At 39.8% G+C, this 124,832-nt stretch overlaps 5 protein-coding genes and 2 long non-coding RNA genes across 8 annotated transcripts; 3 read left to right on the forward strand and 4 right to left on the reverse strand.

The window, feature by feature from the left end:
• Positions 1-23,384: 23,384 nt before the first annotated feature.
• On the forward strand, positions 23,385-29,460 carry LOC121966510 (ferritin, heavy subunit). The gene is made up of 3 exons (XM_088079626.1): positions 23,385-23,777; positions 24,789-24,935; positions 27,690-29,460. Exons 1-3 carry the CDS (start codon positions 23,607-23,609, stop codon positions 27,978-27,980), a joined length of 609 nt encoding a protein of 202 aa, XP_087935752.1. The 5' UTR covers positions 23,385-23,606; the 3' UTR covers positions 27,981-29,460.
• Positions 29,461-29,534: 74 nt separating this feature from the next.
• Positions 29,535-39,021, reverse strand: LOC148189081 (uncharacterized). Its single transcript, XR_015776931.1, has 3 exons — positions 38,568-39,021; positions 31,264-31,377; positions 29,535-29,924 (listed from the first exon to the last, which is right to left on the reverse strand). It is a non-coding gene; the product is annotated as an uncharacterized LOC148189081 (long non-coding RNA).
• myod1 (myogenic differentiation 1) lies at positions 31,315-36,136 on the forward strand. Its single transcript, XM_042505328.2, has 3 exons — positions 31,315-32,151; positions 33,251-33,329; positions 34,494-36,136. Exons 1-3 carry the CDS (start codon positions 31,561-31,563, stop codon positions 34,712-34,714), a joined length of 891 nt encoding a protein of 296 aa, XP_042361262.1. The 5' UTR covers positions 31,315-31,560; the 3' UTR covers positions 34,715-36,136.
• An 811-nt stretch (positions 39,022-39,832) lies between the features above and the next one.
• On the reverse strand, positions 39,833-57,125 carry tnnt3a (troponin T type 3a (skeletal, fast)). Of its 2 annotated transcripts, XM_042505330.2 has the most exons (13): positions 56,984-57,125; positions 55,162-55,199; positions 54,071-54,084; positions 51,828-52,010; positions 48,919-48,937; positions 48,730-48,775; positions 48,516-48,632; positions 47,357-47,434; positions 46,843-46,956; positions 45,655-45,767; positions 44,417-44,507; positions 43,829-43,869; positions 39,833-40,137 (listed from the first exon to the last, which is right to left on the reverse strand). In XM_042505330.2, the coding sequence occupies exons 2-13, from the start codon at positions 55,176-55,178 to the stop codon at positions 40,101-40,103; spliced, it is 870 nt and encodes a 289-aa protein (XP_042361264.1). In that variant the 5' UTR covers positions 55,179-55,199; positions 56,984-57,125; the 3' UTR covers positions 39,833-40,100. The 2 variants fall into 2 exon arrangements, with proteins under 2 accessions (XP_042361264.1, XP_042361266.1); XM_042505332.2 differs by lacking the exon at positions 51,828-52,010 and having other exon boundaries at positions 56,984-57,122.
• A 937-nt stretch (positions 57,126-58,062) lies between these two features.
• On the reverse strand, positions 58,063-63,081 carry LOC148189082 (uncharacterized). Its single transcript, XR_015776930.1, has 4 exons — positions 62,724-63,081; positions 60,187-60,280; positions 58,335-58,410; positions 58,063-58,242 (listed from the first exon to the last, which is right to left on the reverse strand). It is a non-coding gene; the product is annotated as an uncharacterized LOC148189082 (long non-coding RNA).
• On the forward strand, positions 61,429-70,392 carry prr33 (proline rich 33). The gene is made up of 3 exons (XM_042505304.2): positions 61,429-61,571; positions 61,932-61,979; positions 66,795-70,392. The coding sequence occupies exon 3, from the start codon at positions 66,810-66,812 to the stop codon at positions 70,098-70,100; it is 3,291 nt and encodes a 1,096-aa protein (XP_042361238.2). The 5' UTR covers positions 61,429-61,571; positions 61,932-61,979; positions 66,795-66,809; the 3' UTR covers positions 70,101-70,392.
• lsp1a (lymphocyte specific protein 1 a) lies at positions 65,379-116,885 on the reverse strand. The gene is made up of 15 exons (XM_088079609.1): positions 116,662-116,885; positions 109,556-109,644; positions 105,751-105,872; positions 94,262-94,408; positions 88,731-89,142; positions 87,902-88,044; positions 87,119-87,359; positions 86,052-86,189; positions 83,690-83,733; positions 81,704-81,785; positions 78,899-79,036; positions 76,317-76,412; positions 74,767-74,853; positions 74,241-74,349; positions 65,379-66,161 (listed from the first exon to the last, which is right to left on the reverse strand). The coding sequence occupies exons 1-15, from the start codon at positions 116,771-116,773 to the stop codon at positions 66,139-66,141; spliced, it is 1,983 nt and encodes a 660-aa protein (XP_087935735.1). The 5' UTR covers positions 116,774-116,885; the 3' UTR covers positions 65,379-66,138.
• Between the last annotated feature and the right edge of the window lie 7,947 nt (positions 116,886-124,832).

Genomic DNA, 124,832 nt, shown 5'->3' on the forward strand with positions numbered 1-124,832 from the left:
ACTAACTTGGTTTACTGAATTAGTGAAGACTTAGAAAAAACGAGCTGATTTCACTCGTCATTTTTAAGTTGCAACAACTTCACAAAATTAAGTTCTTACAGCTGAATTTTAAGCAAACTGAAAACTTGGATATAAAGTAAACAGAAATTAAGATTTTTAGTTATATTATCTTTACTTTTTCAAGGCAGCTAGTTTCCAAGATTATTCTAAGTACGATCAACTTTTACGTGGCTAAATTAAGACCAAACAAAAGATAATAAAAAGGTTAATGATGAAGTCAAACCAACACAATAAACCGTAAATCGTGAACTTAAGTGCACACACGCAGAGCGGAGCTGCAGCGTCAGCAGTACAAACACTGCGGGAGCATCTGGAAACTTCATCCACTTCCACTCTGCCACCCCCCACAGGCTGCAGGCCGGGACGCTGCAGCCAGCCCGAGGACCTGAGGGAAGTGTCCGGGGGGGACACTCCCACGGGGGACAAACGATCCTGCCATGTTACCGAAAGGGACGCCGCGACCTGGAAGTCTTGTTTTCTACATCAGACTCAATGTGGTAGACCAATCTCTCCACAGCCGCCCTGGGAACCCAAAACACTGGCAAAGTACGAGGGAAAGTCTGGGTGCAGCACGTCGATAACAACAACGATTTAACTTTTAACCCTTTCAAACCAACAAAAACTAGAGGGCGACCAGCAACTTAAGAAGAAAGGGCCCCAAAAATGGCAAACAACTTGTAGAAAGTTAGAGGAAAATTTATTGAAAATAAGCACAAAAAAGGTATTAGGTATTAAAAACAAACTCACAGACAAAATGAACCAAGACCAAGACATTACTGGAAATGCTTTTTTTCCCCTGTAACATAATTTTAAATACATAATAAAGAGAAATATAAATGTAGTTTTCTGGACACCCCCTTTTGTTGACCATAACTTACTATAATATCCTGTCACCCTTAAATTTTTTTCAGTTTGCTGGACATTTCTTGCCAAGTTGCTCATGATTTTGTTGTTGTTGTTGTTTGTTTTTTTCAATTTCAGAAGTTTTAATGTTAATTAAAAAACTGATATGGATCCAGCTGTTAAAGGTTTTTTTTTTTTAATTTTTAAATTTTTTTATGCAATAACGGGTCAAAAGAGACAACGCTTCTCATGCAAGAAACGGTCAAACCAAAATGTCTCTCTATCCTTCTGATAACCATGATTTGTTCTTATTTTGTTAGTACCCTTTGATTTTTGGGATTCACCAATGTTTTCTTATTTTTTGGAGGAGGATACCCCACACCCTTAACAGAGGTCTTAAATCTGAGAAATGTCCTTAAATCTGAGAAATGTCCTAAAATCGTAGAAACGTCCTAAAATCCAAGAGACGTCCTAAAATCCTGGAAATGTCCTAAAATCCTGGAAATGTCCTTGCATACTAGAAAGGTCTTAAAGTCCTAAACATTTATGGGGATACTGGATTATTTAATTTCAGGGCTAAAGAAATGTTACTTTACATGGTCTACTGATCCCAATTATAGCAATTTCAGCTACTGTCCATCCTTCGGCTGACCAGCGGTGGAATATAACTAAAAACATTTACTCAAGTACTGTACTAAAGTACAAATCTGCTGTAATTTTACTGTACTTGGGTATTTTCTGCTGCAGTTTTTCAAAAGTAACCAAAACTGCTAAACAAATGTAGTGCTGTAAAAAAGAAAAAAAAACTATATTATACTATATTTGTCTCTGAGATGTGCTGCAGCAGAAATAGAGCAGTAAAAACTCTTAAAATGGAAATACTCAAGTAAAGCACAAGTGCCTTAAATCTGTACTTGAGTAAATGTACTTGGTTACTTTCCACCAGCTGAGAGATTTTGGAGGAAACCTTGAATCACAGCAGCTTTGCCTCCAATCTAAACACACCTGAGCATGCAGCCTGATTCTCCACGCCCACTCAGGTTACCCCTCCTGGACCCCCCTGGACTCCCACAGCCCCGCCCTCCCGGACCCGCAGCCCCCCGAGGTGCTCTGAGCGTGAGCCTCAGCAGGTTTGATATTAAACCTGATACCGGCCGCTGGTCGTAACATCCAGTGTTTATATAAAACGAGCTGCAGAAACCGAGGCTGCGAAACACATCAAGCGCTCAGCTCAGACTCCACCTGTTAACCCTTCGAATCCTGCTTTCTGACGCCTTTCACAGGTGATAAAACCTTTGACCCCTGAGGAAATGAGAATGATTTGATAAAACAATAAATACATTTAAATTTAAAAAAGGGCAGTGTGCAACTTGGTAAGAAATGTTTCACAAATTGCAAGAACTTCTAGAGAAAAAAGAAAAAAGTCAGGGAAAAGAATTATTATGGTTTTTTGATGCACTTTTTCCAAGTTGTTTTTTTCTTATTTTTTCTGCCCAATTTCCCCCCTTTTTAAAATAATTCTCTGGTATTTTCTTGTACTTTTAATTAATTTTTGAGTAATTTCTCCTTACGTTGCTCATGGCCTTCTTCTCGTGTTTCTGAAAGAAATCAAGCCAACTGACTCTGGTTTCAAAGGGTTAACAGAGTTTCCTTCTCTCAGCCTTATTTATTCACCTCTGTGCACGAAGCAAACTCCATTAAGAAATGCTTTTGATGTGGGAGAATTTAGCAGGTCTGCACAGACCAGACTGTTCTCATGCACGGCTCATATGTATAACTACAAAAAAGTAACGCCCCAAAATTCACATATAACCCACATTATCAGGAAGGCTGCAATCACGTGACCAATGCGCTGACAGGAATAAAGACAGGAAGTATAAAGAACGAAACACGGCATAAGGAGCAGTGTGAGATAATAGACTGGTCAAACAAACACAGGACAGGACAAAGTAAGTCAATATGGAGTTATTAGGGCCCGAGCACGAACTGTGCAAGGACCCTCTTGTAATGCAGCCAGCTCCAGCGCAGACATGTCCAACAGCCCGCTCCAGCGCGTGGACATGTACGAATTTTAAAATAAAGAAAGAAAGTTAAAAAAAGAGATGTTATATTGGCCTCTCCTCAAAACAATAAGCAAAATGTAACTGACCTTCCTCGTCTATTGATAATTTCACACTTCAGTGACACCTGTTAATGCTTGTTGCATTTTTCCAGGTTATGTTGCACAGACCTCAGTCTTTGATCCCATCCAACACCTCCGGGACGAACTGGAACAGCGACCGGATCATCGGTGTTGGACCTCACTGATGCTCTTGTGTCTGATGGCAGCACATTAATGTCTGTGAGTTTGACATGTTCAGCTGTCCACATACTTTTGGCCATGAAAAGTGTTTCATGCAGCACTTGAGCTTCACTCTGCTGATAACGTGGATGATTTTTGGTTCTGAAAGCTAAAAAGTTGTTCAAATATTCCAAAATCTTTGTGTTCTCTGGCAGTCAGACGACTTCTAACAGCTTCTCCTTCTCTTTCATCGTTTGGACACTGCTCGCACACACACACACACACACACACACACACACACACACACTGCTCTCAGACTGAGCCTGTTGCCGTGTCCCTGCTGCTCCTGGTTGGTTGGAGCCGGGGACCCCCCACCCTGCCCTGGCTGAGTGCCGGGCTGCAGAGAGCAGGACGGCGCCTCCACTACTTAGTGGGCGAAATTCGCCTGGTTCACAGCTTCGTCTGTGAGTGGAAAACGGGATTATATCCTGCGGTTTGTCTAAATCCACTGACCCGGGGAAAAGAAAATGTCTGATTAAAGAGCCTGAAACACCACATTACAGAACATTTGAGGTATTTAGGCGTCCGGGGAGCAGAGCGGGGGGCACTGACTGCAGCAGGTGGAGCTTTACGGGCCTGAAACTCAAACATTTTAATGATATAAACAGTCCAATGCATCAATGAACTGAAATCGAGCAAAACAAGTGGAGGGTCAGACTGAAATGTCAGACCGGCCAGTCCACCTTGTGGGCCGCATGCCACCACCAGCAACGTTGAACAGCATTTTAGGGAGAGAAAAAAAAAACTGAAAGGAGGATCTGCCGACAGCAGCCCACTTGATGCTGGGACAGCCCCTCTGATTAGGGAGTTACACTGCCCCAAAAATGCAGAAGCTGTTGTCACCTCCCCCCACAGCTTCATATGGATCGGTCCATCATGTGATATCAGAGATCAAGTGGGAATTAAATAAAATTTACAAGGTACAAACTCTAAAAAACAGAAATAAAAAAGCAATAACACTGGGAAAATATTACTTAAAATTTGCAAAATTATCTGCCAACAGAACAGGAAAAATCCTTCACAGTCTGGAGAAATGCTGTTATCCTCAAAATGAGCTGTTTTCAACTTGGTTTCTAATAGTTGGGAACATTTATTTTTGCAGATATTTAACGAGACTCAACTTTGATATAATATGTGCATTCTTACTATTTCAAGCCACATTTCAAGAGGTTTTACATGTGCTTTGGACTGCACTTGTAAAGCACTTTTCTAGTCTTTTTTACAACATTTATTGAAGGCCTGTCCATCCTACAATTCCTGAGGTTTCTACCATTTTTGTTTTTCTCCAGTATAGGTTTTTTTTTTGGGGGGGGTTCCTCAGTCTATGTGAAGGTTTGAGGACAGAGGGATGACGTACACTGTAAAGCCCTCTGGGGCGAATTATGATTTGTGATAATGGGCTTTATAAATAAAATTGACTGAACTTGACCTCAGTAACCAATCACACATACTCACACACTGATGGTGCAGCATCAGGAGCAATTTGGGGTTCAGAATCTTGTAAACAACGGACTCCGGCATGAAAGTTTGGGGTTTGCTCCTTATATTGCATCGTTTTGGCAGTGTTTCAACCTGACGCTGTCCTGCCGTGTATCATGCAGACTTTGCTTTGCGGCCGTCCGCAGGCGTATGATAACACTGTGACTGGTTCTGTCTGGCGACGGCGTTTCACACGCATGCAAAAGTGCCTTTTAGCATCGTGGAATTACACCAGAAGCACCGTCAAAGTAGCACTATTTTGCATATTTGTTCAAAATAAAACATAAAGGCAGTTGCTTGCATTTGATGCATTTCTTATTTTCTTATGTTCAACGATCTTAAAAAATTGAAATGGAATATTGTCACTGTACCATGACGTGCGGCTACAGATCGTATCATCTGACCGGTGTGAAGCGCCTCGCAGGAGTTAAAGTGCACATATTTGCAGCCCCAGTGGGACTCAAACCCTCGACCTCAGCAGTCAGAGTGCCTTGCTCGGCCACGTCGAGCTGCACAGGACACTTGATCCCGGTTATATCGGAGGGTTTAAATGGGTTTAAATGAGGGCTCAGGGGAGTGGTGAGGGGGGGGAGGAGGGGTGTGGTGGTGGGGTGTGGGGGGGGGGGAGATGAATGGGTGCCGTTGGGAACAGCAGAGAGGCATTCTGGGAACTGGTCATGCTGAGGCCTTCCTTATGGCTCTCTATGAGAAATGGAGAGAGTGTGACAGGAGCCAAATGGAGCTGACAGCCAACTGGTTTTGACTTCCTCTGCCACGCACACACGCACGCACACACGCACACGCACACACACACACACACACACACACACACACACACGAGGCCTCATATCTACCACTTCCATTTTCTCTGTCCATAATTTTGTTTTGGAAAAACACGAGCTCGTGTTTCGTCTCTCTGAGAGCCACCAGCGCTCTCCGAACTTTCATGTGTCCGTCCAGCTCCGACCCTCCGCTACTTAAAGACCTTTGTTTGGGGCCGAGGGCAGATTTTGGCAGGCGGGCAGGTGCTGATAGGGACAAACTCCATAACGCAGAGTGAACCGTGTGCCAAGAGGCTAATGGCAGCCTAAAAAAAAAAAGAAAAAGAAAAACAGCCAGAGAAGCAGAGTGAGTTTGAGTGCCGATTATCCTGTTGTTCTTCAGAAGACTGATGAGCTCATGTGGGAGGAAGTTTCCTCTCTGGACGTTAGTCGCAGGTTAAAACCAGAATAATGATGCGTTACAGTCCCTGAGAGCTGCGTCATGTCAGCTTTCACTGCTCTGAGCATCATCACACATCTGTGGTTTTATTGGTTATCAATATGGGTTGTTTTTTTTTTGCAATATAACACTAATAAACATGGAAATGTAAAGTAGTAAGTTAACCCTAAGGGACTGTTTGGCACATTTAACATGCTTTTCATTCATTTTTGGATAATTTTTGCTGTGTTCATACATAAGGCATACATTCTGGCAATATTGTGTATTTTCGTCTAACCCTTTTAAACCTGGATCCACAACAGTTTTCTTGTGTTGGGTTTGGACTACTTTAATGATTTTTTTGATTAAAAAAATAAAAATAAAAACATGGAAAAAAAGGCAATGAGCAACTTAGCAAGAAGTATACAAGAAATTAGTAAAAAGTGACAAGAAAGCTGACCTGAGAAAATTACTTGAAAATTAGCAATGTGCTGGGAAAAAAAATCCAGAAAGCAGTATTTATACTTATTTGTTTAAAATTATGTTACAGCAGTTCTTTTCAGGTCATTTCTTATTAGTTTTTGACTTTCTTTTTCTGTTTCGCAAACTTTTAGGTTTTTATTTTATTAATTTCTTGCCATTATTTTGTGTCATTTCTTGTAAAATTACTTATTGGCTTCCCCCCATGTTTTGGAAAGAAAGCAGATCAATTTTCTCAGGTCTCAAAGGTTTAATCTTGGACCTTTTAGCTCAGCTCCTACAGTACGTATAAAATACACTGTGGAAACAAAATTTCATACTGTTAAGTGCAGAAAATGTGCCATTGAAGCCCATTCAAACTACAATTTTTGAAGCCATCAAAGCATAAAAACATGACTTGTATTATTTCTGGGTGTCATTCTGGGCTTTTGACTTGGAATTCGTCCTTTTGATTATTTTCCACCTGATGAGGTCATTTTTTTAAACCATTTTTGGCATATGAAGAAAATACATGCTATTTCCACTAGGTGCACTGTCACAATCAATGTTGCTGTTAATCAGTGACATATCCCAGACTGTGATGTCATCCGTGTTGTGTGTGTTAGTTGACGTCCTGGCGTTGGTTGCCATGTGCTTTTGTTAACTAAACATAACCACGTGCAGCGTCATCCCAGCATGTGCTTGTGTTGACAGCATCCTAGAACATCAACAGCAGAAGGATACCAACAACATAATATGTTGGAAACGTACAAGGCAGATTTGTATTTTAAACGGTGTCCGTGATCCTGCTACGTCTTTGGAGTTGAAGGATGAGTTGATTAAAATCAGCAGCTACTATGAAAATCCCATCCTGTTGCCACTGGTGGAATCATTCAGTTCATGCAGTGCATTTTTTGAATTTGCATCAGTCTTGTGTCCTGTTGGCTTTGAAAAAGGTCCGCCCATCTAGTGCAACAGCTTGATCCAGGATGTTAGGGGTTAACCATGTCTCTGTGAAGATGTGTGCAGAGCAGTCTCTGATTCATCGCTGAGTGAGCCTCAATCACATCTCGTCCACTTTATTCGCCGACATTAGCCAGAAGAAGGCTTTGTAGAGGAGCAGCTCTCGGTCAGCCTCGCCCTGATGCCAGCTCTCCTCTCTCTCTTCGTCCAGTGCTTTCGTTTCTCCCCTCTGGTCTGACTGGCCTCCTGCAGTCTGGGAATAGGAAAATATCAAAAAGAAGTGGCAAGAATTTGAGGAGCTACTGGCTGCTGCATCTGTATGTGCTGCCATTGTCATAACAACACAGAGTTTCACTGTAAAGCAGCAACGCGATGATTTGGGATGAGAATGATTTTCTTTTTTCAGCTTCTGAGGTGGCCGCTTCATGATTCTGTGCACTCCGTTTTTCTTTTTTTTACATGACAGAAAATAGGTGGAAACAACTGTCATCTATACTGGCATAGCTCCCCAGAGTTTTATGATGTAATTTTTCTAAATTTGGTCATTCAGTGGTAAAAAAAAATGGAAATAATCAGGTAAAGTACAAGTATCTCAACTTGTACTTAAGTGCAACACTTGCTGACTTTATTTTGAGATAGTTTTCCGTCCAGCTTCTTCTGCTGCTGGTTTATTTGCTGTTAACAGCAGTTTGTGTCTCACTCGTGAACCTCGGGATGTAGAATTCATCACGGTGCTGAAACCCGATCTCCGCTCGTTCCTGGGGGCCTCCCCCGTCCTCAGCGCTCAGCGTTTATGGCCGGCGTGCTACAGTTTCAGCTCTGAGGCCGAGGCTGGACGGCTCAACACTGCAGCCAACTCCAGCATTCCTCTGCTTTTGTCACAGCCGAGGAGCTCTGAGCTCCACACCGCCGCCGCTGCTGCTGCTGCTTCACGCTGACCGTGAAAACAGAAGAAGAAGAAGGCAGGAAGCTGGAGGATGTCAGGATCAGACCCGGCTTCAGTTTCCATGACTGAGGAAATTCTTCGGCCGTGTAAAAGATTATAAACAGCTCTGCTGACTCGTCTTTTCAGCTCGCTGAGCGCTGAGAGGAGCACGGCGCTCTGCAGATGATCACGTTTTACATGTTAGAGCCTTAAATTTAACCCTGCTGATCTTAGGGGGGACCAGAGCCGGAAAATACATTTACTCAACCACTGTGATTAACCCTTAGGGCCCGCTTTAATATTACACACACTCATATAAGTCCATAAAAAATATTATACGTTAATATTATTTTCTACTTTCTACTGTAATGTTTTTGCTGCTGACAGTCTGGGATCTGTCAGTGTGTGAGTGTAGCTGCTGACAGTCTGGGATATGTCAGTGTGTGAGTGTAGCTGCTGACAGTCTGGGATCTGTCAGTGTGTGAGTGTAGCTGCTGACAGTCTGGGATATGTCAGTGTGTGAGTGTAGCTGCTGACAGTCTGGGATATGTCAGTGATCAGCAGCTACATTGACTGTGACAGGTCACCTAGTGGAAATAGCATGTATTTCCTCCATATGCCAAATATGGTCAAAATGACCTCATCAGGTGGAAAATAGTCAAAATGACAAATTCAGAGTCAAAAGCCCAGAATGACACCCAGAAATAATACAAGTCCTGTTTTTCTGCTCTGATGGCTGTGGGATCAAAAATGTCAGTTTGAATGGGTTTCAATGGAGCATTTTTGGACCTGAACAGTCTGAATGTAACTATTTAGTTTCCACAGTGTATTTTAGACTTATTGTAGGAGCTGAGCTGCAAATTCACTGATTACACTCAAATTCACAATCTGGACATAAATGTATGCCATATGCAAGAACACAGACAAAATGATCAAAAATGAGTGAAATGCGCCAAACAGTCCCTGAGGGTTAAGTAAACATTTGAGCCACTTTGCTTAACCATTTCAAACCTGAGAAAATTTGCTTAATTTTTTTCAAAAACATGCAAAGAAGGCAATAAGCAACTTTACAAAAATCTTCCCAAAATTTGTAAAAAAAAAAAAAAGAAAAAAAAGAAAGAAAAACCCATTAAGTTACAAGAAAAGGATCTGACAATTAGCAAAAAAGATAAAAAGTAGAAAAACAAACAAGGATATTACATGAAAAGGACAAAAAAATAATAATCAAAAAAGGTCATGTTCTTGTCACCTTCTTCAAATTTCTTGCAATTAGCCGGACATCTCTTGCCAAGTTATCGCTTTTTATTCATGTTTTCAAGAGAAATCAATCTATTTTGCTCAAGTATTCAAGATTTAAATACTTGTGAAAGGCGTCTGAATGCAGCACAAGAAAATTGATATTGATCGAAGCTTTTTGGGTCATTTCTATGTTTGACTTAACTTCTTCTACTATTTTCTAGTAATTATGGTGTACTTTTTACTAATTTCTCACATTTTGTTTGGGTTCATCATTGCCATCATTGAACTCAAGCAAATCTTCTCACGCTTCAAAGGGTTAATATGAAAAGTATGACACTTACAAATGTAGTGTATTTGTGGTTTGCAGAACTGACTGGGATGCAAAATGGTGCATAAAAAAATCACCAGAATGCAGAAAATAGTGTCAGCAGTTGTGGGGGAGGACCTGCAGACCTTCTGCTTTATGTGTGTCCCCCAAATGTTGAAAAGATAAAACAAAAGCCAACGCTGCTGTCTGGCAGTTTTGGATCATGGTGGGCTCATGGAAGTGAGCGACGTGACGTCAAAGTGTCAAACAGGAAAGCAGAGTGGGAGGTTCGGACGTGTCATGAGTCCTAATTGCAGCAATTCAGAGGCAGTTTGGATCCTGTCAGACGCTCAGCAGGGAAACGCTGCTCTGCACACTCGTTTTAGCAAAGCAACAACCAAAATAACATGATGAACACACGTTTGCATGGTTAATGCTTTTCAAAAGCTCGAATAAATATATTTCTATCGCAAGTTAGACAGCGTGCAAGAACTTCTCTGCAAATGGTGTCCTACTTGTCCCACTCTTACGCACATTTATGGAACTGCAAAGTATTAATTAAGTTTATCGTGTATGGTTGTGTATGAATAAATAATTTCAGGAAAAAAGCTCTTGTTTGGAGCTAAATTAGCAAGAATTTCATAAAAAGTACCAAAAAATACCTGAAAATAAGCACCAAAAAAGAGGAAAAAAAATCAGGGAAACAAAAAATGCAATTTTGTGAGATATTTCTTGTCAAGTATCTCATTGCCTTTTTTTCTCGTTTTCAAGAGAAGTCCAACCAATTTGTTCCGCGTACAAATATTTAAAGTGACATCGCTCCAGGTTTCAAAGGGTTAAAGGTGCGTTTCCGATTCCTCAAACACTGGGTGAAGTTTGGTGAACAAAACGTTTTTCTAACCAGTTGAGGAATGTTTCGTCTAACTGTCAACGCTCGGCTCATCAGATGGTCCCGAAACAGAAACTTCACCATTTGTACAGAACGAGAATGTAACAAAGTGTGTGGACCACCAGGACGCAGAGGACACCTCTGAGCCATCGTTAGGACCTGACGTCCGCAGGGTGATGCAGAGTCTGTGTCCGGGGTGTCCTCAGCTGCTGGTCCTGTCACCGTGTGTCCCCGTCCGCCCCGCAGGAGCTCAGCTGGGAGTCTGAGAGGACGCGGGGAATCAAACGGACGGTGCTGGAGGTAAACACGGAGCCGCTGTGATCTCAGCTGAGGTCTGCTGGTCTCCTGCAGGGCCGAGCAGGACGGGGGACAAGACCAGACCAGACTCAACCCTGTCTCCTGGACATCACCTTTACTGAATTATTTTCCCAATGACTTTGTAAATTATGATCACAGAAATCAATGAATTCTCATTTCTACAGCCCAATATCACAAGTTTACCTCACAGGTTTTAATCTGTCCTCAGAGCATCCATTCAGACTACGAAAAACTCCCCAAAAAACATTAACCCTTTGAAACCTGAGAATACTGACTGGACTTCTTTTAGAAACATTGGAAGAAGGCAATGCTGCTAAATCAGAAATGGCCCAAAATGAGTAAAAAGTTACGAGAAAATTACCTAAAAATCATGCAAAAAAAAGAAAATAACAGATTTTTTCTGTTATATAATTTTAAAAATATAATTACAAGAATAACATTTTTAATTTCCCCTATTTTTATTCATTATATTTCATTTATTTTCTTTACTTTTTTTATCATAAAAACTAATAATACCCCCAAGATCATTTTCAGATCATTTTCTTACAGATTTTACAATTTTTACGTTTGCACCACATTTTTTTTACTTTTTTTTGCTACTCTTTTTCTTTTTTCTAAATTTCCCCATGTTTTTAAATGAAGGCTGGGGTGTGACTTTTTTTTTTAATTTAAAATAAATATAAAATACTTCCTTTTTCAAGTTGTCTGTCCCTCACCGAAGCCAAAATTAAAAATACAATTCTCTCCTCAGTGCTTAAATTTTTTTTATTACCTGTTCCCTTTTGGAGCACCCCTCCCCCCCATATAAATAACAAACAGTCCCTAACCCTAACCACGGAGGGAGGCCGGCGTGATGACGAGGAGCACACAAAGTCCACTTAAAGTCCGACTGAGGTGTTTACGTGACTGAATATCTCGACTCCCTATCGACTTATCTGGGTGTTTTAGTCTGATTTCTGTTGGTGTTCACATGTATTATAAAAGTCCAGTTTTAGTCGGATTGACTCAATAATTCGACATTTTCTAACATCATGTAAACGTACTGACTGTAAGCAGCTGCAACATCAATATATACAATATGTATCATTCAGATATGGGACATTCTGAATAACCAGCGATTGTACTTGGTTATGATTTTGAATTAATATTTCTACGCTGGTATTAATAATTTTATGTAAGTTTAGGATCTGAGTACTTCTTCAGCAGCTGATGAACTCTAAGAAACTCGAGTGCGAGTCGAGAGGTGAGCGAGGATGATGATGATGATGTTCAAAGTGTGAAGAGCAGCAGCAGCAGTGTGTTGACTCAGACTGAGGAGGCTCCTCAGGCCTGCAGGTTAAAGGGTGACAGACCACACAGAGAGGCCCCACACACACACACACACACACACACACACGCACGCACATACACACACACACGCACACACACACACACACACACACACACACACAGTGTAATCTGAGTCTCATTAGTCTGTGACGGATTACTGTGATGTGCTCATCACAACATTAACTGCTGTGTAACACACAACCAGCAGAGTGTGTTTTTACTGCTACCTGTGTGTTAAACACAACTACACACACACACACACACACACACACACACACACACACACACACACACACACACAGAGGACACATGTTCATACAATTGTTCACTTATAATTACGTCACTTAGTGCATCAAATGTATATATATTTTTATTTCCTTTTTTAGGAGTCCATACTTCCCATTTGCAGTTTCCTGTTTACTGTAACAATACGGCCAAATTCTGACAGTACGAACCGTTTTTCCTCACTACAGTTAAAGGGGGTGGCGTCCTCAAAAGATTACACTCCAGAACCCAAAAGTTTGCATTTTCAAGCCCCCAAAACGCACGTGAACAAAAGGCCAAACCGCAAAAAAAGTTTAATATTTCATGTAAGAACTGCTGCTGTGAAAATAGCCTCAAAATCTCACCAAGAGTTTTACACACTGCTGCTTTAAAACGAACAAACAACAACAACAAAACAAAAAAACCTAAAAAAACCTACACACCATTAATGCATCAAAAAACGCACAACTTTTGAACATTATTCTGCACGGACACAGTGTGAGGGTGTGTTTTAAACGGGCTCTTCTTTAAAAGGTCTTTACAGGACGACAACCTGCGAGAGAGACAGACAGACACACACACAGACACACAGACACACAGACACACAGAGACACACACACACACAGACACACAGAGACACACACACACAGACACACAGAGACACACACACACACACACACACACACACTGTGCCCACCTGCTGAGTGGTTTTGAAGCGGCTTTAGTTTCACTCTGAGTTTATCTCATTTTATTTCCTTCTCTTCTCTTGCTGTTGTGTTTAAAGTCTTTTAAACTGTTTGCTCTTTTTTCGTTGTTTCTGTTTCTTTGTTGTTTTTTGGAAGCTTTGTGTAACACCTCAGTCAGGGGACTACTCATTTTAATACTTAATGTATTTATTCATTTGCACTGTCCCTATTTAAATGAACTAAACCTGATGTCATACGTAGCCAGCGGCCTTAAAATGGTCCAAACAAAGTGGACGTCAGACGTCTCATCAGGTCTCAGCAGAGGCGTGATTAGACCCTTATAACGAGCTTTATTCCTGCATTAATTAACCAAACCGGTTCCATTTCACTGGTGTGAGAAACTGACATTTTGAAATGGTTATACCTTTGGCGTGCAGCTCCCGGCCCTCACACGCTGACCCGGGATGACACCGGCGTTCCTGTGCGGATTCTCCCGATGCGTCGAAGCTGCGTTGGTCGTAACAGATATGTGTCGATTCGTTATCTGCGGCATGAAGAGAGAAGTGTGAGCGTAACGGCAGCAGTGCGACAGCCATCATCTCTGCACAGGATATCTGGGTCATCGTCACTATTCTCACAATGTGGAGGAACGGGAGACGTTAATCTGAAGATCATCGCAGCTGTCAAACACGACCTGTCAGAAACAACCAGCTCGCTGCACAGAAAACACAGATTCAATAACTTTATCTCTGCGTTTGCTCACATTTATCAAACCAAAGTGTCTGCTCAAGTATACCACACACTTCGCCTGTAGTATATTGAAAATAATTTTGTTTGTGTGTGTTTTTTCATTTAAAAAAACATAGTGACATCATGACAAAGACCATCATTTAAAGGGTTAAAATTCATAAAATTAACAAATGAATGAATGATATTTATGATTGGGACTGATGTTGGTTAAAAAAAACTAAATAAAAGTAGAAATTATTAATAATCAATCATAATCATTGACCCAGACTGTGATCGTCAAAAAAAAATCCAAATCTATTTTGCATAGAATATCAGTATTATTGAAAATAATTCTTTTTTTCATCTTAAAACATAGTTATATCATGATAAGAACCTGGCATTTAAAGGGTTAAAATTCTGGGTTAAAAATAGATAAATAAAAAAAATGATATTTATAATAAGGACTGATGTTGGTTTAAAAATGTAGTCACTAAAAGTAAAACTGATATCAAAATATAATATTTTTTAAAGCCTGATTTAGAAAAGTGCATTTTGTGCGCAGAGCGATATGAGTGTTTGATATTAAGGCGGGGCCTAAAGGGTTAATACTAAAAGATACTTGTTTTTATGAATTTGCTTTAATGTCTTTTAAATCTGTATTGATGTGGTGTCTTGTTTGGGAGTCAGATTTCGCCCCGGGTACAAATAAAGAAACGCTGAAGCTTGAAATGGCTTTAATTAATATCAACAGTACAGGTGATTTTCTGCTCTCTGAGCACTAAAGCCTGAAAAACAGACCTAACGCTGGACTTTTCTGCATCACGGTGGTCTGATTACCCGCAGACACCAAACGCCTCACATGTGTAAAGAATGTGTTTCTGCCATGGCTGGAAATAGTCCCGTTTTTACCGCCCGTCCTCTGAGCGTCATCATTCATCATTGTTTAATTTCTGCCACATAACACTGAGGCATCCGTTTACCCTCCGTCCCTCTCCAGACCACGCCGCGCTATATTTGTCTCTTTAATGAGGAAGGGGGCATTCCAGAGGCTTTCTGGGTAATCACAGCGTCTGGCACAAAAGGCATCCAAGAGATTGGGGGGTTGGAGGAGGGGGGGTCTCACCGGGCCTCAGCGCCAAACTCGGATTTACTTTCCTCCCATTTCAGAGGCAACAACATCCTCAAACGGGCCGAGTTTGTTTCCTTTACAACCAGAAGAAAAAGCCGAAACAGCGCTGTGACGGGGTTATGGTGCCCGTAACGAGGCAGACTCTGGTGTCGGGTGCCGGCTGTGAAACGGGGCACCGCCGTGGGCTCGGGTGTCCCGCGCTCTGATCAGTAATTGTATTTACGTTGTCTCTGTCTTCCCTCCATTAAGGGCGGTAATGAGGCGAGTTGTGAGCTGAGGAGTTCTGCGCTGATGACGATCCCGAGGATTCTTAGCAGACAGCTGTTGGCGTAAAGAGGCGTCCTGCTGATCTGTTTGACAGCTGTGACCCGGCCCAACACCAGCCCAATGCTGGCCCAATGCAGGCCCAACGCAGGCCCAATGCAGGCCCAACGCAGGCCCAGCACCGGCCCAACGCAGGCCCAGCACCGGCCCAACGCAGGCCCAACGCAGGCCCAACGCAGGCCCAACGCAGGCCCAAAGCAGGCCCAGCACCAGCCCAATGCTGGCCCAACGCAGGCCCAACACAGGCCCAATGCAGGCCCAACGCAGGCCCAATGCAGGCCCAAAGCAGGCCCAAAGCAGCAGCCCAATGCTAGCATGCCCAACACAGGCCCAACGCAGGCCCCACGCAGGCCCAACACAGGCCCAATGCAGGCCCAACACAGGCCCCACGCAGGCCCAACACAGGCCCAGAGCCGACCCAACGCAGGCCCAACGCAGGCCCAAAGCAGGCCCAAAGCAGGCCCAACACCAGCCCAATGCTGGCCCAGCACCGGCCCAATGCAGGCCCAACGCAGGCCCAATGCAGACCCAATGCCAGCCAAACACCGGCCCAACGCAGGCTCAACGAGATGAGACATGAAACAGGTTGTAACTACAGCAGTGTACGATCTGCGCGTAGGATCACATTGATAAAAAGTGACGCAGTATCGGAGCTGACTTCATCATGTGGATGTGGAGGGAATGGTGGATGGCGCTGCGCTCAGGGTCACTGTGTTTCCAGCACCTTCTTTGTCACAAATAATAAGTGTTTTGAAGGACCTGACGCTGTTTTTCCAGCCGGGATATTACCATGAAAGTGGTTGTTTTCTCCCCACACGCTGCTGTTTTTACGGTCGTTTTTGTAGTTACTAAAAGTAGATGTTTTTAGCGACCCGACGCTGCTTTTCCTGCCGGGATAGTACCCAAATGTTGCTGTTTTTCCAGCAACTTTTCAGCCACCAAAAGTGGGTGTTTTAAGTGACCTGATGTTTTCCACAGAAAAAATAGTGCCACAAAAATTTTTTACCCAGACCTGCTGTTTTTCCAGCAGCTTTTTAGACAACAAAAACTGGTGTTTTTGGCGACTTTATGCTGTTTTCCTGCCAGAATAGTGACACGAAAAGTTATTTTCTACCTGAACATTTCTGCCTTTCCAGCAGCTTTCTAGACAGCAAAAAAACTGCATTTTTAAGTAATTTTTTGAGCCTCTGGTTCTGCTTAAGACCTAACCTATCATACACTGTAAGTGATATTATCCTGAAAACTGCACGACACAAAAGAAAAAAAAAACATTTCTGATGCAGAATAATATTTGACACTGGCAGACAAAACATTATCCATAAAATTTTAACATTTTGACATCACAAAAATATGATCAGGTGGTTTGTTTTTGAGTTCATATGATGCAGCGAAGCACATGTGCACCAAGATATGCTTTTAGAGAATCCAAACTGCAGTAAAATGTCTAAACTCCTTCAGTACTTTAGGTCCAAAAGGTCAACTGACAGATGAATTTGTCTCTGACTTCACGAGGACGCGAGTAAGATGAACTGATGTCTGTCGTGACTTCAGGTTTGGATAAACTCGCTCATTAAACGCAGCGAACATCAGCTCTGAGCCGCGTTTTTGTTTCCCTGCAGGCGTCAGTCGATCTGTTTTTGTTCTGTTTAGTGCACCAGCTGTTCTGTCTGAAGCACGAAGACAAGAGGCCCCGACATCAACGTATTTATAAGCCGGGTCATGTGATGAGAGACGGGAATTCAAAACGAGGGGCGGTGGCGGTCCTGAGCGGCGTGCGGAGCCACGAGAGCCCGTTTGCTCCTCTGTGTGTGGAGAGAAGCTGCTGCAGGATCCGAGTGAATCATCATTTCCTTTTAACTTCACCGTTCAGTGTGACGGCGCGTTTATGCTCTTTGGCTGCGTGCAGATGAGCGGTCGTGGTCACAGGTGACTCAGCATGGGTCAGTCAGCACGGAGAAGATGTTCTTCCAACCGACAAACAGCCGTCTGCAAACACGTCGCGTTTATTTGAGTCAATCAAAATCTGGACCCGTGTACAGTGAAACATTAAGGCGCCTGATTCTCAGCACGGCTCCGGTACACCAGTTGATCCAGACTGAAATATCTGAAATAACTATTAAAAGGACTGCCCAAAAATTTTCTCCAGAAAGAGAGATAAAGTGCTGTTCTTCACCTCTCTTTCTGAAGAAAATTCAGAAAGAGAATTTGGTCTCACTCTCAACTCGTCAAATATGTCCGCTTTGTCAGTGCTTTCATACAAGCATGATGCCAAAAGCCGCCTTTTGCGTCCAGTCCGAACGTGGCTGGACGGCGTCAGATGAGAACGTGTTCGGACAGAACCGGTGGCGTTGTTATATGTCGGCGGACGGCCGGACAGCACCATAAATGTCCACATGTAAAAGTGGTATCGCTTGTGAGCGCAGCCAGACAGAACCAGAAAACACACGTATGAAATGTTGAAGGACAACATCAGGTAATAATCCAATTTAAAGTGTCTGTTAGTGTAAAAAGAGAGTGAATATTTCTTAGATAAAATCATTTTGGAAGAAATTCTCCGTAACATCTCAACATCTGAATGTTTACTGAAGTCCGCAGTTTTCCTCCCGTGTGGATGTGTGTATTTTACACCTTATCATACGCCTCTTTTACCCAAACATCACCATCTGTGACATCGTTGCCTAATTCTAACCGTCATGATGGTCCGTGTTGGTCGCCATGTGCTGTTGTGTGAACACAAGGACGGAGCTGCTTCATCCCACCGTGTGCATTTGTTGACATCACAGAAACGGGGCAGCTGATGCAGAAGGATACCTAAAAGGTCATAGGTAGAGTCTGAGGGTCACTGACAGAGCGGCACCATGTGACGAGTCGGGATGAGGGTGTGTTGGCACTGCATGTATTCTACTTCTCACTAAAAAACAAGTTGGAGCGTCCTTCCTGTGCACTCCGGCGGCACCAAACCTCGCCGCTGCCTGAGAAAGACTCAATGCACAAACCTCATTTTTAAAAACATCCCATAGAGAGACTCTCACTGCGGCCTGCTCTTTTTTGTTCTGAAAATGTCGCCCTGCAGTACCGCTCTGTGGACGATAAACGGGGTGCAGACTGAAAACAACCTCGCTTACGTGGAAGAGTACTGTCTGCGGTGGAAACGATACACAGATCTGGGATCTATCGTGTTTGTAGATGTTACTTTTGGTTTGAAAGGTGCTACATTAAAAACATTTGGTGGAAATGTGGCTTTTGTGACCTTTGCTTTGGCAAGAATCAGCAAGTTCAGGGTAAAGATGTGAACTCCATTAACTCATGAATCATCACAAGGCGCAAGATTTAGACGGGAGACTCTCTTAGACCCTTTAAAAAAACATTTAACATATTTTTGTCATTTTAACATCTTTCTGATTGTTGCAGCACTTGCTTTTTCCATATATTTCCTTTTAATATGCTTATTATTATGTTACAAAACACAAAGTATGACAAACAAATATGTAAAAAAAACAGTTTTGGCAATAAACTTGAATATTTCAAAAAGCCAAATGTTTCAAATTGAGAGACAGAAGGTGCTGAAACTGAGCTGGATCCAGCTCCTGGTTTCTGGTCAGACTGGAGTTCAGAGCAGTCAACTATCTGCAGTCCACAAACACAACAAACCACACAACTGTCTGCTGAGCAGTAAATCTGCTGCTGCAAGGTAATCCAGCTCACCATGTGTGTGTGTGTGTGTGTGTGTGTGTGTGTGTGTGTGTGTGTGTGTGTGTAAAGTAATCTGCCACCAGTGTGAGGACAATGCAGTCGTTGTAGCGTTGGTGGTTTACAGCAGGCAGCAGGTGTGAAGGCCGACACCTCTCCTGTCAGCCTGCACATTTTAGGTTTATTAAGTGCTGTGTGTGTGTGTGTGTGTGTGTGTGTGTGTGTGTGTGTGTGTGTGTGTGTGTGTGTGTGTGTGTGTGTGTGTGTCCTTCGTCATTATCTTGCGTTTATCTGTATTTGTCTCTTTACTGCTCTTTTAAGTTTTTTTTTATTTGGTTGTCGTAAAGAATACACACTTTTTATATACTGTGTATGTTTTATATTTTTATATGATATTTATTATCAAAATACTTCAGTAAAGACTGGTTTTATGTTACAACAACCAGTCTACAACAGTCTACAACAACCAGTGATTCATGTCAGAATCAAAAATACCAAATTGATCCCTGGAGAGAAACTGTGATTTTTTTTCTGAAAAATGTTTAAAAAAAAAAAAAAATAATAATAATAATTTCCAAAAAAGTCAAACTATTCCTTTAATGACATCGATGTTAGTTTAGAGACTGAAGATGCTGATCATGACCTGTAACGTCTCCAGTTTAAGCCTGACTTTGGTTGTGTGTGTCCTCTAAACTCATTTCGGCTCACCTCTCTTTTGTTTCCTCTCTAATAAAATCACAAAATGCCCCAAAATAACAGCAACATAGATAATGGAAAGAACTAAAATAAAAAGTCTTCTTTTAAACTCTTCATAATGTTTCAATACGGCCTCGTTTCCCATGTTTTGTTTAGTTTATCGTAGATTTCTGTTTATTGATGATTGTATGAACTTTAATGATGTAAATGACGTCTGCAGAGTGTTTTCAGTGTTTAACACAATGTTACGCATCGTTACTATAAAGCAGCTGTAACCTGTTTATAAAGTGTGTGTGTATGACGCTGCGTGTGTGCAGAGTCCATCTGGACGACAACAACAACAACAACAACAACAACAACAACAACAACAACAACAACAACAACAACAACAACAACAACAACAACATGGTGTCTGAGTGGAGCTCTGAGTGTGTGGTGACAGCTGCAACGTCCAACACACACACAGACAGCCCTGTGTGTGTGTGTGTGTGTGTGTGTGTGTGTGTGTGTGTGTGTGTGTGTGTGTGTGTGTGGGTGTCACAGTAGCATTGGGGGGTTGTAACCATGGCCGACCTCCACAGGGTCATGAATCAAAGCGTGAAGCTCAGCTGTAGCACCAAACACGAAGAGGCCGTTTACACGGCGACGTTTCTTACATTAAACGTTAAACTTTTGTTGCAGTTTGGTGTTACGGTGTTTTGGTGGCCTGAACATGCAAACTTTTGAAACCAGGTTCCAGAGCGTAATCTTTTTTAAAAAGCCACCTCTTCTGTCGTCGTGTATACTGCGTGGATCCCGTGTGAACGGTGACGTCACGACCACACTTCGCTCACGCACATTACGTTCCAGACAAACAGCTACGTGTGAGTAGAAGGACAACAACAACAACAACAACAACGGCGGCGGCCTACTGAGCTGCGTTTGTGACTGTACTGAGGTTATTAACGCTGTCGGTTCTCGTGCGCATGTTTGAAACCCAGTTTTCAAAGGGTTAAAAACGCAAGGAAAGGCCGTTCTCATCTAAAAGTGGCCTAAACTTTTACTTTTCAAATTCCAGACCTGATGAATTGGACACTGTAACTGTGATTATTGATTTCTCTGTTTTACTGTGATGACTGTATGAACTCTGATGATGTTTATTACGTCTGCAGAGTCTTTTCGGTGAGCGGCACAATGTTACACGACATTATCGTAAATTAGACGCGTCCTGTGTTCATTACATTATTTTCAAAACACTGTCTGAATGCCATACGACTAAACTGAAAAAAACAACCAGCCAGTGAGTTTTCAGTCCAGTTTAGGCGATCATTATATCGTGATTGTTTGTCTTTCGTCATCGATCAGCTGATCATCAGTATTGATCTCTCCTGGTTCAGAGTCGACCTCCTGGTTCTTCCTCCTCTCCTGTTGCAGGATGAGTGACGGGAGGGGCTGGCTGCTCCTCGGGGGGTCAGCTGGTCCCGGAGAGAAGAAAGGCCTCCTCTCAGCCCCGGATCACCCCAGGGTCAACAGGACCCGCACCCTTGACACGATCCCTCACAGACCCCCTGACCCTCGGACAGCTCACCTGGGCTGGACTGGGCCCTCACCTGATGCTCCAGCAGGAGGCTCGACAGACACCCTGCAGAACTCGATGCACGGCTGCATTCACGCTGCCTGTTCAAGGCGGGAACGTCACGCCGTTACACCGCCTCACCGTTCAGTATATAATGTCTACGGAGGAAAGGGAGGACAGGATGTCCTCGCCTCTGCGCTGGCTCGTTATGTTATGCCTTTGTTATTTTCTGGAAAGCGCTGCTGATGCATATATTATTTGCTCTGCAAGAGGTGGACGCTCGAGTGTTAAATGTCATGTTCGCGATGCAGCGATGCAGCGATGCAGCGTATAATCAGGCGCAGGCGCAGGAGCGGAGCGATGCCGCCGTTGTTTGGTCCTGTGTAAAAACGCAGGGACAGTATAAAGGTCGGACCTCGTTGCGGCCCTGAAGCGCCACCTCTGTTTAAAAGCGGCTCGTCTGTGTCACTGCTCGGATCAACAGCTATAAAAAAGCGACACCTACTCGAAGGCCACACCCACACTGTGATGTTTTAAATTGAAAACAGCGTTTTCCATAAAACACACGTTCTCATCTCAAGTCATCACATGTGGCCGCTTTGCAGTAGACTTTGATGTCTACATGTGACGCTCTAGGTATCATTCTGCGTCTGCTGCTGACGCTCCGTGATGTCACCACGAGCACATGGTGTGATGACGCTGCACGTGGTTATGTTTCGGTAATAAAGGCAAATGGCAACCAACGCCAGGATGTCAACAAATACACCTGCTGGCACGGAGGGTTAGGATCAGGCTGCAGAGGGGAAGCAAACATCAGACTCCCGCATGAAAGTCCGGGGTTGGTTGGACCCACTGATGACTCCTCCAGCCCGCTCTATAGAGACCTCTGTGATCCTTTTATTACGTCGTTAACGGCAGCATTTCAGACCTGCCGCTGTCCTGCCAGGTTTCATGCAGACGTGACATGTTCTGTCTGGCTGCGTTCTTTAGTGACGCCGGTCGTGCACGTGTTATGCAGACGTGGAGGGTGCAGTCCGGCAGCGTATAATAACACAAAAACACTTTTATTTTGACACTTAATGTACATTTTGATGTTAAAACTTTGATACTTAGATCTGTATGTGGATACAAATCTTTTACTTTAAATTAAGTATTTCTTCACTGTGATAATGGTACTTTGGGGGTCTGAGTGCTTCTTCCAGCACTGTGCTTTACTGACCAACAGTGAAACTGGCATTATTTTAGGCGCTTAACCCTTTAGACCCTGGATCAATATCAGTTTTGCTGACAACTTCTGGGACCTGAGACAACTGGTTTTCTTTCTTTTGAAAACATGATGAAAAGGCAATGAGCAACTTGGCAAGAAACGTCCTGGAAATTGACAAATAAAAATAAATAAATAAAAGGTGACAAAAAATTGACTTCAAAATTGGCTGGGGATGATTATTAGATTTTATTTTTAACAAATAGAGAAAAATGTCCAGAAAACTATTTTTTTTGTAATTCTTATAAATATATATATATAATATAATATATAATATATATGCAACAGAAAAACTATGTTTACTTTATTTTATTTTATTTTTTTACAACTTTCTTAAGTTTATTTTCTTTTTTTACATTTTTTTTGGCAATTTTCAGTAAGTGATTTTCTTGTAACATTTTACTTATTTCTTGCATATTTGTGGGCCATTTCTTGTTAAAACTGCTTATTGCCGTTTTTTTGTTTTGTTTTTTGATGAAATCAAGCCAATTAGCTCAGGTGTCAAAGGGGTTAATGCAGATAATCCTTTGGTAAAATCACTGAGCTCTTCAGCTTTTCAGTGGACTCGGGAGTTATTGTGATGAAGATGAAAATATTACTGATCTGTTTTATAAAATGTTGATATGATTATTACTCTGTTATATAACTGTGTATGTTTTGTGCCTGCAGAGCTCACGCACCGGATGAACTTGAGCAGCTGACCGGGAAACGGTTGATCCATGCGGGCTAAATTTATCCTGCGTTGAGGGTCAGGTCGGCTGAAGAAGAGAAAGAGGAAGAAGAAGGAAAAGAAGACGTGTTTACTACAGAGAACCAGCGCTCATCGGGCGGTTTATTTCCCGGTAACTGACCTCTGCGGGCGGCTGTTGTGTCAGTGAAGAGTCCGGACCGGGTCTGTACTGGATCAGCGCGGCGACATGTCCGAGCCCGCGGGGAAGAGGCTGAAGAGCGGCCTGCCGCTGTGCAGAGCGCACCGCGGCTCCGCGGGCTGCAGCCGGGCCAGACACAACCTGCAGGCCGCCGTGGAGGAGGCTCTGTGCGGGGTGAGCAGCCTGCTGTGGGACGGAGCGTACCGGCTGCAGGCTCTGGTAGGAGACACACAGAGGTCCGACGGACACATCGGCTCATTACACAGTGGTAGTATTCATGTACTTTACGGAAGTACTAATGAAACCCTGTGAAAATACTGTACAAGTAAAAGTACTGCATTGAAAATGGCACTTAAGTAAAAGTGAGTAAGTATTGTAAAGAAAATGTAATTAAATTGTTACAATTAAAAGTGCCCAAATGCAGACAATTCTGTAAAAAAAAAAAAAGATCAAAACAGACTAAAAATGATATGAATGAATGAAAAGAATAAAAACAAAACTCAAATGTCTTAAAAAGATAAAAAGATAATTAACAAAATAAAAAAATATTGTGTGCACAACCACTTTGTCATAGAGCCTGTATGTCTAATTCATTTACTATCAACATTTTTAATTATTATATTTTAATTATTTTTTACTGTTAATCAAGTTTGATATTTTTCCTTTTTTTTCTTATTTATTTTATTTTATTTTCCCCTGATATTTTCTGTTTTTCTACATATATATTTTCTATATTTTCTTCCATCAGTAGATTCCTTAAGGCCCGTTATAATGTGACTGTGGTGCCAGCAGGGGTGGGGGTGGGGGTGGGGTTCGGGGGACGGTGGTCTATATTAATGTGTTTGTTGTTTATTCTCAATGTTTAAAAAAAAAGTTAACAAAAAACAAAACAAAACCACACACAAAATGGACACGCCACAAGCTTCATTGCCATGTTTAAACATTTCTTAGAAAAGTAATCAAAAGTAATAATTTAAATGACTTTGATGAAGACATTTAAACAGTTGTGTAACTTTTTCGTTTTGGACAGGGTAACTAGTAATCTGTAACCTATTACATTCCCAACACTGATCACATCCATGTTTACTGTTGTACCAGCACGCTCGCCACATAGAAATGTTGTAAAAATGTTTCTTCAGCAGCTTATCGCTGATTTAGGGGCTCATTAACACGATCAACGGAAGTTTTCAGTGTGTTTTCTACATCGTACTTTTGTTTGACCTCCTGCAGGCCAGCGCGTTCGAGCGGGACGACGTCGCTCTGCCCCGCGTGGCGTCTTTCTTCCACCAGGAGGCGCTGAGGCAGCAGGAGGAGGCCGAGGCCATGCTGGGCTACCTGGCAGAGAGAGGAGGCAGCTACTGCGCCAAAGACATCCAGGTAAAACAAATCACATCTTTTCTAAGCAACATTTTCTTTTTCAGAGGTATTCAGAGCCTTTACTCTGGCAAAAGTACTAATATCACACTGGAAAAATACAAGTTAAAGTTCTATTTTTAAAATGTTACTTCAGTTAGAGTGAAAGGGAGTTAACCCTTGAAAACCCACGCAAACTGGCTGGATTTCTTCAAAAGCATGAGAAGAAGGCAGTGAGAAACTGAACAAGAAATGTGCAAAAAATTTGCAAGAAATTGGTCAAAAGTTCTGAAAATTACCTGAAAATAAGAAGCACAAAAAAATAAAGAAAAAAAAGGACACAACCTTAAGGAAAAGCTAAAAAAAAATTAAATTAAATTAAATTAAATATAGATTTTTTATGTAACATAATATAAATATATAATTATAAAGACTGTAAATATAGATTTCTGGACATTTTTCCTTTTTTTTAAATAATATCTAATAATCTCCCAACATATATAAATAATTTTCTGGACATTTCTTGCCAAGTGGTTCATGACCTTTTTCCGTATGTTTTTAAAGTAAATCAAACCATTTTTTGAGTTTCTGAAGGTTTGACTGCTTTAACTGTAACGGTGTCTGAACAAAACAAAACTGATGTCGCTCCAGATTTCAAAGGGTTAATGTCTATAACAAAGCATCATATCTTTAAAAAATTGTGTTTGAAGCTGTTGGATTAAAGTAAAAACTGAGTAAAAACTGCAGTATTTTTTCCAAAAGATAAAAGAGTAAGAGTTTAAAGAGGCACGAAAAGAAAAAAACTCACGTAAAGTACAACTACCTCAGTTTTTACACAGTACTTGAGTAAAAGTCTTCCAATTACATCTCTGTGTTTTTCATATATATTTTAAATTTTTTATCTATTATACAACAAATTTCATCAGAAGTAAAAACAAGCATGTAAGCAAGTTTTATCAGCAAAATGTACTTATGTACCAAAAGTGTAGCTGAAGTTAATTTTAACGACTTCATATAATATTTGAGCAAAAATGCATCAAATATTTTAACATAAACATGTTGAATCTGAAAAGTCGCCGTATGATCAGATGCATGCAGAGCAGTAAAAAGTATTTCCTCCTGCAGTCGGTACAGTATAAGTACACTGTAAGTATGTCCACAGTGTACTGAAGTGCAGCACTTGAGACACACAGGAGTCAGTCAGGGGTCAGAGGTCAGGGTCAAAGACACCTCAGCGGGTGGGGGAGGGGTCTATGGAGTCTGGATTGTGGGGCGTTTGGATGATCCGCTCCGAGGAGCTGATTCGTGGATCCATTTTGAAACTGAATTTACGATCTGAACTTTATCTGCGAGACAGAGGAGCTTCAGTCTGTAACAGCGTTCTCGTTTTACTCCTCGCGTTCCTCCCAAAACGTCGCAGCGAGGATTTATCTCTCCTCCTGCGCTGCCATCTTTCATTTTGTCAGAGCAGGTGTCTTCTCTGTCTCCGCTTTTTTTTCTGCAAAAGTCAGAGATCTCATTTTGGACCGAAGCTCTTTATTTCGTGTCAGTGATCGGACGCAGGCTGCAGGAGGAGGGAGGTTAAACCCCCGGAGACCTGGCCCCCGGAGACCTGGCCCCCGGCTCTGGCCTACAGCCGGTCAGGGTGTCCATTTCCCCCCCTGAGTTCCGGAAAATTGGCGAGATTAATGCTGCGGCAGAGGGACGGCGGCGCTGATGGCGTTTCCAGATGGTCGAGAGGCATCGGCGGCAGCGGCGTTGGCGCGTCGCAGCGTGGCCTCCGACCGCCGGCCCCGGGTTTATGAGTCGTGTAAAATCGTTTCAGAGCTGGGGCCCCGGGGCCCAGTCAGCAGCACTTTGGGACACCTTGTTATCCGTCTCTCACAGTGGCGTGTTCGTCAGCGACGCGCCGCCTCTCAGTTAGAGTTCGTTTTTTTTCACGTCTGTTTTATTACAGCGAAACAATCTGATCTCGTTTATACAACAGTGATTTTAAGAGTTTGGACGTTGTGTAAAATGTCAATAAAAACATTTGCAAAACTTTTTTTTGACCAATATTCAACTGACTGAAGACATTTAACCCTTTAAAACCTGAGCAAAATGGCTCTATTTCTTAACCCCCAAAATTAAAGAAAGCAATGAGTGACCAAAGACTCGTATCAATATTTATTTAAAATTATGTTACAGAACAATTTTTATTTTATTGTATTTTTTGTTTTGCGAGATTATTGCTAAAAAGTAAATTGCTACAAAAAAAGAAGGTAAAAGTCGACAAGAAAATTATCTCAAAATTAGCTGAAGAGGATTTTTGATATTATCAAAAAATGAGAAAAATGTCCAGAAAATGATATTCATGAATTGTATCATTATATAATTAAAATTATGTTACAGAAAAAAAGAATTATATATTTATTATATATTTTCCCGACTTTTTTTTAGTTCATTTTCTTGTTTGTTTTTGGTTTTTACTTTTATTTTTTGCTGTATTTTTTTTCAGATAATTGTCCTTTAAGCTATTTCAAAATTTCTTCCTAATTTTTTGTCCATGTCTTCTGCTCGTTGTCTTCTTTCTCTCACGTCTTTTAAAGAAATCAACCGATCTTGTCTGTTATTCAGTAGGTCAAAAAAGTTTTACGAATCATTGCATTCGGTTTTTATTTATGTTTTACACAATAAAGTCCAAACGTTTTTTTGGTTGTGCTTCGACGTTAACTGTTTGACCGTCATGAAACTGGCGGGTCAGATTTTGTTGATGGCGTCTGTCATTTTTTTTCCCAGAAGCCCGGCTGTGAGGCCGTCTGCGGCGTGCTGCCGGCTCTGGAGCTGCTGCAGCTCCAGCTGAAGGAGGAAGTCGACGTCCTGGTCGAGCTGAGCCTGCTGGCCCGTAACCACGGAGACCCGCACGCCGCCAGTGTCGTGAAGAGCCACTTCCTGTCGCCGCGGGTGGACCGCCTCAAACTGCTGGGGGACCTGCTCACCAGCGCGCGCAGGGTGGGCTGCGGCGACGATCAGACGGCGGGTTTTGGGGAGTACATCCTGAACGAGCTGCAGGAGGAGCTGAGCGGATGATCCATCACAGGAAGTCCCGATTGGTCGAAAATTAAACTTCGTTCTGTGTTTTTTTAGAGGGATTTTAGCTGCGAGAGATAAAAAACGAAGATTTCTTCCACAGGGTGGCACTTTGAGAGATGAGCTTGTTAGCCGCGTTTTTTAGAGTCCGGTGGATGTTAGAGTCACATGACCGCCTCCAGCACGCAGACACGCCCAGGACGCAGTTAGCCTAGCTTAGCACAATGACTGGAAACAGGTAGAAACTGTTAGCCTCGAGAAAAAAATAACTTCAGCATCTCCAAAGCTGACAGATCTGAAAACTTCCCACCATGTGAGACATTTATTTATTTTTTTAAATTACTATGTGAGTGATGAAGCAAAATTTGAATTAACCCTTTGAAACTTGTGAAAATTGGCTCAATTTCTCACAAAAACACGGGAAGAAGGCGACAAGCAACTTAACAAAAATGATAAGAAATTAGTTTAAAAAATCTGAGAAAATTACATGAAAATAAGAACAAAATTAAGTAGCAAAAAGTGCTAAAAAAATAAAAATATATATTTTTCTAACATAATTTTAAATATATAATTAAGAGAATTATAAATACATTTTTGTGGACATTTTTTCCTTGTTTTATGATTATTTCTTGTAATCCCCAAAGCTTATTTTCAAATCATTACCTTCTCTTTTTTCACAATTTTATTTATTTATTTTTTTTAAGTGTGCTGGACTCATCTTTCCAAGTTTCTTGTTATGTTTTTTCACCATGTTTTTGAAAGACAGGCGTTGATCCAGGTGTTACAGGGTTAAATGAAGGCGTCTGAGGTGACGCGTTTATCTTAGCTTAGCACAAAGTCTTAAAGCGGGGCAAACTGCTGCAAAACTCTGTCAAAAAAGAGAAAAATAAGCACCTTTAAATAGCAATACGATTTTTATTAAAATTGCATTTAAAAGAATTAAACATGTTTTTCTTTGTTTTCAGCAATTTCCGATGCCAATAATAAAGTTTTTGATTTGCAGATCAGTAGACACATCTTGGATGGTACTAAAAATCTGATCGTTCACCAGCACTGCACAGAACTATATGTATGAAGTACTTTTTCTATAATTTATTAGAGTATTTTGCAGGAATGAAGTATGTTGAAGTATATTTTCCTACCAGTTAAATGCTACTCTGCATCTTTTGAGCTGCAGTCAAACATAGATGTCATATTTGTATTATTTATGTACCCCATGTGCTCATTATTTACTTATTATTTTGTGACTTTGAGCTGTGATGTGTTGTTGTTTTGTTTTTGTTTTTTTGTAGATAGTCACTGTTGATCTTTTGTTTGTTTTTTTGGGTGATTCTTTAAAACGCAGGTTTAAATTGAAGTTTAGCTTAAGTTAGAAGGTTGTTTTCTTTCGTTGTTATTTTTTTGCAGATCTCAGTTTTCTCCCGTCATCTGTATTCTGTATTCAATGTTTAAAATAAATAAAAATGTATAAATCAGCGAATTTAAAGGCTCATTCTGCATTTTTTTTACCATATAAATCACCAGCAGCTGTACATATACAGAGTCATTTCAGACTCTTGACTTCGAAACCAAACATTTCTTGTTGAAGTTTGTCTGTTTAGCGGCATTATGTTCATAAACAGCTGAAAACATTACTAACGTGTATTTAGTTGTTGTCAGGGGTTAGATTCCTGTTTTAAAGGACCTGTCAGTCATTTTTGGGATGATAGTGATAATCCTTTGAGTAGAGGCTTTGAATATTTGTCTCAAAGCACCCACAGAGTCCAGCTCCTAACCATCTGTCACTCCTGACGGGTGGGTAGTTACCTCACAGCCTGCGAGACAAGGCTCAGGGCAGAGGAAAGGTGAGGTGTTTGGTGACTGATGGGACAGTTTGCTGCAGATTTGAGCTCCGTAGCGCCCTCCAGCTGCAGCTGCTGAGGACTGCGGGGACCTGAAACCCTCCTGCAGGTTTGATTAAAACCAAAAAGCTGCATTTTAATGTTTCTGATGGAGGAAAGGAGGAGGTCAGAGAATCCTTAAAAATAAACCCTCAAAATGACATTTGACTTGATAACCGAGTTCACACTTTCATGCAGTTTTTACACTCTTTAAAAAAGGTGTGCTGCTTATATAAAATCTGAAATATGAGTCCTGGAAATATTCTATGAAATGTCTTGATTAGTTTTACATCCAGTAAACATATATTTATATATTATAGATATTTTGTTGCGTTTTCATGATTAAAAAAACCTACAAAGCGGTCAGCTGTACAAGAACCTCTGCTGGTTTCAAATCTATATGATAATTTAAAATTTGTACTTCTTTCTAAATATGATCAACTGCAGCTTTGGAAAATGCTATTTTTGCTCATTTTCGATTACTTTTATAATATTCTAGCTTCCGAAATTAAAAGCAATCCATTTTCACTATTTTCTGCTTTGGTTTAGAAAATTCCTCTTTTTTGTCTTTAGATAACGCGTTGCTAGACTTTAAATAATTATATATGTTTTTGGGGGTTTTTTTGCATTTCAGATTGTTGCTTTTTTAAAGCTACATTTTGATATGTTTATTCTTTTATGCATCAAAAATTGCATTCAGTTGCGCTTTTTAAAAAAAATATTTTATCCTCTTAAATTTAAATTTAACTTTTGTTCATTTTAACTTTTAAATAAATAACAAGAATAACAAACATGTAGCCTACAAGAAAATAAGAACATAATAAATCAAATACAGCATAAAGCAAAATATGGAAAAGTTGTTTTCCTTTGCTGTTTTCTTTTAATTTAACATCTTGATGTTATTTATTATTTTTAAGTGCATTCCTCTCGGAAAATTGTAACCAAGGATCGAAATAAAAACAAACAAACACTTGTAGATCAGAGTACATTGTTGTCCAAACCCATGTAGGAATAAGGATTAGTTTTCATGCTTTTTAAATGTATTTATTTCTTGTATGTTTGTTTTCTTCTTATTTTTGGGTGTTTTTATCTGTTTCTTTGTTTTGTTTGTGTTTTGATCTTAGAAATAGTCATGTATTTAATTGTAATTATTATCATCATTGTATTAAGTGATTTGTTGTTTTGAATATGTATGTGTACGAGTCACTTGATTAAGTAGAAAAAAATCAATGAAATACTAATAAAAAAAACCCAAACAAAAGTCACCGCCTGATATGTAATTTAAATACTAAATATTTTTTGCCAGTATTTCTCTGGCCACATGTGCAGCGGCCCCCCGCTGCCTGCAGCAGTATATTACCCTGCTGTTACTGCTCTGTTAGGGGTAATTGTACACTAATTACCGTGAAGTTGTAAACCCCTCCTGCTGCCCGCTGATTGGTCAGACCCCGGTGGACATCGGCGTCCCGGCCCCGCCCCCGCTGGTGTCCCAGGTATAAGATGATCCAGGTCACCATCTGAGGGACAGAACAGTGTGTGACAGGACTCTACATTCCCCCGAAAACACCCAACCCGTTTCCTCCCGCTGGTTCCTTCTTCTTCTGTAAAAAAAAAAAAAAAAAGTGTTTTATTTTTGGCCTGGAGACTTCTCTGTCACTGGAGTTTTCTTCTACTGTGGTGTGTGTTTTTGGGACTGAACCATGGAGCTGTCGGATATCTCTTTCCCCATCCCCGCCGCCGATGATTTCTACGACGACCCCTGCTTCAACACCAGCGACATGCACTTCTTCGAGGACCTGGACCCGCGGCTGGTCCATGTGGGCCTGCTGAAGCCGGACGACTCCTCCTCTTCGCCCTCGCCCTCCCCTTCCTCCTCTTCCTCCTCCTCCCCGTCCTCCCTCCTGCACCTCCATCACCACGCCGAGGCGGAGGACGACGAGCACGTCCGCGCGCCCAGCGGGCACCACCAGGCGGGCCGCTGCCTGCTCTGGGCCTGCAAGGCCTGCAAGCGGAAGACCACCAACGCGGACCGGCGGAAGGCGGCGACGCTGCGCGAGCGGAGGCGGCTCAGCAAGGTCAACGACGCGTTCGAGACCCTGAAGCGCTGCACGACGGCCAACCCCAACCAGCGGCTGCCCAAAGTGGAGATCCTGCGCAACGCCATCAGCTACATCGAGTCCCTGCAGGCGCTGCTGCGCGGCGGCCAGGACGACGGCTTCTACCCGGTGCTGGAGCACTACAGCGGGGACTCAGACGCCTCCAGCCCCCGGTCCAACTGCTCCGACGGCATGGTGAGTGCAGGGACCGACAGGTGTCAAAGAGGGGGTCAGTGGATGTGAGCCTGTCTGCGCGCTCTGGTGGCATTTTTTGTCCAAGAGTTTTGCCAGTGCGCCTTTACGCACGGACAAGTTTTGACTTTTCTTCTGTTTAATCCACTTTTTACTTTAACATTTTTGTTTTACTAGTTGTTATCTTACATTTCTTTTCTTTAAATTGCGTCGATCAAATTTAGTAAAATGCCTGAGGAAGGTCTTTGATCGAAGCGTTGCAAAATTAAAATTTATTGGGAGTTTTTAGTGTGCGGACTTTTTGTTTCACTCTTGTCCAATTTAGATCAACAATTTCGACGCGTCCTTACATTTGGTTAATTTATTTTTTAATGGTTCAAATGGATTATTTTCTCGTTTTGTTTTGGCGGTTGTCATTTTTATGTGCGTGTCCAACAGTTTCACACAGCAGCAGAGCTAAAATCGACGTCCAATCTGACTTTGTAATTACTTGCAGCTTCATTTATTGCCAGAAGGAAAAGAAAAACAAAGTTCAAATAAAAGTTTGCGCATTTATCCGCACTGGATTTGTTGCAACATTTTACTTTTCAGCGCAAATTAAAGGTTTCGTTAAATCTTAGTCATTCTGTCCAGTTTTTTACTTTTAATAGTGTAAAAAACACGTTCAATTTTTGAAGAGGAGCCAAATCAGCCGATTTTCAAATGTAAAACACACAGAATAGGCCTTCATAAAGAGTTTTTAACGAATGTGTTGAAACAAATTCATAACGTCGCTTTTTTAATTAATGTTTGATTTCCATTTCCTTCGGTTTGCAGTAATTCAAAAATTTCAGAGAAATGTTTACTTTAAGACAGATGCCACCCCAGAAAATAAAGATATGTAAAATGTGTATTTAAATATTTTTTTCTGCAGTTTTCAAAATTATTTTCGGACCTTTGGTATTCTTTTCCTCTTCTTTTTTCAAAAAAAAAATTTAAATCGTTTCCCATTTTCCTTTTTAGAACATCATTTGTTTTTTCTCTAAAATGGATAAGATCGTGACCGACTTTGTCTGATTTCCTCAGTAAACTAATTTCCTAATTTCTTTTTCCTTTTCTGCAGACGGATTTTAACGGACCGACCTGTCAGTCAAACAGAAGAGGAAGTTATGACAGCTCTTATTTCTCCGAGACTCCAAACGGTAAGAAACCTGAATATTTCGATATTACATATTATTATAATGACGATAATATTACCACTTTACAGGGCATTTGGCTACGACTGAAAACGACTCTCACTTGGTTATAAAACAAAGACAGTCAGCATGAAAGACAAACAGGACAGATAATAAAAACAGCCTAAAACCTTAAAATAAAATGAACAAATTTCTTTAAACTGATTTCTGTGACTGATAAAAAGGAGCTTTACTAAAATTAAATGTAAAGTAGCCTAATATATGTTGTTGATTTACTGGCAAAAAATATAAAGTCAAAGACTTTACTGAAAATATTTTGAGAAGAACCTCAATATTAATCCAAATTTAATTAATGTGAATTCTATTTTAAAATTTCATCATTTAACATGGGAAATGCTCACTCAACCTTTGTCACATTTTACTGAAATATCTCATCAGTTTAATCCAGATTTGAATTCCCCCCAAAAAGGTACAACAGTTTGTAAAAGGAAAAGTTTATGTTTTTATCTACAATAAATTTAAAAAAAAAGATTGAAATCAGACAAAAGGAGTCAAATTTAAATAAAACAATTAAATATAACATGAGAATGTCCTTTAAATTTACTTTTTTTTCCAATCATAAAAAAGGAGCTTTTCTATTTTTTTTTAAGTTAAGTAGCCTAGTTGATGTTTGTTGTCTTAGTGTAAAAAAAAAAAAAAAAGAAGAGGGAATTAAAAAAAATGTAAGGAATTATTATTAGAGGAATATCATCAGTTTAATCCAGAAGTAATTCATGTAAGCCTAATTCAATTTCAAACATCACCTTCCATGCATTTCATGAAATTTTGGGCATATTTACTGAAATATGTCATTAGTTTAATCCATGTTTTAACTACTTGAAAATGTACAACAGTTGTAAAAACGTTTATATTTCTATTTACAGTAAATCCCAAGTTTTTAAAAAGCGTCACTTAATGTAACATTTTGTATCAAAACAGAAAAAAATAATGATAAACATTACATTTTCTGTTTTATTTATTAGCTAAATGATACTTTGGTGGTTAAACTGATTTAGATTAAACTACTGGAACAGTTGATAACATGCTCAGTGTTCATGTTCTTTGTCTCCACATTAATGACAAAAAAAAAGTCTGATAAAGAAAAATTAACGAAAACTTAATATTCTACAGGCGGTCTGAAAAGTGCCCGCAGCTCGGTGGTCTCCAGTCTGGACTGTCTGTCCAGCATCGTGGAGCGGATCTCCACCGACAACAGCAGCCTGCTGCCGGCCGCCGACGGCCCCGGGTCCCCACAGACAGACCCTGCCGGTGAGGCAGCGCCCCCGGGGCCCGTCCAGGTCCCCTCCCCGACTGCCAGCCAGGACCCCAACCTGATCTATCAAGTCCTATAGACCTTCACACTTGGGACTTTGCCATCCTGTCACACCGTCCAGTTAAAGGACACAACACACAGTTTAATTTAATGTTAAAGTTTTTTGGGCTGAACTGAGTCTTCACAACCTGTTTGCATCTGCGTTTTATAATTCAGAGCCAAAGTTCACACCTGTTTTTATGTCCTTAAGCTGAAATGTATGGAAGCTCATTCCTGCCAAGAAAATAATTTAATCAGAGAGCAAAAAATAATTGTGTTTGTTTAAAAAAAAAAAAAAAAAAAAAAAAAAAAAGTGAGGCCTGCTTACTCACTCAACATGTCACACAGTTTTCATCAGTGGACAGGGTTTAATTTTTTTGTATTTTTTAATCAGATTTTCTAGTAACCGAGCAAACTTTTTGTGCTGGTGAAGATCGTGAGATGTAGTCGAAAGATCTGAAAGTTGGCCTTGAGGTAACAACAAACAATTTGTTTTTTTTTTTAATACCTAGTTCAGTCTTAATTAAGAAATTCTCAGTGTGTCAGCAACAAATAATAATTACAAAATAGACGGAAAAGTCAAATATTGACTCTTCAAAAAGTGCATTTTGTTGACTTGACACGGGGACATTTTTTTAAAAAAATGATAATGAAAGTTAGAAAGTGGCTTGTTGAAGTTGATTGTATCATTCCAAAGTTTCCCTACATGAGATTTATTTTTTTGACAGGAATGATCTTCCATACTTTGATCCCCAGATTCTCTTTCTTGCTGTTAAATGAATAGATTTTTAGATTTAGACTTGGATGCTGGGATTTGTAGGTTTTAAAAAAAAAAACAACAGGTTTCGGTTCAGCTCTTGCTGTATTTTTATTTTGCTTTAAGTTATGAGAAAATATTCTAAAGGCTCAGCTGAGTCATTCAGATGGATTTTTCTTCCTTTCTGTGTTAAAGTCTATTTGATGAAGGACGGAGGCCAAAAAAAACCCCCAAAAACATCCATTTACATTCCTCCACTTTCGTCCATCTGAAGTCGTAAAAAGCCCCAGCTGTTCAACTGTTCAAAAAGATCCAACTGCAATAACCCTGTGATGTTTTAGAAAGATGTCATACAAAACTGCAGATTTCTCTCGAGGTAATAAATAACACAAACCAACAACAGACGCAAATAAAACCGTGCGAATGTGGTAGTGACTTGAAGTCGGTATACAACTTCCTGTCACAGTCAAAAAATTAAAAATGTCGTTTTCATTCACTGCAGCGGAGGACCATTTTTCTGTTTCTGTACATATTATGTAAATAAGAGCTGATTTGTTCCAACTGAAAGTATTAATTATGTATTTAATGTTTCTGTCTGTATGTGCTTTTGTTTGTTGTGAAAATGTTAAACTTTATATTTATACATCTGAAAACTGAGTGACAGTTTAATGACAAATAAATGAACCTGCTTATTTATACAAAAAATGTGACTCTACGTTTTGCTTTATTTGAAATTTAAATTGTATTATGAAGCATTTGCTCCCTTTGCCTCAGAATACATAAACTTATTATTTTATTTAATGTTTTATTCAGCGTGACAAGATAATTTTTTGAGGAAAAATTACAGAGGAAACATTATTTCTTTTTTTATGCACCAAAAACACCCAACAGAACAATTAAAGTTTATTTTAGTTCAACACATTTAAACAGAGTTTAGCAAGATTTACTAACATCTAATTATCAGAAAAAAATGAAAATACTAATCTCGAATTGTTTTAAATCAAAATTTTATTTTCATGCCACCATGTTAACACACATTGATAAATGTGTTTAATGAAACATTTTATTAGAATTTTTTTGAGCTGTAAAAAGTGGATTTTAATTTGAGTTTTGTATCTCTGTCACCAGAAAAATATTTAAATTTACACCGTGATTGAAATGGAACATTTTAATATGATAAAAATACAAAAGCTCTGAGAAAATTTTCTTCAAAAACTTTACACATATAAATGCTTGATTTCTATTTGATGAGTTAGAAACAGTCAACCTGTTGACTGGAGGAACTGCAGCGCCATCATGTGATCACACTGAAGAACTGCAGCTATTTCTGCTCTGCGGCTATCAAACTTTGATTATTTTGTTTTCTGACTTGTATACCACAAGCCTCCTGTCATCAGTGTTGGGCAAGTTACTTCCAAAATGTAATACATTATATATTACTAGTTACTGTCATTTCAAAGTAATTAGTTACATTACAATGTCACTGTCTCTGAAATGTAACGTGTTAAACTACTTTTGTGCGACCTCGGAGTTACTTTCTCTTAAATTAACCGCAGAAAAGGAGTTAAATGCTAAAATGTAGTTTTTGCAGCTCAGTACACATCCAGAGTGGGATACTGTAGATACTGTAAATATTTTAAATCTATTCATATCATATGACACATTTTAATTTGTCGCATTAAATGCTAATTTTAGAATCAAGTGGAAACGGAATACTTTACAACTGCTATTATTACGCATTTAACAGTTTTAAATGTTTATTAGTTAACAGCGTGAAATTTAAATAAGGCTACATTTACTCAAGTACTGTACTTCAGTATCAGGTGACCAGATTTCCGAAATAAAAAATAGGGAAATTTCCAGTGCGGCTGTGAATGTATCGATTGATTGAATTTTATTATTGTGTCATGAATACAATATATATTCAACCGCCCAAACAACGTATTGCTCTGTTTTGTGCAATAGTATCTATCTGCAGGCTTGCAGGCAACAGTTTCAGTCCGCAGATCTGGGACCCTCGTTTTTCACAACAGTGCCACACAGTGAATTGGATGAATGCAAAATACAGAAAATTCAAAGAGGTCCAGTTACTAAACCTTCCTCCCAGCAAAGGTCCGAGCCTCATACCTAAAATCAATATCACCATTAATTGAACATTTTACTTCAATTACCACTAATGAACGATTATTTTGCTTTTTGCTCTTTTTTGTGGTTTGTTTTTTGCCCCCATACTTCACTAACACAGTTTCATGGGACCATGGTGTGTTGGAGTGTAATAAACATATGATTTATTATTATTCATTAAACTTTCTGCTTTGAGAAGAAGCTGCGCTCTGTTTGTCTGTCTCACTGTGCTGCTGCGGACCATCAGCTGCTTGATCCGATGATTTAATGCTGTGGCTGTCAAACAGCTTTTCTACCATCAAAGTCCTTCACTTTTTTACATGATTGTTTAACACTGCTGTCCTTGCTGTGTTTTGGCGTGAGATTATCTTCAGTGTCATGAGAGCGTGAGACAGAGCCCAAAAGCGGGAGACGCACCGCAGATGCCTGGGAGTTAGCAGCCCCAGTGGGTAAAGGGTTAATAGAATTTTTAATTAACCGAAATACCCAACATGGGCAAGATTATGTCCATAAGAGGTTTTGAATGGCAGTTTCGATTATTTTTCCATTACTGCAGCACTAAAAAACATTGGTCTCATTCTTACATTTTATTACAACTTGGCCACAGGTCCGCATAGGACGGAATTTTGGTCCGGATCCGGACCGCGGTCCGTCAGTTGGTGATGCCTGGCTTACAGGTACATGTGATGAATCAGTGGTATGCGCGCTATTAATAGGCACTTCCGTGCATATTGGTCCTGCGCAATGACAGGCGTTTTGTTGGAAAACAGGAGCGAGACAGTTAGTCAAACTGCTCCAGTGGAAATGGACTGTGGGACATGTCCACGCGCTGGAGCGGGCTGTTGGACAACTGTGCTTCAAAAACAAAAAGTAAAAATCCCATATCCCAGCAGCATAATCCAAGAAAGTAGTAACACACACATCACAGAGCCGAGAATAAGCGGGAAATCCAAAAATCTTTACATATTTTTAACTTGTTGACCACAAGGTAACTATGGTGACGGTAGCTTACCTTGTCATGTTGGCGGGATTTTGCTGACAGGTTTCCTAAAATCCGGCTCTTCTACAGCAGACAGAGGCTGCTTATCATCATCAACACGCCGAGAGTCTCTTCACTTTTCCGGGTTCAAGCAGCAAAACAAGCCGAGAAACTTTTCCCGGGTAGCTTAGCGTTAGCATGGACACCTGTCCAGGTGTTTCTTGGAGTTACCGGCGCTATTTCTCCACGTAGAGAGTCCCCTCGGTGTCGCACATAGATTACACTTTACTATCATGTCCTCGTCCTTTTCTCTGACGAACGTTAAATATTAACGGGAGGATGTCCACCTGGCAAACGTGTCATCTGTCTCTGCGTCATTGACCGTCGAGTTCAAGCGACAGGAAATCCGCGTTCTCGCGGGAGTGTTTCCGGTGCGGGAATGTCTCGCGATGAATTCTTAAAAAACAACTTAATTTTGGGGTAAAAATGCGTTGTAACGCGCGTTACTGAGATTGTAACGTTTATAATATTGCAGAAAATATTAGTAATAATGCATTATATTAATGCGTTACAGTAAAAAAAATTAATACCTCCAACTGCATTACTTTTGTAATGCCGTATTCCCGACACTGCCTGTTATGTTTTAATTAATCAGAACTATGGAACTTTTTTTCTTTACACATTTCACCAGAATATTGAATTTTTGAAAATCGCTCCCACTGAAATAAATATACTAAACAAAATAAAAAATAAACACAACTCTTTTGCCGTTGCTGTGTGTTTTCACAGGTTTAAGTTACATATTTAAGACTTATTTTCTTTTTTTTAATGTGATGTCAGTTGGATTTACTGCCAAATTTAGGAAAACAATGCTCAATAGCCTACTGGCAGTGCAACAAACGTTATGTAGCACTGAATTGCATAAACTATTTCTGTAAGAATATATAAGAAATCGCTTAGATCATAGCCTACTTCTGGATAAAGAAAGTTTGAGGTAATTATGACTGCAGAGCCTGGTATCCTGCCTACTACGTCATTAAACACCAAGTTTAGTCAGTGCATAAAATGACTTTTCTGACCAAAACCTGATAAATCTTAACAGTTTTGTAAATTTAGTTATATACGAAATAAATAATTCAAATGAAGAAAATTTGAGGTCACTGTGAATGAAGAGCCTGATATCCTGCTGACCAAGTTCAATTCATCTCTGCAGTCAGAAAACAGCGTTGAACAAACGACTGTCTGAAAAACACTGAACTTTATTGATTTATGAATAACAACAGCTCTACAGACATGGCTTGAAGTGTCACACTTTATTTACAAAAATACTGAGAACCAAACAGCTGAGGGCGAGGAAGCGTGATGGCCAAAACAAGTTTTTGTTCTTTATTCCTAACAGAACAGCAGCTAAAGGCTCCTGGTTGCATGTATCAGGATGTGCGTTTTAATAATCGCAAAGTACACCTCAGCGTTACTGGCTTCTTCCGAGCTACGACCTTCGCCACAGTGCGCATTGTTTCATCAGGCGTGTGTCCGAGACGATTGAAGTTTGGTTTCTGAGGCCATCTACTTTCTGCGGCGGGCGGCGGCTCCCTTCTTGCTGCTGTAATACGTCAAAAAAAAGCAAGGCACACGTCAGATATCTGAGTTTTAAGCAAATTCAACAAGGGACAGTTGACAGCTGTGCAGGCTGAGCTTCAATTTTACACACATTCAGACTGAAGTTGGGTTTCCTCAGAAACCCAACTTCAGTCCATCTTATTTCTGCTTTACATACGCTAAATCTCTCAAAGGGATTTGGAGCGTCGTGCAAAATGGCAAAAATGCTAAATTCCCAGCCTACAACATTACAGTCAGAAGTCTCTGTTGACAGTTGAAGTTCACACAGAAATAAGTCACAAACTCGTGCAGCACTTACCTGCAAACACCGAGTCATAGCTGAGTCCAGCAGCGCCAACTTAACGTTAATGCTGTCACAGTTTTAACGGCATTCACATGAAATAAAGAGGTCAGTATGAAGAGAAGGGCCCTCTCTTTACACTGAAAAAGGATGCACCATTGTGCATCGTAATTTTACTCAGTAAATTCATTTTTTGTACAATGATCTCTGTTGTTTTGTTTGACAAAAACAGGCTATTTATTTTAATTTTTAAAAAGTTCAGCTAGTATGATTCAACTATTCATTTTATTACGAGTACCGCTGTTTATCCATCCTTTTTCAGAGAACACAGGGAACACTCCTTACATCAGTGATACTCAACTTACGGCCCGAGGGCCAAATCTGGCCCCCAATAAGGTGCTGGGTGATCCCCCCAACCGTTTTCTATTTCACAATAAAGATAAAGTGATTCACACAGGGAATTGTTTTGGGACTGCATACATACAATCCCCTGATGTCCTAAAATCTGAGAAACTTCATACAATCCTAAAAACAACATAAAATCCTAGAAATGTCCTAAAATCTGAGAAATGTTCCAAAATCCTACAAACGTCCTAAAATTCTAGAAATGTTGTTAAATCCCTGAAAAGTGCTGATATCTGAGAAACATCGCACAATCCTAGAAACGCCATAAAATCCTAAAACAGTGCTAAAATTCTAGAAATCTTCTTAAATACTAGAAAAGTCCTAAAATCCGCAAAACATTGTGCAATCCTATGAATGTAGTTTTATCTTAAGGAGGACCCTAAAATTCTGGAAACATGAAATCAGAGAAAAAGCCTACAATTCTTAAAATATCTTCACATCTGAGAAACGTCTTAAAATCTGAAAACATCGTAAATTCAGAAAAAATCCCAGAAACATGTATGGGGCTCCCGTTAATGGCCCCTGGCCTCCTGTCATTTTCCAAAAGTGGCCCCCAGGCAAAGCAAGTGGAGTATCCCCGCCTTACATACTGACACTGGATGATATGTTTACTGTTATAATGAAATGTAATATCTGTTGTTAATTATGGAAACACAAAATAACACGAAAATGCTTTGGACACTACAAAAGCAACACAGACACGAATAAATACGGATCCCCGCAGGTGTCATACAAAAAAGGTAAAAATCTGTGTGCACAGATTGTAAAGCAAAGAATACGAATTAATAAAACATTTTTTTTTAACTGTTGCTAAATTTAGTAATCTTTTGCCTTTTGGAATTCTACATTTGTTTTACTGCCATAAACATGACATCATCTCTGTAAGGATGTACAAAAACGTAAAAACAAAAAAAAACATATGCTGCGTTCAAATGGGGTCGTGTTTACCGTGTTCACGAGAAATGACCATATGAATTTTAAACTGACATAAACTGTCCTGAATGAACATGACAGTTATGTCTTGCTGGGTTCACGCAGACCCAGCAGCGACGGTACTTACTGCTTCTGCAACTCATCGATGCGGTTCCTGTACGTGAGCACCTGAAAAACGACACAGCAGCAGCTTTAACACATTTACCTCCGTGGAGAAGGACTTCCCTCCGCTCTCCTTCAGCGGGCTCCACGGGCTGAAAGCTGCTGGCTGAGGCATCATGGGAAACCAAGACGGGCTCATGCATATCACGCATTTCCTGCATTTATTTGATTTGACTGTCTGTGTAAAAATAAAGCAGCAATACTCAATTTACAGCTCGGGGGCCAAATCTGGCCCCTGATATGGAGTTGGGTGGCCCCACAACCATTTTCTAATTCACAATAAAAATAAAGTGATTCAAACTGGGAATTGTTTTTGTGCTTTTAGTATATATAAGGTGCCAGAGTGAATAAAATTATATATATATGTATGTATGTGTGTATTATCTTTTTTAAAGTGCCAGTAGAGGATCCCCAGTCAGAGGTCCTAGCTAAGACCCCAATGTCCTAAAATCCAAGAAATGTCCCTAAAATCCAAAACATTCTAAAATATTAGAAACATCCTAAAATACTAGAAATGTGTTAAAATCATAAAAATGTCCTAAATGTCTCTAAAATCCTAGAAATGTCTCTAAAATCCTAGAAATGTCCTAAAATCCTTGATACATCCTGAAATCCTAAAAACATATTTGGGGCTCCTGTGACTGGCTCCTGGCCTCCTGTCATTTTTGCAAAAGTGGCCCCCGAGTAAAGAAGGTGAGTATCCCTGCAGCGGAGCGTCCAGACATTACTTTACATTTTTGCACTAAATTCTGTGAGGGCTTTTTTGGCATTGCATGATTTTTGCGTTCAAACACCCGTCGTGGTTTCCCACTCCCCAAAAAAGAAACGGTTAAGAGAGACGGGCTTCAGCTCGGTTCTTGAACCTCAGCGGGGCCCGACTTACCTGTTGGACCGCTCGCTCACACACCTGACCTCAGATCTGTGATGCTAAAAACTGAGACATCCAGACCGGGACAGAATGAGGAGGAGCTCAGCCACCCGACACCATTTTTACACCCACGTTTAATCACTAATCTGCATCCAGGAGACAAGTTTGAATCCAAATTGACATCTTTAAGTTAATGACAGCTAAAATTATTATTAATATTATTATATATTTTATATATGTTATTATATTATCTATTATTATATTTTCGAGAATATGATCAAATAAAATTATTTAAATTTAAATATTATTATTATTATTATTATTATTATTAGCATCTCTTAAATACTGTTTTACATATTCGGGAGATGCTGTGCTTTTTTTGTTGTTTCATAACAATAACAATAAAGAACTTTTGACTTTGACTTTTTTCTTTTTTTTGAAAGAAGAAATAACCCCAACAGTTGCAAGAAATAAGTAAGAAGTAAAATAAAATAACTTGAAAATGAGCAAAACAACAAAACATAACAAAACAAAATGAAGATGAAAAAGACTATGAAAAACTATGTATGTAATAAGAAAATAGAAAAAAATAGAATTTTTTTTTCACTTTTCTTTTTTTCCCTTTAAACTTTTCCCCAGCTTTTAAAAAAATCTAAATCTGCTAATAACTTGCATTTTGTGTAATATATCTAACCACCAACTACCTTTTTTACAATGTTTTTGAAAGAAATCAAACCAATTTGCTCACTTTTTTGACGTAAATCCTCAAATTAAAGCTGTGGCGTCTTCTTAAATAAATGAATAAAGAAAATTTAGCTCAGCTGATTCGTGGGCTTTTCTGTAGCAGACTTTTAGTCACTTTTGGAAACAAACTCGTCTTTATGCGTTTTGTTTCGCGGTGGCGTGGCGTCTCCTCTCTCTCGGCCAGCGGGGGGCGCTCTGGTTCTTACTGACCTTTCTTCATGCTAACATGCAGCGAGCCTGAAGCCAGCGGGCGAAACGTCCCTGCTGCTCGGCTCTACTTACAATTTACTGAGCTCCTCCACTCTCTTACGCAGGGTTGTAACCTGGAGGGAATCAAAGAGCACATCGAGGGTTCAAACCCGGAGGTTCGCTCGGCTGCACGCTCACCAGCATCAACAACATCAACGACAAACGACTGCTACAGTTTCAGAAAAGTGTGGATTCATGTCAGGTTTTACCCGCTAGCTTTAAAGGTGTAGATCAGGGAACAGAAATCAGAGACAAAAATTTTGGATTAATATGTCAAATATTTGCATTGCATCATTTGCAGGATAAACTAAATATCCTGTAATGGGAAACTGAAAAGTGCAGTTATTATTAAAATAAATCAAAGTTAAAACCCAGAAATGTAAGATGAGGGCATTTTCTTGTGATTTCAACCTTTTCTAATTAATATATTTTATGACTTAAAACGACAAATTTAAGGAAATAAGAAAAACAAACAGGCATAGAAATCTGCTCCGAACCTCCTCACTGTGTGATCTCGTCCTCAGGTAGAGAGGAAGAATAACAAACATAATGAGCATTATCTCCACACAGTAAACGTTAAAGCAGCATGTTAAGATGCTAAAGACGTCGGGGGAGTCTCACCTCATACTTCTGTCTCTTCAGTCTCTCCATGTGGTCGAACTTCTCAGACTCCAGCTGGGTCATCCATTCATGCAGCTCATTGATCTTATCCCTGCAGGAAACACAAGTAAAGTTATAGCTGCTGCACACCAGCGGGTCAGGGCCGGGCATTTTTAACAGCGAGAAGCAGAAAAATTGGAGGATAATGAACAACTGCACATTAAAATGTGTATTCTGCATCACATGAGGCTTGAACCTTTGACGTCAGACACCAAGAACAAGTTACTATCCCAGTGAGCTACATGCTAAGAGAGAAACCAGAGACGGCTTCACACTGTGACTGAGCCGACCACCAGGGGGCAGGATATCAGCTGTCTGTGCATGGAAAGGCAGATTTCAAACTGCTGCCAAAAATTCACTTATCAAGACTAAATTCTGACAATTTGCAGACTTCATTAGACAGCAGAGGGATGTAGATGATTTCTTTTACAAAGATTGATTAGCTCTATAAGTGAAAAAGTGATTTTCCCACAGACTGTAATAGTGTACATGAGGGCAGAATTCAAAATGCTGCCAAAATTAAGTTTTTGAGATAAAACTCTACCATCTACCATGACAACAATATTTTGTCAGTTTTTTTCTTGAAGATGAAGATTTATTTAGCAAAATATTTGCAAGTATATGTCTATAGTCAAACAAGTAAGTAAGTAAGTGCAATTTTTGATAAATCAAAAATCTGTGTAGACGGTTCGTGTCGGACAGTCTGAAGTAAAGTTGGCGTCTCTTGAGCAGAGTTAGGTGAGATAGGTTTAATAAGTTTTAGGGGTTTGATTAAAACAGAGGGATGGACCTAATAATTTGTATCACAGTGAAGTTAACAAAAAATTCTCCACATCTGGGCCAACATTTTGGTTTAAGTTGCAAAGCTGAAGCACATACGAATGATTTGTTATGAATTTCAAAATGTTAAAGTTTAGACAGTCGCTGTAGCTGTTACAGCTGAGTAAGTTTGGCATGGGACTGGACCAATGTGCAAAGTTTGGGTTATTGTTGTGCAAGGGAAGTTGGATTTCCTCAGAAAAATGATAACGTCGAGGAAAACGAGAGGGACTGGCCCCTAATCAACAAAATCCCTTGAAATCAACAACGTTCGGAGCAGAGAAAGTCAGTTTCCGTCTCCGGTGTTGCTCTTAGTTATGATATCTTTCACCAGAATGAAGCGTGAAAACTGAGAAATGTTTGAAGTGTTTGAGTCGTACTTCAGCTTGTCTTCGTTCAGATGGTCGATGTTGAGCTGCTTGCGTCTGGCGGCCAGGATCTTCTTCTTCTTCTCTCTCTCAGTCTCTTTCTTGCCTCCTCTCTTCTGGTCAGCCTGTTCAGAGTTCACACGGACAGACGCAGGTTAGAGGAAGTACTCACGACCATACTTTTAAGTAAAAACATGTGAGGGAAAGTATATGTTACCCAAATACTGAAGTACAATGTTGACATGCTTTTATTTGAGTATTTCAATTTTTACCTTCATACTTCAATATATTTCAAAGGGAATTATTTGATACTTAAAGTTACGTCTTTCTCTCTCTCTCTATATATATATATATATAGTATATATATATATATATATAAGTTTGGGGTGGTTTTTTTCTATTTTTTAAAAATATATTTTTTTCAATTATTTAATTCGAGCTTTTGGTGTTTTCCCTCTTTTTTGAGTTTTGGGTGTTTTGTCTATTTTTTAAACAATTTTGTTGCTACTTTATGCTCATACTTTAGCACATTTCAGAGGGAATTACTTGATACTTACAGTTACACAGTAACAGTAAATAAACTTTACTTGACAATGTTGCAGCTAATCATTGAACTATCCCAGGCTGTGATAATAAAAACATAAAAAATAATTCAAAATAATTTGTTTGTTTTTTAAAATCTAAAAAAATAGTGGCATCATGATAAAAGACTGTCATTTGAACAATTAACATTCTGAAAATTAATCACTATTTGATATTTATGATTAGGATTAATGTTGGTTAAAAAATGATCTAAATGAAATGAAATCATATTAATGTATAGATTTTTTTAAAGCTTGATTTCCAAAAGTGCATTTTGTGCATAGAGTGATTTAAGTGTGTGGAATATTAAAGCGGGCCATAAGTGATACTGAACATGCGAGCAGCATTTAATTATTGTAGCAGACTGCAGGTGTAGAGCTAATTCAAACAGTTTCATATGCTGTCATTTACTTTATAACAATACTTTTAAATACTTTTTGATGTCGGAATCTGAAAAGTTACTAACAAATAAATGTAGTGGAGTAAAATGTACAACATTTACCTCTGAAATGAAGTTGAATCAAACTAAAAGTAGCATAAATTGAAAATACTACAGTGCCCAGAAGTGTGTGTGCAGTATTTGGGTAAATTTCCAGATGTAGTGCTGCGTGCACTGACTCTCTGCAGGTGGCTGCTGTAGGAGGAGCCCATGCTGGACAGAGCAGACTTCTTCTTGGCCTCCTCCTCTGCCTTCTTCTTGGCATCACTCTCCTCCCTGATCCGCCTCTCCTCCTGGTTCACACAAAAACAAACCAGAGTGAGACCTCGCCCAGTCAAATCTCTCCGCTACTCAAAGTGACACAAGAAATATAAGAACTGAGAGGTTAAAGAGAAACTTTAGTTTTAAAATTTAAAATTACAATTTTGTAACTACTTTATTATAAATATGAGAGTGAAAAAATTGAAAACATGAATCTTCAGACCCTGAAATTATGTGAATCTTAAAACTTAAAACAACAAATTTAAGGCTTGTTTGATATTTATGATTAATATTTTTTCAGCGCAGGATGACACGCTCCTCAAGAGTGAGACACAAAGACTCTTTCGTAGTTCCTGAACAGTGAAAAAAACCCCAAATGTCTGATTTAAGGGTGATATTTTTAAAGAAGAATTGAGATTAAAAACCACGCACCTCACGTCTGGCCTGGCGCTCCTTCTCCTTCTCAGCGCGGACCCTCTGCTGCTCGGCTCTCTCAGCGCGACGCTTCTCCTGCAGGATGGCGGCAAACACATCGTCAGCAAACTTTAGTCGACACAGTTTAACGCAGCAGAGATAACAGATGAGAAGATTAAGACGGCTCACATTTTTCCACCTTAAATATGAAGCTACGGCCAGATTGCTTAGCTTAAAGACGGGAAACAGCAAGCCTGGCTCTCCCCAGACGAAGCTTAATAAAACTGCAGTTTTACAAAAGATTTCTTGGCTGGGAAACACTCCCAGAAAGAACTGTAAAACGGTGAATGCAATTTGGAAAAAATCGTTAAAAATGAATACAAAATTATGAAAAATTGCCTTCAAATAAGCATACAAAACAAAAACGAAAAACAAGAAAACAACATTAAAAAATTGCTGAAATTTTTTAATATTGTATATATATATTTTTTTTTTCTGTTACCCATTTGGTCATTTTACCCAATTGTTTGGTTTATTTTCTAATGATCATCTCCTCTTTTTTAAAACAAATTTTGAGGTAAAACTTGAATTTGGGGGAAATTTCTCATTTCCTTTTTTTTTGCTCATGTTCTTAAAAGAAAACAAAAACAGTTTGCTCTGTTTTCAAACGGTCAAACTGAATGTGAGAGGCGTCTGAACACGGCACAAGAAAACTGATGTCAAAACAGGTTTCAAAGGGTTAACCCTTTAACACCTGGACTGCCATCAGTTCTCTTGTGCGGCGTTCGGATGTCTTTTACAAACATTTAACCTCCAAAACCTGAAAAAATGGTTTGGTTTCTTTCAAAAACACAAGCAATGCCCTGCAAACTGCAAAAACAAAAAAGTAAAAGGTTACAGGATGATGATTTGAAAATTAGCTTCAAAATGTATATATTTACAATTCTTATATTTAAAATTATGTTACAGAAAAAAAAGAAAAATAATATTTTAAGCACTTTCTTACTTTGTTTTGCTTTTTTTCTGGTAATTTTCCTGCAAATTGTTTTACTCTTTTCTTGTATAATTTTTGGCCATTTTTTAAAGTTAGGTTGCTCGTCACCCTCCCTTTTTTTCAGAGTCAACTTCGCTCAGGTTTCAAAGAGTTAATGTATTACACGTCTGGCTGAAGACTCACAATCCTCTCCTTGAGAGCGATCAGCTCCTCCTCCTCCTTCTTCCTGCACTCAAAGTGAGCATCGATGAGGCCCTGCAGCTCGATCAGATCCTTGTTCTGACGTTTCTTCTGGATGTCCTGCAGAGTCAGAGAGGTGCAGAAGACAACGCTCAGCCAAAAATACAACAAAAAACCCCCAAAACACTCAAATCCTTCATCGCCATCCTTTACTTACATCAAAGTCCACTTTCTCACCATCGGGAATCTTTGGAGCGCTGGGCCTGCAGGAGAGAGCGTTTTGGTTTTAAGTGCACCGGCGCTGATCGTAATGTTGCTTTTTTAAATTATTTTCAGCCAAACGTCTTGGATGAAAATGTCTAAAAGAATCATTTGAAGTCAAAAACGACACGAGAAGGAAACTTACTTGAACTTTGGCTTCTCCTCTGCAGGTTAGGAAATGAAGAGGGGACAAGTACATGTCATGGGGTTAGTCTCTCAGGCTTTGCATGGAATTAAACTGCATGTTTTTGTCTCTACATGACATGTTAGGTTAAGATTTCAAAGAAATGTAAATGGTAGCCTCTGGTTTGAGGGTTAGAACAACATTTAAACTCTGTAAGCAGATGAAACGTTAAATTTTACATATAAAGACTTGTGAACATCAGAAAGCCATCTTGCTGTGAGTGCAGTTACATTGTGTTGTATTATTACAAAAAAATGAACATCAGTTGTCTTAAAAAACCTCATTTATCTAAAAAAAAAGTCGCTTCAAGTTGTGACTTTTATGTACCGTACCAACGATAGGTGTCTTTTTTTTTTCTTTGGCTTGACCCCAAAACCATTTTTACACAAGCAAGACAAAAGTCATTTCCCCCCATTTCTTTATTATTATTACCCAGATTCTGGCGGCTCCATGCCATGCAGGTGACGAGTGGCATAGCAAGAGTGTAACGGTGGGGTCGCTGCGCAGTAAAGCACATGTTAGCGTTTCATATTCTTTCACCCTTTTTCCTCCACTAGCAGTTTGAATTTCTCTCAGAAGTCAATCAGTGGTAAAATTGCATGTTTTGATGTGAATTTTCCATTTTGTTTTAGTGCCAAATGGGCAGCGCTCCTGGATTTTGACAGACAGATATAACATTTTGTGAACAGCAGGCGTTTTCCCCCGAGAACAGACGTCAGACCTGGACACTGTGGTCCCTCTTCCAAAACCAGAATGACAGATTTCAGATTTCGTCAAAAGTTCTTTTAAATCAACATACCTTCCTCTTCAACGGCCTCTGCATGCAGCAAGCATCCGAAACAAAAAAGCAGAATGGACAACACTGTTAGCAAGCAAACTGAGCGTCCAACCAGCTGAACACAATTATGGCCGACAGTCAATGTGCTGCAGCTTCACTAACGATTTATCGACGTAAATTCTCAAATATTAAGGGCCAGCCGGAACAAAAAAAAGGTAACTTGCTTAAATGTGCATTATATTAATTTGTGCAACAAAAATAATAAAGTGATGGGCAAATATATGGAAACAGGGGTGTTTTTAATCAATTCACTTTAAAAAAAGGTCTTGCTGCAGTTTGAGGTAAAGAGTTTGGGCCAATATTTGAGAATTTACACACAGTCACATCTAACAAACAGCATAATTAAGTAGGATCTCCTTTAACATTCATCCCCGAATTCACATATCATTTCAAAAATGGCATGTGAATTTAAAAAGTCGGGTAAATTCAGGTGGACATGCACGATGCAATGACAGTTTTTAACTCCACCAACATTGCAAAGCATTTACAACTAATTTTAGCGATAGATGTCTAGCTTCACATGGGTTTGGGTTTGGCATTAAATCATAAATTTAATGGCATTAAATGTAAGTTTTTAACAAAATTGCGTGTGAATGCAAAACAGACTTTCCCACCAGCATGTGAGTACTGTATGAGATGGTGTGACGGTAAATTTAGGAAAAAAAAGTCAAAACTGAGGCACCATCTTTTTTTTTATTGAACTGACATATTTATCTTCATGCACAGCGGTAAATGTTGTTGTTGTTTACTTTTATCAGATATAAAAATAATTTTTAAAAAAGCATCCATGTACTCCAAATACAAGTACTTAGAGTACATGTGGTACAGTAGTGGGGTTAGACTGATAAAAGAGGCCAATAATAAAATATTCTCATTTTTTGCAGCAGAAAGCTTCGTTCACTATGAGCGCCGACACGTTAGCACACAGTATGCGCGGCTAAATTAACCAACTCTCTCCGTATGTTTGTGTTTGTAAATTTAGGATTTATTTATACTTAGAACTGGAAAAAAAAGTTATGAAGAATTAAGGAGAGAAAGTTAAAATATTTGAAAAAAAGGGAAAAGGGGTTAGAAATATATATATTTTAGATGGTGTTGTATTGTAATATAGATTTTTTTAAAAGATATTTAAAAAAAATTATGATTTCTTTATATAATTATAGATTTAAAATTACATTGCAGGGAAAAATACCTTGTTTAGTTTTTTTTTCTTTTTGCCAATTTTCAGGTAATTTTCTTGTCACTTTTTGTCAATTCTTGTGTCATTTTTTGTTGAGTTGCTTTTTGCTTTCTTTCCTCTTTTGCCCACTATCTCAAAAGAATAATATATATATTTTTGTATTATTGACAAAAACTGTGTTTGAGCCTATAGGTTACCGCAGCTAGGAAGCTAAACTTTGTACAACTGAGATTTTCAGAAGTTATGAATCTATAATTCCCAGATTCAGAATGAAAATGAAAAACTTTGTGTTACATTGTGTAAAGATAAAATCCTTTGATATACTTGCTGTATCATACTGTATGCTAACATGTTAATTTTGAAGTTTTGAATGCCAGTTTACCTGAGAATGAATCCCCCTAAAAACATTAATGTGTGCATAAATGAAGGAATTAATGAATTTTCACTTTTTAGCATTTTGAGAATGGAAAGTTAACAGAACAGAAGCTAAAGTTTAAGTGGAGCAGGACTTTGGGTCTTTATATCAGCCTAATTCATGAGCTTTTGGTAAAAAAAAAAAAAAATTGGCTCTTAAATATTAGTCATACATTAAGAGTAAAATGTTTTCCATGGCAACATTCGTAAAAGTCATCGCATCTCAGATTTGCGCCCCTTTCATTGCTGCATGAGCAGACTTTTTTGGAATTTGTTCAGAGGTGAAAGGAAGGTAGCGTTAGCATTAGCAGACATGGTGCACATGTGTGCGGATCAGGATTAGTGGGGGTCTGTCTGGCTGGCTGCAGCCTGTTGGAGCGCACCTGTCGCCTGGGAAAGGATGAGAGAATACCCCTTCCCCCCCTCCATGCCACATACCTTCAAGCTCAGGCTCAGGCTGCGGTTCTGGTTCTGGTTCTGGTTCTGGTTCTACCACTGGCTCTGGTTCTGGTTCTGGTTCTGGCTCTGGTTCTGGCTCTGGCTCTGCCTCTGGCTCTGGCTCTGGCTCAGGGGCCGCCTCTGGGGCCACCTCTACTTCCTGTACTACCTCCTCTTCTACAGCTACACAACATGCAGCCAGTCACCAGGGGAGAGGAAGGGCGGTGAGAGGGTTAATGGAAGCAGGAGAAAGGGAGAAGAGGTGGAGGTGGTGGAGGGTGAGTAGATGAAAGAGGGGGGAGATGGGAGAAATGAGGAGGTTCACTGCGCAGCAGTTTTTTGGAAAAACTGCCACCGGATGGCGCTAAAGCATGTGAGAAAGCAAGCGGTTACAAGAGGGAAAAGGTCAGTCATTAGGCGGGTTCCCATTAACTCAAATTGCACAAATTGACATTTTTCTAATGTAAAATAAACCTAATGGAAACATGTCAATTTCGAAAAAGTTTTAATGCTCGCATGAGGTGGTATTTCAGGCAATTTTAAAAAGCCATATTTGGCGAAACTGCACTCGAAACACTTTCTGTGATGCCCATGTCTATAATGCATTATAACACATTATGAACATATTTGTTATGCATTATAATGCTTCTATAGTGTTGCATAATCATAGTTATAAGCACTTATGGCTATTTATAACGCTTTATAAAAAAATAATCATATATGATTACAATTGTATATTGTCTATAATGAATTATGAACATACCCATAATGTGTTAAAGTGTGCATTTATAAATATTCAGAATGCTTTGTAGCATTCTGTAGCAACTGCACAACAAAGCATATTTATAAATGCTTATAACTATATGCACACTATAACACATTATAAGTATGTTCCTTATTCATTATAGACATTGGCATCATAATGAGTTATGATTGTTATAAAATAAGTATTATAGATAACCATGAGTGCTGATTATACAGCACTGCAGAGGCATTATTATACATTATAAGTATGTTTATAATGCATTATAATGCATTATAGAAATGGGCTTCATAGAAAGTGATACCGAAACACTTTTTTTGGCTTTGATAGGTCACATAATGCTGTGGCAATATGCTTGTTGGTAGGAATTGTTCAAAAGTTGAGCGAATCACCTGTGAAATCGTGAAATCCTTCACTGGATTGGAAATAATGACGGTCAGTGCGGTGACTACAATATAAATAAAGCTGCTAATGTTTTGAACATCCATCGCTAGGAGAAGTTTCAGAACATCACCCAACAGAAACGCAGTCATCTCGCAATTGTGTTTTATCGACATTTCGAAAATATCGCTCACATTTTGCGCAAATCTGTAATGGAAACCCGCCCACTGATGGTCAGTCATTGATGGATGAAATGTAATCGATTCCTGTGCTGCAACGCGAAGACAAAATCAGAACAATTCTGTCCTGACGCAATTGTCTAACCCGTGTCTTTTCATTAGTGTTTAACCAGCATGCCACAAAAAGTCCACGTGGAAGTACGAACACACTTTTGTTTTTTGTTTGTTTGTTTTTTTTCAAAAATGGCCGATAAATTAGTATCAATGAGTCTTTTCATCTGCAGGCTGTATCTTACCATCGTATTCTTCACGTCCGTCCGAGAAAGAAAGGAGCAGAAGAACATTATCAAAAGATCCCGTTTGTACCCATTTTTGACAGAATACATTTTCAAAATGTGGGTACACTGGGGATCCATGCTAAGCAAACACATCCCAGTCCTCCTGGGCTGATCAGGGCTCGCAGACCTCAAAGTGGCGTTTACCAAACCTCCTTAAATCTGAAAGGCTGATCAGCTCAGGAGGACTGTACAGTTGCGGGTGGTCATGCAGTGCTGCAGGACTTGTTGCCAACAGGTCAGTGCCGGCGTTTTTTTAAAAAGCTTTTTTAAAAGGTCAGATTTTCAGAAAAACGTAGCCGACACTGTCCTGATGTCAGCATTAGTGCCCGCAACCACGCAACAGCGGTGGAATAATACATCAGCAGATTCACTTTGAGTTATCTGGAGGGAGTCAAGCCAAACCTGGAAACATACGGATTTGTCCAGTGCAAATAACTTTCTACAGGGGATGGAAAATCAGTTAGGCAACGTTCAGAAATAAAACTGGGGTTTAGCATGGAACTCCGGACTGTACCTGGATCTGATTTTTGTGGGGATTTAATTTTTTATTTTTTTTTAAACGGGGAAAATGGCGCTACTTACCCTCAACCTGATCACTGCAAGACAAAAGGCAAAGAAATTCAGATTTAGAGTTTGATTAAAATATTAGCATGGAAATTGTTAAATGCAGTAGTTTGAAGAAATAATACTAAATCAAGGTCCGCTTAGTAGCTTTTTCCAGAGACTTAAACTTACAAAGTGACCTAAAAAGTGAATTAAAGTACAAATATCTCATCAGAAATATCTCCTATTAGAATATTACTTGAGTGAAGGTCTTAAAGTATGTCATAGTTATGGTTCTCAAGTATTAGAAGTAATTTTATGATATTGGATGTACCTAAGTATTGAAAGTAGAAGTAAATGCAAATTCTAATCATGATGATATTTTTTATATATATTTTTATGTCATGCACTACAACATGCACCACCTTAAAAATTGAGCTTTTTTGACAGCTTAAAGGGTTTAACCCCTTGAAACCTGGGAAAATAGCTTTAATTCTTTTAAAAACATGGGAAAAAGACAAAGAACATGTAAAGAAAAAGTGACCCAAAAAAGCAAGAAAAACAACAATAACTAATAAAACAAACAAAACCTGAAAAAACGGCTTAAACTTAGTAAAAACTGAAAAAAAATGACAATAAAATTACCTGAAAATTTGAAAAAAAAATAAAGCCTTTTTTTTTTTTTTAAAAGTACTTCAAATTATAAACATTTAAAACATTAATGTGTATATGTAATTATAATAATTATAAATAAAGCTGACTTTTTTCTCTTTTCCTCTAGAAATTTTGTTTAGCTTTTTCAAAATAATTTTTGAAATCTGCAAGTTTCATGCAAGCTGCGGAACATTTCTTGGAAAGCTGCTCATTGCTTTGTTTTCCCATGTTTTTGAAAGAAATTGCGACAACTTGTCCAGGGTATAAAGTTTTAAATACTTGCGAACAGAATCTGAAACCAAGAAAAGAGAAGTTGCTCCAGGTATCAAAGGATTATATACTGTAACTAAGTATTATTACTTTGCTATATTACACCGTTGCAAAGTGACAAACAAAAAGCCAATAAGTGGACCCTGAGTTAATTATTTTGTCACCAGAAGGTTCAAATTTGTGAGTGCGAATGTGAATGGACTTACACTTCCTCGTCAGACATGGTGATAGTGGACTTTGCAACCTGGAGGCAGAAGAGAAGAGATGAAGTTAGAGTCTGTCTGCAAGGAGCGGCCGAGCAGCCTGCTGTATTTATAGCTGCAGGATTAAGTTGCAGATGTCTTAAATATTTGTTGCCGACCCCACCCTGACCGACACCACTCTGCCGGCCTTCACATATTTCACCCCCACCTCAAAAAAATCTAAATATTTAAGTGGATGAATTTTCAAAAGTGTGCTCCTTTATCATTTTGAAATGTCTTGTATTCAGACTCCCAATTTGTCAGCTCCAAATTGTTTTATAATTACTATTAAACTTTGAAATTCGAGCCGCAGTTCTGATTCTGCCTCTCTGACGATAAGTGAGAAGGGAGCCAAACATAGATTTATGCCAATGGTCTGTTTTCAGCGGAGGGATCAGATTAATGTTTTAAAAAAATCCCGAGAGGGCGAGGGGTCGTGGTAAAGGTCGGCCTCCTGCCCGCTCCCATCACTCTGCATCCGAGGCGTTAAAGACTTTTTATCTTTAGAAACACTCGTAACAGCTTCAAGCAAAACTCTGTCGCATCTCTAATCTCAGAAAAAAAAGACCTCCAGACTGGATCTGATCTAACCCCCAGCAATGATAAACACACATGACCTGAATATATTCCTAATTAAATCTACCCGTGATTAAATGTCGGATTAGTTGCCCGTTAGTCTCATTAGCGTGAGGCCACCATGAATGCGTCGCAACTATTTCCAACTGACAGCTGCACACAAACCAGATCCGGTTTCAGGGGGACCCCATGCTTGAAGATTGGGTTCCTTCTCCTGGACCACTACCCACAATTCCACCTTCATCACCTTATCTGGCGCTCACATGGTTCCTTCAATCACGATCCCGAGGCTCCCTGCTGACGGAGGCCACTTTGCGGAGGAATTAAAATAAACCCTGAGAAGCAGCCGTGAAGGTTAAAGGTCTGATGCTGAAGGGTTCCTTCTATGTGCTCTCGTGAATTCCAGATTTATGTTTACGCGGTGATGTAAAAAAACTCCGGAGGGTCTTGGCTCCTGTTCAAGATGTTAAAGTGTTTATCGTCAAGCTATGTGCACTTTACATGCCGCGCCCAATTTACAGCTTTCACTAATTGACATAGGCAACAATACAAAGCCAAAAAAAACCTGCGATCCAAGAGTTACAGCGATGCCCCTGACTTAAAATATCAAGAGTAGCAACAGCATTCATCGCCGCCGCTGTCATGACATTACATAACTCATTAGTATCATCTTCTGTCTCCTGAAGCGGAAAGCTGCTTCAAAGGCTTTAAGCCATCTGTAAATCCTTCAGGTATGAACCTCCACTGGGTCTCTGGACTCGGACCAAACCGGCACAAAAACAACAACAAAGTCCTTTAAGTTAACAGCAGGAACGTCAGGACGTTCAAACCTCACACATTTTCTTATTTTGGCATCAGCTGAAGGTTTTACAGGATTACAAACACCAAAAAAATGTCAGAAAAATTCTCGTTTTGGAGATGCAGAGATGCCACAAGGTGTCAGAAATCCCTGCTGCTTATCAGCTTCTCAGGCTGCAATCAAACACCGACACAAACTCGATTTTGTCGACACAAAAGCATCACAGTCTGCAAAGGAAGGCCTGCTCCCTCTCACCCCTGACCTCAGCTGCAGCCTCTGCTGGTCGTGGCAGTGATTTTTAACACATATGGACTCAGCTGTCCTCAGTTTGGGTGATATTTTGGGGAGACATTTGCACTTGAGTATCCTCTCTACCGCTCACACACTCACCCCTTTTCCCTTTTCTCTTACCTCAGAAAAGCTGAAAGAAGCGAGCTCCCCGCTGGCCAAGACAGGCTGTAAGGTTCTGCAAACTTACCGCGCTGATTATGTCCTTCTGTTATAGTGACACATGATCCGCTCGGACTCCCCATTGGCTGGGGCGTCCGCCTGGAGGCGAGGCCTTGGCCTGCGGTGGGGCAGGGACCACCGCTTCGCGCCCCCCCCTCCCATCGCTGGCACTCAATAAGGAGATGGAAGGGTCCGATGCATCAGGAGGGACGCTCAAGTTTGGAGAAGGGGGCAGCCAAGACGCCCCCAGGTTGCTATTCTGGGGTCAGCTGCATTAGGCAAGCAAATTTCATCTGAGACTGAGAGGAGAGTTTGGACATCAAGGGAGCGAGGCAGGTGGTGATCCTGAAACCTCTTAAAGAAGTAAACATAATGTACAGTCACAGGAGGACACCAGCGCGGTTAATCTGTCCTGCTGATCCACCTTCTGCTTGTTTTCTTTGACTCACTGGTTTGAAAGAATCAATCAGAAGTGCTGAAGAAGTATTTCCCCCAAAATCACTGGATCTACGTCAGATAATTTTAGTCCGTGCAGGTCCTAAAAACAAAAAACAAACAAACAAACAAACAAACAAAAAAAACATTAAATGATAGCTGAGAACTTACACAAACTGCACATCCTCCCGCCGTCAGGCTGCCGTTTCTCAGTGTCGGACAAAATAAAGTGAAAATAAGAATTGTTTGGTATTAATGTAAACATTTTGTGCTTATTGGTGTCTTTTAGTTATGTAATATGTGATGTCTTTTTTACTTTTTAAAAGTTTTCCTGTGTTTTTGTGTTTTTCTTTGGTGTTATATTGTAAAGTCTTTCCTGCGTTTATTTTATGTGTTAAGCACTTTGTAACGGTTTTAAAGTGCTGTAAAATATTTATTATTATTATGTATGATTGTTTTTGTCCTTTCAAAATTCTCTATTAGAAATAATGTTATGATATATATATATATATATATATACATACATTAAGTTGTAATAGTTTGAAATACATTGTTGGATTTTATTTTCAGTATAATTTTCTTTCCAAAAACAGCTACCTGTCTGATAGAGGATCAGTTTGATCTGTTGCTAATGTCTTTGAGTTGAGCTGTAAGTCTAAACAAGCTGCAGCATGAATCATTCAGCAGACTCCTCCGTTTGATTTGTAAGCAGGATCTGTGATTCGTGTGTCGGTCTCAGCCGTCTCAGGGATGCTGAATGACCCTCTAATTTCCTGCAGGGGGCGCTACAATGACAGGATAGAGAACAGAAAGTGCTGGTCACCCTCATGTGGGAGTGTCAAATGTTTTCATGTCACACAAACACAAATAGACAAACCTGCAGGCCAAAGACCTCCTGCTCTGTGGAGCTGTAGTTGGTTTACAGTTGAGCTGACCTGTCCTCGCTCCAGCTGCTGGGATGAAACAAACCACAGAAACAGTCACACAGTGCATTATATATCACAGTATGGTCAAAGAAATGCCGCTTTTCCAGGACCTCAAGGATCCTTACACCTTCTCAAATACTGTGAATATGGACCATCCGGTCCAAGACCTGTCGTCAGAACCTGCTGCACAACTCAATTGCCAAAAAAGTGACATTTGTATGTTTTTATGTAGCTGATACGTTCTTTACTTTCTAACAATGCTGTGGTTAATGTGCTGTTAGGTTTAGGGGCAAAACACTTGGTTATGGAAAAAAAAGGATCATATTTCATCTTAAAATACAAACTAATGGACCTATCCCAGCAGGAATCATAGCAATGTCTCAATAAGAAACAACCGCTTTTAATGGCACTATGCCCGGTGGAAATACAGCGACATATCATCAAAAAAACACCCATGTTTGTTGACTTTAAAATCACTGAAAATGCAAGTATGACTCATTAAAAACCTCCAGATGTCAGCTCGTATACACCACGTCACTTTAGAAACATCAATATACAGTATGTATGAAATGTGTTTTGCAGACATGTACAATTACAACATTTTATTCTGCCAATTGGACTGTGCTGTTACACCATTTTAACCCCATTTTAACCCCTAAAATCCACCAGAAACTCACACAAGGCCTCCTGAAAGCTCTCCTGGATTACATAAGAACCCCACAAGAACTCCACAAACCATCTGAATGACTCTTCGAACCACAGAAATACTTGTAAAACCCCACAGAAAACACATCATACGGTCAATGGTCCCAAAAAAGAACTATTTAACCCCTTAAATATCCTTGTAACCCCATTAAGGATTCATAAAACCTTGGGAGAGTGGGAGTACTGGGATGCCTCGAGAACCACATAACCCCCCTACGAGAACAGCCAAATGATATTTAATGACTTAGTGCCCCACAAATAGCTTTGTCATTTTACATCCTTAACATAAAGTAAGCCTATTTACTTAAGGCAAGGTTAAGTAATTAACATTAAGTTACGTTGGTAAGATTTAGGCAAGTAAAGTTACTTAGGTTAGATTTAGGTAAGTAAAGTTATGTAAGTTACGTTTAGATACGGTAGGTAAAGTCACGTGGGTTAAGTTTAGGCAGGTAAAGTTATGTAGTTTAGCTTAAGGTAAGTAAAGAGTTGTAGGTTAGGTTCATGCATGTCAAGTTACGTAGGTTAGTTTAAGGAAAGTGAAGTTACATGAGGTTTAGGCAATAAAAGCTATGTAAGGTTTCGGAAAGTTAAGTATTAGATTAAGGAGAGGGCAGTTATGTAGGATGTATTTAGGTAAGTAAAGTTACGTAGGTTGGACTTAGGCAACTAAAGCTATGCAGGATATGTGTAGGTAAGCAAACTCACGTAGGTTAGGTTTCGGGCAAGTGAAGTTATGCAAGGTTGAGGCAAGTAAGGTTACATAGGGTTTAGGTAAGTAAAGTTACGTAAAGTTTAGGTAAGTAAAGTTACGTAGGTTAGATCAGGTAAATAAAGTTACGTAAGTTAGGTTAAGGAAAGTAAGGTTATGTAGGGTTTAGGTAAGCAACTAGGTACTTAAGGTTTAGGTAAGTAAAGTTACGTAAAGTTTAGGCAAGTAAAGTTACGTAGGTTAGATCGGGTAAGTAAAGCTACGTAGGATAAATTCAGGTGAGTTAAGTCATGTAAATTAGGTTTCGGTAAGTAAAGTTACGTAGGTTACATCAGGTGAGCAAAGTCACGTAGGTTAGGGTAAGGAAAACAAACGTGGTGTTGACGTACCTTAAAATAACTCAAAGTTCACTTGGTGGGCCACGAACAGCGGTCTCCTGAGGTAACGTCCTGAGTTAACCTTGATCCGATGGAGCCGGGGACTCTGGCAAGAGAAGGAGAGGAAGAGTTTGCTTTACAGTTCGTACGGACGGTTGGGAGTGAGAGGCGCTGTGAATAACCGCCGTGACATCTCATCTGACGGGGTAACTGTGGAGCAGCGCTGCCGAGTTAAGTCACGGACAAATATAAAGTATCAGCCAAAGATCTAAGAAGACGCGTAAAGAACTGAATCACAGTACACGAGTTAAAAGAGCTGACAGGATCCCACTTAAGTTTGTATTATTTCCATGTGACACATAAATGATAACTTGCAGCATTACACAGACTTTCATTCTTTAAACTACTTCAGTTAATGTTATATTTTAACTTTTAACACGTAACACAAAGTTATGTCATGTGACGTACTAATGTCAATTTACAACATATTTACGTTCCGTACATGACAAAAACTGACAGAAAACAAAATCTTTTTAAAACCTAACAAAGTAGGTTTTTTTTTGCCAAATGCCCGAACTCAACCGAGCAATATAAAGAGGTCGTGGTCGTTTCACCTGTTTCTGTACAATCATGCTAATCCAGCTACAACACGCTCTCATCCTGAATCACCACAAAGTAGACGTCTTTGTCTCGATATTACGCTCTGGGTATCATTTCGTGTTTGCTGCTGATGACACCATCATGATGTCCACACGGGCACATGCAGGGATGATGCTGCATGTGTTTGTGTTTCGGCAACAAAAATACATGACGACCGACGCTGGGACGTCAACAACAGCACGATCTGGCCTGCATGGTTGGGACTGAGGGAAGGAGGCACGTAGTACGGTGTGGAAAAACATCAAATTTAGACAGGAAGCAAACACTGGACTCCCACATGAAGGTCTGGGGTGTGATGAGGTGCCATGAACTTCCACCAACCAAAACGTCTTTACAGCCCACCTGCCTGGAAAACCCGAATCCCATCAAGAACCCCTGAATTATTTCTACATTATTCAAATCATGTGACGTTGAACTCATGTTTGGAGCCCCCTGCCGGATCCATAGCACATCCATGAAGGACCCCTTGATGGCCCTCGGACCCCACATTTAGAGCCCTGAGGTGGTGAAACCTAAGGTGCTGTGGCCTGTCGGCGCTGCGTCTCGCCTCGCTCGGCTGTCACTCTGAGCAGCTCACACGGCTCAGGATTTATTTTTGGACTGCCATGGCGTCTGTTCCTTCCATTTGTAGGAAGGGGGGTCGAGTTGGGCTCAACATGAACCTGCCGCTTTGACACTCCGGGCTGGGACAAGCAGGCAGCAGCCGGCCGGCCGCCCCCCGAGCAGCACTCGCACAGGTAAACACGCCACAATTACGTCTTTTATTCACCAGATAGAGCGCAGGGAAGCTGTTAGCAGTGTTGAGGAGGCAGCTGCTGTCGAATGCAGAGCCCCCCCACCTCTGCAGCCAGAGATCTGACGTGTGTGTGTGAAGAGCTCGGGGTGTTTTTTTTTGCACCAGCAGGGCTGAGCTAAGTGTTAGCCTCGCACTGTGGCTTCAAATCACACTCTGCCCTGTCATTTATCTGCAGCGAGGCATGACTGAATCATGAGCACATTTTAGCTTTCTGCTGTAATCCTCCTGCTGTGTAATTATAGGGAATAAAGTCTGATATTCAACATTGAACCTGAATGAATGTTCTCTCCTGTCCGTCAAGGGGAACCCGCCTGGAGCGCCTTGAACATCTGCAACAAGTTTTTACCTGGTACGTCCCGTCTTTTCCATCTAAACTCTAAAACCGTTTGCTGTGTTTGAGTGTGAAGACTCATAACTTCACAGAATGACTTTTTGGGGTGCATTCATTTACTTAAGGAGGCCATTGTGGACCAACTTGGTTTTTTATTACACGGCTATTATTACCCTTTCCTCTTTTGAACTTGCATCCTGAAGGCGCTCCAAATACCAAACCTACCAGCGCCTTAAAAGGAGGAGTGAGCTCTCATGTGTCAGACAGGCTGCGGGTTCAGGGAGGAAGGAGGGAGGGCTTTAAAACACAACCAGCTCTGGCCTACATTTCACTGAGGTGACACACATAATAAACCGAGGAAATTAAACAGTTGTTTTTGTACAGTTATCAGAAACTTATCTCGCTCTTATTTTTAATGTTCAGACTGATTGCGCTAATATTATATGACGCTTTTGCAGTGTTATCGGGGGAATGGAAAAAAAGACGAAAAAAAACATTAATCCACCGTTTTATGTTAAATTCTTGTCCTCTGGTGTGGTTGGGTATTCTCAGTAACAACATATTTCTGACGCCCAATCCAGCGCCGCCGGGCTGTGATGTCGTGAGGTCAGATGCTCTGCATTCACTTTCACCCCTCAGCAGATATATTTACACATCTATGTGTGTATTTAAGTGTGAGGAGACACGACAGGATCCTGACAAAGCTGAAAAATAAAACTGTTAACCGTAACCTCATAATATCAGGTATGGATCAAATATTACCTCTTTTTAAAACAGGCCGCCATCGCTGCTCTTTAGTCCCCCGCTCCAGTGGCTCCCTGTGACAAGAAATGAGTAATGGCCAAATTTTTTTCAAAATTTTAATTTGTTGTAAGCCTGAAGCAATTCTCCAATTTGAAAAATGTGTATCCTATACACCAGTGATGCTGAACTTTAGGCCCACGGGCCAAATCTGGCGCCTGATAGGGTGCAGGAAGGATATCCAACCATTTTTGAATTAACAATTAAAATAAAATGACTTTTTACATAAGGTGCCATAAAACAGCAAGTGCCCAAAGGGGATCCCCTGCACCACCTGACAGAGGTCACAGCTAAGCTCCTAATGTCAGAAAATCCTCGAAACGTGTTAAGTTCCTAGAAACATCCTAAAATCTTAGAAAAGTCATACAAATCCTAGAAATGTGCCAAAATCCTAGAAACTTGATAAAATCCTAGAAATTGAAAATCCTTAAAAATCCTAGAATCCTTGAATTTTCCTAAAATCCTAGAAATGTCCTAAATGTCCTAAAATCAGAGAAATATCCTAAAATCCCAGAAGCATGTATGGAGCTGCTGCAACTGGCCCCTGGCCTCCTTTTATTTGGCAAAAGTGGCCCCCAAGCAAAGCAAGCTGAGTGTCCTTGCTATGTACATTTAGTTGTCTTACCTGATGAAGGTCTGAGGACTGAAAATTTGTCAATTTAAATATTATTAATAATATTACAAGTGATAGGACAGTGTGTCTGAATTCACTTTACCAAAGAACAATTTTCCCCTGCACCTGTCCACGAGTTACTGAAGGTGTGTAAGAGCCTCCACATTACAGCATCTCGTCATCTAAATGTGTGTAATACAGCACGGCACATTTCTCTAAATTTTGAGACGAGTTTCCCTAACAAGGCTAGCTATAGTCTCCAAATTCCATGAACTAAGAGCTTTGGAGGAAAACTAGGAAAGTAATGGTACGTGGATGGATTCGTTCGTTTTTATCGCCAATTCTGCTACGTTAAAGTGTCAAATAATCATAAATATCCCGCTGCAGTGTCGCCACCTTGTGGTAAAGCTAATTAGTGAGTTCTCAAAACTTTTGAGTACTGCTGACTAATTTAGTCTTCACAGACTGCGCTACCTTCATTATAAGGCCCAAATGTGTTTTGCAGCTGCACAGAGATTTTTTTTTTTTCTTGGTCAAAAAAGGTCCTTTGATAGCTAATCAAAGACCTAATATTTAGGAATTTAAGGCCAACGATGGAGATACCAACAAATACCAGTTAAATGTCCATAGAAATAACACTGATACTGAGTATACTGATTTTGACCTTACGTGGAGTTTGTTTTTGATGCTCAGAAATCAGCTGAAGCTGCAGAGGCTCCATCTGATCCTCATCACAGCACCCTGATTTATTGTTTTCGGGAAAGTGATGCAGCCTGTAAAAAGTCAAGAGTCTTAAAAAAGGGAAGCAGGTGATTGGCTGGGACTCCTCTCGGCCTTCAAACTAAAATTAGGCGAAAGCAAAAAAGCATCCAGGATCAGCTGTGAGGCAGTAACATCATCCAGGAAGACTCCAGCTGGATTCTCCTGCTGATTTTACAGCTTGCAGAACTGATCTCTGGCTTTTATAAACGGCACCTAAACAAGTGTCATCTGTGTGGAGGATGTTTTGTAACGGCATGAAAACATCGTAAACTGAAATCGTTGATTTTTATGTTTGAACCTCGGTTGAAGGATAACAGGCTCCTTTGTGGGTGGCGAACGTTTCTTCCCTCCATCTGACTCAGATCGAAAAACTTAAAATCTAAAAGTGCATTGTTTTAGATTTGCATGTTAGGGATTTCTATTTATTCTGTGCTTTAACTGCATTTATACTTGATTTCAAATAAAGCATTTTTAAATAAGAAAAGATCATGGAGCTATTAAACTGAAGTGGTCATCCTCTGTGAAGCAGGAACACAATCAGGACATTTTATTTGGATATTTCTTGTGTAGTCAAGAAAAAGTTTTGGCTGATTTATAGCACTTTAGGAAAGTTCAAAAATCATTAGTAGACATCCCCGAGGGAACACTGATCGCCCCCAGTGATTTTAAGGAAACTGAGCAAGTGTTTGAGGTACTTTTCTCAGGACCAAAGAGGACTTTCCAAAAATTTAACTGCCTAACTTTACTTTTCCAAACCAAATCTAAATAATTTAACTTTCTTAAACCTAATGTAGGAAGTTTAACTTTCCTAAACCCAACTTTACTTTCTCAAACCCAAACTAGGTAAGTTTTACTTTCCTATAACTTATGTAGATAGTTTAACTTTCCTAAATTCAACCTACGTAACTTTACTTTCAACAACTAATGTAACTAATGTAACACCTTACTGAAACTAACCTACATAACTTTACTGGCCTTTACCCAACATACGTAACTTTACAATTCCAAACCATGTTTCTCTTCCTAAACCTATGTAACTTTATTCCCCTGAACCTAACGTACGTAACTTTAAATAAAGTACGTAACTTTAGGTTGAGTACCTAACATGATGACAGCCTTGGTGGGGCTGTAATATTATGGATATCTTACTCACTATTGGATGATGCAGTGAACATTTTGGATTTAAAAAGATAACGTTTTGTTTAGGCTAAAGCAGTTTGACAATGAAGGCACTGCAAAAGTAGAAAAGTATTTTTAATTTATTTAAGAAACGGGGTTATAAACACATACAATCAGCAGTACATAGATATTAAAACTGAAAAATGTCTGCAGTAGTACAGAGACAGAGCTGATAAAAACATACAGATTAAAGTGTTTGATTGTAAAGATCAGGTGATAAAAGTTGTTGAGCTGTAACAGATAGTGTAATAGATAATCTGTGACCTCTAGTTTGCACACATGGCTGCACCAAATGAGCCAAGACTCTATCAGCTCCATTTTCATACTTTCAGTGTTGCTGTTATCGTCAGTATTTCTGCTTTTGCAGTTTTTGACAAAATGTGTTTCTCCAAAGCTCTACGGTTTCAGATTGTTCTTCAGCCAAAAGTGCAGAGCAGATAACATAAAGTGTGATCCATCAGTTCTATGTGAATGGAAAATGTGATTTTTCTATTCTAGAGACTTTTTCCCTACACACCATATTACAAGGATTTAGCAGATATTAGGAACGGTTCACCTAAACACGGCAGCAGACAAGAATACAGAAACAATAAAGCTCACTGTCAGATATGTACATAATAATAGAAACAGAAAGTCAGAAAATACAAAAGCAAAGAGGGAAATGAACAAATATAAACATTTGACGATTAAAACTTTTGGACTTGAGCTGTTGGTTTGTAGTAGTACAACTGAGAAAATCTGGAAATGTGATTTCGTGGATATAAATGAAATACTGAGCCTGTAGTGGTCGCTTCTGTTCGTTCCTGCAGAGACGACACCCTCTCAGTAATCATTATGATATAAATCTGCAAAAGACACAAAAAGAAAATGTTAAATATGTATTTATATGCATTTATGTGGTCCAAATGTCAAATGTCATGATTTATTTTGGAAAGTTTGAACATTTAAGAAACTGCAGAGTTTATAAAGGTCTGAAGCCTTTTGAGAGGTTCAGTGAAATGGAATATTTATATATTTTCTATTGTAATAGGATGTTGGACCTTACATATTAAGGAATGTTTCCTCACTGTAATAATAATAATAATAATAATAATAATAATAATAATAATAATAAATGTATAAAGCACCTTTAAAAACAGAGTTAACAAAGTGCTTTGACAGTGGAGTATTGATTAAGGACAGGTTGGATGTTAGATTTAATAAAAGAGGGGGCAGCATTTTAAAATTTGTGATGACTTTATTGGATGGATTTTCTATTATTGTTGGCCTGTTTTTGATAGGACAGCTAGAGAGATGACGGGAAATGTGGATGAGAGAGAGTGGAGATAATATGCAGCGAAGGGATATCGGATTCGAACCCACTGTGACGAGGCCACATAGCTTCTAAACATAGAGGACGTGCTCTACCAAATGAGCTACCCAGCACCCGTTAATTCCCCTTTTCTAAAAGTTATTGTTTTTTGTTTTTTTCTCCACAGGGTGCTGACGCGCTCATGGCTGTCGCTTATAGTGCTGTGACCCAGCCGGGCCTGTTTTCCCAGCAGTACCCCCCACCCCTGCTGCCCAAGCCTGGAAAGGACAATGTTCGGCTTCAGAAGCTCCTCAAAAGAACCGCAAAGAAAAAGGCTTCCGCTCAGGCATCGCAGTCCGCCGCGCCTTTCCGCTCCAGCCTTTCCCCTGTGAATGAAGCAAGCCCTGACCTCGAGCACAGTGACCACTCCACGCCTCCAAGGACTCCAGAGACACCGTTCAGCCTCTTCGGTGTTCAGCAGCCTCAACGGTTCACCGTCAGGCCGCTGTATCAACACGTGGCGTCCCCTTACCCGCAGCGTGCAGCTTACAAAAGAGAAGCAAGGTTCTCACCTCAGACGGTGGCGACCCCATCATACTCTTACTCACAGCATGTTACCACATTTTCTTCATATTCTGCATCGACCCACCTTCCTGGAGTCTCATCAGCTCAGGGGCCAGTTGCCGAGCAGGAGGTGCCGAAAATATCTCAGCCAGCCTCTTCTGTACCTGAGGCAACAGTGCCAGCTGCTGAAGTGAAAAAGCCAGCTTTTGGCACATTTGGTGAAACTCAGGCTGGTCTTAGACCTGCTGCAGGTGCAGGAACTCCACAGACAAAAGGTCCAGGCCCGACTCCTTATACAGCAACAGGGGGTCAAGCTGTGATTCGCCCTCTCACTGTGTTGACCCAATTCAAATCCAAAAGTCCACGTCCAACATTCAAAGCAACCGAACCTTCAAGATCGCCCAAACCGATGTTTGATGTCCCTCAAATTAGGATGTACACAGCAAGCACATCGTACTATGAGTTATCCAGGACCCCACCGGTGTATGACACAGCTGGACTAACCGCTATTGGCAGCACAGTACCTCAAAGTAAAGACCTGACTCTGGCATCTGAGGTCAGAGGAGGTACAATACCAACAGCTCAGCCTCCTTTATTGGGCACAGATCCTCAGAGGAAAACACCAACTTTAGAAAGTAAGAGAGGCACAACACCAACAGCAGAGATCACTACAAGTGTAACTCCGACATCTGAAATCAAAAGAGCAACTCCGACATCTGAGATCAAACGAGCAACTCCAACATCTGAACTCAAAAGAGCAACTCCAACATCTGAACTCAAAAGAGCAACTCCAACATCTGAACTCAAAAGAGCAACTCCGACATCTGAACTCAAAAGAGCAACTCCGACATCTGAGATCAAACGAGCAACTCCGACATCTGAACTCAAACGAGCAACTCCGACATCTGAACTCAAAAGAGCAACTCCGAAATCTGAACTCAAAAGAGCAACTCCGACATCTGAACTCAAAAGAGCAACTCCGACATCTGAACTCAAAAGAGCAACTCCGACATCTGAACTCAAAAGAGCAACTCCGACATCTGAAATCAGACTAACACCAACTTCTGAGTTTCAGTCAAGGGTTTCGGCAGGAAGGCCTAAAACCCCAGCATACCATGTGACTCGGGCTGCAACGCCTGTCTTTGAAGTCTCCAGACCCAATCCACTCTTGTTTGCCGTGTTACCAATCACAGTAGAGCCAGACAGGTCAAGAACGCCCCAAACAGTTTCTGAAAGTGCGAAAGCTATTGAATCTAAGCCTACTGAAACACTACCAAACGGGGACATTCATTTGGACCTGACTCCTGCTGTTAAACCCGTCCAACAGAGCATCACAAAGTCAAAATCAGAGCCTGATCTGACCAGAGAAACTGCTCCAACTGGCTCCCAAAGACCTAAAAGTCCAACATCTGAGCTAAAAACACCAACAGTGCCTCCTCACGGCAACAAGAGGCCTAAGACTCCAACGTACGAGGCATCCCGACTTATGTCCACATCACCTGGTTATAAAAGACCAAAGACACCAACATATGGGACATCGCCTTCTGGTGTGTCACCAGTGGCCTTTCAAAGACCTAAAACACCCACCCAAGTGTCTCAAAAACCAAAGTCTGGCTACCGTGGATTGACACCGGCTGAATATGCTGCTTATGGTGGAATCAGAACTTACACTCCAGCATTTGCTATCTCCGGTTTTAAGACACAACCTGAAAAGGAGGTTAAAGCCTCAAAAGAGGAAACGGCAAAATCCAAAACACCTGAAGAAAAGCCATCTGTGAAGGAACAAACCACATCTGAGGCGTCTCAATCCAAAGAGATGGCCAAAGATGTAGATAAACCCGATGTGAAAGATCAGAAGATCGCCACCGTGCCCTCGATCCCTGTTATTATTGTCTCACAAGCATCTGACACAGGAACAACACAAAAGGCAAGTTCAGTATCCACTCAGGTTGCAGCAAAACAAGAAAAAATAGCGGTTCAAGAAACACCAAAGGCTAAACCTCCAACAGCAGAGGAGAAAACCCCCAAGAAACCGAAGGTGACAGCACCAGTTCAAGAAGCCGCCAAACCAAAGATGACACCTCCTGTAGCCAAACGTCCTCTGCCCAAAGGTGATGACCAGGATCCTCTGAAGGCAGTAAGAAAACTTTTAGGCAAAGATAAAGTCCAGAAAACTGGAACTGAGGAAAAAGCTGACGTCTCAGTTAAAAAAGAGACAGCAAAACCTGTAGCTGCTACCACGTCTAAAGTCGAAGACTTAAAGGCAGCTGAGTCAACAGGAAGTGAGGACAAAGGAAAAGAAAAGAAAGCAGAATCAGCTTCATCAGATAAATACGAGAAAAAGGAAGCAGATGAAGCCCCCCTTGCAGCCGAGCCCCTTCTTAAAGTCATACAAAAGCCAAAGGGAGTGAAATCTAAAGTAAGCGGGTGGTCCCGACTCAAGAAGCACATGGTGGTGGAGCAGGAGGAGCCCAAATTTCCAGAGTTAGGCCCTCAGAAGGAGGCCACCGGGCAGGACCAGAGCGAGGAGAAAAAGGCTGCTGAGAAGGCCGCCGACAAGCCTGACACTCAGGACGAGAACCAAACCAAAGACGCTCCCATGGCAACAAAGATGTGGGACGCTGTCCTCTTCCAAATGTTTTCCACGAAAGAGAACATCATGCACCAGATCGAGCTAAACAAAAGCGAGGCGGAGAAGAAGATGGAGGAGGAGCAAAAAGACGAGCTACAAGAGATACCTTCGTTTGCCTACCGGCTGCCCGTGCTGCTTTTCAGTCCAAAGTTTGACGCTAAAAAGCTGAAAGAGGCGGCGTCGAGACCGGTGACGAAAATTTCAACTGTTTTCGAAATGGGTTTGATTGGGCGGAAAGGTAAAGACGAGGAACCAAAAGACTTTAACAGAACAGCGAGGGGGTTCACCGCTATTTAAGCTCATATAAATTGCCTAGACGAAAATGTAAAGAAAAAAGTTCTGATACAGGTTTTATGTACAGGTGCAGAAATCTTAGTCTCTTTGTTAAACGAATGACGTTTGTGTTGTAGAGAGGTCGGCTTCGAACTTTATACTTGACAAATGCTTTGTGTTGAATTCGTGTGACTGGGTGTCTGAATGTTAAATGTTTGTATTTGTGGATTATCTGAAAAAAAAGAGAGAGAAAACTATATTTGTCTTAAAGTCATTCAGACGTTACATCAGATTAAAGCGTTTATGTTTTCAGTAATTTCAGAGCTTCTCATTTGTTCCTTTCATCACACGTTCACAATAAAATATAGATCAAGTTATAGAGCTGAAAATATTTGGTTTTGGAAAATACATTGTAAAGAAAATTGTCTGTGAAACTGAGACTGAATATTTATGTGCAGTAGTTAGATTGAAATTTAAAAGAATACTTCACCTGCAAAATGACTATTTGTATATTGATTTCCTTCCTTGTATATGTTGACTTTGTGACAAAAACTTGTTTTTCTTGCATGCCTCTATGGTGAATGGAGAATCCAAAAAAAAGGTGAACAATTGTGAACTGAAGTAAGCAGCAAATTTATATCAAAATTTACTCTCACAAAACTTGCGCAGTATAATCCAAATCTCATTTATCCAACTGCTTTTTTGTTAAACTTTGCAATATAAAACACTTCTGCCTATAAGCAGCACGCAGAGTGTTCCTGGGCCATGCATGAGACTGTACGGGCGTGTTTTATTTTATAATGTTTTAGTAAAAAGTCACGTGTTTGTGAAATTCTGAGCACAAGGCGGATAAATGAGTCTTCGATTATATTGCACGAGTTGTGTGAGAGTTTGTAAACAGACTTTTTGATATAGTTTTGCTGTCATTTAACTTGGACCCCAATTACTTCAATTCATGAAAAATGTTCGCCTTTTTTGGATTCTTCGTTCACCGTGGAGGCATGTGAGAAATTCAGTGTTCTCTACATGAAATCAGGGTAACACGGGGTGCATAATCGATGTACAAATGGTCATTTTGCAGGTGAATTATTCTTTAAACTTAAAGTTGCAAAAAAAAAAATCAAACCTCCATTATTGCATTTAAATAGCTTTATGTTTAAAGATAGGAAATTAATAGATTTTTTAATGATTATTGAAGTTAATGATTTTAAGACAAATTATTGACAGAAGAAAAATATGTTTATCTTTTAATTATCTTTAAAATATCCAGCTTTATTCAAAATGGTGCTACTTGCCTCAGGGTAAAGACCTCGTACGTAAGATTTTTGATTTTTTCTTTTCTTTTTTTAGACTGTAGTTGGTTGTTTTTTTTGTAGGTGGTTGTTATTAAAGTCACAGTGAAATCACATTTTAAAATGCTCCAATTGGATGTCAGTTAGAAACAAAATATGATTGAATGGGACAGGCAGAGAGGAAACCTGGTCTCACAGAAATACGTGAAATGACCACGACCGCCAAACCTCTACATACCACATTTATGTTGTGGTGGCAAGCAACGGGTTAAATTTACACGCCAGCATCACAAAATCAATGCCAATGGAAAGTCAGATCCTTTGTCGTGGTGGGCGCAGCTGGTATAAAGAGCATGAAAGTCCACTTAGGAAGGAGGTTTAAAGTGTACAGGCGAGTCAAACAAACACAAGACTTTTACCGAGGAGACCAGTTTGTGTCCCGTGTGAAACCAAACCTTAATGTTGGGTTATTTTTACGTTACCTATTTACACATCCTTAATTACAATAACTTATAGTTATTTTTTACTAAAACCAAGAACTTTTCCGAAACCCAGCCAAACTGCTTTACAACATTAACATTTTTAAAACTGCAACTGTTTGTTATTGACTTTCCATTTGCATCGTTTCCATGGTGACGCATTTTGGGAGGTGGCATGGTGGCAACGTTTTAATACATTATGTGCCACCACTACATAATGTGGTGTTAAGAGTTCTGTGGTCGTAGAATTCAAATTTTTTTGTTGCCTGTCAAAATAAATAAGAAAAGTTGCGAAAAGAATAGATGAAAGTTCAGTATGTGCATCTCCAGCTGGCACCGGACGGCAAAATGACATAAGACATTGGACTCGTATGTTGGACAGACATTAAATTTGCTTGGAATGAAAATCACAGTTTTTTTAAATGTCTAACCACCTTAAATTCAAGCAAAAATTAACATCTAACGATGTTGTTTCCAGCTGGATCTTTAAGAGACAAAAAAATCGGACATTAGCAAGCTTTATAAATTCACTCATCCAGTACTCCCTGTACAATCAGCACTCAGGAGTTTAAAATGAGCAATAATTTGAGATTTCAAGAGTTTTTCCTGCACTGTGGATAAAATTGGCATTCATTAAAATAATATATGCAAATAAATAGTAAACAAGCGTGGACAAAATGTTTGATTTCATTGTGACTTAAAGAGCCGACTGAGTTTAATGCTTTCGAAAGTTGTTAAAGAATGAAGAGCAGTCTCCGCCATGACGGCGGTCAGTGTGGTAGTGAACTGTGGGGTCAAAAAAGATTTGAAATGACTGTGAAGCAGCGTGGGTGATAATCTAAACTTAATTCTTCTAGTTTTTTTGTTTTTTTTAAATGTTGTTTTAATGATTTCTCATGTGTGATGGAGTTAATTTATGTGCATTTTTAAATATTTGTTGTCGAAACTTTTAGAATAAATGAGCAGAGTTTCATCTTGACTTGATTTGTGTTTCTAATAAAACTCTTAAGCCGCAGTTAAGATGATTTCTCTTTAGGAACGTTATTTTTTTCTATTTATATGCCTGCATCTACAGAAGTGGACTGCATTCACTTTAGAGAAAAAACAAAATTTTTCTGTTTTTAGAATTAACAAGATTATTATCGCAGAATTAGAAGAAATTTTTCACCAAAAAAAAAGAGGTAATGTTGCTGAATTAACAAAATAATAATTTATTTATTTATTTTAAAAACAACATTTTTCTCGTATTTCAGTTAAAAAGCCTTTTTTTCTTTAAAGTGAATGCATTATGCTTCTGTGTGCACCTGAGTGAAACATTGTGAAAAGTTTTTTTAATCGTTCTTGGTCCGTCTGACACACTGAGTTTCATTTTCCAAAGAAAAAAAGCTAAATGAAAAACATGTCAGATCAATAAAATTTGAGGTAGGAAATTTCAGTACTGCTGAGGACAGATCATCTGTATTTTATTACCACTGATCTTTTATTTAAAGTGAAACACTTTGTATCGTTTTCTTATGTGAAGCACTCTGTACGAACATCCTGCACCAAAATGGGCCACAAAATAAAGTTTGACTTTATTCAACAATTTCTTTTCAGTTTGTGCTTCTTTTTAAGCATCAGTTTGTTTTCAGGCAGAGAATCAGATGAAGAAACGATTTGAGGCTCAGAGACAAAATCATCACTCATCAGTTCTTCTCTGAATTAGGCCTTAAAGCAGTGATACTCGATTTATTTCTAGGATTTTAGGACATCTAGAAATGCCCTAAAATTCTAGAAATGTCCTGAAATCACAGAAACATCCTAAAATCATCGAAATGTCCTAAAATTAGAAAAAAAAATTGAGAAATGTCATAAAATCCTAGAAATGTCCTGAAATAAAAAAATTTCCTAAAATATGAGAAACACTGTAAATTCAGAGAAACTGAATAAATCAAAGAGATGTCCTAAAATCCTAGAAATGTCCTACATTTTGAGAAACATTTCAAGGATTTTAGTACATTTTTAGGATTTTAGGACATCTAGCAACATTGTTAAAATCAGAGAAACGTCCTAAATGAAAGTCATGTCCTGAAATCCTAGATTGTCCTAAAATACAAGAATTGACTTTAAATCCAGAAACATCCTAAAATTCTAGAAATGTCCATAAATTTGAGAAACGTGTCAAGGGTTTTAGCACATTTCCAGGATTTTAGGACACCTAGAAATGCTCTAAAAATGTAGAAATGCATTATATCGTACAAAAACGTATGCAGCTGCTGCGACTGGCCCCTTGCCTCATTTTGTGGCCCCCAAGCTAATAAAGTTGAGTGTCCCTGCTTTAAGACATAAAAACAGTTTCCATATGTTGTAAAACATTTAACAAGATTTTGGACACTTCCTGTCTGCCGTCTTACCGGACTGTCCGTTAGTGAATTCTCCTCCGTTCTCGTCGTCTATGGGGATTTTCTCATATTTGCCGTGACCAGTGACCACAAATTTGTACTTTTTACCAGCTGCTGATCCCTGAAGACAAAAAAGATAAAACTGTCTGAAATCTTTCCTCATACATTTAATATGTAGCATTGCACATTAAAACCATATATTAACCATTTGATGTGATTTCCATAATAACAGATCTTCACAGAGGAAAGAAAAGTGGAGAAAAAGCATCAAATAAGAAAAAAATCTGGAAACAAAAAATACTTTTTCAAACATTTGTAATTAAGTAAGCTGCATTTTGATGATTGACTGACAATTACTGATATAATCACATACAATACAATGTACATAACAATGCAGGTCATTTTTACAAAATAAAAATGAAATAATTTTAAAAAAAAAACAATGTTTAAAGGGACAGTTTCATATTTATCTGTGTGTGTGTGTGTGTGTGTGTGTGTGTGTGTGTGTGTGTGTGTGTGTGTGTGTGCGCGCGCTGACCTTGGCTCGTTGCCTGGGTCTCTCTGTGGAGTCTCCAATAATCTCCCACATGTTTTTTTTCTGCATCACGTCTCCGGGCCTAACATCCTGACAGATCAATCAATAATCAATAATCAGAAAAAGCATCAGTATCTGTACGTGGTTAGCTTAGCTTAGCATAATGACTGGAAACAGGGGGAAACTGTTAGCCTTGAAGCAAAGCTCAGTGCTGAAACGCGTCCGTGTTTTGCCTGCTGTGTGAATAAACAGTATTTAACGTTGATCGGTGAGCGCTGACGACTTCCTTTCACGATTTTTCTGTCCAAAGTTCATTCGCTCGAAAAACTCTAATCAACACGCAGTATATCGTTTTATAGGTTCAGTGCCAAATCTGGCAACCAACACGGCACAGACGCACTGGGTGGAAGGATACACCGTGGTCTGTCAAGAAAATAGTTCCAGCGCAGTGTTATCATTAAAACATACGACATGTTCTTTCCTGAAAAATATAATATTTTTCTCAAATATCAGCTTTGATCGCAAACACAGAGAAGCAACATGCGAGATCGTTTCAAAACAGACCAATAATAACAAAAAGAGGTTGTTCTTCACTTCATAAGTAGAGCGATCTGACCTAAAAGAAAGTTTTTGAATTTGTCAGTGGTTCCTAAATCTTTATTTGAAATAATCAAACAGAAGTTTGTTATTCATGAATAATTAATTAATTCATACTTTCTATTATTCATTGTTATTATTCATACATAAAACATTTTTTAAAAAATGTAAGAAACTTTCAGAGAAAATCCTAAAAGATACAACAAAATTGTTGTTTCTTGTTTGTCCACAAGAGGGAAACCTCACATTACTGACTTTACAGCTGCACCTGAACACATCACAGCCGCTCACTAACAGATCAGATCTTTTACTACTACTACTACTACTACTACTACTACTACTACTACTAATAATAATAATAATAAAAAAGAAGAAGAATAGGAAAACTAAACAATAAAAATATTAATTTATAATAATAATAACAATAAAACTTGAATTATAGAGCACCTTTCACACAAGAAATGCAGCTCAAAGTGCTTCATAATTAAAAAATGCAACACAAAAAACAAACAAACAAAAAAACCATTAGACAATCAAAAGACAGGAAGGATTCAACAATATAAAAAAGTCAAAGTTAAAAGTACAGAGAACAGTAAAAACAGTAAAAATAAGAGAACTGATTTAACATTATTTTTACAAGAATTACAGTAATTAAAAGCCAAACTAATATAAATCTGCTGTCCTTAAAATATTCCCAGAGCCTGCGAATCTTATAGCTTATCTAAATAAAAGTAACACTGCAAAAATACTCTAGTACAAGTAAATTACATTCAGTATCCCATTCAAGTAACAGTGCAGACGTATCACCATGAAACTTAAAGTATCAGTAGTAAAAGTACTTATTCTGATGAACGATATCTGATTCTGTGTGAGAGTTTATCCTGAAGCATCAGCATGTTTCTGTTGCCGCTGACTGAGCGACTTTATATCACGCCGACGGCGTGTTTGTGACTTACTGTCGGTTTGCTGGGCGTCTGTCTGCTGACGTCACACGGACCCTTCACCCACTGAGTGATCCGGTTAGCCACGCCCACCTTCAGCCCCTCAGCGTCCTAAACCACAAAACAAGCTCAGGTTAATAAAGTTAATAAAGTTAATAAAGTTGGGTTTAGATCAGGACGAAGGGCAGCGCTGCGTCCTCACTTCACCCTTTCTCAATCTAACTACCTGAGTTTATGATTTTATGTGATTTTAGTGATTTAACCCTTAAGGCCCACTTTAATATTACACACATTTCACACGTTTCAAACCCAAGCTTTAAAAAAAATCAGAAATTTATACTTTGGGTTATTTTTTTTAGCAATGAGCACTGAAAGAACAAATAATCCAATAAGCAAGAAATTAGTAAAAAGTACAAGAAAATTACCTGAAAACTGGTTTAAAAGAAGAAAGGAATAAGAAAAGGCAATTAAATCTTGGCAAAAACTCCTTAAAATTATATAACTCACATAATTTTACATATGTAAATATGATTATTAAAATTTTTTTTTCCTAGATATTATTTTTAGCTTTTTTAAAATTGAGCACTGAGCACTGAAATAAGCAATAATTCAATAATTAGCAAGAAATCAGTAAAAACATACAAGAAAATTACCTGAAAATTATTTTTAAAAAAAAGAAAAAAGAGAAAAAAAATTCGAAAAAGCCCATAAGTCTTGTCAAAAAAGTCTTTAAAACAAAATTTTAAATATGTAAATATGATCTCCATAAATTAATATATTTAAAAAAAATAATAATTTTCTATATCTATCCATTTCTTCCAATTTGCTGGACATTTCTTACCAAGATTATCATGGTCTTTTTTCCTCATGTTTTTTTTAAATAAATCACATCTGTTCCGGTTCAACGCTTTAAATACTTGTGCGTCTGAAAGCAGCACAAGAAAAGTTTTCGCTCCAGGTTTCAGAGGTTTAACAGTCTCGGCTGAGAGCTCTTCAACACTTCACGGTGAACTTGAGGTTGTTTGTTTGTTGTTTATCTCAGCGAGCTCCAGTAAACAAACAGATATCAAACACTCGCAGCCGCTGCCAGGACTTAAAATAGACGTGTGAGGGTGGAGCCAAACTGACAAACATGATCCTCGGAGATTTGATTTGATCTGATGGCCGGTCGGAGCTGACGCCACATTCAGAGCCTCAGTAAAAAAACCTCTTCATTATGTAAAACTGCAGTACGATTATATTTTCTTTCTGATTAGTTTTTAAAAAAACGTCTTTTTTGTTGGGTTTTGCAGGATTATACACCATTTGTAGGTATAAAAGACAATGCATAAAAAAATCCCCTTTTAAAACACGCCATCATGGAATAAAGACATGCATTTCTATATAGAAGTGGATTCTGGAGTTGCCTTATTAACCCTTTAAAACCAGGCTAAATTTGCTTAATTTCTTTCAAAAACATGCAAAGAAGGCTATGAGCAATTTAAAAAGAAATTACCCAGAATGTGTGAGAAATTTGTAAAAAGTCACGAGAAAATTACTCAAAAATCAGCAAAAACAGAGAAGAAGATACAAAAACAATTAACGAAAACCAGGAAATGGCGTAAAAACAGGGCAAAAATGTATGTTTACATTCATTATATCAGGGCGGCTCTTTTGGTGTCCCCCTTCTGCAAAAGTCACCTGATTCATCTGGACAGTTACAGAGGACATTAACCGACTAGTGCAAAGACATGGACCTGCAGCAGACAGTGCGGGACAAACACCTGCTGAGACACCGGCGGAGAATGAGAGCAGAGCGGACACCGGCGGAGACATCGGCGGAGACATCGGCGGAGACACCGGCGGAGACACCGGCGGAGACATCGGCGGAGACACCGGCGGAGACATCGGCGGAGAATGAGAGCAGAGCGGATCAGTCAGCATCAGTATCTTATCCCGTCTTTGTCTCTCAGTCCGCAGCGCCGTCAGGTGTCACGGTGCAGGCGGGTCAGCAGGTCAATGATGAGAAACAGAATTTTTTTTTTTTTCTTTTTTGAGCGCAACCAGTGGCGCTCCTCCAGCGTGTGGCGCTCGAGGCGAACTCCTATATCGCCTATGCCAACAGCCTAAAGGCCTAAATATATGCATTTATGAATATATATATATATATATATATATATATATATATATATATATATATATATATTTTTTTTTTTCTTTTTTTTAAATTGATTTTTAGGTCATGGTTTGTCACGGTCTTCTCACAATTTGGGGAACATCTCTTGCCAAGTTGCTCATTGCCTTTTGTTTTCAAAAGAAATCAAATCACTTTTCTACAGTTTTAAAGGTTTAAATTCTCGTGAAAAGGCGTCTGAACGCAACACAAGAAAACTGATGTCGATCCAGGTTTCAAAGGGTTAACAGTAAAGACTGGACTCAAACAGAGGTCCAGTTTAAACCCAGATATTTCACCCTAAATCAAATCAAATCAAAATCAAACTCGTTTCTCTTCATCACGAAAGTCTGACCGGCCTCCGGGGCTTTTAGGGCAGCGGGTTTGACGTTTAAAAGACTTCCTGTTGGAGCAGGAAGTGCGCAGGTCTCTGCGGTTTTCTTACCTTGCAGGCGGCTCCCTTTGTGGGACTCTGACTCCAGACTTCTCCGGCCTCAAACAGGTTTTTCTTGGAGGCGACGACCTCCGGTGAGCCGTGCAGGTCGGTCAGGGACGCCTTCATGGCCCGCGCCTCCTGGGAGTTCTGCACAACAACAACACAACAACAACAACAACAACAATCACGCGTTAACGCACAGTCGTGTGTTAATATGATAAACTCGTAAATTCACTATTTAATAAAACAGCAGCCGCTGAAAACGCGAACCTCTGATTGGACAGAGGGACAATACGCACTTCTGATGTCCTGACCTTTTTATATCTTGATAACTTTTTTTTTTTTCAAAATTTCGAATACAAACTGTTTGTTGATGAAATATTAATCAGTTTTGTTGAAACCTTTTGTTTTCCAAATGACTTCCAAATAAATGTTTTAGCTTGAATATAAGCTTATTTTAATCATTTCTCAAAGGTTAATTTTATCTGAATGACTTCTTGTGATTTGATTTTTGTTAATTTTATCACTATTTCTTTTTTAAATGTATTCTTTGTTTTATCATTATTATTATTTATTTTTTCATTTCTCTTCTTTATATTTCTGCTTTCACATAATGATTTTTTACTTTCTTGACTGTGAAGTTCTTTCGTCATCCTGAATTTTGGTTTATTTTTTAATCATTCAACTTTTTTTTCTATCTATCTATCTATTTATTTATTATTAGAAGTAATTCATTTTTGGACTTTTTTTCAGATTGTATTATTTGTCGATTTGGATTGAAATTGAAATGTTATTATAAATTATACATCATCAAACATGAATATATAAATTATACATCATCAAACATGAATATAAAAATTTGACTTCTAAATTTAAATTGTGCCATACTTCACATGCACAGAAATAAATAAATAAATAAATAAATAATAAATAAAAGAAGAAGAAGAAGGAAACCCACGTTCAAATAATTTAATTTTTATATTGGCACTATTGGACTACTGTACCTTTAAAGTGCCATATTCTGAATGAACAATGACAGAATAAACTATAAAAACCAAACTCGACTGGTTTATGGTGAGAATATTCTGCCTTCTTCACACCTGTAATCTGTCTCCTTCACGGCACTTTGTGTTTAACCCGTAGTTTCTTTTTAAAAGCTCTCCATAAATAAACGTGTCTGTGCGTTAACCTGCAGCTCGCTCAGCGTGCTGAGATCAGCCTGAGGTGAGGAGTGGAAAGAGGGAGCGGAAAGGTAAAAATAAAGAGGTCTAAACGTCGGCGCTTCCTGTCGTATATCTGTCAGAGCGCTGTGATGTCATCGCCCAGGTGCGGCAGATGTGCGACCTCGGCACAAAAAGGGTCACAGCTGCTCTTTGACCTTCAGCTGGTTTGAAACAATAAGAGTCCAAAAGTTCATCAGTGAGCAGAAAAAAAACACCAGAGGGCTCGGACACTTTACAGGAGCAGTTTTACAGTTTTTGGGAAATACTTCTGTCTGCTCTTGCTGATAAATGGGCTCAGAGTCCGGTGGGCTTCCTGAGGGTCTGGCGTCCACAGGCGTAGATTTTGGGGTTAACGCAGCTGAAATGCCCCCTCAATATAATGTAAAACCTGACAATTTTACTGTAAAATAAATCCGAGACAAAAATCTTGCCTTAATAAAATCAGTAAATATAACTATTCTTATGTTTTGCTTACCATAAATCTATTTCTGAGGTTAACTGAAAATGTTGTATTTATTTTTTTTGTGAAGTAAACTTAAAAATGACAAGTTAAATTAACTTGTTTTTTTTTTTTTAAGATATGGCAACTCAAGTAAACCAAGTTATTTCAACTTTAATGAGCTACATAACAAAGAACAATTAGATTGCAGAATTATTTTCATTAAAAAAAGAAACTATTCAAACATCTTGAGACAAGATCAGCATTTTTATGACACAAATAATGCAAAAAAAATAAAATAAAAAAATAAAATCAATGTTAAAGCCTAATGAAAAAAATGTAAAACAGATAAATAAAACTAGAAAACTAGATTTAAACAGGACTCCATGTCATGTTAGTTCAGGCAGGCCGTGGAGTCAATCGCTGCTATTATTGATATCAGCTGATATCATGCAAGCCCTCATCAGCTGATGGCCAGCTGATTCGCCTCTAAGCATCTGATTCGCTAAACGCCGCTTTTGCAGCCCTCCTCCTCCCCTGCTCCTCCCCTGCTCCTCCTCCTTCGTGCTGTTCTGACTTAATCAGTGTTGTTGTTGTCATTGATGCCGGCTCTTTGGGGTTTTTGCTGCTGCTCTCCCTGCTTCAGGCTTTCTTCGTGTGCACATTTAAGGGCAGGAATGTGTGCTGTTTCTGCTCAACGCTTTCCACGTGAGCATGTGGAAGGGCAGGGGGACCCCAGAAACAGAGCCATACTGCCAAATATCAATAACTGCATAAGTAAAAATATTTATAACTGCAAATAAAGCTAAATATAAAAAAGCTACTAAGAAGCGTTTTCTTGGTGGTGGTACTGACTGAACTAAAATTTAAGTAAACTTAACAATGAAATAAACATAAATTAAAACTAGTCATATGTTTACAGTGTATTTAGTACATGTGCATGAAATATATAGCAGCACACACTGATTTTGTTACTAATTTTGTTTATCTCTTTAGGATACATTTATCTTTTCTCCTTCACCAACTTTAGATTCTGGCACTAAATCATGTAACGTGTCATTTTAAACACGCCTTCAGTCTGTGTGTGTGTGTGTGTGTGTGTGTGTGTGTGTGTGTGTGTGTGTGTGTGTGTGTGTGTGTGTGTGAGCTGACCTCCACAGCGTGGGCGTACTGCTCCAGCTTGTCGTCGATCTTGGACAGCAGGACGAGAGGCTGCGTCTTCTTAAAGCTGTTACTGATCAAACAAAACGACACCAAACAGATTCAGGATCAGATCGTCTCTGCGGATAAAATCCCGCCTGAGGACACTGTAAAAGGTGACGACGCCTTTTCTCTCCACACCTCATCATTTTATTACCTACAGTATAAATAAAGTGAAATATAGGTTGCGTATCATCGTGTTTCAGCTCTCTGTTCAAATTTTTTAAAGTTTAAACCGAGTGAAATAAAATAAAATTATAAGCTTTTATCATAATATTTTGAAGATGTTTAGTGCACATTTCTCTTCCATTCAGCCCGATGTTTTCATTTTGGACATTTTGGGATCTCTACTCGAATTTAAATTAACTTAATGCATTTTTTATGTCTGGAATTCCAATAATTTGTAATTATTTAAAATTTTCATACTGATATTAAGGTCTAAATTAATGTAATAAAATTGCGATCTATTATTAATTTCGCACAGTCCACATATTCTTCATATTGCGAACATTGGCAGATTAATATCAACATTTTATGTAAAAGATTATTATAATTAACCAAAGTACACCTTTTCATAAATATATATATATATATATATGTTTTACATATTTTTATATGTAATTATTTTTTAAAATCTGTAACAGTTTTTTTCTTTTCTTTTATAATTTCTCTTATACATAAAAACAACAAAGCCAATTCTATGTTTAAACCTGCAAATCTGAATTTCAGTTTGTTCTTATAGGACGACATTTTTTTTAATCATTTTTTTTAAATTTCTGTGACTTTTGAGAGTCATCTCTATAAACCCTGTTTCTGCTGCACTTATTTCAAAACAAAAAGCATCCACACAGAGCTCGTCGGAGCTGACAGCCTCCTGCTGCAGACTGCCTGGAGCCTCCACACCAACAACCAGCAGAGCAAACGCAGAAAACGCTGCATCTGGACGCCGTTAAGCCGAGACATAAATCACCGTCTGAGGACGGAGACGCACTGAGAGCTGGAGAGGCTCTGACCGTCTTCTTCTGTGTTTACCTTCAAAACAACGTGACTGACAGAAAAAACGAGCTGCTGGCGAGTTGGTGATGGACAGAAAACTGGTTTTTGATTGTTTGATGATTGTTTATATTTTATGTCAGATTTCTAAGAAACGCTTTAAAACACAAAGTCAAACTGATGAGGCAGCAGAGCAGCAGCGTTCACTGACGTTACATCCACTTTTGGTGGGAAACACTGCAATAACTTAAAATAAAACAACTGGTAAAACTAAATAGTTACATTCAGACTGTTCAGGTCAAAAATGCTCCATTGAAACCCATTCAAACTGACATTTTTGATCCCACAGCCATCAGAGCAGAAAAACAGGACTTGTATTATTTCTGGGTGTCATTCTGGGCTTTTGACTCTGAATTTGTCATTTTGACTATTTTCCACCTGATACTGTATTATCATTATTACTGGTTTCTTTTAAATATTTGGCACATTGAGAAAATACATGCTATTTCCACGAGGTGCACAGTCACAATCAGTGTTGCTGCAAATCGTTGACATCCCAGACTGTGATAGTTAAAAAAAAATTGTTTTTTCAATCTTAAAACACAGTGGCATCATGACAAAAACCTGGCATTGAAATGTTTAAATTCTGAATATTTTTTATTTATAATAAGGGCTGATGTTTGTTAAAAAAATAACTCAATAAAAGAAGAAAATCATTTTAATGTATAATATTTTTTAAAGCTTGATTTTGAAAAACGTATTTTGTGTGCAGAGCGACACGATTGTGTGCCAGTTATTGTACAGAACTTCATTTTAAATTTTCAAATTGGAGAGGTGATCCAAAAATGTCCAAAGGTACCAAACAAGTCAACAAATATCGGGGTAAAACGTTTTTTAAAATGAAGCAGAAAACATTTTGGAAAGCGGCATGTGATGTACACTCACCTTTTCTTCAGCGAGCGGTTCAGCGACTCGGTTCTCTCTGTGATCTGAAAAAGAAGAAAGACGTCTGAGGTGTTTTTTTTCTGCAGGAAGTTTTCCATGTCGCCGCCTCGGTTCAGAGGCGTGCTAATTACGGCTCTGCGTTCAGACCGCCGACGGCCGCGTCCAACACAAACAGAGCCGAGTCCGCTGGCCTCCATCAAACCCTACGAGTCATCAGCAGCCGCACGCAGCAGAGGATGATGGGAAACAGAGCGACAGGCTGATTCACGTTGTGTATTTTTACTGGTTTTTGTAGTTTGCTGCCAGGTGTTTGAAATCAATGAGATTTTAGGATTCTTGCATTTTGTATTTTTTGTTTCCATTTTTCAACACACAGCCCTCGTAACTTTCTTTCCTGAACCAAAGGTCCTTTAAATTTTGTCCTTTTTAAGTTTTTCTGGTGGGTTTTTATGTGATTTTTTCATTTTAAAACACTTTAGTACAGAAATCTGATACAAAATCAAATATTTTTTCACAGTTCAGACCTCTGACGGTGAGTGAGAAAATATATTTCACTGTTTTTCCTCCAGTTAAGTCTCTTAGTTTGATGTAATTAGAATGACATTTTTTGTAATGTGAGGAATTAAAATCACACAAAAACATGTGGGAAACATTTCCACTTTATCTACAGATTGATCTATCTTCGATTAACCCTTTGAAAACCGAGCAAATTGGCTCAATTTCTGCTTCAACTTCACAAGAAATTACCCAAAATTAGCAAGAAATTGATTTAAAAAAAAAGAAAGTTAATAGAAAATAGCCTGAAAAGTGGAATTTTAAAAAAGGAAATTACCTAAAAAAAATTAAAATAAAAGGACAATAAAAGGAGAAAAAATAAATATATAATTAACTATAAGTTAAAAAATAGAGTTGTTGATGTCCCAAAATAATTTTCCAAAAAAATTCTCTTTAGTGTCTTTTTTTAAAAATATAATAAAAATCATCATCATTATTATTATTATTATTGTTGTTAATAATAATAATAATCATTATTATTATTATTATTTTAACTCAAATTCAGGAGGTGCAGAACACACATGCAGTGTCATGCACATGAACATTTCCATCAAACATCATCGATTAACGTCCAAATACAGAGACAAAATCCCATTTTTTTTAAAGCTTGTGCACACACACACACACACCATAAAAAGCATCTTATGTGACTGTCCAAACGAGCAAGGTGAGAGAGTATTTAAGGTAATTGTTCGGGATTTGTTTGTGACTCTGCATTCGGCAGTGAAGTGAAAAGGAGGAGTCCTCCTGCAGCAGATTTGGGGAGGTCACTGTCCACAAATCAAACTCACACACTGAAAACACCGCAGCTGTCAGTGAGTTCACACCATGCTTTTCAAACACACACACACACACACACACGCGCGCGACTTACAAGCTGAGCCTGAACCCTTCGGCTGTGAAGATAACACACAGTTAACCCGTCAGTGTTAAAGCGACATCAGTCGATCACTAATCTGTGTCAGTTAACAGAGTTTTAAGTGTTACAGAGCTGAAGGACAGCTCACCAAAAACACACTAAAACCCGTCTGAGCAGAGTGTTTTCTGTTTGTCCACAGAGTCTCAGCGATGTGAAAGTTATCGGCTGCTTTTCAAATCAGAGTTAAAGACAGACAAAGTCCCGCCGTCACTGCAGAGTCGCTGTGAAAGAAAATAAAAAGAGGAGCCTGTAGAGCAGTGATGCTCAACTTTATTTGTTCGGGGGCCACTTTTTCAAAACGACAGGAGATCAGGGGCCAGTCGCAGCGGCCCCGTACGTGATTTTGGGACATTTCTAGGAATTTCAAGGATTTTATCACGTTCCTTGGATTTTAGGACCTTTAAAGAATCTTAGGATGTTTCTGGGAATTTATGACATTTGTAGGATTTTTGATACTTTTTTTAAGGATTTTAGGATGTTTTTAGGATTTTAGAACATTTCTCAGATTTCAGGACATTTCTAGGATTTAAGGACATTTATAGGATTTTAGGATATTTCTTGGATGTCAAAACATTTCCAGGATTTTAGGACATTTCTAGGGTTTTTGGACATTTCTAGGATTTTAAGACATAAGGAGCGTAGGACCTCTGTGGGGGGTGTGGGGGATCCTCCACTGGCACTTTTTTGATAAACAAGCTTTATTTTAATGCTGTTTTAGTCACTCTGACACCTTATGGAGACTAGAAGTACAAAAACACTCCCCAAAGTCAATCACTTTATTAGAAAACGTCTCAGGGGACACCCGGCACTCTATCAGGGGCCAGAATTGGCCCTTGGGGCTGTACATTGAGTATCACTGCTTTAGCTCCACCTGTAGGTGATATTTACCTTGTGTGTGGAAGTTTTGGGACTGAAGGGACTGAACATCTCGTCTCCGTCCACGCTGGACACACTCAGGCTCTTCATCCTCTCGGCCGCCTCCATCCTCCTCCTCTCGATGTCCTCCTTCATCTGTCTCCTCTCCCCCTGGCAGTCAGGACACAAACAAAGTTCAGCTTCATATTTTTTTATGAGTGTTTGATTATGATGAGGATAATGTTCCTGGAGGTGATGAAGACAAAGATTTTTTTGGCCACTAGGGGGCAGATTAACTCCACATCCAGCTAAATAACTAAAGTTAACTGTTATAAAAAATGACCCTGTTTATCCGCCTCACTCTCACTCTTTTGGAAAACTTCTCCTCCAGGATAATCAAAATGCTCTACAGCACTTCAGCTTATGATCTTTTTTACCTGCGTGTGCACAGTCTGTACTGCACATGTGCAACATGAGATGATAATGAAGTGAGACGAATCTCTGCTTCGCTTCTTTCATCATCAGCTCCAGAAAAAAACAACATATCTGATTATTTTTGTCACTCGTCGACTAAGTGAGTTTCTATTTACCTGTCCAACCTAATTTTGGAGCCCTGGCTTGACTGGTGACTAATGATGTTTTTTTAAAGTATCTCTACTATCTGATATTTTAACCCTTTCACCTTTTGAAATCTGAGCAGATTGACTTGTTTTGGTTTTTTTTAAAAAAAAAAAGTAAGAGGGCAACAAGCAACTTAACAAAAAATGGCCAAAAAAACCCAAACAAATAAAAACAAACAAACAAGAAAAGAACTCAAAAAAGTGTTAAAAATCAGCTACATTTTTTCATTTTTTTCTATGACAAAATTTCAAATACATTATCAAGAGAATTATAAATACATAAAAATAAAATTAAAAAATAAAACAAACTTTAGTTTCTTGCTAAGTTGCTCTTTATGGTTTTTTTTCTGTTCTTTCAAAAGAAATCAAAATAATTTCTCTCAGGTTTCAGAGGTTTAAATGCGAGTTAAAGAGCATCCGAGTGCAGCATAAGAAAAGTGTTGTCGATCCAGGTGTTCAAGGGTTAATGGGGCTTTTCACCTCCTCTTTGGCCAGCCGCTGCTGCTCCTCCTCCTCCCTCCGACGCTCCTCTTCCACCCGGACTCGACGCCTCTCCTCCCTCCTCCTCTTCAGCTCCTCCAGCTCCTGCTCGGCCTCCGCCTGTCGGTGCCTCAGCTGCTCCAGCTCCTGGCTCTCCTTCTGCTGGAGGCTCTGCCGGATCTTCTCCAGACGCTGCTCCGTCTCCAGGATGGCCTCCGCCTCCTCCGGCTCCACGCCTCTGCTGCAAAGACCAGGGAGGGATTTAAGACATCAGAAACTGAGCTCTCTGATTCTCCTCATATTCTCAGATAAATCCACCGCTGAACAGGCTGATGAAAGTTAAATCTTTGGAACAAACTGACTTGATTTCTTTAAAAAAAAAAACATGGGAAAAAAGGCCATGAGTAATTTGAGAAGAAATGACCCAGAAAGTAGCAAGTAGTTAAAAGAAATTAAAAAATACCTGAAAATGAGCCCAAAAAAATAAAACAAAACAAAACAAAACAAAAAAACACAACAAGAAAATGTCCTGAAAAATAAATTTAGATATTTAATTTTCCCTAGCTTTAAAAAAACAAACATTTTATATATCTACTTATTTCTTGCAATTTGCAGGATGTTTCTTGCCGAACTGCTCATCGGCTTTTTTCCACGTTGTTTCGAAGTTCAAAGGTTGAAATGCATGCGAAATGTGTCTGAATGCAGCTCGAGTGTTGTGCATCCAGGTTTCAAAGGGTTAAATGCGTGTATGAAATAGTCACGATAGCCATAAATAAAACACACCTGGGGGATTTGTTTGTCTTGTTGTTCTTGTAAGACGTGTCCTCGTCTTTGGTCCCGGGTCCGTTGGCGGGGCTGTGTTTGGGCTCCTGCTGAAGGACCACCTTTGACGTGTAGGAGATTTTAACTTCTTTTCTTTTCTCCACCTGAACATGAAAAGTTCAACACGACAAATCAAACCAGAGACCTGGAGGACCTGAACGTTGACTCGTCATTTGATTATAAAGACGAGTTTTATTTGGTCTTCGCCTGAACGACTTAAGGCAGGGAAACTCAACTTTTGCAAAATGACAGGAAGCCAGGGGCCCGAATGTTTCCGAACGTTTCTGAGATGATGTTTCTAAGATTTTCAAGAAAATTTCTAAAATTTTAGATCGTTTTTTCACATTTTAGGATGTTTCTTGGATTTCAAAACATTTTCCAGATTTGAGGACATTTCTAAGATTTTAGGAAGTTTCTTGGATTTTAGAACATTTTTTCGATTTTAGTACATTACTAGAACTTTTAGGACAATTCTCGGATTTCAGGACATCAGTGTCTCAGCTGTGTCCTCTGTCGGGGGTGTGGGGGATCCTCCTCTGACTCTTTTTTGATCAACAAGCTCTATTTTGACGCTGTTTTATCTTTTAATTCACACTATTTCAGTGTGAATTAGAAAATATTTGGGGGGGCCACGCAGCATCCTATCGGGGGCCAGATTTGGTCCATGGGCCATAAGTTGAGTATTTCTGTTGAGACAAACCTGAACGATGTTAACGATACGTCGGTTGTTTTGAATGATTTAAGACTCGACTTTTAACTCTCAAACTGCTGTTCAGAGAGAAACTCTCACCTCTGCATTCGGCCTCTGGATCTCCTCCCTCCTCCTGCTCATCATCTCCTCCCTCTTCCTCTTGTCCTCCTCCTCCTCTCTCTCTCTCTCCCTCCTCATCCTCTCAGCTTGAATCACCTCCTCCTCACGCTCCTTCCTCCTCTTCATCTCCACCCGGGCCCTGTCTTCTTCCTCCTCTTCATCCTGCTCCCGTCTCTGGAGTCTGCCGGAGGATGCGACCGAGGCCTGGACGGTCCTCACAGATCCAGCTTTGTTTATCATGTCCACCTCTTCGTCCTCGTCCTCCTCGCCTCCCTGGCTGAGCTCCTGCAGGCGCTGCTGCCTCCGTCTCTCTCTGCGCTGAGTCCAGTCACTAAAACCTTCGTCCTCCTCCAGAGACGGAGAGCTGTGCGGCTTCAGGTCGCCGTCATACCTGAGGACGAAAAACGAAAATGAGGACGGCTTACTGACGTTTATTAACGTTTATTAATGCAGAACAGCAGCAGGTGATGAAGGTTTCAAACCATGTTTAACAAAACAAGATCATGTGATCAATCTCTCAAACATCACATTCTGCAGGATTCAATGCCGTCTGCATTACGAAAAAACGAAATAAAGAGACTCAGATCTGCACAGACAGAATATAAAAAAGGCACTAAGAATCAGTGACTTCTTACAAATTACTTATAAAACCCATTTTTATAGACTTGCTTCTATGTGATGCCAACTTTTTATTTCTCTTATTTCCTTTTTTATATATTTTATTTATTTTATTCATGTTTTATTTATTTTATTTCCTTTTATTTATAGTTTTATTGCTTTTGTTGGTTTTGGTCTATTTGTTTTTTATTATTACATATTGACATTATGCAAACTTAATTTTATATTATTTGTCCTCTTGTTTTAATTTGATCCTAACTCTAACCTCGTTTCCTCCAGCTTGTGCTCCCTGGAACCGTTTGGCTTTCTTTTGTTTTATTGCCTTCTGTTATTTCCCATTTCTGGTTTTGTTTTGTTTTTTTAACCCTTTGAAAACTGAGCAAATTAATAAGATTTCTTCTAAAAACATAGGAAAAGGCAATGATCAACTTCAGAAGGAATGACCCCAAAATTAGCGAGACATTTGTGAAAAGTACAGGATTACAAAATTAAAATTCCCTCAAAATTAAAAAAATAAAACAAATAAGCAAACAAAAACTTTTTTTTAAGTAAAGAAAAGTCAAAACAAATAAACTAATTAATAAATAAAAGAAAAGACAGCGACAACTTGCTTTAAAATATAATAATTCTGTAAAATAAATTTGAATATAATTATAATTTGAATTATAATAAATGTATCTCCATGAACATATTTCTTTAGCTTTTTTAACTTTACTAATTTCTTGGAAAAACAACATTTCGAAGTTCGAAGTCAGTCAGTACAGATGAGACGCTGTCTTCCCGGCTGATGGAGCGCTGAGATGTGTCTCCTGGTGGAGGTTTAACTTGTTGATTCTACTCTTGAAAAGCTTTTGGGACAAAGTCATTAGCCGTGTGCTTCAGAGGTGACAGGTGGGCTCCTGGCAGCAGGCTCGGAGCTGCTCTCAGCTCTGTTTCTGTCCGTCAAAAAGCATTAAGTGATTTTGGTAACGAGCTCTCCGCTGTTTCAGTAAACGGAGACTTAGGGGCTGTTTACGCTGCAACGGTTCTTGCATGAAACATTAAACTTTTGTTGTGGTTTGGCTCTTCGTTCACACGAAAATGGCATTTTGAGGGCCTGAAAACCTAATCCTTGAAACTGGTTTCCAGAGCGTGATTTTTTGAAAAAGGACAATTGTGCCAGAGAGCGCACATTCTCGGCAGCTATCAACATCCACACGGCAAGCAAACTGAACTTCCACGTGAAATTCAGGTTTTGTCCGACCACGTTGTCAAGTGAAGCCGCAGGTATGCATGTAAAAACGCCTGCTGCCATCCTGCTGTCAGCCAGCGTATGATAACAACGCCACTGGTTCTGTCCGACTGCGTTAACATCTGATGCGTTAGTGTGCATTGCACGTGGACGCGGAAGGTGGCTTTTGGTGTCACACTACTAACCCCAAAGCACTGACAGAGAGATGCTATTTGACGAATTCAGAGGGGAAGAGGTTATGTTGTCATAGGAACAAGGACTTTTTTCAAAAACGCAGACTTGACTCGACTCTCATCTAAACGTGGCTTTAGCCTGACACCTAAACACTGAAGTAAGAAAGTTTTTGGGTTGGATTGAGGCTGTTTTGGGCAGAAAGTTACATTAAAACCTGTGAAGGCTCAGTGCAGTGTGGAGCTAGCCCTGCAGCCCCCGTTGCCCCGCAGCCCCCGCAGCTTCGCAGCCCCTGCAGCCTCTGCAGCCCCCGCAGCCCCCGCAGCTTCGCAGCCCCTGCAGCACCGCAGCCCCCGCAGCTTCGCAGCCCCTGCAGCAGCCCCACAGCCCCTGCAGCCCCTGCAGCACCGCAGCCCCCGCAGCTTCGCAGCCCCTGCAGCACCGCAGCCCCCGCAGCGACCCTGCAGCAGCCCCACAGCCCCTGCAGCCCTGCAGCGACCCTGCAGGAGCCCCTGCAGCCCCTGCAGGAGCCCCTGCAGCAGCCCCTGCAGCCCCTGCAGGAGCCCCTGCAGCAGCCCCTGCAGCAGACCCTGCAGCAGCCCCTGCAGCAGACCCTGCAGCAGCCCCTGCAGCAGACCCTGCAGCAGCCCCACAGCCCCTGCAGCCCTGCAGCGACCCTGCAGCCCCTGCAGAAGCCCCTGCAGCAGACCCTGCAGCAGACCCTGCAGCAGCCCCACAGCCCCTGCAGCCCTGCAGCGACCCTGCAGCCCCTGCAGGAGCCCCTGCAGCCCCTGCAGCAGACCCTGCAGCAGACCCTGCAGCAGCCCTGCAGCAGACCCTGCAGCCCCTGCAGCAGCCCCGCAGCTGCTCCCTCTGCACAGAAATCGCTGTATAATCTAAATCACTGTTAAATAATGTTTGACCTCTAGTTTAAATGTTGATTCAGTGAATTTATGAATCGGACACTTTCTCAACAATAAGCACATTAGCTGCTCCGCCTGCTGAGTTTAAATAATGCAAGTGTGTTTTGTGTTCCCAGGAGCTGGCAGAAAGGAATTCACTCAGCATTCCCCACATGATTAAGACGCCCGGCCGGCCAGCGGAGCCCCCGCTGCATGATGGGAGTCTCAGCAGCTAATCAGCCTTAACGAGCAGCCATGTCTCTGTTGCTGTGAGTGTGGACACCTGAACGCATTCCCGGCAGCGAGAAACACCTCCACCTCTGATCACATTCTGTCTCCTCTCGTGGTCAGATCCTCTCAGGCAGGATTTCTGTTTTTGTTTTAAAATTAATTCAGGTTTCTTTTTTTAAAAAATGACTCTGCTCTCAAAATTGTTCACTGAGTCAAAAGCAAACCATCATGTTCTTCATTTTAATGTCTGAAAAGTCTTTAATTTGTTTTTGCTTGAAAGTTTATATTTCGTGGTTTTGCTTTGTTCGAGAAAAAGTTGTAGGATGTTATTTAAAAAACAGTTCACCCCAAAATCCACAACATGTATTCCTCTCACCTGTGGAGCTATTTATGAGTCTAGATCAGTGATACTCAACTGACAGCTCACGGGCCAAATCTGGCCCCTCCCAATTTTCTAATTCACAATAAAAATAAAGTGACTGACACTGTCAATTGTTTTTGTACTTTTAGTCTCCATAAGGTGCCAGAGTGAATAAAACAGCATCAAAATAGAGCTTGTTGATCAAGAAAAAATAGAGCCAGAGGAGGATCCCCCACACCCCCGACAGAGGTCCCAGCTATGACCCTGATGTCCTAAAATCCTAAAAAAACATCCAAGAAATTTCTGAAAAATCCAAGAAATTTCCTAAAATCGTAGAAAAATCCTAAAATCCTAGAAACATGCTAAAATACAAAAAACGTCCTAAAATCCTACAAACATGCACGGGCTGCTGTGACTGGCCCCTGGCCTCCTGTTATTTTGTGAAAGTGGCCCCAGAGCAGAGTAATCTGAGTATCTCTGCTCTTACTGATCTCTAATCCCCACAGAGGGAAGCTATGAGCAGAATCTTTGTGTTAAAAACGTGGATTAATCCGCCTGTGAAAATAGTCCCCAAAAAACTGTTTGTTCAATAAAAACTATGGTAAAGAGCTATTTTGGGAAATTTCTGATGAAAATATAAATGAGTGCTTTTAAAGATTTCCGTCTTCTTACTTCTACTAACATCCATGCGTTAAAACCCTGCCAGCACTTGACCTCTGACCTCAGTGGCAGCAGGAAATCATGCAGCAAAAGGGGATTTTTAAAGCTGCGTTACATCACCGCTGCCTCTTGTGCTGAAAACTTTTCAATTACAGGCTGCAGCCGAGCAACCTCACGTTGGTCACCGCGGCCTGAGAGCAGCTGATGTGACGGAGGAGAAGGTGTCGGAGGCTGTAATCAACGGCCCGAAATTAAAAGTCGTCTGAAACGCCGCAAGCTTTGACACGATGGCAGTTTCCCCTGCAGACGCTCTGTAGTAAACATTCTTCAGAGGTTGTGTAATGAGAAAGCAGCTGTGTGTTTGTCTTCGCCTCGGCGCGGCGGGAGGGAAGAGGCTGTTTGCAACGTTTGTTTTATGGAACCAGACGACTGTGAAACCGAGCCAGCGTATCACGAGGAGCGGCGGCGAGGGGAGCTTTGAGTTTCACGGCCGGCGAACGTGACGACAAAACTTTTAAACTCACAGTTATCGCCAGAGAGAAACAACACTCAGTCGCGCAGTTAGCAGCTCGTAGAGGAAGTCGTTACACACGGGGCCAATGAGTGAATAATGTTCTGCACTTAATAACTTCCTGGGTTCTCATGAGTACACAGACGAGGAATTTAGTGACTGTTTGATGTCATATTTGCATTTGACATGTGGAAACAATTAAACATGAGGGTCGGCTGAAATCATGCGTCTCCAAATTTGGTAACTTTAACATTTTAACCCTTTAAAACCTGAGCAAATCACGAAGTCAATGAGCAATAAAAGAAGAAATGACCTATAAATTAGCAAGAAATTTAAAAAAACAAGAGTAAAATTACCTTAAAAAACAAATTATTATTATTATTTATTATTAATAATAATAATAATAAATACAAAATGAAAAGTGAAAAAATGACAAAAGAAAAAGAAAAAAAAGAATAATTAAGAATAATAATTCTGTAATATAATGTGAAATATGCAATATGAAATATGAAATATGTGAAAAATGCAATACTAATTTCATGCAATTTGTGGAATATTTCTTACAAAGTTGCACATTGCTTTTTCCCATGTTTTCAAAGGAAATTGCATATTATTAATGTTATTAATTCTTATTATTATTATTATTATTATTATTTTTAACGTTGGGTATTTGATTTTATTTTTAATTTCAATTAACTGTTTTTTGTTTTTTTCTTTCCTCTTTTCTGGTTCAATCACTTTAAACCCTTTTCTAACTGCCATTATTATTATTATTATTATTATTTATTATTATTTATACTATTATTACCCAGAGTGTGTACGTACATGTTCTCTTCTGCGGGCATCTCGTTCTCCGGCGAAAACTCTCCGGGCAGCGAGCCGCCGTTGGTCCAGCGTGACGCCTCCCGAGCTCTTCGCCGGCGCTCCCTCTCCACCTCCTCAGCGTCCTCCACGCTCCTCTGAGCCGTCAGCCTGCAGACGAGGGAGAAGAGCACAGTCAGCAAAACTGGGAAAGAAATATGGAATAAATATTAAAGGAAACAAACAAAGACAAACAAGGAAGTGATGTGAAAAAGGGCTAAAAATGTATGTTTACACGGAGTATATAGATTTATACATATATATATATATAATTATTTGTTACAATTACTCTCTTTTTTTTCCTTTTAAACAAATTTTTAGGTCATGTTCTTTTCACCTTCCTCCATTTACAGGATATCTTTAAGGTTCAAAATCTTGTGAAAGGTGTTTGTATGCAACAAAAGAAAACTGATGTGGATCAAAACTTTTTCAGGTCGGTTTTATCTTTTTTTTTGCTATTTTTTAAGGTACTTTTTACTATTTTTTGGGATTCATCATTGCCTTCCTTCATGAAACGTATGAAACATACAAATGTAATATATCTGTGGTTTGCAGAACTGATGATGTGAACATTTTCTTCTGGCAACTAAGCTGCAAACCGGTGCATAAAAATTCACCAGAATGGAGAAAAAGTCAAAATTTCTGAGGAGAGGACACCCCTTGCTTGATTAGTGTGCCCCAAATGTTGAAAAACCAAACAAAACAAAAACAAAAATAGAAACTAAATAACAAAGAGGTGCGAAAAAGGTGCAATTCACCAATGCAGCAACTGTTACTGTGCCACTCGTAATTGCTGGTTTTGTCACAAATATTCAGTTTACAGTGACATAAAGCAGCGAAAAGCAGAATAATCATATTTGAGTAGTTGGACACGGAGAAAGTTTGCAATTGTTGCTTGAAAAGTGACAGCAAGGATTCATCGGTTAACAAAATATTACAATATTTACAATAGTTTCTCAACAAAATTGAATTTATGTGCTGGCAAAGCACCTGTTACTTTTTTAAAAGACGTGCTCGGACAAATATAATTCAAAAACTCTGCTCAGCTGTCTCTGAGCTCCATGACACAACTCCAAAATCCCCCAAACTTCACTTAAAAGCTGACTTTGACACGTCATGAGTACTTTTCCACTGGGGCTGCTCCTCTTAAATGTCGTCTTTCATCAGTGCTGGTTGGGAAACAATAAAAGCTCCAATGAGAAACATTTGTCACGTATCACAGACTGACTCACGGTCGTCTCGGCCGTGAGGAGGCTGAGATCCGGCCAGACGGAACATCTGCCGAGCGTCGCAGGAGAAGTGTTTACCTGCAGGATAAACACACGTGCTCTCCACCTCGTGTGCGCCGTTACATCACGGCATTTATTACAAACACTGTTAATCTTTATTTATCCAGAGACGACGTGCCAAACATGAACACTCACATGTGTGAGCGCTCCTCTCTACAGCGAAACAGAGCTCTTATCCTCAGCCGGACACGCTGACGTAAATCACTTTAAAACATTAGTTTGATCACTCGAATCTGCAGATGTGATGTTTTTACGTGCAGATTTCTGTTTTGTTTGCATGAGGAATCACATGAATCAGAACCATAAACTTCAATATTAGCTAGTCAGCCGACCAATAATGTTCATTTCCAACATGTTCTCATCACATGTTGTTGTTTTGCAGTGGACTTCTGCGTCTGCATATTACGCTCAAGTTATCCTTCTGCGTCTGCATATTACGCTCAAGTTATCCTTCTGCGTCTGCATATTACGCTCTAGTTATCCTTCTGCGTCTGCATATTACGCTCTAGTTATCCTTCTGCGTCTGCATATTACGCTCTAGTTATCCTTCTGCGTCTGCATATTACGCTCTAGATACAAATGCACATGGTGGGATGATGAAGCACATGGTTATGTTTACACAACAAAAGCACATGGCAACCAGGACGTCAACAAACCAGGACGTCAACAACCCACACATGCTGACACGGATGATTAGGATTTTGATGGTTTGCTGGCTCCCACCCTATAGGTGCCCTCACTATATAGGCCTGTATATATTTCAAAGATATATAATAATGAATATATTAAAATTAACTTTTAGGTAATGCCAGAAAGGACACTTTTGCTCAAGAAGTAGAGAACCTAAAACTACCAGAATGCATTGTCCCAGAAAAAGGGTTTTTTAACAGCAGGGGACATTGTGAATGTCCAGAAATGCAGAGTTTGTGTTTTGCATTTATACCCTACCTCAGAAATAAAAAGCTGGTGAACACAGTGGAGTATTTTACGGCTACAGACAGGTTTTTCCATCAGGAGCTGGTGGAAATAAAAAACTACCAACCTACATGAATAACTGGGAAAAATAAATATAGATAATAGCTGGTGATCCAGAGGTCTGTTACTGATAAGCTCAACTGTTGTCAGCATCAGTAACACTTCCTCCTCCATTTGTCTCTCTGTCCTTCCTGTAAGCAGACGGAGGGACGAGCAGAGAGGAAGTGGCTGAGAGGACGGAGGGACCGGGAGAGGAGAGGCCGGTCAGCAGCTGGATGTGGGTCAGAAACTCTCTGATAGCAGCTGGAAGCAGCAGCGGTCGCCGCGTCAGGACGCTTCATTCAGATACAGAGACAGCTGACTTTCAAAATAAAAGCTTCAGACCTCTGCATCACTGCACACATCTCAGATTCAGATCCTTCAGACTAAAAAAAACAAACTGTTGCTTACAAGTAAAATTCCTGAATTAAAAATGTTACTGAAATAAAAGCACACATCTTTGGTAAGGCTCTTTGTTGTAGATCACGTGACCTATGAAAGTGAAAAAGTGTTTCCATTGCAGTTTTGGGAAATATGTGGGTTTTTTAATTGCCTGAAATACCACTTCATGTGAGCTTAAAGGCTTTTTGTGATAAATGTAAGTTTTTTTCAAAATTGACGTGTTTCCATTAGGCGTATTTTATATGCATGATTTCAGTTTGTGCAGTTTGAGGGTTTATGGGAACCCGCTGCGTGACTTTTGTTAAACTTATTGAGGTGATCTTATAAGCCCAGAGGGGAGCCCTAAATCTCACACGCACAACTTGTTCTTCTTCCTTGTTTTGTTTTTGCAAATAAAACCTTAAACCTACAGTTGGCGGTGTCTAAATTCTGGCTCTGGTTTCTGGCTCGTCTGCAGTTTTGGTTTTTTAAAGCTGCAGGTCTTGGACCCAGCGAGCAGACTGTTTGAATGTTATGTCTCCGTTCTGTAATCAGCGCTGTGTGATTCTGTCATGCTCGCCTCAAACATCTGATTCAGACTAAATAATTAATCTCTCCCTCAGAGTGATTTTAAAGTACCGGGATTACCGGCAGCTTTACTTCCTCCTTTCTCTCTCTTTTCTGTGGCGTCTAATCATCCAAAAACCCGAAGAGTCTGGACTGAATCGAGCTAAACGCCGCCTCTCTCAGACAATTACAACAACATGTACGCCACACTCTCACTTCCTCAGCAGGAGACGAGCAGTTTTTCTGTCGTCTTGTTGTTTCTGTGTAAACCGACTCCAGAGGCAAGACTGAGCACGCCGCCTCCATCAACGCTTCCTCCGATTAAAGGCTGACAAAGTGCCCTTGAGCCCTGGAGGTCCTCGTGATTGTTGAGAATGTTCAAACCATCAACACGTGGGAGCAGTGAGACCAGAGTATTTTAATATTAACCCTTAGGGGCAGTTTGAAACATTTTTCAGTTTTCATTTTTTGATAATTTTGGCATACATTTTGGAAAAAAGATGTATTTTTGTTTAATCTTTGAATTTCCAGCTCAACTCCTACAATTAGTCGAAAATAGTCTAAGATATAATTAGTAAAGCGAGTCATTTTGTACTTAGACAATTCTTTGGCTTTATATTTTTCAGTGTTGCTTTTATCTGTTTTTGTGCAATATTTCTTTATTTCCTTTTTTACATGTTTGAAATAAACAAAAATCAAATCAAATCAAATACACTGTGGAAACTAAATAGTTACATTCAGACTGTTCAGGTCCAAAAATGCTCCATTGAAACCCATTCAAACTGACATTTTTGATCCCACAGCCATCAGAGCAGAAAAACAGGACTTGTATTATTTCTGGGTGTCATTCTGGGCTTTTGACTCTGAATTTGTCATTTTGACTATTTTCCACCTGATGAGGTCATTTTGACCATATTTGGCATATGGAGGAAATACATGCTATTTCCACTAGGTGACCCGTCACAGTCAATGTAGCTGCTGATCACTGACATATCCCAGACTGTCAGCAGCTACACTCACACACTGACAGATCCCAGACTGTCAGCAGCTACACTCACACACTGACATATCCCAGACTGTCAGCAGCTACACTCACACACTGACATATCCCAGACTGTCAGCAGCTACACTCACACACTGACAGATCCCAGACTGTCAGCAGCTACACTCACACACTGACAGATCCCAGACTGTCAGCAGCTACACTCACACACTGACAGATCCCAGACTGTCAGCAGCTACACTCACACACTGACATATCCCAGACTGTCAACAGCTACACTCACACACTGACATATCCCAGACTGTCAGCAGCTACACTCACACACTGACATATCCCAGACTGAGATTATTGTGTACTGAAAATAATTTGTGGGTTTTTTTCCATCTAAAAACATAGTGGCACTATAAGCTATTTTACCTTTTTAAAAACTGAGCAAGTTGGTTTAATTCTTTTAAAAAAAGGGCAAAAAAGGAAATGACTGACTTGACAAGAAATCTCCCACAAATTGCATGACATTTTATTTAATTAAAAAATTGCTTTAAAATCATTATTTTAAAATTAAAATAATTTTGTTAAAAGAAAAGAAGTATAATAAAATCTATCAAATAAATACATATATTTTCCAGCACTTTTTCTTGAGCATTTTCTTACTTGTTTTTTAATTTAATTTTTTTTTTTAATTTCTTGCTAATTTTTGTCTTGTTAAACTGCTTGTTGCATTGCTCTCTCTTCAAATGGTTAATTTACTCTCAAAGAAAAACACTGTAAATTGAAAAAAAATGTAAAAGAACATTTGATTTACATATCCATATATCGGCTGATGATTTCAGCTCTTGAAAATACATTAACACAGGCCTGCTACATTTATAAACTATGCACCAAACGTAAAATCATACTGTTTTTATAGCAGTTTCCTTCTGCTTCCAGCCTTTGTGCTCAGCTACACTAACAAGACAAAAAGAGATGATATCCCTCTTTTCATCTGACTCTGGGGGAAAAGATGGCAAAGAAAATGATGAATGGTTTTCCAAAAAGTTGGCCTGTTTCTCTAACAGCCCTCCAGTGTTTTGGAGACGCAGCCGGTTGCTACGAGGCAGAATCGTGTCCTCAAAAACTTCAATAATTCAGCTCTGTGACCACCGACATTAGAAGCAACCACCAGAAACACAAACCCACAGAAAGCAGATAAAAAGCTGCACCACCTGCCAGCACGCCATCCGACCCACAGGCCGCTGCTCTCTATCTGTCTGCACTTGTTCGGCTTTTATTGTCCGGCGACGTCTCACCGGAACGAGAGAGAAAGAGGGATTCGCTGTCAGGAGCAGCAAAGGTTAAAAGTATTAGCTGCTCCTTTGTGAGCGCGCATGCTGTCAGCGGAGGGATGACTCGGCTGAATGACACAATAATAGCAGCCTGAAAAGCCCCGCCGGGCTCAGTGGGACAGACGAGGACGGTGGGAAGACGTTTGGGAGATGATGTCACTGTTGTGTTGAGACAAGTCGGATGGCACTGAATCACTCTCGCACAACAACAACAACAAAAGACGACACTTACGGGAAAAAGTCACCAGGCGAGCTGTTGGGAAAGAGCGCCGAGCTGCAGAGTCAAACTGCTGATTTTTCTCGTCTCACAGATTCGGTTACTTCAACATCGCCGTCCACCGCTTTTAAAAACTTATTATCACAAAGTCAACACTTGAATCACTGCCGCACAGGTTTACCTATGCCGTATGAAGTTGTCCTTTGACCTCTTGGATATGGATTTTGTCAGAATTAGCGCATGAGTTCCTGAGTCATGTCCAAAAACATGACACTGTAAAACCTTGAATTTTGACCTGATGAGTTGTTTTTTTTGTCTAAATGGATGCTTGTGCCAAATTTTTTTAGAATTTAGGACATTTCTAGGATATGAGGACGTATAAAGTATCTAGGATTTAAGGAAGTATCTAGGACTTTAAAACATTTCTAGGATTTGAGGACATTTATAGAATTTAAGGACGTTTCTAGGATTTTAAGACATTTCTTTAAATTTTTGGACATTTCTTGGATTTTGGGCTGTATCTAGGATATTGAAATGTTTCTAGGATTTAAGGACATTTCTAGGACCTTCTGTGTACTAAAAGTACAGAAGCGATTCCTAGTGTGAATCACTTTTTTTGTGAGGGGCCAGTGTAAGTTGAGTATCACTGACGTATATCGACGTTCCTAAAGTGATGTAGTGTACGAGCTGACGGGCAGGAGGTGTCTCCCCAAGGTGAGACGTCTCCCAAGCTGCAGACCACTTTTTAGGACCAACAAACAACAAAACCCGTTGTCTTTTGGGAGAAATGCCTGCGTTTACAGTGACTTTTTAGCCACCAGATGTGTGTTTTATAGAGGCCAGCTGCTGTTTGTCCTGCTGGGACAGTGCTACAAAAATCTGATCTTTTCCTAAACATTACCATTTTTTTGTTTCTGAATCTAACCACATGCTAACCACAGCGTTGTTGGGATGTTAGGTTTTAAAGTATCCGCTATGACGGTATGAAATTCGATATATAAGTACAAAAAAGGCCAGTTGGCGTAAAGATGTCCAGTATCTACCACAGAGGAGTTTCTGCTGTGTGTGTTTGCATCACGTCACATTATCTGCTCTCACAGATTCGACTCCTGGAAACAGGAAGCCCCTCTCTGTTTACTTTCCCTCCGTCCGTTTAATGCAGACAACCTGCGGAGAGAGGGAGAGTTCAGCGCCCCATCACTCATCAGCTAACTCCAGCCCGAAAACATTCCTCAGTCCCTTATCTCTCCGTATCGTAAACAGCGAGGACACCCACCCATGTGTGGGGGATTTGGGGGTCAGAGGTCGCAGCAGTTGGTTTGTTTTGAAGCAGGTATGCCTCCTGGATGACATCACCCGGAGAGAGCTGATTAAAAACAGCCGCGCTGCATGCCTGCCTCGACCCGGCACACAATCTGATAACGGCGTGTTTCTGATGCTGTGATACTGTGAAGATCTGCAGACGGTTATTTCCTCCTCACTGAAAACAGCAGCGTCCGTGCGGAACAAAGTCACAACGCTGCCGTCCGTTAACAAGACCATCTCATGTTACCTGGCAACAATATCTCTTCAAAACTAAAGGAGAGTCCTGAGACTCTCGAGAAAGCCAGACAGCGTTTTAATGTCAGTATAAAGAGACAAAAGAGATAAACAAACAGGTGCAAACTGAGCACAAATAAAGGAATCAACCACAAACGCTAAGAGTGAAAATCCTGCTGAGCTCAATGATCGATGAGGAGCAGATGGAAACGATACTATTGGCACGGAGGGACTACTGAACAGGCCTACCAGGCACAGGTCCAGGGCCCCAGAGTTTCAGGAGGCCCCCTGACCTTCACCAGCAAAATGTCAAATTAACATGTACCGGGACGAGACTGAGAATGACCACAAACAGACACAAAACCACAAAACCAAAACACCTTAAAGACACAAAACCATAAAACGCATAAGAGACACGACTGTATCTAAAATCCAGAATGTTTAAAAATCCCAGAAACGTGCCAAAATTCTAGAAATGTCCTGAAATCCTAGAAACGTCCTAAGATCTGAGAAACTTCATAAAATCTGATAAACATCCTAAAACCCTAGAAATGTCCCAAAACCCGAGAATCGTCCTAAAATTCAAAGGATTTCATAAAATCTGAAAAATGTCCTAAAGTCCAATAAATGTCCTAAATTCCAAAAAACATCCTCAAATCCTAGAAATGTCCTAAAATCTGAGAAAAGTCCTTAAATCCCAGAAACATACTAAAACCCTAGACCTTCCCTTAAATTCTAGGAACATCCCCAAACTCTTGACATGTCCTAAAATCTCAGATATGTCCCCAAATCCGAGAGAAGTCATCATAAAATATCATAAAACCTGTAGGGAGCTGCTGTGACTGGCCCCTGGCCCCTGGCCCCTGGCCCCTGGCCCCTGGCCCCTGGCCCCTGGCCCCTGGCCTCCTGTCATTCTGCTAAAGCGGCCCCTTTAGCAGTTCAGGTTGAGTATCACCGTTTAAACCATTTGAACATTTCTGAATCCTTAACTCGGGACTTTTCTGTGGAGAATAAACCAAAATAAACGGGATCGCAGGCAGCGTCCCTCGACCTAAACACGCAGCACGAATCAGTCGGCCTGACGTGGATGATGGATGTAAAACCGTCGAGCTCAGATGCTTACGTCGTTCGTGCGAGTGTTTTCAGGGTGATGTCACCGCCGCTGCTCCTCCACACTGATGCCATCTGCTGAGTGGACTGAATCACAGCTGGACGCCACCTCCTCCAGCTGTTATCTGCTCCATAAACATCCAGCCCGGCTTCTCCTCTCCTCGCTGTGACTCAGACGTTTACGGCGAGCTCACCGATTACGACACCTCCAGAGACACGAAGACGAGGCGAACTGCTCCATAAGTCAGAGGCTTTATGACAAATCCTGCATCAGCTTTGTACAGAAACCCCTGAGCTGATGGAAAGTCACCACAGAGGGAAAATTTCCTAATTTAACAGTGAAGATTCACACGCTCGCCTCATGAATCGCTCTGACGGGAATTTTGTCTGTGAACTAAATAATCTTTTGATGAGAAAGTTTAGAAGAAAAACAAAGTCATAAATTAATCTCAAAACAAGAGAAACCTGAGGAGACCTGAGGCAAAACACGACCGACCGAAACAAATGGTGACCAGGACTCAAACGTTAAAAAAAAGACAGAATAAAACCACAAAATTAATCAATCAATCTATCAATACATACATACAGACAAAAATAATGTAGCACAAAACTGACAAACTGAGGAAACACTATCTTAAATCCCTAATGAGGAAACATTGGAGCTTTAGGTTAAAATGTTAAAAATGAAATAAAATGAAAATAATAAAAGATAACTCAGTAAAATGTGCTAAAAAAAGACTAACACACTAACGAATAAAACTGTAAAATTAGATAAAACACTAAAAGATAAATTAGTTCAATAGATAGTAACACGTAAGTAATTCTAAAACTAAAATAGAATGAGATAATATATTAATTAATTAAAAAGATTAAGAGGAAAAAATAAAATCCAGACTATGAAGGTTAGTCGTGAGTTTTCTTTGCTCAGCCGAAGTATTACAAGTGTCCTGAAGCCCCGACGTGAGAAGTTGTTTTGAAAAACGTCACTGGCGTCGTGTTTTTAGCCTTGTTGTAGCCTGCAGCCCCTAACGGTGGAGCCGCAACAACTTCAGGACACTTTGAGTATTTCTGCTGAGCAGCACGGAGACATTTTGTGATTTTATTATGTATTTTTTTAACATTTGAATATTGGGCACCATTTGCTTCGACTGATTGAGAGACGACTGCAGCGCCTTTTCCCCGTGAACCTTCGGCAGCGTTTAACGGACTATAAAACTTCACCCGACTTTCCATCGGCGTGAGGCTGAGCAGATAATGACTGAATTTTCATTTTGGGGTGAACTATCCTTTCAACCGCGAATGGTGCGTGCCTGTCAAAAAAATAAATAAATAAAAAATAAAGAGCGCATTTTGGTCAAAATCAGTTGCAAGTCTTTTTTTATTTCTTAAGTTGGAAAACTTTTGATTCATGACTCAAGTTTACTTGAGGCAAAGTGACAGTCCGCTCCTGTAGTTGTTGCTGACTCATGCTGGGACCGACTGTATGACATCAGCCCAAAAACGATCCAACTTAACAGACGTGACGTATGTCATGTATGTATGATCCTTTCGTCTGTGCGAGCTCGACGTGTTGAATGATGATGACACAGAAAGCCGAAAAAGCACTGATATCACGCTGAGACTTAATGACTCTTTAATCGACTGATCTGACACCATCTGACGCCGTCTCTGCAGACAGAAAAATCCCCCGTTACAGCCCGCGCTCATCAGCAGGACGAGCTCTTATCTCCTCCATTAACAACCAACTGGAACCCGACACAGGATGAAAAAGAAGACAGGACGCGTCGCCACCCGAAAAACACAAAAGACTGACTCAGGCGACTTTTCACCTCTGACCCCGGCCACCGACACCACTTCCCCTTTTTCTGTGAGTCAGCCTCGGGCGTCCAGCTCGTCTCAAACCTCCCGGTTAGTCTGAACTCACCAGTTAAATGTGCTGCTGAAAGTGTTTTAAGAGGAAAATAATAAAGATTACTGAGCTGGAACATTTCTAACGCTGTTATTTTGTTGTGATTATTTAATGAGAGTGGAGGTAAGTCGATCCAAAAAACCCCAAATCCCCCCAAAACCCCGCATGACCCAAAACACTCCAATTAATCCCACTGTTCCCATTTAGAGAGACACACACACACACACACACACACACACACACCATGAAACCACTTTATCCTCGTCTGCAAATATGAAATGTTGTTTCTTTTACAGAGAAAGATCCAGATTTCTCTTGAATCTGTGTGTGTGTGTGTGTGTGTGTGTGTGTGTGTGTTTTAAAGTGGTTCACACATATTTTTTACCAATAAATGACTTTTCCATGACTTTGAGTCAAAGTATCATGACAATACATTTTCAGAAACAACCATCAATACTCCTTGCTGTTTTTGTTGCTTTAAGAAATAATGGCTTTTTAAATATATATATTATTTTAAAATATAAGGGACAGTTCATCATTTATTAGAGGGGGGTGTGGACTAAGGGGGAGGCAAGATAAATATCTTTTTAAGAGGGACGGCTCATTCTCAAATTCTAAAGAAGACATGCCAAATGAAAATGTGTTTTCATAAAAAAAAAATATTTTTTTTCATTTAAAAATACTCAGTAATTTTTTTAAAGAAACCATTTGGGTGATTTTGTTTTCTGTATAAAAAATAATAATAATAATAATAAGTTGGCCATTCTATTTTTTAAAAAAAAATCTGTGGCGATTTTTATTTTGTCTTTAAATAATTTTTCAGCTTTTTTCCCTTTAAATATTCACAGTGTTGTTTTTTTTTCTTTTAAAGGTTTTGGGCAATTTCTTTTTGACACTTTTCAAAGAAAACATTTCAGAATATTTTTTCTTTTAAAAGTTTTTGTGAGTTTTTTCATGAAACTGTAAATTCCATGACTTTTCCAGGTTTTTTTTAAGAGCATTCACAGTGAGGCATGCAGGGTTTAAATATTAAACTGAGCTGTTTGTTTCTGTGAGCTCAACAGAAACAAACAAACCAGACACAGAGACATCGACCACATACCTCATCAGGTTCTGTAAACCCTGTTTGCTGGAGTTTCTCCTCAGCAGAGCGTTGGACATGTTGGCCTCTTTTCTTCTTCTTCTTCTTCTACTTCTTCTGATTCTTCTTCTTCTTCTCTCTTTCTGGTAGAAACAAACAGATCACTCAGAAAAACGTCTTCCTTTCAGTTTCCACCTCGACACTGAAGGCAGCTTTCTGTCCTGCAGCCGCAGCGAAGCCCAGAGCTCAGAATGATGTGAGTGTGTGTGTTACACTGTTAAGACTCCTCTGGTGGTTTCACACACACTCTTTCTTGTTGTATGTCACACACACACACTCACTCACACACAGAGTTTTCTCCCCTGCAATACTTGTTGGGAATGTCAGCGGTGCTCAGAGTGACTCCCTCCTCTCTTGGAGGCTGGGTTTTAGTCATTACACCCCCCCTCCCATTCCCTCCCCTAAAGACAGACAGAGACACACACACACACACACACACACACACACACACACACACACACACACACACTTCACCCCCCTTCCTCTGTCCTACATGTGGTTTTCATTGAAGAGCTCAGAGCAGCGGGGCCCAACATCTCTCTCTCTTTTTTCTTTGCAGCTTCTCTCTGTTATGCCGGGTCATGTGGTCTTCCCTGAGGGGGAATGAAAGAAGATAGCCCCCCCAAAAATCCACTACTGAACCATCCCCGTCCCCGACTCAACATGTCAACCCACCTCTGACTGCCAACAGTTTATCTCTCTATCTCTCTTTCTCGATATAGGAGGTCCTCTAGAGCGCCTCATGCTGGAGGGGCGATGCTGCTCGCGCTAAAAAAGCAAAAAACCCGATGATAATTTCCCGTTAGCGCCCTTTCTTCGTGTTCTGCCTGTCCCTGACCAGCCCACACGTGACGGCGCTGCGTGTTTAAAGTGAAAGTCGGGGATGAGTTACTGATGCCGACTGATCCACTCCGGTCTCATTCTCCGCTGGTGTCCCTGCCAGTGTCTCCGCCGGTGTCCGCTGCGCTCTCAATTTCCGCCGCTGTCCCTGCTAGTGTGCGCTCCACTCTCATTCTCTGCCGGTGTCTCCGCCGATGTCTCAGTAAATGACCACTCCGCTCTCATTTTCCGCTGGTGTCTACACCAGTGTCCTTGCTGATTTCCCCGCCAGTGTCTCTGCTGGTGTCTGCTCCACTCTCATTCCCTGCTGGTGTCCCCGCCGGTGTCTCCACCAGTGTCCGCTGCGCTCTCAATTTCTGCCGGTGTCCCCGCTAGTTTGCGCTCCAGTCTCATTCTCTGCCAGTGTCTCCGCCGATGTCTCAGTAAATGAGCGCTCCACTCTCATTCTCTGCCAGTGTCTCCGCTGATGTCTCAGTGAATGTCCGCTCCACTCTCATTCTCCGCTGGTGTCTCCACCAGTGTCCGCTCTGCTCTTAATTTCCACCGGTGTCTCCGCCGGTGTCCCCGCTGGTGTCTGCTCCACTCTCATTCTCCACTGGTGTCCCCGCCTGTGTCTCCGCCAGTGTCTGCTCTGCTCTCATTCTCCGCTGGTGTCCCCGCCCGTGTCTCCGTCGGTGTCCACTCTGCTCTCAATCTCCGCTGGTGTCCCCGCCAGTGTCTCCGCTGGTGTTAACTCCGGTGTCCGCTCCGCTCTCATTCTCCTCTGGTGTCTCTAAATGTCCGCTCTGCTGTCATTGCCCGACAGGTGTCTCAGCAGGTATTTGTCCTACACTGTCTGCTGCAGGTTCATGTCTTTGCTTGTGCAGTAATTGGCTAATGTATATTTCTGTCAATTTCATTATATAAATATATTTTATTCTTGGTGGGTTTTTCTTGTGTTAAATTTCAGGTAATTTTCTTGTAACTCTCAACTTGTGACTTACTTTAATGTTTTTTACGGACCACGAAGGTGGTTTTCTCGTGATAATGGATTAATTTATCTGGTTAACGACATAATTTTCTGGTTATTAAGAAAACTAAAAAAATCAGGCTGGTGAAAAGTTTTGTCGTTATCTCGTCAAAAAGGGCTTTGGTGTGAACACAGATTATTTTTTAACCCTTCAAAACCTGAGCAAACTGGCTTAATTTCTGTCATGAGTAGAAGGACATCTTTCTATACATTTTATTTTCTCTGTTTGTTTCCTGATAACAACACACTTCTGGTTGTTTTCTCATGATAACGACTGATTTTTCTTGTTATTTCTAATAACAAAGCTGGTTTTCTCGTGACTATAAACCCATTTATTATTATTTTTTACCAGCCTGATGTTTTGTTTTCTTAATCAACAGAAAATTATGACGTTATCGCGACAAAGTGAGTAAATTAAATTAAATAAATTCAACTGTTTTCGCGAGAGAACCAGCTTTGTTTTCCAGAGATAACGGGAAAAATAGGTCCTTTTTATGAGAAAAGGAGCGTCATAATCTCGCGATAACGGCATAAATAAATCATATTCTCGAGAAAACAGCCGGAGATGTTACAGAAAGATGTCCTTTTACGGCTTCCGTATCTTTGAAAGAAATAAAGCCAGTTTGCTTAGATTTCAAAGAGTTTTAAAAAAACATCTGTGTTTACAGTCACGGAGGGGCTGCTATCAAAGGCGGCTGATGTGAATGTCCCGATCTAGAGAAAATTTTTGGTTTGGCCATTCTGGGTTACCGTAGAAACATGGCGACGTAGAGGGGGAGCTGCTCCCTGTGTGGATAGACGGCTCATTCGGAGGTGACAAAAACACAACGATTATTATCTTCAGGTGATTTTACTCTAAAGAAAACAGATTGATTATATTCTAAATATTATAAATAAATCCAACACACTGGGCCTTTAAGTTTCCAGTGAGGTAAAATATGTCCGACTCAGTTATGTGGACGAATATTTAAAATAATACACAAAAGGAATTTAATGTTTTTCCTTGATGGGGCTGTGAAGCCTCAGTTTTTTCTTGTTTTTTTTTCTTTTTCTGCAGCACAAATTTATCTTTTAAAAGTTGTAAAAAGACTCATAAAAATCCAGATTTTAAAGTCAACTTTTGTAACTCTGTGATAGTAAAAATCCTCTTTAACTCGTACGTGCAGGTGATATCCAGCACGCCTCTCTGCCGCTCACACCAGCAAACTCTGCGTCTTTGTCCTCGCCCACCCCTCCCCAAAAAACCCTCACGCTCACATTATCAACACACAACGGTCGCCACGGTAACCCACTCATCACCATTCACCCCTGGAGTGTTGGTAAGTGTTGCTGGGTGGCACGTCAGACAAAAGGGCATTCTGGGAAGTGAATTCACGGCTTGGACGCCGAACCCCTTCATCTCTCGCGCTCATAAAACAGAGCTGCGGTTTCCAGCAAAGGCTGGCTGACCTGAACACAACCCCGACACGCAGACGCTCAAAAACAAACAGACGTTAAAGGCTGAACAGCTTTTTACAGCTCACAAAATACACTGACTGATTCCATCTCATCCACATCCATCTGCAGTCACAGCTCACCTGCCGACAGGTGAAAACTGAAGAGCTGCAAAAAGGATTTTAAGAGTGAAGAAAACAAAAACACTACGAGGGCGCCGCTTTTGGCTTTGTGTCATTTCTATTTTCACAATTTTTACAAACACAAAAAAGATTTTAAAAAATAATAAAATAACATTTAAAAAACTTTTAATTTAATTTTATTTTAATTATTTCAAAAATATTAATAAAAAAATTTTTAAAATAAAAATGGATAATCAGCAGATTAATCCATTAAAAAAAAACAGTTCAAAATTAGCTCCACCTAAACCAACTATAACAGTAAAATCCTGCTTTTACATTAATGCACGAATCAGAATCATACCTCTCTGTCACCTTTGACCTCTTTGACTTCCAGGTCGTATCTCTCTTCATCCACTTTGTCGATGAGGGTGTGCAGCTTTTTGCAGGTTTCTTAAAGACATAAACATCCGTGATGTTATAATTCAAAAATCTTCACTGATGGATATTATACTTCAAGATACTGCTAATATTATATATAAACAATTTTATTTTTGCCATGTTTTCGATGCAGCATAAAGAAGGAGAAAGTCTGCCTACTGAAGCCGGAAAAAGAGGAGAACAGGTGAAACAAGCATAGGACTTTGAACCAGGAGACTGGTGTGTGTGTCCCACACTAAGGACACATTTAGATGAGAACAGTCCTACTAAAAAAGTCTTTCCTTTGCCTAAAAAAACTGCATTTGTAGGATAACATTGTGAACACAATTCTCATGCCGGGCCTGTAGTTGGTGATGCCGTTCTCACAGGATCCGGGCATTGCCAGTTTACACGGTGACAGAAGAAAAGGCAAAAGATTTCGCTCTGGAACCCGATTTCAAAAGTTTGCATTTTCAGGCCCCCAAAACGCAGTTTTCGTATGAACGGAACGCCGAATTATAACAAAAAGTTTGACATTTCATGCAAGAACTGTTGCCATGTAAATGACCCTTAAAAGCCAACGCACGTCAGTCATCAGTCACATGAGTACATTTTCGTTCTAACATCAACCACAACTGGCGGGAATTTCTCCAAAAACAAGATAAAATACTGCTGCATGTCGAACAGCTCAGAGCCGACAGCAGCTGAGCCTATTGGAGGAAGGAAAGTCCGTACGAATTCAGTGTTTTCCCAACATGACGCAGAGGATTTCCACCTCAGTTTAAAGCGAGACGCATGTTCTCTGCGCTTGTATGTTAGTGCTGGACTGCAGAGTGATGGGGTTTTGTGGTCAGGGCTGCAGATTAACTCTCCCTGTGGTGGAGAAACATGTTAGTCGTCCATTTTTCAGTTTTGGCGGAGAAAAAGACGTCTGGCAGGAGGACAAATGTGTTTCGCCTCACAGCAGGACGACCGGCTCGACTCTCGAGGTTCCTGTAGATGTAAAAGCTGCTCGTTTGAATGATTTAAAGTGCTGTGGACATCCAGCCACGACGCAGACATTTGCTCTGCAGGTCCGGCTCTGATTAAAGCTCAGCGGGGTGGACCGAACTTAATGACCGGGATCCTCAACTCGCTTTGATTTGGGGGCCACTTTTACAAAATGTCAGGCCAGGGGCCAGTCACAGCAGCCCCATACATGTTTCTGGGTTTTGGGGACATTTCTAGGCTTTTTGGACATTTCTAGGATTTTAACACATTTCTAATGTTTCTAGGATTTAAGGATTTTAAGACGTTTTTAGGATCTTAAGACATTTTTTCTGATTTTAGCACATTTCTAGGATTTTATGAAAGTTTCTATGACTTTAGGAGGTTTTAGGACATTTCTTGGATTTTAGGATGTTTCTAAGATTTCCTCGATTTTTGGACGTTTGTAGGATTTCTGGACATGTCTAGGATAGTGCATATTTCTAAAATTTTAAGACATTTCTAGGAATTTAGGACATTTTTAGGATTTTCTCGTATTTTAGCACATTGCTAGGATTTTAGGATGTTTCTCTGATTTTAAGACGTTCCTGGGATTTTAGGACATTTCTAGGATTTCAACACATTTCTCAGATGTTAAGACATTTCTCAGATATTAGAACACTTTGTGGATTTTAGGACATTAGGGGTCTATCTAGGACCTCTGTCAGGGGGTGCAGCGATTCTCCAGTGGCACATTTTATTGTGAAGCAGAAAATGGTTGGATACCTAAGAAAATAATTGTCTAAAAGTATTTGTATACATGTGGACAAAGCCAAGACATTTCTGTGGACATTTTAATATTTCTGTGCTGTAACTAGGTTTCATGCGTAACTTATACTTTACGAAAAATGCTGTAATATTATGAAAATAGTCCTAATTTAGCAAAAATTGAACTGAATTGTAATTGCAAAGAGGAAAAAAGCATATTATAACAATAAAGTCAATAAAGTTTTAGTCAGAAAATAATCATATTTAAATGACAAAAAATCTAAAAATATGTTAGGACTTAGATTACATGTTGAAAACTTATCCTCAAAATAATGGCCTTTTTCTAAAATAATGGGTTCAATCAAAATGTTTCACTATCTATACTCACCACTTATCAGTCACCTAAACAAACACATTCATAGACTTGTTAAAAATCAAAATAATAATTAGTTGCTGCCGCTGAATTTGAAAACACCACAGACATCTGTTTTATCTCGTCCGCCGTCCCTGCTGGAGAACAAACGCGTCCATCCATCAGCAGAGACACAACACTCACTCTCAGCTCCAAGCAAACAGCCTGTTTGGTGTTCCCGTTTATCTGCTGTCGCCAGGTATCGACGGAAAACACTCGGCGTCCATCACTCCGCTGCTGCTGAAGATTTAAGAGGTTCAAGAGTCTCTTTTTTAACGTCTTTCAGCATCAGAAGCTGCTTTCACAGCTGTGTTTACAGAGTTCAGCTCACAGCTCGTTCACCCTGAAAGCTTTTGTGGGTTTTACTGCATAATGACGGCGTTTATACATATGTTCTGGTGTTTGCCCTTCTTACACAACTCTTTTAAAAACCCTTCTGAGCTGTTTACATGACTGATGAAAATTAATATCCCACTAATATTCCTGTTTTCATGCAGCCGCACATACTCTGATTAATGTGCCTTTTTATGTTCAACGTTAAGCCTCGTACAGACACCGAGCCTGCCGTCTGTTCATTTCATCTGTATTTTTGCACATTTTCTGAAAGCTTACAGATAAGGATGAAACAGAGCAGTACCATCAGAGACCATGAAGGAAGCGTAGCACGGGTTAAGCGTGATATGACGTTTTTTAAACGGTGGAACTACACAAATTGATAAAAAAGTGAAAATATTCTCTGTCCACGTTGCCTCAGAGATTTCCGCCATCTAAAACTGTCCCTTCATCAAAAGGTACATTATTATAATAACCTCCCCCGTCACACACGTCTGTTGTTGTCAGAAAAGGATGAAGTATGAGGGCTGCGACATTTACAGCTTTAGACACAGACACACGTATGTTTAACACATTTTCATCCTAAGTTTCGCTTTGCAGAGAACGTCCGCGTCTACATATTACGCGTGCAGTATCCTTCTGCATCTGCTGTTGACGTTACGGGATTCTGCTCCCGTGATGTCAACACAAGCACATGGCAACCAACACCAGGACATCAACAAAATCACATGCTAGCACGGCAAAAGAGGCACATGGTAAGGAGTTGAAGAAACAAAACACAATTTAGATCGGAAGTGAACACCGTTCCTGTCCTAAAATCCTAAACATGTCCCAAAATGCTGAAAATGTCCTAAAATCACCATGACGATGACAGTGCAAGCAGATGCAGCATCCAGTAGTGCCTCAAATCCTTGTTTCTTTTTCGCAATATTTTCCTATTTTTTTGACTCCATGGTCCCTTTGGCTGAAGCACGATTTTTCTACGATAGAGAAGCACTTATCAACATTGGGATATCCGCACTTACGGCATACACCGAGCGGCCAGTCAGACCAGAGGAGAGAAACGAAACCGAAAGACGAAGAGAGGGAGGAGAGCTGGCATCAGGGTGAGGCTGACCTGACTTGGACCGAGAGCTGTTCCTCTTCCGAGCCTTCTTCTGGCTAATGTCCAGTTTCAGCAGAATAAAACGGATGAGATGTGATTGAGGCTCACTCAACAAATCAGAGACTGCTCTGTGCACATCTTCACACAGACATGGTTAACCCCAAACATCCCGGATCACGCTGTTGCACTGAATGCTTGGACCTTGTTCAGAGCCGACAGGACACAAGACTCTGATGCAAACTCAAAAAATTTACTGCAGGAATTGTATGATGCCACCAGCAGCAAAATGCCCAAACAACCGGATGGGATCTTCACAGTAGCTGCTGATTTTAATCAATTCATCCTTCAACTCTAAAGATGTAGCAGGATGTTTAAAAAATGAGTAATAAATCTACCTTGTACCTTAAAATCCAAGAAATGTCCTAAAGTCCAAGAAACCAACTGTACAATCTCTCCATTGCACCTTTTGTACATACATGTTGTGTTCTTTATGTTCTATTTTTTCATTATATATTCTTAAATTTCTTCTATATTTTTACCTTATGTCTTAAACTACTTAAATTCAATATTTTTATTCTTCCTTTATGTTAATTGTTTTGCACCAAAACACCAACTCAAATTCCTTGTATATGTACGTACATGCACACCCACAAAAAAAAACAGATTCTGATTCTGATTCTAAAATGTCAAAAAAAACCATCTGACAAACTTCCTAAAATCTCAGAAACCCTTCTGTCATTTCGTAAAAGCGGCCCCTTTCTCAAAACAACATTCTTGCTTTAAAGCAACAACTGATTGCAAACTTTTCAACGGTTGCCTTGAATGTTATCATGGCGGCTCAGCGTTTCCTGATGAAGTTTTAAAAAAGTCTGTTGTGCTTATTTGGCAGAAGCAGGATTAAAGTTCTTCTGAAACAAAAGAGCGGCTGATCCCGCAGATCTCCTCCCGCCCTGACTCAGAGCGAGGAGTGCTGCTGATCCATTAGAGAGCTCGGGGAGCGCTGACCCGCCTCTCCTCTGCTCCATACCAGAGCTGCTCTCATCACCTCCCACTCAGAGAGGCTCCTCTCAGGGATCTCCTCGCCTGACACCGAGAGCCCGACAACACCGCGCTCTGCCCGGCGGATGAGTTTACACGCTGGCATTCGGTCGCAACTTAGTCCACATTAGGAATTAACCCGTCAGCAGGAGCTTTGGAAGCGATATCGTCACATCTGTCAGTGTTGTATCTTTTAGGGAAGAAAGTAGAACGGCGAACAAGATCCGAACAAAAAAATGTCAAATTTATATTTCGGATTTCACGAGTGGTTCACGTTCAATCTACTTTTTTTTGTATTTGGGGGTAAAAAAACACAAAATTACACTGAACTGCAGAAAAGCTTTTAAAATAACAGACAACAGATGGAGGGTTAAGTGTCTACCTTCAGAGGTCAAAGGTCAAGAGGTTTTCCAGGTTACCTCGCTGTGGAGAAGACAGCGGTGGAAGAAGTTTTAAAATGTCCATCTTACTGTTATTCTTATGTGTATCTCTGCTGTTCACTGTAGCATTGCACACATTTTTATTTTTATTTTTTAAATATATTTTGAACTTACATACATACTTTTATACATTGCAGCATTGCAGCATAAAGCAGCAGCACATTATCCATATTATAATTTAAATGTTTTCACACACACACGCAGCACATTTTCACAAAGTTCAGGGACGAAGCTTTGACAGTCAGGGCTACTGTTTAAACTATTTATTATTTATTTTTTCCTGCTTTATCTTTTTGAGTATGTGGATGTATATTTAATTACGTATAATATAGGTTTGAGTTAATGATTAAAATTCAGTGACTTATGGGGAAGGGTTGGGATCAAATACATTTTTACTTCTCACTTTTTTAAATATGTAAAATAAGTCATTATGTACTTTATCATTTATTTTGCTTTATGTTTTTCGTCGTCTGTAATTATTCCATACCACAAGAAGAAATTAAGAGAAGGTGACAAGAAAATGACCTGAAAATTAGTTTTAAAACACAGAGGGAGAGGGAAATTATTCTAAGTTAATAATAGTAATAAAATGGGAAAAGTGTTGAGAAAACAATATTCATTATTATTATTATTATATATTTGTTTTAGTTTAATTGTATTTTTTATTGGATTTTATTTCTTTAGGTTTTTTTTGTTAAATTTTGGGTAATTTTCTTGTAACATCATTTAGTATTTAAAAGAAATTGAGCCACTTTGCTCCGGATTCTAACGATGCTGGCCGACCCAAAAACATGAATGATTCATTCGATTTATCAACTCATAATCAGTGCGACTATAATGAACCACAATTTCCCTCCCAGGGATCAATAAAGTTTTTCTGATTCTGACTCTGCAACTCACACCAAAAAAAAAAAAAAATCTGTGTTTTTGATTTTGGAGTTAACGTCCCTGTAAGTACTGAACTTGGGATTTTATTTGACCTTTTTTGGGTCATGCTGTAACAATGATCTGCTCACTGATTTACTGCAAAACACTGAGGACCAAACGGCCTCACAGAGCATAAATATTCAGCGGGAATCGAACCCTCGACGCTGGCAGAGGAACACACACGCAGCGGCCGCAGCGTCTCATTGTGCGGCTGCATATCTTTCAGAGGGATTCAGTTTCAGATCCTTCAGCTGATTAAAATGTGGAAAAGAAGCTGACGAGGGAAAAGATGATCCGCGTGTGCTGTAAACACAGCGACATTAAGGCTTTTCTCCAGAACATGATCGCATTGTTGTTTTCTGCCTGTGGCGGTAAATAAAGACGGGTCACCATGCCGACGCGGATCTGCTGACACCCATGAAATCTTCCTCAGTTTTTGCATCTGTATTCGCAGTATTACAGTACTTTAACAGTCAGAAATGCTTAAATGTTGGTTGAGTTTTTGCTTGAGTAAAAGTACCACAGTGTAGAATAATATAATATATAACATAAGTCTAATTCAAGAAAAAGTATTAGCATAAAATCTACTTAAAGGTCCGGTGTGTGAGATTTAGGGGGATTTAGTGGCATCTAGCGGCCACGCTTCTTGCACATAATGTAAACTTTTGTTGCATTTGCAGCGTTTCGGGGCCTTGCAGCTGCTCCCCTGCAGTCCAGCCATAAAGACGAGGCGTTTGTCTGGTTAGAGAAACTTTGTTATAAACATCTCACAAAAAATTCCCAACAAATGTGGCGACCTTATTAAGCAGTGTAAATAATGACCGTAAACTCTCTGTAGCTCATTGTGCTGAATCGTTTCAGATTCATGTTTCAGTCAGAATAAAGGGCGGAAACACCGATTCACATACGAATCTCGATTCACGTTTTAACGATTCAGAAACGATTCCAAAATCCTAAACATCGATTATAGACTATATTTACTAAACTTACTTAACCGTCTAAAACTTTTATCATTTAGAAAAGTGTTAATAATTTGGAGAGCGTTTGTCGGATCGTCTTACTTTTTTCGGCGGTGAAAGCTGCCGGATGATCCGTCAGAGGGAAACTCCGCTGAATCGTCGCTCTTTTAGGAGCCTCAGCATCCAGACTGGGAACTTTGTTCAATAAATCCATAATGATCGATCCGATATCGGGTGTCTTCCGTCCATATTTTATCCATATTTCGATGATAGAAGTACATTAGCATCGATGCTAAACGCCATATTGGTTTCCCATGGTTCCTTTGGAAAGGTCAGAGGTTTGTTTTGGTCTTGTCGTCCAATCGGAAGACGAGCCGACGCTTTGTATCCGCTTACGTAGGCTATACGTCATCTAGTGCAAACTGCACTGTGATTGGCCGAATCCTGCTGCATCTATCGCTCAATAATAATTACAATGATAATAATAATGATGATAATAATAATAATAATAATAATAATAATAATAATAATAATAATAATAATAATAATAATAGCAATAATAATAAGAATAATAATAATAATAATTACAATAATAATAATAATAATAATAATAATAATAATGATGATGAGACACGGGTAGATCAGGAGACAGTGTAACAGGCAGCAGGGCCTCATATGGACGTTAACCCTGTGTTGACTGCAGGCAGAGCAGGCAGGAGGATCGGGGCCCTCTCTGAGGTGTCAGGAGTGTGTTGTGGCCCTCTGCAGCAGCACAGAGAGGAGCTGCTGTGCAGAATGGCACAGATAATGGGACACACAAACAACTGCAAAAAACAATGGGGCTTTTTTTGGAAAAGTGTCCACTTTTTGAACTAAAATAATTACAATGTTTATTTTTTCACTTCCTGATTCCCAACACTTGGGAGAAGATCTATTCTGCTCATTTTTAGATTCATACTCGTATTTTGGGATTATACAATAACACATTTACATGTTTTATGTAAAACAAAACACAACCTATTTTTTGCAGCACAACACTGTTTCGGGACACCAGTGCACAGGAGGATTAAATACACTGTTCTGATGCATGGTGAGGAACTGTGCATTATTTATCAGAGTGGGGTTAAATGCATGACCCTCCCTTCACCATAAATTATAACATTTTACAGTTTCTGCCTGTGATAAATGGTGTGATTTGGGATTTAAAAAAAAAAAACAAAAACACACACACACACACACACACACACACACACACCACCAGAAGTTTCCCAGCATGCAGGAGGCGTGATGAGCGTCCTGATGGCGTAATGCAGCCGTGATCCTGCGTTCAGGTGGAGGAATGCAGACTCAAACGCAAGAGAGTTTTTGGAACTTAAAAAACTAATGATAATAATAAGAATTTTCAGGTAATTATTATTTTTTTTTTGTAGTTTTTGTAATTTCTTGGAAATTCTTCCTTTGTTGCTCAAACAGCTTTCACACTCTGAACTCCAGATCAAGTCATGACGACTGTGAGACACTCAAATAAAAGTAAAGAAAGAAAAAAGTAAAGAAAAAGAAAAAAATAAGCACACAGAGGCTTTCAGTGCAGAGATAAATTCCCACAATTCACATCAACTCCCCTCGCCCATCCCAGAGGTCAAAGGGCAAATTCCAATGAGAGGAATCCTCTAAATATTAGCTCACATCTTTAATTTATTGAGAGGCTGAAACATTTGTTTTGGAGAGCTCGGTGCTTTTTCTGCCTCTTTGATCCGGAGGATTACATTTTTATCTCTGTCCGAGGTCAGCGCGGTCGCATCATTCACACACCGAAAAAATCTAAAACAAACAAACACGTTTTTGTTTGAGTTTTTAATCTGTGAGAGAGAAACCGCAGAGGAGAGACGCATCATCGGACAACATGAATTCATGATTGTGCTTTATGCTGTAAAAGCAAATGTATTATTGTGTATCAATCAAAGAGATTCTGAAGTTAATGTGAATATTTCTGGTTAAAAAAATAATTTAAAATATATCAATAAATTAATAAAAAATATTTATTTCTTTAAATAAAATAAAATTAAAATAATGCATTCATGGTTGAACTCAGGTTTAAGCTGACATTAAGACGTAGAGGGATTTCTCTTTGTAGACGTCTTTTCCCCTCTCACTTTTTAACCAAATTCAGACGTGGAGGGACCTCATCATTTAGACGTCTTTTCTGCGTTTTCTTTATTTTTTCTGGGTGCGAGCTGGAAGAAAACAGTGTGGAGGGATCCAGACTGTCCCAGATGTTTCCTCACAGCTCCTGGTTCCATAAATAGCTCCAGTTTGTCTTCCAGCTGCAGCACAAATGACTTAAATGACTCTGACACCTACAGACGCGCAGGTTTCACGCTGCTCTGTGTCTGCAGACACCCAGCAGGCGTCCTCAGCGGTTTAGGACGTGAATTCATCTGCAGGTAACCGGATCGGCATTTACCAAGAAAAAGACGACTGACGGTGTGGATTTTGTGGAATCTAAAGCAGAATATTTTCTGTTATTAAATTCATTTAGAAGATTTGTATGAACTCTGACTTCTTTTTTCATCTCGTTCTCATTCCGATATCGTCAAATATCAACGGTTTCGCAGTCATTTTGGCATAAGATCCCGACGCCGAAAGCCGCCTTTGTGCATCGGCATGATGAGCTGCTGGACGTCGTCAGCTGAGACGCGGCCGTACAGATCAGTTGGTTGTGTTATTATATACTGGCGGACCGCTGGACGGCAGCTGTCGCAGCAGCACGATTTCTGTCGGCGTCAGTTGAGGACGCAGATGAACCGCACCCATCATGTCCTCATGATACGCCACTGAACAGAGTCATGTTAAAACGCTGCAGAAAATTACATTAAATAGGAACACGAATGTACTCATGATGGGCCAAAAGCCACCTTCTGTGTCAAACCCGTAAGCGTCTGGATGGCGTCAGATGAGAGCCAGCGGCGTTGTTATTTTGTGCAGACTGCTGGAAGGCACCGGGCACGTCCACATGCACCGTGCACGAGTGTCACGTGAGAATGCAGCCAGACGAAACCGGCTGCGTGCATATGTAAAATAAACAAAGAAATGACCCAAAAATTTCCAAGAAATATTAAAGTAAATGAAAAAGTTCTAAAAAAAAATAACAAAGGAAAAGGCCTGTCAAAAGTCCTTAGAATTATAATGAAAAATAATAATTCATATTTAATTGATCATTTAATTAGCTAAAATAATTAATAATGTCATAATTTAATCTGCTCTCATTATCCGCCGGTGTCTACTAAAAACTAAAAACTGTAAATATTGAGCAGAAAGTTGGAAGATGAAGAAGAAGAAAAAAATGGGCGTTAACTTGGACCTAATATTTGACTTTTGGTTGAAACTGAGGATAATCAGACCTTAGCTTTTAGCTTTTAGCTTTTTTTTGCAGAAATCTGCAGCTGCACCTCTGTGTTGGAGTCAGCCCTGTTTAAAAAAAACCTGATGCAGAACCTGCAGGAACCAGATGGGCTGCAGGTCGGGCTGCGGGTCGGGCTGCAGGTCGGGCTGCAGGTCGGGCTGCAGGGCGCCTGGCAGACGGCCGAATCCAAAAAAGAAACAAATCACCATCCAGAGATGACAACAGCCGCCTCTGCGCTCAGAGCGAAACCATCTGCGACAAACGGGGGAAAGTTAATGAGATTTTGAGCAGGCTCTGAATGTAACAGCACTCCCTGAACTTTTACGATGACCTCCGGCAGCCTGGACATAATAACCCTAAACGACTTTACAGCCTGCGCGGTTATTAGACGCGCTCCGGTTACAGTCATGAGGTCTGCGGGGGGACGGAGGACGGAGGACGGAGGGACGGAGGGACGGACGCTCTGTCTCTGAGTCAGCATGAGTGAGGACATGGAAAATGAGCCGCGCAGGAAATAAAGAGACAGAAAAGATGAAAAGTACAGCGAGGAGCTTTGGACCATGAAAGTGAAATAGATGAAAACGAGAAAAACAATAAGAAAGTTCAGAAAAACTCCCGAATCTGCACAAAAACGCACCACATGTTCCACCCCAAACTTTCCCCAAAAAACAGGAAGACGTCCACCTTTGTCTCAGGTGTGCTGCACGTGCACGAGTCATAGTGGGAAAAATACAAGGAAAAGAATTTAGATAAAATAGATGAAGTTAACCCTTTGAAACCGGGATTGACATCACTTTTGTGATGCTTTCAGATGCCTTTTTCACCCTGTGAACCCTGAGCTTATTAGTTTGATTTCTTTTAAAACACCAAAAAAATAATGAAAAATGTAATGAGCAACTTGGCAAGAAATCATTTAAGGATATTTGGAAATATATTATTTTTAAAAAACTAACAGAAATGTCCCCAAAACAGCATTTATAATTATTTAAAATTATTGTTATTATTTTTAGGCTTTTTTCCCAGGCCTTTTCTTAAAAAATTTTTTTAAAAAACCTTTTCCTTTATTTTGTTTCTAATTTTGGATGATGTTCTTATACTTTTTTTTTTTTTACTTCTTCTAATGTTTTTCAAAGAAATCACGCCAGAGTTAAAGAGCCAAAATTAGCTTGATTTCTCTCACAAACACGAGAAGAAGGTAATGAGCAACTTAACAAGAAGTGACCAAAAATAATCAAGAAATTGGTTAAACAGCTACAAATTACATTTACATAGTACTTAAAAATAAAATGTATATATTCTGTATTTTTTTATGTAGCATAATTTTAAATACATATCATGATAAGAATTATAAATACAATTTTCTATTTTTTATAACATCTAATAACATACTGATAGTCGCCTTTTTGAGAATTTAGTTTTTCCTTATAAACTAAATATTGAAAAAGTATTTACTTTTTTCTCATAATCTGCTTGGAGGAAAAATTAATTAATATAAATAAGGAAATAAAAAAATAACATGTAAAATTTAACAAAAATCATTGAAAAAAGTGTAAATAGTAAAACATATAAATGACAATTTCATTTATTTTTGGTTTGTTTGTTTTGTTTTTAAGTTTGCCAGATGGAAGTGAATGACTGAATGAACAGATGACCTGTTTTCTATTTCTTTTTAAGTTTGCGGGACATTTCTTGCCAAGTCGATTATTATGTTTTTTTTTTTTTTTTTGAGAAATCAATCCAGTTTTCACAGGTTTGAATTCTAGCCAAAGGTGTAGAAAACTGATGTCAGTCCAGGTATGAGAGGGTTAATTTGCTTGCAGAAAATCATCAGACTCAAGAGTTTCTGCTCCGAAAACAGACAACAGATCAAACACTCCCCCTACTGACCGAGAATCAGCAGGACGACGTCCGACAGCTGATCTGAGGTCTGTTTCAGCTCTGCAGGAACATCACAAGGCTTCATGCTTTTATTATTTTATTTTATTTTATTTTATTTTGTTTTATTTTATTTCAATTTTAATTTTTGGATTTCGTTTTTAATTTTTAATTTTTAGTTTTTAATTTTTAATTTTTAGTTTTTAATTTTTAATTTTTAATTTTTAATTTTTAATTTTTAATTTTTAATTTTTAATTTTTAATTTAAGCATCCCCTGTATTAACTGTGTGTTTGACCTGAAAGTTCCAAACTGGATTTATTTCAAAAACAAAAAAAATTCCTTCACGATTTGCTTCGAGCGCCACCACAAAATATCATCTTGCAGCATTTTTCATCCAAAAATAACCAGGATCAGTTTTCAGGGAACCAAACTGGTGGCAGTGGGACACCCCTGACCTCTGACCTCTGAGAGCCAACGTCAGCCTGCAGCTCCCTCTGTCTGTCTGCAGGTGTCCTCTGCTGCTGCAGCTACACACCTTTACTGCAGTACAAGTACACAAAACACTCCTCCACAACTACAAGTCCTGCATTCAAATCCTTGATGTTTTTGGATGAATATTTCGTATCAAAATTATCCTTCAGAAAAAAGAAAATATAAATCTGTATCTTTAGCACTTTTTTGACTTAATTTAAATGTTTCTTATTTAGTTGTTCATTTTTTTTTACTGTTTCATAATTTTCTTTTTCTTTTTAATTTATTTATTTACGAATATATTTTGCTAATTTTCTGAAATTTGTCTTGTAACTTTTTTTTTTAAAAAAAAAAAATTTTTCACCAATTTTGGGGCCCATCCTTGTTAAATTGCTCTTCACCCTCCCATGATTTTGAACAAAATCAAGCCAATTCACTCAGTTTTCAAAGGGTTAAAGATGCAAGATTTTCTCAACACATAAAGGAGGAGTACTTCATCCTTCAGTTTATCACAAATATTCGACATCTGGAGATTCGTGGTTTCCATGGGAACCAACGAAAGCTGTCAGATGACCGTAGTGCAGTAAAAAGTGCCATATTTCTATACAAAGTAAAACAAAATGGAAATATTTCAGTACAAGTACCTCAGTTTGTACTTAAGTTCAGTACTTAAAATAATGACCTCCCACCTCTGCTGTCATTGACCGTAAAACATGATTAACTCTTTTACTGCTGGTTTCATACCTGTGAGACTCGCTGGTCTTCGGTCCCGCTGAGCTTTTTGGGGCTCGTTAAATCTGATGACTTCCAGCTGACGGCGCAGCTGTTAATTACAACAAAGTGAAGCAACAACGGTGAAAACCAGCAGGACTGAAAATCAACCCCCAAACTGCACTCAGATACTTAATGTTGAAGCTTTCTCTACGATTTAACCCTTTGAAACCAGAGCAAAATGGCTTTCTTTCTCACTGAACGACACAATGAGCAACAGAAGAAAAAAATACCCCAAAATTAGCAAGAAATTAGTCAAAAGTGCAAAAAAATTACCTAGAAATGTAATAATAATAATAATAATAATTATAATAATTATAATAAAATAATAATAAAGGACATAACCTGGAAAAGTGCAAAATGTTATTTTCATTCTGTAATTATTTATAATTATTTTTTATCTATAATTTTCTTTAAAAATGTTCACCTCACAGACAGCCTGTGATTCAAAGCAGGCAAAAATAAAAAAGAAATGACAGACAGAAATGAAAAAGAAATAGAAAGTAAAAAAAAAGAACAACATTTAAAAAAAAAATACTTTGGAAAATGTGCATAAAAAAATGATAATAAATCTGATGTGTGTTAAAAGTAGAATTTCTGCCTGATCATTGAACGCCTCCGTGTGTGTTCAAACACGGATGCTTCACACACGGACGAGCTCCGCAAAGACTAAATTTAACCTGCGGCAGTGAGGCCGAGCCCAGCAGACCGGTGACGGAGCGAGAAGAAACGCAGCGTTTTTTAAAAGAGTCTTGGTGAAGTCACATGATCCAAATATAACTCGGAGGCGTCTGCTCACATTCCCCTCGCTGAGCGGCGAGACGAAGTTAGAAACTGAGGAAACTTTAGAGGCCGCGGAGCCTCGGACCCCCAGCAGGCCGCAGGCAGAGCCCAGAGCACCATACAAGGAGTGTGACAGCGTGTGTGTGTGAGTGTGAGTGTGTGTGTGTGTGCGAGTGTGTGTGCATGTGTGTGAGTGTATGTGTGTGTGTGTGTGTGTGTGTGTGTGTGAGTGTGTGTATGTGTGCATGTGTGTGAGTGTATGTGTGTGTGTGTGTGTGTGTGTGTGTGTGTGTGTGTGTGTATGTGTGTGTCTTGTTTTAACAAGAGACCGTACCAAAGTGTGTTTCTGGTGAGATCAGACTCATTATCCGAACGCCTCGTTTCGATTTAGTTTCCTAAATCACTGCTGTCATTCCTAATTATTTAGGTGACCTCTGACCTTTCCTCCAGCGCCACCATCGGGACAAATGACAAAACGTCTCAAGCCGGCCGCCTGCTCGGTGCGTCAGGGCCGTCCGTCACTCCGGTTGTTGCGGTGTGACGTTTTTCGTTGGTTTGCAGACTCTCAGCTTGAGTTTGGCATTTTGGCAGTCAGCTTTTTTTTTTTTTTTTTTTTCTTTTTGGAGCCAGAAGTGACCATATTTGGGCGAGAGGGTGGCGGAGCGAGGAGGTCAAACTGACTCACGACTGCAGCGGCGCCCGCCACTCAAAGCGGCTCCGCCCTTAACCCTTTCAAAGCTGGGCGAACTGAAGCCAACGAGCAACTTAAGATTATCCCTGAAAAATAGCAAAAACAAGAAAATGACCTGAAAATTAATTTTTAAAAAATCATTTAATTAAAAAAAAAGATAAAGAAAATAAAACGGACAAATAACAGAAATTTAAATAACAAACCTATAAAATGTTGATGAAAACTTTTGAAACTGACTGCAGCATCATAACTGCACGCTTTGATCTCTGACCTTGTT

Source organism: Plectropomus leopardus, chromosome 7 (assembly GCF_026936395.1).
Source record: "Plectropomus leopardus strain MGB_pleo_1.0 chromosome 7, ASM2693639v1, whole genome shotgun sequence".
In the NCBI taxonomy this organism is placed as follows: domain Eukaryota; kingdom Metazoa; phylum Chordata; class Actinopteri; order Perciformes; family Serranidae; genus Plectropomus; species Plectropomus leopardus.

What these genes read in the sequence shown, in the direction of transcription:
- prr33 (XM_042505304.2), top strand. Translation starts at nt 66,810, where the DNA reads ATGGCTGTCGCTTATAGTGCTGTGACCCAGCCGGGCCTGTTTTCCCAG.
- lsp1a (XM_088079609.1), bottom strand. Translation starts at nt 116,773, where the DNA reads ATGGATTTATTGAACAAAGTTCCCAGTCTGGATGCTGAGGCTCCTAAA. An exon ending in GGTTTACAGAACCTGATGAG is followed by an intron (nt 94,409 to 105,750) that starts GTATGTGGTCGA and finishes CCTCGTCTGCAG; the next exon opens with GCTGACGGCTCAGAGGAGCG. An exon ending in CAAAGGGAGCCGCCTGCAAG is followed by an intron (nt 76,413 to 78,898) that starts GTAAGAAAACCG and finishes TTTGTGGTTTAG; the next exon opens with GACGCTGAGGGGCTGAAGGT.
- tnnt3a (XM_042505330.2), bottom strand. An exon ending in GTGAGAAAGTGGACTTTGAT is followed by an intron (nt 48,633 to 48,729) that starts GTAAGTAAAGGA and finishes CTGACTCTGCAG; the next exon opens with GACATCCAGAAGAAACGTCA. An exon ending in GTGGAGGAGCTCAGTAAATT is followed by an intron (nt 40,138 to 43,828) that starts GTAAGTAGAGCC and finishes GACGTATTACAG; the next exon opens with CAGCAAGAAGGGAGCCGCCG.
- myod1 (XM_042505328.2), top strand. Translation starts at nt 31,561, where the DNA reads ATGGAGCTGTCGGATATCTCTTTCCCCATCCCCGCCGCCGATGATTTC. An exon ending in CCAACTGCTCCGACGGCATG is followed by an intron (nt 32,152 to 33,250) that starts GTGAGTGCAGGG and finishes CCTTTTCTGCAG; the next exon opens with ACGGATTTTAACGGACCGAC. An exon ending in TTTCTCCGAGACTCCAAACG is followed by an intron (nt 33,330 to 34,493) that starts GTAAGAAACCTG and finishes AATATTCTACAG; the next exon opens with GCGGTCTGAAAAGTGCCCGC.
- LOC121966510 (XM_088079626.1), top strand. Translation starts at nt 23,607, where the DNA reads ATGTCCGAGCCCGCGGGGAAGAGGCTGAAGAGCGGCCTGCCGCTGTGC. An exon ending in CGTACCGGCTGCAGGCTCTG is followed by an intron (nt 23,778 to 24,788) that starts GTAGGAGACACA and finishes GACCTCCTGCAG; the next exon opens with GCCAGCGCGTTCGAGCGGGA. An exon ending in ACTGCGCCAAAGACATCCAG is followed by an intron (nt 24,936 to 27,689) that starts GTAAAACAAATC and finishes TTTTTTTCCCAG; the next exon opens with AAGCCCGGCTGTGAGGCCGT.